The sequence below is a fragment of the Anabrus simplex genome, chromosome 1, assembly GCF_040414725.1.
Source record: "Anabrus simplex isolate iqAnaSimp1 chromosome 1, ASM4041472v1, whole genome shotgun sequence".
NCBI classification, from domain to species: domain Eukaryota; kingdom Metazoa; phylum Arthropoda; class Insecta; order Orthoptera; family Tettigoniidae; genus Anabrus; species Anabrus simplex.
The window spans coordinates 15,240,258-15,384,436 of NC_090265.1; the positions used below are offsets into that span (position 1 = coordinate 15,240,258).

General features: G+C 41.9%; 1 protein-coding gene, 1 long non-coding RNA gene and 1 other non-coding gene across 3 annotated transcripts; all 3 read right to left on the minus strand.

The window, feature by feature from the left end:
- Positions 1 to 81,458: 81,458 nt before the first annotated feature.
- Positions 81,459 to 117,835, minus strand: LOC136857385 (uncharacterized). The gene is made up of 3 exons (XM_067136432.2): positions 117,513 to 117,835; positions 100,394 to 100,669; positions 81,459 to 81,542 (listed from the first exon to the last, which is right to left on the minus strand). The coding sequence occupies exons 1-3, from the start codon at positions 117,573 to 117,575 to the stop codon at positions 81,495 to 81,497; spliced, it is 387 nt and encodes a 128-aa protein (XP_066992533.2). The 5' UTR covers positions 117,576 to 117,835; the 3' UTR covers positions 81,459 to 81,494.
- LOC136859497 (uncharacterized) lies at positions 83,681 to 85,112 on the minus strand. Its single transcript, XR_010859039.2, has 2 exons — positions 85,033 to 85,112; positions 83,681 to 84,932 (listed from the first exon to the last, which is right to left on the minus strand). It is a non-coding gene; the product is annotated as an uncharacterized lncRNA (long non-coding RNA).
- Positions 93,703 to 93,894, minus strand: LOC136859217 (U2 spliceosomal RNA). Its single transcript, XR_010858929.2, has one exon. It is a non-coding gene; the product is annotated as a U2 spliceosomal RNA (small nuclear RNA).
- Positions 117,836 to 144,179: the final 26,344 nt, after the last annotated feature.

Genomic DNA, 144,179 nt, shown 5'->3' on the forward strand with positions numbered 1-144,179 from the left:
TTTTTCCAAGGCACAGATAAAGAGGAGAGGGGACAGACCATCTCCCTCCCAACAGAATTATTATTATTAGGCCCGTCCCACAGGTGGGGCAGTTACCCTAAGCACCGCGCTCAAGCGGCCCTGCGCTATATGAGGAAACAGCTACACTAGCAAAAGTAAGAAACTATTTCTAATTCATTCTTGGGATTCAAAATATTTAGACACGATGAAACAAAATTTCTGTAAGATAAATATAAAGCTAAGAGCGACAGTGGACATACTTCAATCAATTTCTTAGAAATCCTTTACAGAATTAATAATTTTATTGTTTTAATGTCCCAGAATAATGCCAGAATATTGTCATGCAGGAGTTCTTTAACATGCCGGTAAATCTATCGACACAAGGCCAATATATTTGAGCACCTTCAAATACCACCGGAGCCAGGATCGAAACTGCCAACTTGGGCTCAAAAAGCGAGCGCTCTACCATCCAAGCTACTCAGCTCTGTCTTTAAAGGAATACTTTCTAGGACTATCAAAACTAGGGATTGTCAACGATCAGGTAAGCAGCGCGTAGAATTAGCACTTTCAATCTTCTGAATGATTAGAAGCAGAATGTTATTCATTTGTCAACTTATATTGGTACCACTGTTCGCACAGTCAATAAGCCGATCGCCAATTCACTTGTAGGCAATTGGAAATGCTACTAGATGTATTTATTAGTGTATACAGAATAAGTAGAGGTGCAAAAATGTGTTCTTGTACAATTACCTGACAGATAAAACATTGAACAGTAACCTATACATGACTAGGAAAGAATACGATGAACACGTTTACTGGGTGAGGGGCGATGACATATCTGATGTCTAAGTGTTGAGAATGGGAAAGAATACCCAAAAACTGAATTTTTGCTACTGCACATGTGACTTCCACATTTTGCTGTGGACAAGAAAAGTGTTTGTGATGTCATAAGTATGAAGTCACACCACCCCTTTTCCATCTATAGACAGCACAATGTACACCTGTGAGAATGTGACGTAAGCCAGAGCAGCTAGCCCTTCCTCACACAAGGAAGATTAACACATGTGGTCCTAACATGGTTGGGTTCGTCATAATATGCATATATTCGCAGCACATGTATATCATGATGTATGAAAGTAGTAAAATTTTATGTAAAATTATACAGAAAAAATAATCCATTTCTTATGCCACTGAAAACGTAAGTATGTGGGTAGGAGTTTGAAGGATTGGGCGGCAGTCACCTGATTTCTGTCAAATGCACCACAATTATGATAGACCTAAATGGAAATCAACAAATGGAGGACATAGCTGAGTGGTACCTCAACAAGGCGAGTAAGCTGGTATTACATTGAATAATGATGTTGGATTCTCATTCCATGCTATTAAAACAAGCTGCTATTTCACAATCCACGACTTCTATCCCCGTGTGGTAACATATTTTAAGATGATGCTTCTAATGAAAGGTCTTGTGGGCATGTGTGGGTCAAAGAAGGGCTAGTTATCAGCAGCAGTTTGACAGGTCGCCACCACCACCACATGCTCATGATCATGACACCATTACTGCTGATTCAAGAATTATATTTAATGGCTCGTGTATATACATTGTGTGGTATTGTGTAGATAACTAATTAAAGAATGATTCGTACATATTACAAATAAATTTATGTGCACTGTTTTAAGTGTTGTTTAATGCTGCATCAAGGTACAATCAAAGAAACCTTGCAGGTGATTTGAAATTTGGTTATTTGAAATTCAAGTATGCTGGCTTCGTAGAAGACTTTGGAAGTACGAGCAATGGGTATCAAAATAACCTTGAATAGTAATCTGCAAGTTCTGTTTGAACACACTACTACCTACTCTTGCTACTGTGTGAACTTCCAATATAATGCAGTCTGTTTTAATTTTTCTGTGTAAGTAATAAAATTTCTTGGGGAGGGTCGGTGGGTCCCAGGCCTATCTAACCTGGGGCCTTACAGTCCACCCCCCGAGAGACACTTGGCTTGCCCGCAGCCAGATATAACGAATACAGACCAATGGCTTTGTCACTATCCAGCATATGAAATAAGTCATGTTTTAGACACTACTAAACATAAATTTGAAGCAGGGAATGCCCGAGGCCTGGCCTGACCTGGGCCCCTTCTGCTTGCCCCACAAACCAATGGTTGTCACGGAACCAGACCTAACCAATTCAGGACAATGGCTGTCACTATCTAGCATACCGGTACTCAGATAGTTCAGCCTTAGGGAATGCTAGGACTACTGTCTGCTTTGCAGCCCTATCCAGGAGGATTTTATATATACATATGTACAAGCTGTAGTAGGTACCCATCGCGGACAATCATCTATATATATAAAGCAAGATGTCCTGACTGATTGATAATCAACGCATAGCAAAACCTACTGGAGATAATTGCATGAAAATTTGAGGACATGTTCCTACAGTAGCTTAGATGCGCACTAAGAAAGGATTCCTAAAAATTCGTATTTTAAAGGAGTGAAATGTGATTTAATTTTTTGCTGAATTTCTCAGTTTCTGTGAAAAATATTGTACTTATATTCATTCAGATATTTATTTTCATATATCATAAATACTATTTTAAAAGACATTTTAAAAATTCCGATTTTAAAGGGGTGAAAAGGGGTAATACGTGGTTTTACATTTATGTTCAATATCTCCGTTTTTTGAACAATATTGTACATATATATTTATTCAGTCTACCAAATCATCTCAATAGTACAGCAAAAATCTTGCATTTCTTGAAAAGTCAACAGGAATACATATATATTTTCAAGATTTTCTAGATGAAATACTTCCCTTGCGCACATGAATCCTTGGCTTTTGCCAATTAAAAATGGCAGCGGCACTTTCCAACATGTAAGTGTACGCGCCAATTCACTCTGCTACCGTGTATTTTAAGACGGTAATAAACCAAATCCTTAAAGAAAAGAAAATACAATTAACAGTATACAGGCTTACATATATAAATGTTTGTGAGTGAATTCATGAGAAGTTGTATGTTGAATTGATAGCGCAACGGTTAAGTCAACGGACTACAGACTGCAAGAATGCAGGTTCGAATCTGCCTGTTAGCGGCGTTTTTTAACTCGGGAATATTGTTTTATCAAGATTTATTACAGTTTTATATTTTGTTAGTAAGTTATGTAGCCGCTTACAGTTTAAATGAATTGTTTCATCCGTACAACTGGTAGAACACGCCAGGCGAAAGCAGTACCAGTTCGGCGCGCGCATGCGTCATTAGCAAAGCTGTCTATGGTTAGAAGATATGTCACTCATATTGACGAAGGAGAGCGCAGGCAACTTGCATAATATTGTCGACCAGTAATTAAGTGAGTGTGATAGAACTCTTGAGCAGTAAGGGTTTGAACCTTGGCAATCCTTGCTAATAACTATTCCTCCTCAGAAGATTACTAACATTTCATATCAGAAGATTCAACATACTGGTGTGTGATATTTCAAGGAGACAGCTAAATAACCGACTGCAGCGCGATAACGTCTTTTTCACGCACACAGCATAATGACAGTAACTTATCTAAACATTAATGGTGAAGTGTTGCCACATAACATTGTTTCTATTGTAAGTGACGGTGCGTGTCTATTTAGATCTTTCTTACATTTTATATTCTACTCAATTACGGCATAAAGAATTTTGTGAATATATTTCTTCTGAAGTTGTCTCCATTTTGTCCGAAAATCATCTTGGTAATAACTATTCCTCCTCAGAAGAGTGCCGACTTTTCGTGTCAGAAGATTCAACTTATGGTGGAATGTGCGAGTTGACAGCAGCAGGCAAAATATTTCCATTCCGCTTTGAAGTTTATCGTGATCAAAAGTCATAATGGACATTTAATGAATAAGCTACTACCGTAACAAGATTGCGATTCACTGGCACTCTATAACGGACATTTTGAAGTACTATACATGAATGTCTGTGCGAAGAAACAAGTGCTTCATTCGTTGTTACAAAGTTTCTGAAAAACGTCGTACTCGATACTCAAATGCTACGAGAAAAATACAATTTAAAAAAGCAGCAGCCACATTTTTACAGAATAATCCTTCTGCACGTACCATTGCTGCAAGTAAATACCAAAAGAAAAATCTCTCTAAGTCCATAGAGCAGCAGCGGACACATACCAGAAGAATAATCTCAAGGTTCATACAGCAGCGGCAGTCACGTACCAGAAAAATAACCCCAAGGTTCATAGAGCAGCGCCACCGACATACCAGAAAAATAATCCCGAGGTTCATAGAGAAGCGGCAGCTACACACTAGCAAAATAATCGCGAATATCACAGGACAATTCAAACGCGATATGAGCAACATCACCCTGGGGTCCGAAAAGAAAGACGATTGCGTCCATGTAAAATTAAGTTTCGTTCTGGGATGTCTTACAATCCTGAAATTAATTAGGAAGATAACAGCATGATAACCACTCAAATGACATCTTTTGGTGCTAAGAAAGTCATCCAACCCAGCTTTATGCCAACTTTCAAAGTACAAGGTAAAATTTAGCATTCCATAGACAGTCTATTGCCAAATGCTCATCAATATACTGGATTTTTGCAGATTTACTTTAATGAGACTAATTAAATAAATGAAGCATTGTTTACATACTTTGATGCAGAAGAAATAGAGTATAAATCGGTCGACACGGTATTACAAACGGACGAAGCTGTCAATTATCCAGTAGAATTCCTGAATATTCTTAATCCTCCAGGATTCTCATCACACAAACTTCGTTTGAAAGTAGGAGCACCTGTAATGTTCTTACGTAACCTAAAGCCACCTAAGCTGTGCAATGGCACTAGATTGTGTGTGATGGGGTTTTAAAAAATTAATAGAAGCTATTGTTATTACAGGGTGTTCTCCAGGAGAATTTCATTTAACAGCAAACTCGGAATACACATGAAACGTTTCAATTCCGGCCGAAGCAGGACGGAAAAACACATCATTTACATTCATGTCTTACATTTCTTATGAAAGTCGATGAACGCATAAGGGTGGTTCGGTGGACTTAAAAAAAGGGAAATAAAACAATATAATGGGACATAACTCAACTATGACGCGAACGAAGCCGCGGGCAAAGCGCTAGTATAGCATATGCACAGTAATGTAAATCCCCAGCTACTTTCCACCAATATTCAGGCAGGCTGTTTTACACAGGATGCAGCAGTAATCCCATCAACTGAAGATGAGTGGCAGCAGAAGAGAGAAATCACATCACTACAACAGTCAATATGTTATTGTTGGATCAGTTTTATGCACTTTCGATATTATAGGCCTTCATACTTAGTTTTCTTTTAGTTCAGTGTATAACCTATATATATACAACTCTTAAATCTTTACCTGTCAAGTAACATGTTAGCCAAGTGATACATATACGAGATTACGGCTTTGAACATAAAAGTCTGAATCAACAACAGAAGAGTGGACATTTTTACTACATTGTTTTTACTACATCGTTTTCTATCACATTCAGACTTTTATGTTCAAAGCATCAGACCAATTTTATGCACAATACTCACCCATCAAACTACTACGCTTTTGTGTGTCACATCACATCATATTTTACTCATTTTCTTCTAGCTTTTAAGGAGAAAAGCAGTCCTCCATTTGTATTCTGCCATGCAAGAGTCATTTATGCAATTTTTATGATATGTACTTATGCCCATTTGCGATTTTTGTAGCTGTTGTTGATGCAATAAGCGTCGAAACCGGTTCTAATAATATAATAAATAATATGTTGTGAACATCTTATACAACACGTTTTGTACTGAAAAGGTTGAACCTTCCTAAATTCTAATTGTGAGCACTAATTTTAGTTTCTCCCCCCAGCCAAAACACCCTACTACCCACGCAGGTCCCGCAAGTATGACGTCATAGATGTGCCGTCACGTTCTAGCATAATGTACAGACTACTAGCAAGGTTAGTGCCTGGCGTTTGACACATCCATGTTTAAGGATGTAAAGATGTGCTCAGAGACCGAAGCTCGTAGACAATGAATAACAATCGGTCTATTTCTTTGCAAGAATTAAATGCTTTTGTTGCCATAGATCATATGAGGTCATCTTTATAGGTCCCCCTACTTTCACCAACATTAAGAGGCCCATAGACATGCAATATTATTGTGAAATATCGGGGTTTGTGCAATAAAATTGATAGATTGTATTTAATATTGAAGAGTTGTGCAATATATTGTACGAAATCAAGAAAGTTTGAAATATATTGCGCAAATCGTAAAATACTGTGCTGTGTGTTGGCAATATTGTGCAATATCCCGTCCTCCCGGCAGTTGGTATCAACAAGCGTTGGAGAAGGTATCGTGATGGCAGGCAAAAAAGGAGGAGAAAAAGTTTATTTTGGAGTTTATCGAAGTGTACCATGGCCTTCCGGCTCTGTGGGACGTTAAGAACAAAGCGAGGAGTTCCTCATACAATTCACCATTCATGCGCAGAAAATTTCGAAAATCATTTAGTTCCCATCTTCTCAGTTCAGTGAGTAAATTTTCATGAGTGTACTTTTCTCTGTCTAGAAACCACTGTTTGGCCCTTGTGCTTCTTTTCCGTTTCTGCTTCTTTTTGGCACTTACGCCCACGGCGAGCAAAACGCAGCAAAGATCAGTGTCACTCAATATAATCACCAAATAAAATACTGGCATGGACTGACTATATATTGCAACGCATATTGTACGTCTATGACCGCTTTGCACAATATATTGCACAACTATCAATATTATCTCCACACGATTCTATTTATTGCACAAACTCGATTTTTGTGCAATAATATTGTACGTCTATAGGCAGCTAACGATATATTGTACAATCCATTTTGCGCAATAATATTGCACGTCTATGGGCCCCTTTATGGTAAGAAACAGGTTAAAAAAATACTTACAAGGGGATTCCCTACTCGTCACCACTGATTGCGCTCAAATTTATAGAACATGCAGGGCTTGGCTAGAAATGAAAGTGCCCGAAGTGAACTCCAGATGGCGAAGCGTATAGAAAATAAAAATGTTGATGCGGCTCTCGCACCGTATAAGCCGCTTACGTTTGTGCACTCGCCCAGCAGTAGTTGGCGCAGCGGTAAGAGCTCGGATTAGTCATTCAATGGTCGTGGGTTCGACTCCCCGTGTGTAGACTGTTTTCTTTTCCTCTCAACTTTTATATTATTCATTTTCCAATTAAGCAAAGAGGCAAATAATTCATTTTATTTATTTATACGCAAGAGGCATAGAAACGGCAAAGAAATGCGTCGTCCCGGACGGTAAGGGACACCTTTTTTCTACCTGCACCAAGAACCTATTGTTCGTGTACAGCCACCAGGAGCAACCGAAAGCGAATCTTACAGTGAAACGACTATTCACGTTTATGCCACAGTCTCTAAGGAGGGGAGATAGCCAATAAAGGAGAAGAAAGAATATCTGTTTGAACATGTCAGGAAAGTTCGCAACTCCACATTTTCTACAATTATGCGCTCATTACAAAATGACGTATATGCCTTTTGCATGTACATAAAAAATAAATAAAATAAATTAAAATAAGGGAATAATATAAAAATTGAGAAAACACAAAGTAGAACGCACGAGAATCGAATTACTAGTCCGAGCTCGTACCGCTACGCCAACTACTGCCCGGCGTGCGCACTAACATAGGTGGCTTATACAGGTGCGAGAGTCACGTCAACATTTTTATTTTCTATACGCTTGGCCATCTGGAGTTCCCACTTCGGGTACTTCCATTTCTAGCCGAGCCCTGCATGTTCTATAAATCTGAGCGAAATCTGTGGTGACTAGTAGGGGATGCCCCCTTGTAAGGTATTTGCTGTAAAACTAGATCCACTCATTTGCACAGATAAATTTATTTAAGCATCTGCTTTCTGGAACAGATTTATTGAGAATTGTTTTGAGTGCTATAAACCTGGAGCATATGTCACTGTTGATGAACACCACTTCCTCAGCAAAGCTAGGTGCTAGTTCACACAGTACTTGGTCAACAAGCCAGACAAATTTGAAAAAAAATTCTGGCTACTGGTAGAATTTGATTCTAAGTATGTGTGTAATGGGTTTCCTACCTTCGGAAAGAAAGAAATGCAACCTGATAATGAGTCACTGCCTGAAAATAGCCACGGAACTTATGGCCCGTACCTCATGAAAGGACGAAACGTGATCACTGATAACTTTATATCGGCCAAGTTGGCCAAGAGACTGAAAGAGAAGAAAACTAGTATTATTGTAACAATACATCAAGTGAGGAAGGAAATCCCAGAGTCAATAGAAGCATTACGCATCATTCTGTACGAGACTGTCATACTTCAGAACAAAGATCACACTGCTCTCACAGTATATCAAGGAAAAGTGAACACAAATATGCTTTTAATAAGCATTCCATTGAAGAAAATGAGAAGCTCCTTAGTACTACTGAATTTTATAAGGGAACTAAGTATGGTGTGGATGTAGTTGATCAAATGGCGCGTAAATACACCACAATATGAAGATAAAGTTGGAATTCAAGAGGACAAATTGGGGCAAATATTCGTTTACAGGAAGGGGAGTTAGGAATTTGAATAACTTACCAAGGGAGATGTTCAATAAATATCCAATTTCTTTGCAATCGTTTAAGAAAAGGCTAGGAAAACAACAGTAGGGAATCTGCCACCTGGGCGACTGCCCTAAATGCAGATCAGTAGTGAATGTGTGTGTGTGTGACACTAGGATTGGATTTCGAACGTGGCCTGTACATGCATTTTACAATCATGGATAGTCTTCAAGGCAGGACAGACAACCTCCCAACATGATTATATTCATGTAATACAAGAATTAAGATCCGATTTTGTGAAGACAAAAGCCTGGTTGACTAAACTCCCTACACTCCAAAGCCTCAGGTCCGATGTATGTCGTCAGCAACAATAATGTTAAGTGAACTCCAATAGTTAAAAGAACAAAGCCCATGACATGTTCTTCGTGTAGCCTACTAACCAAGTAGTCTGCAAAAAACCTTCGTGTAAGGTAATCACTTGCATAAATTGCTTGTCAAGTGCTTGAATAGGTCTGTAAACAAATACTTATTTTCATCAAGTATTCACGAAAGGCATTCAATAGCAAGTCCACCAAAATAATTATTTCACAATGGATTGATCTGTATACAATACATTCCAAGGGTTAAAGAATGTTGTAAAACAACTTATTGAACATTCATGGTTCCCCGACCACGTTAGACGTACGCGCCAACGGTCAAAATGACCGCCTGAGGCCTTTATAGGATGAGGATAGATCAGCCGTTCTAGTGAATTATGAATTATACCCACTGGCACTTCATTCTGAGCACCAGATTTTAACTCTAACCACCAACGTCCGATTGATCAAACGTTCCGGAAAAAATACTTTCCAAGTTTTAATAATGTATAATACATGGTTAGGACTAATGTGGATTAAATAAGACTATATACAACAAGTTTAGTTGAGGAACTTGCTGCCGAGTGGCTTGGTGGCCAAGCAGCAATTCAGCTCCTGTGGGTGGGTAACGAACCCCTTACTATTTTACCGAAAAAAGAAAGGAATGCAACTGTTCCATATTCAGAATGATTAGTACTAGTCAAGGTGGTAAAGAGAAAAGAGACCAGATACATTTGTAAACAGTGTAAGAAGGGTGTACACCCTTTGTGCCTCCCTAAGCACATTTTCTAGAACATGTCATAAATATGTGTGAATATTAGTAAATAGATTCTTGTATCATATTTTTAAGGCAAAAAGCGAATTTTTGAGCATTAAGAGTGTGTGAAATAGACATTAATCATTTTTTACTTAAAACGAACTAGGAACTGCAGCATTTGATGTAATGTACGATTAGAAACTTTCACGTTAATGTAAAAATAATCTTTTTTCTTAACGTTTTTTGATAATGAAATACTTTTTTCAAAGAAAGGAAATATTTATTTGAATTATCACTTCATAAAATAAAAAATTAATTAAATGTGCATTAATTTACATCAATAAAATGCCCAAAGCATTACCTTCAAAACAAAACAATGCCCATCCAATTTACATAAATTGAACAGAAGTTATTGCGAATAATATACTGCAAGGAAAAAAGTGCTCATTAGGTCTTGGCGGTATAGGACATGGACACCGCGTATGAGGCTGGCGGTCAAAGGGTTAAAAAAAACTGCAGTAACCTAACGTCCACTTCGAAACGGACACTTTTCACTTGGGTTTCCTGCTCCTAAATCTATCGAAACCCTCTTTAGTAACGAAAGTCCAACAAAAAAAAGTATATTATAATTGTTGAACATGCAGGGAAAATCTTATTTTACTTTTGCTTATCAAAAACGTGCATTGTGGTTGTTATATTCACTTTAGTCTACAACTAAAACTGTCCTCACACGTTGGAATATCTGCAGCATGTTGCGGAGCTTGAATAAATATAAAATTATTAGAACATATGCACTTAGAATACCAACTTTTTCTAGACAGATACATTCTAAGACGATTAGAGATATCGCGAATAATATTACAATATTCATAGTTACAGGCCTACAACACAAATGAGACGCTTTAACACGTGGACCAGCCTTCGACTTCAGACAATAGTACCCAAAATTTACCACATTAAACTCCAGTACTAAAAGAAACTTACCTTTTTTGCTTCTAAGATCTGAATATCGGATCGGATTAGATTCACTTTCAATACTAATAGCATCGCGAGTACAAAAGAGATTGTACGTTACGATGCTAACTCCACGCGCTCACCACAGTAGAATGGCCGACTTGATGCGCCGTTGTATTCTCATGACTCCTTCATCAAAGGTTGCCAACGACGTAAATGCAAAAACAGTCGAAACGACCGTAAAAAATTCCACCAAAACCCACAGAAAAGGACAAGTTACCTTTAAAACAACACATTGAAATTCTTCTTACAGTGACTCTGCCCTTTACGATAAATACTATTTGAAGAAATAATATTACTATGTACACGTAGAGTACGTAAAGCTTTGTCTGATCCTGTAATAGTTGAGAGGGGAGTTCCTAAAGGCAGTGTTATCGGACCTTTATGCTTTCTTATATATATAAATGATATGAGAAAAGGAGTGGAATCGGAGGTAAGGCTTTTAGCGGATGATGTTATTCTCTATAGAGTGATAAATAAATTACAAGATTGTGAGCAACTGCAACGTGACCTCGAAAATTTTGTGAGATGGACAGCAGGCAATGGTATGTTGATAAACGGGGTTAAAAGTCAGGTTGTGAGTTTCACAAATAGGAAAAGTCCTCTCAGTTTTAATTACTGCGTTGATGGGGTGAAAGTTCCTTTTGGGGATCATTGTAAGTATCTAGGTGTTAATATAAGGAAAGATATTCACTGGGGTAATCACATAAATGGGATTGTAAATAAAGGGTACCGATCTCTACACATGGTTATGAGGGTGTTTAGGGGTTGTAGTAAGGATGTAAAGGAGAGTGCATATAAGTCTCTGGTAAGACCCCAACTAGAGTATGGTTCCTGTGTGTGGGACCCTCACCAGGATTACCTGATTCAAGAACTGGAAAAAATCCAAAGAAAAGCAGCTCGATTTGTTCTGGGTGATTTCCGACAAAAGAGTAGCGTTACAAAAATGTTGCAATGTTTGGGTTGGGTAGAATTGAGAGAAAGAAGAAGAGCTGCTCGATTAAGTGGTATGTTCCGAGCTGTCAGCGGAGAGATGGCGTGGAATGACATTAGTAGACGAATAGGTTTGAATGGCGTTTATAAAAGTAGGAAAGATCACGATATGAAGATAAAGTTGGAATTCAAGAGGACAAACTGGGGCAAATATTCATTTATAGGAAGGGGAGTTAGGGATTGGAATAACTTACCAAGGGAGATGTTCAATAAATTTCCAATTTCTTTGAAATCATTTCGGAAAAGGCTAGGAAAGCAACAGATAGGGAATCTGCCACCTGGGCGACTGCCCTAAATGCAGATCAGTATTGATTGTATGATTGATTGATTGATTGATTGATTGATTGATTGATACACGTAACTCAGTTGTCATATATTTAAAGTTAACCTCATCCTGCGTCCGTATTGAACTGAGAATAACAAAAAGCAATATAAATTGCAAAAGGTCCACCTTTTCAATACAAAATAATTATGTTGTTCAGTTTGAATTACATTTTAATTCGGTTAGTCGGTACCGGTTTCGACGTTGTTAGACACCATCAACCGATCTTACAATAGGGCAAATATACAAAAAACATTCAAAATATAAAATACAACATATACCGGTAACCCATTACACATAAAAAAATCACAAATTAGATACAGTACAAGAAATGATTGTGCTCGAAGAGGGCCTTAGCTTTCAAGCATAATTATTTCTTGTATTTTATCTATTTAGTGATTTTTTAAGTGTAAAGAGTTATGTACTGCATTTTTTATTTTGTATTGTGAATATTTTCTTTGTATATTTGCCCTGTTCTAAGATCAGCTGATGATGTCTAACACCGTCGAAACCGGTACCGAGAAACCGAATGAAAATGTTGTAATTCAAACTGGACAACACAATTGTCATATGACATGGTACAGGCTGGGCCAGAATTCACGATCGAAATGTTCAATGTTATTGTATTGAAACAAGAAGAAACATGAATGCCAAACACATGTTAGTGCTGAACTGTACAAGTATATAAAATAAAGGTATAGAATTAAGTAATTTAATAGATATATGAATCTTGCCTGAGAAACGATATAATAGATTCAGAAATATTCTCAAGGAACTGGAGCGTGTCTCGTAGAAATAGGATAGCAATGGAAGGGGGGGGGGAAATGTTCCATTCAAACCAGAAAACCCACCTGGCAGATTGGTTTGTCAAAAATGCAGGCACTTCTTATTTTCGGAAACAGTAACAACAAATTACTTTATTCAAGGTAAGACTGTATTTCCGACACATCTATATACACAACATAACCATAACTCTAAGACTGTAACAAGTGACTGTCTCGTGTCCGTGAACCAAAGCCCGTCAAACGTAAAGTTATTTCACTCGGCTAGATCTCTACAAAAGGACAGAACGTGACATACCTCCCACCTCGATTTTCTGTTATACAATAAAATCAGATCGATCACCCTAAAAAATTATCGTCATTAGATTACTCCCTAAACCGAACTGGTACATTCACTGAACGCCCACACCTAGTCTTCAACACTGAAGGCTCCAAAGCTGGAGTGTCAGTTCTCAGGTTGAAATCACTATCTCTTTCCAGATGTGGTACATCCTCTGGTGAAGACACCTCCGAGGGAAAAATTCGCTGAACAGGTCTTATGATATCTCTTCTTGCAACTCTAACATTCACTACTCTCACGTGACCATCTTGTCCTGGGATTACCTCTACCACTCTAGCAACAAGCCATTCCAGTCTTCTTTTATCATTAGAACCAACCAGAACAATATCACCGACCTTCAAAGGTTCCTTGTGTACCTTCCCTGTCTGCTGCTGCACCAGAACACTCGGATACTCCTCCCGAAACCTTCTCCTCAGCTGCTCCCGCAGATGTTGGACGTACTTTGCTCTCTTCCTGATATCTATAGCATCCAGGTGGTCAAGGTCTGCCATCCCAATTGAAAGATTATCCTGCAGGAACATTGCAGGGGTCAATGGTGCCAAGTCATCTGGGTCTTCGGACGAGTAGGTCAGGGGTCTGGCGTTATCCACACTCTCCATGTCGCACAAGACTGTAGACATCTCTTCGTAGTTCAAAGAAGCCCTTCCAAGTGTCCTCCTTAATAGTTTCTTTATCATCTGCACCACCCTTTCCACCATCCACCCCACCATGCCGCAGTGGACGAGATGAATTTCCACTGGATTCTCTGAATGGTTGCAACCTCCTTTAGCTTGCTCCAGTCTAGTGATGCCATCAAGCTATTTGCTCCAGTGAAATTTGTGCCATTATCGCTATAAATTACACGAGGCCTTCCTCTTCTTGCGATAAACCTCCTCAAACCCTGGAGGAATGCATCTGTCGAGAGACTCAGAACCAACTCCAAATGTACAGCACGATAGACAGCGCAGGTGAACAGCACGATCCATGCCTTCTCACCACTCTTCAGGTAAAGCGGACCGGCGAGGTCCACTCCAATTACTTCAAAAACCAAAGCATCATTTACCCTGTCCTTTGGCAGTGGTGCAGGCTCAGCCATTGTCTTGTTTGACTCAAATCTTCTGCAGGTAACACATTTGGATATTGCTCCACGAACTGTCTTCCTGCCTCTCAAAATCCAATATTTTTCTCTTAGCCCTCCCAACGACATCTGAACTCCAACGTGTGAATGTTTCACATGGTACTCTTCTATCAGAAGTTGTGTAATTCTGTGTTTGGAAGGTAATATAATAGGGTATCTGAAGTTTTCATCGTCTTCCCTTCGAGTAATTTTTGTTTCCAGCCTTAGAAGGCCATCCCGATCAATGAAGGTGCAAAGTGATTTCATACTGTCACTTTCTCCCTTTCTTAGTGCTTCTGTCTGGACGAGCTTCAGAAGCCTTCTTTCAACCTCTTCTATTTCCTCAACTGTGAGGTCATCGCTTTCACATCTTATCTGCCTCAGCGTTCTGGCAACGAAACGTAGTATCCAAGCTACAAGTCTGACGATCTGAGTAAATTTGGAAAACCGTCGTAGATACCATGCTGCGTGTTGGTGCGAAGTAGTAACCAATCATGGAGACGACTTTTTCTTCTCTGGTCGAATTTCGTCTTCGTCTGCATTAATAGATGATAGGGGCCAGTCCTTTTCTTCCAGCTTTAACCAACTTGGCCCCTCCCACCATCGGGAGTCAATCAGAGATCGTGCACAAGATCCTCGGGATGGAAAATCGGCAAGATTCAGGTCACCGGCTATTTGTCTCTAGTCTTGTTGTCTCGTCAGTGTTCTAATCACTTTCACACGGTTACTGACAAATGGACCCCACGAATCATTTGTCCTGATCCAGTGCAATGCTGTAGAAGAGTCAGTCCAGAAATACTCTGGGATGTTTTTTACAAGAGTCTCCCTCACACTGGCTGCCAGACGGCTCCCTATACAACAAGACAGAAGCTCCAACCTGGGCATTGATAAAGTCTTCAGAGGCGTAAATCTCGACTTCGCCATGACAAGTTGCACCAGAACAGATCCTTCCAGTCCACTTCTCAGGAAAATAACTGTGGCATAGGCACTTTTGCTGGCATCACAGAAGGTGTGGAGGCTCCAAGTATCTTCAGTTTCACAAGCACTTATGCGTCTTGGTACCCTCAACTCAGAAAGCTGCGGAATTTCTTGCTCCCACCTTCTGAATTTCTTTTGCATCTCTTCAGGCAATGGATCATCCCATCCCATCTTGAGGTTCCAACTATTCTGTATAAGAAGTTTCGGGATCAAAGTAAACGGACATGAAAATCCAACAGGACCAAAAATCCTTTGGGCCATAGACAGGATCTTTCTTCTGGTGATGGTCCCGGTTTCAGTCATCATTCGAACGTCACAGAACAGTTCATCATTCTCTTTATCCCATAGCAGGCCAAGAACGGGATTAACACTTTGCAGTCCTATAGTCCTTTCCAAGCAGTTACTTTCCCAGCCTCGAAGTTCGAACTTTGCTTCTGCAAGAAGTCGTGTGGATTCATCAATGAACTGGATCAATTCTTGTTCAGTGTCAACGGACGGAACACAATTGTCAACATAGAAAGACCTTTTTAGCATTTCAGATGTATTCCTTAATTCGGGTGGACTCTTCTCCAGAAGAAGGTTAAGTACAGCAGTCAACAGAAAAGGGCTACAGTTGAGTCCAAACACTACTCTTCTATGCCTAAAAACCTTGAATTTCCCTTGGGAAAAATCCTCCCACCACAGAAACCTGAGAAAGTCTCTATCAGGTTGAGCAACAGAAATTTGAAGAAAGGCCATCCTGCTGTCAGAAACTACACCTATTCTCCCACGGCGAAGTCTTGTCAGAATCGGTGGAATTTGCTCCAGTAAATTGGGACCCTTTTCTAGGGACTCATTCAAAGATGGAGGTCCCTTACCCTTGCTGGAGGCACCGAATACCAGCCTAACAGATGTAGTGGAGTTGTCTTTGTAAACTCCCCGGTGTGGTAAGTAGTGGCATTTCTTATTCATTTCTTCGAGTATTACTTCTTCTTGTTACCATTCTTTAAGTACCTCATCATAGTCGCCATACTTTCCTTCACAGATCAGTTTCACTGAAGTAGACCTGCACCTCTTCTCAGCAATTTCCAGGTTTTATTGCAGATCCTCGAACCTCTCATTCCAAGGTAAGCTGACCTCATAGCGTTCCTCACTATTAATAGAAACGGTACTCTTAAAACAGTCAAGTGTGGCAATTTCCATTTCTTCTCGGGACTTCTTTTCCACAGGATCTTTGATTCCAAGAGTGTCTAATTTCCACAGATCAGTCACACTAGAATTCAATGTAAGCAAGGATGTTACAAACATGTTAGCGCTGCAGGAGGAATGACGACCAGCCAAACTTCCCTTAACAAACCCATCCCAGCCACTGGCCCACAGTTCAAAGTTTTAATTCTCCCGGTCAGCTCCCAGAAGCAGTTCAATTTCAGGTCTATTGGGACCACAATCAGAAATAAAAATGTTGTTTTGTTTCAGTTCCTTCATTAAGGGACCCCTCTGAAGCCTAGGAATTTCACCACAAATCACAGGCTAACTGAGCACAGGAATCTCACAACAATATTTTCCATCTATACTGCAGATCTTCAACTGGTAGGTCGAATGCAACTGCCTGTCCGTTTCGGCATCTCCAAACAAAGCATGAGTTAAGGTCTCTGTACCTGTCTTCCGGATAGGATCTTCACCATTAGAGTTTGAAGAAGAACCTCTTGACCATAGCTTTGACTGCTCAAAGTAGCACTGTGTCTTTCCATACTTCGCTCCTCCTTCTTCTGCTCTTCATTCGACTCCTTCTATGGCAAGTTTGGACACATAAGAACACGGTGTCTTTTCCCACATACCTGACACCGCACAGTCGCTTTACAAGCCTTAGCCGCATGACCTTGTTTCAGACACTGGTAGCAGCACCCCGTTTTCATCAATATACTTTTCTTCTCAGACAAAGTCATATTCTGTGACTTGAAACAAACGTTCGTATCATGGTTTCTCTTACAGAAGACACAATTGCTTCCATTTGATGAACTTCTTGCTTCTCCAGAAAACAGATTACTAGCAGTAGGTATAGAATCAGGTTGAGGTTACTTGCTCTTCTGCTTTCCCGGTTTCTGTGAGGATATGTGGAATCCCCCTTGCGCTAGATAAATTCTCTGTTTTCCCTCCACTTCATTCTTCAGTAAAAGTGATAACTGTGACAATTTCTCACAATAAAGATTCTCTGCTGTTTCACTGACAGGCAAAGAAATGGCAGTTCTTAACCACACTCTTAGCAGATCTTCTGGGAGTGATGATTCAACTAGGGGGAATAAATAGGCTACATATTTATCACTGGTCATTCCCAACGATTCCAGCGACCTAAGATGCGACTCTAATCGATCATGGAGTTGCAAGGGAGTGAGTTTCTGAGTCGCTGTGAAAAGCTGAATAATTAATCCTAACAGTTCGCGAACATAAAACTCCACCAATAATTCTTCTCTTCCGAACCTACTCTGTAAATACTGAATTGCTTTCTCATAGTTATCAGCTGTAGGCGGAAAGCTATTTACGACGTCTCTCGCCCGTCTGCCCTCTGTAGTCGCTTGAATTAGGTACTGGAATACATCTTCCCTTTCTATGTCCGGATCATCGTGTATCCTACGGAACTGGCTCCAGAAACCTAACCTGTCTTTAACTTCACCACTGAATTTCCTCAGTTCGATCTTAGGCAACTTAAGTTTTATCTTACCGGAACTGGAATTGTCATTCAACACATCGAAACCTTCACTTGAGACTGTTGCTATATTCACTGCATACGAGTTCTCGACTTTCTGACGTGCTTCGTCTAATTTATCGCGGTATTCTTGCACTTCATTGTATTCACTTTCATAATCTGCGTCATCGCTACTGTTGAGAAGCACGTCTATAACTTTATCATCAGCTTCTTTCAGTTCAACAGCCAGTCTTTCTAACTTAGTTAAATTTATCGCGGTATTCTTGCACTTCATTGTATTCACTTTCATAATCTGCGTCATCGCTACTGTTGAGAAGCACGTCTATAACTTTATCATCAGCTTCTTTCAGTTCAACAGCCAGTCTTTCTAACTTAGTTAAATATAATCTTACCTTGTCGAGTTGTGTTTCCGTCATCAATGAGTCAAAAGTCTTTTTAAATGCTGCACGTATGGGTTTTCTCGACTTTACAAGTCTCTCCATCTTGACTTGCTTATAGCTTCTTCACGTCGAATCGAATCCGTCCTGTCGAGGTCGCCACTAATGTTCCATTCAAAACCAGAAAACATACCTGGCAGACTGGTTTGTCAAAAATGCAGGCACTTCTTATTTTCGGAAACAGTAACAACAAATTACTTTATTCAAGGTAAGACTGTATTTCCGACACATCTATATACATAACATAACCATAACTCTAAGACTGTAACAAGTGACTGTCTCGTGTCCGCGAACCAAAGCCCGTCAAACGTAAAGTTATTTCACTCGGCTAGATCTCTACAAAAGGACAGAACGTGACAGGGTATATTCATTCTAGTGAAAGAAAAATTTGTAAGCTACGAAAAAGTTAAAGATGACAAATACGCAATTCCAGGTGTAAGCGTCATTTCTAAAGATAATAGGCAACTTGATGCCTTTGGAGTGTACAGACCGGGAAAGGGTAGCGCTGACGCTGATTCATCATTATTTGATAAGGTAATCAGCTATGTGGGAAACGATATGGAAAGGAACGTGGTGGTAGTGCGTGATCTCAATTTACTAAATGTCAATTGGGAACGTAATGGGCAGTAAGCATGACTAACAAATGGCAAGTAAGTTAATATGGGAAGGGCAGCTGATTCAGAAAGTGATGGAACCTACTTGAGGGAAGAATATACTGGATGTGGTGCTGGTAAAACTAGATGGGCTCAATAGAGAAACCGAAGTAATAGATTGCATTAGTGATCACGAAGCTGTTTCTGTGGTAGTTAAAAATAAATGGGATAGAAAGAAAGGTATTAAAATTAGGACTATTAAGCAGTACCATATGGCTGATAAAACAGCAATTGTTGAGGAATGTGAAAACAGATTTGTACCTTTAAAAGTAGTAAGGGTTGGAAAAGATCCACTGTATTATAACAGAGAAATATATTCAGGGAAACGGGGTGGCCTCAGGAGCGGTGTTAAGGGAACAGGGAACTGGGAAATCAAGTAGGGATGACATAAAAATGTTAGTGCTCTACTGTAGAAGTATTGTAAACAAAGGAATCGAATTAAGTAATGTAATAGATATATACTTACCATGTATTGTAATACAAGCTGAATCATGGCTGAGAAATGATATAATGGATGCAGAAATTTTCTCACGGAACCGGAGGGTGTATCGTAGAGATAGAGTAGGAATGGTAGGAGGGGGAGTATTCATTCTGCTGAAAGAAGAACTTGTAAGCTACGAAAAAGTTAAAGATGACAAACACGAAATTCTAGGGGTAAGGCTCATCTCTAAAGATAATAGGCAACTTGATGTCCTTGGAGTATACAGACCAGGAAAGGGTAGCGCTGACGCTGATTCAGAATTATTTGATAAGATAATCAGCTATGTTGGAAATTATATGGAAAGGATGTGATTGTAGCGGGTGATCTCAATTTACAAAATGTCAATTGGGACGGTAATGCGAATGACAGGAAGCATGACCAACAAATGGGAAATAAGTTAATATGGGAAGGGCATCTGATTCAGAAAGTGATGGAACGAACTAGAGGGGAAAATATTCTGGTTTGTGGTGCTGGTGAAACCAGATGAGCTCCATAGGGAAACCGAAGTAATAGATGGTATTAGTGATCACGAAGCTGTTTTTGTGGTACGGTAGTTAAAAATAAATGTGAAAGAAAGGAAGATATTAAAATCAGGAGTATTAGTCAGTACCATATGGCTATCAATCAATCAATCAATCAATCAATCAATCAATCAATCAATCAATCAATCAATCAATCAATCAATCAATCAATCAATCAATCAATCAATCAATCAATCAATCAATCAATCAATCAATCAATCAATCAATCAATCAATCAATCAATCAATTCTGATCTGCATTTAGGGCAGTCGCCCAAGTGGCAGATTCCCTATCTGATGTTTTCCTAGCCGTTTCTTAAATGATCGCAAAGAAATTGGAAAATTATTCAACATCTCCCTTGGTAAGTTATTCCAATCCCTAACTCCTCTTCCTATAAACGAATATATGCACCAACTTGTCCTCTCGAATTCCAACTTTATCTTCATAATGTGATCTTTCCTTCTTTCAAAGACACCATCCAAACTTGTTCGTCTACTGATGTCCTCTCACACCATCTCTCCACTACAGCTCGGAACATACCACTTAATCGAGCAGCTCGTCTCCTTTCTCCCAAGTCTTCCCAGCCGAAACTTTGCAACATTTCTGTAACGCTACTCTTTTGTCGGAAATCACATAGAACAATCGAGCTGCTTTTCTTTCAATTTTTTCCAGTTCTTGAATTAAGTAATGCTGGTGACGGTCCCATACATTGGAATCATACTCTAGTTGGGGTTTACCAAAAACTTGTATGCCCTCTCCTTTACATCCTTACTATAACCCCTAAATACCCCCATAACCATGTGCAGAGATCTGTACCCTTTATTTACAATCATATTTGTGTGATTACCCCAATGAAGGTTTCTTCTTATACTAACACCTAGGTACTTGCAATGATCCCAAAGAGGAACTTTCATCCCATCAACGCAGTAATTAAAACTGAGAGGATTCTTCGTATTTGTGAAAATCACAACCTGAATTTTACCCCGTTTATCATCATGCCATTGCCCACCGTCCATCTCACAACACTATCGAGGTCACCCTGCAGCCGCTCACAAACTTGTAACTTATTTGCTACTCTGTACAGAATAACTTCATCTGCAAACAGCCTTATCTCTGATTCCACTTCTTTACACATATCATTGATATATACATAAAAGAAAATATGAGGGTCCAATAATACTGCCTTGAGGAATTCCCATCTTAATTATTACAGGGTCAGATAAAGCTTCGCCTATTCTAATTCTCTGCATTCTATTTTCTAGAAATATAGCCACCCAACCAGTCACTCTTTTGTCTAGTCCAATTGCACTCATTTTTTGCCAGTAGTCCCTCATGATCTACCCTATCAAATGCCTTAGACAGGTCAATCGCAATAGTAGTCCATTTGGCCTCCTGAATCCAGGCTATCTGCTATACCTTGCTGAAATCCTATAAGTGGGGCTTCAGTGGAATAACTTTTTCTAAACCCAAACTGCCTTCTATCAAACCAGTTATTAGTTTTGCAAACATGTCTAATATAATCAGAAAGAATACTTTCGCAAAGCGTACATACAATGCATGTCAAACTGACTGGCCTGTAATTTTCAGCTTTAAGTCTATCACCCTTTCTTTTATATACAGGGGCTACTATAGCAACTCTCCATTCATTACGTAAAGTTCCTTCATGCAGACAATATTCAAACAAGTACTTCAGATATGGTACTATATTCCAACCCCTGTTCTTTACATACTGCTGACTGAATACTTCGGCCTTCTGAAGATCCACAAATACTGTACCGTTTCATTGCCTGATTACGTCAAAACGACATGTTACAACACCAACATTTGCCATGCATCGCGATAATATGACAAAGAGTACGTAGTAGAAGAATGTAGTAAATAAAATACAGACATGCGGAACCAAATTAGCCGTGAATATGTTGAGAGAAAGTCAGACATAACGATTCAATTAAGCCACGATTTGGAAACAAGACGATCAGACATATGGGATCAACGCGGCCGTGACTAAGAAAAAGTAGATTTTTTTGTTTGTAAGTTGTTAGACCAGCAAGGGAATAATCGCTAAGAAAAGGATACGACGAGCATCCGAACGAAGTTACACGAAAGGATTAAGACAAGAAGAAGAGAAAGATTGTTTTCGAGGAAATATTTGATGATTATTTGTATGAAGAATTAAGAATGTCAAGATATTACGCCTAGTCTCGAATAAACAGCAAGATTCACAAGCGTAAAATAAACTAAGAAGAAGGGAAGAGGTAATGTTGACTGAAACCTTGGATCGAATCGGTAGTTATCATGCTGTTGTGTGAGATCAGTTAGTGTAACCTCTTTGATTCTTGTTACTCCTGTGATTTGTTTTCGAGAGCTTTGAAATAAGCAAAGAAACGCACTTCAAGTCAGTAGATGAGGATCTTTTGCTGTTTTACAAAGATGAACTACGAATCGTTGTACAATGGCAAATCAAAATGTTGTTATTGTAAGCATTAAAGAGTGTTTAGTAGCGAGAATAAAAGTAGGTTTTTCCCACATTTGGCGACCGTGACAGGACATGGCTTAAAATTGCAATGGATAAGGTAACGAAAGTTCGTGCGATTCATCTACGTGCATATACGCGGATTTACAATAAGATCGTCAACAACTTAGAGAGTGAAGAAACAGATCCTGTTATCATTGAAGCGGACTTTAATTTACTGCAGGAGAAACATCAAGAACTACGGACACTGGACCAGCAGATATTCGATTTTATGTTGGAGCAAGATATATATGGGGATCTTTTGTTGTTTTACAAAGATGAACTACGAATCGTTGTACATTGCTAAATCAAAATGTTGTTATTGTAAGCATTGAAGAGTGTTTAGTAGCGAGAATAATAGTAGTTTTTTCCCACACATGCACTACTTAGAAAGAAATGAGAATTCACCAATTCAAATCAGATCTACGTCAAACTAGAAATCATCTAAAGCATTGCATATACATTATAATTCAAAATAATATCGTTTTCCTGAAGAACAAATTGCTAGAAAGTAGTTACAAGCTAAGTCATTATACAACTAGACTGTGGAACTAATATTATACTCCAATATGTTCTTTTCATCGCATGTATACTACGACATTAACATGAGCTACTAAGCCGAGAGAATTGGATTGTCAACTGGCGGGTAGCATCCAGCTGATCCTACACGGCCGAGCCTGATAGCCATTGCCCAGTGATGACGCAGCCATGAACGAGAGCTCGTAAACCAAGAAAGATCCAGATGGAAGCCAACCCAGTCCAGTGACGAGGGCAGACATAAGATAAGTTCTGTGCAGTTTATCCATTTAAATTACCCATATTTCGATTAAAATATAGTATATTGATATCTTGAAATGTGATTATAATAAGGTTAACGTTTAAATCTTCGAGATCTAAGTTCATTGTGCAGTGTCTTCGCAAAAGAATTCATATAATTGTCTTAAAGGCAAGGATTTAGGTAGTTATCGGTTACTATGTAGGGATGTTTATTTTCATTTATGGAGAGCTTTGCAAAGAGACTTCGACTTACTAAGGAAGGAATGTGTTTCTCATAATGTGATACAATCCAACTATTATGCGAAATGAAAAAGAATCATTCTCTAGGACAGTATAACGTGTTTCAACCTCGAAACGTCACCAAATGGGAGTAAATATGAGCCTGATGCATTAATATACGTTTTCTTTCACAGGTGTAGAGTAATTGCTTGTGTTAATTGATAATTAAACCCATAAAGCATCATTATAAAATGATAGTGGAATTTGTTGTTATTACGCTACTTGTTTAGGAATGATTGATGTTCTTATATGAATGTGGGAATATATATACGACGAAATAATGAGATTAAGATCGTGAATGTTATGTTGAATATGTTTAATGATGAATTAGGCGTGGAGTCATGTTATTTATGATGTAAATACGATGGAATATTTATATATATATATATATATATATATATATATATATGGGAATGATTGATCGTATTTACGCGACAATATGCTAATGATAGGTTACAGTCGTGGTAATTGCAACATAAATTAAATAGTAGCGTTTGATGTTGGGTTAAATATGTTGTACATAAGGTGACATATAGTTACTTGATTTGCAGGTTATTATTGGTGTACGGTCATCCAGAGATTATTCATTAATAGTGATATTAAAGTTTAAACTGAGTATTTCCTATGAGAATTTCGCAAATTATGTATAGTCCAAGCTGATTTATATCGAAGTCATAATTTATTGGAAGGAGCATCTTCCTAATTTGAATTAATACCAGTATCGGGTAAATAATTATCATCGACGATATTCCTTGAAAATTTCGCGATTAGGTAACTATATTTGAAAGAGAATATGACACTGATAGAGGTTAGACCTGCTTATGGATATAATTATGTTATGTTAGCCAACTCACATATATTTTTCCAAAATATCTCATGGATGTATTTTGTCAAATGACAGGAAGAACTGATCAATTATTTTTATTTTTGTTTATACGTTGTAGAATAGCCATTGAAAGCTATAATGAGAGGAACTTACTTATCCTGCACTCGTTACAAATAATAATCTGAGAAAATAAGACGAGATTAATAACTCGAGAAGGTTGAGAATATGCATTGTAGATATTAACATTATTGATATTATTATTATTACTGATATTGTCATTGAGAGTGAAATTGACATTGATTTTCATAATGAATACTCAAGATATTCGACATCACTACTATTTAATACGATAGATGAGAATGTTCAATGATTCTTCCTTACACTAATATTTTTATCATTACAACATTTTCTTTTCTGGAGGCAAAGACTTGATTTCAATCATGGATAATATTGTTTACGTTATGTTAATTAGTTTTTAATGAGAATGCGACGTATGTAAATGGGTATGTTACCAGTTTTATAATTCATTCCAAAGATTACCGTAATTATGAATAAACTAGAAGTTAAGAATTTAAATTAATTCAGTTGCTATTTCATTTCATTATCATAGGAGATTGTTTTAATTAGAGTTACTGCAAGATGATGAATCGATGAACTTAAGTATTGAGTTATTAATATTCCTAATTACATTTAAGCGGAAATGAATAGACTGACGAAGTAGAGAGGAGGATATATAGTAGCTCAGTTGATCCCACATAAAAAAGTATTTTACATAATACTATCCCCTGAGAGGTATCGTGCAGCGGATTAGAAACTTATTTGACTTCGACAACGAAATGTGAGATGGAGCAAATCGTCATAATCAAAAGATATGCCGACAAAAGAACATTTATTTCATATTTACGGTTATAGAAGGTAGATCAAGCTGCAGATTTATATTAAAATGTAATGTGTGGTTGCAAATTTGTAAACGCCCATTTGTTCTACTTCAATATGAGAAGCAACCGGTGCATTTAATTGATCGTACAACGTCACGCGTTAAATATCGGCAAATTCAATTAAATGCGCGGCGCAATACACACTCCCCTTGTTCATTAATGATTCCTGGGATGTCCTTCTTTGAACCTGTTTCTGCCTTAAAGTACCTATACATACTCTTCCATTTTTCACTAAAATTTGCATGACCACCAATCATGCTTGCCATCATGTTATCCTTAGCTGACTTCTTTGCTTGATTCAATTTCTATTTTGACATTGCTCAACAATTGCTTTAAACCCATCCCAGAGACTGTTTACATTTTTATTTACCATTTTCCAGCGATCATAGTTACTTTTAAAAAGTCCCGCCTGTTGTATCAGCCATATGGTACTGCATAATAGTCCTAATTCTAATACCTTCCTTTCTTTCACATTCATTTTTAACGATCACAAAAACAGCTTCGTGATCACTAATACCGTCTCTCTATAGAGCTCATCTGGTTTTACCGGCACCACATCCAAAATAATTTCCCTCTAGTTGGTTCCATCACTTTTTGAATCAGCTGCCCTTACCCATATTAACTTATTTGACATTTGTTATTCATGCTTCCTGTCGTTCGCATTAACTTCCCAATTGACATTTGGTATATTGAGATCACCTGCTACTATCACATTCCTTTCCGTATCATTTCCAACATATCTGATTATCTTATCAAATAATTCTGAATCAGCTTCAGCGCTACCTTTTCCCGGTCTGTACAGTCCAAAGACATCAAGTTGCATATTATATTTAGAGATGAGCCTTACACCTACAATTTCATGTCTTTCATCCTTACCTTTTTCGTACTTTACTTCTTTCACTAGATTGAATATTGCCCCTCCTACCATTCCTATCCTATCTCTACGATACACACTCCAGTTCCGTGAGTATGTTTCTGCATCCATTATATCATTTCTCAGCCATGATTGAACTCCCATTACAATATCTGGTAAGTGTATATCTATTAAATTACTTAATTCGATTCCTTTGTTTACAATACTTCTACAGTTGAGCACTAACATTTCTATATCATCCCTACTTGATTTTCAGTTCCCTGTTCCCTATTACACAGCTCCCTTGCCACCCCGTTTCCCTGAATATACCTGCCTATAACACTTCTAATCAAATTTCCTAACTTATATGCACCACTGCGGTTTAATTGAAGGCCATCTGAGCGCAGATTCCTGTCTCCTACGCCCCAATTAGGATCTAGAAATCTCACTCCCAGTTTCCCACATACGCACTCCATATTCTCATTTAAATCCCCAATCACCTTCCAGTCAGTATCCCTCCTATACGGTATTCCACTGATAACATTCTTCGCTTCCTTAAACTTCATCCGTGGTGCGTTTACCAGATCCCACACATCCACAACTATGTTGGTACTTATACCTGCTTGTCTTACGTTGTTAGTACCAACGTGAAACATTACCACCACATTTCCCTCTTCCTTCTTGTCTTCTTTCCTCAAAATCTGCCTAAACCTAATTCCTGATAACACTCTACCCTGGTTCCCTTTCCTCCACACACTTTCCCCACACATCTAACGATGGAATCCCCCATGACCAGTGCCTCAACCTTACCCACCTCATATGATCTCCTCCCCTCCTGGTCAGCCCTATCTTCACTCACTGCTGCAGAAGGTACTTCCTCCTCCCTTTTCTTCCTCCCATGACCTTGTTATACCTGTCTTTTCCTTTCCACTACACTACATTTCCCTTTCCTACCTTTTCCCTTCCTCCTACTTCCACATATCAGCAACAGTTCCCTGTTCCTCATCTTCCCTCGGTTGTTCTACCTGCAGTGACTCGTACCGATTTCTTACAGACTCATGTTCTGAATTCTGATCCCGAACAGTGCCCTTAGCCTGCAATCTCCTTCCCCTTAAAATATTAGACCACCTGTCTTCTAAAATTCCTCCATTTCCTTCCCATCCCTCCTTTACACCTACTGTATCCTGTATATTATTTGAGTGAGGCCTACTTACCTTCCTGTCCTCTGAGAGAATCCTAATTATCTCCCTCAAACTCTCCAACTCCTCCCTCATACTTTTTAACGCCTGGCCACACCCACAGTTCCTACACTTGCACGCCTTATCCATTATTTATGGAATAATGGCAATAAAAGGAAAAATAAAATAACTTATCCTGTGCAAAATAAAAATGAAAGGAAAGAAATATTGCCTGTAGAAAACGAAAGGAAAGAAATTTTGTCTAGGATAGTTCACAACAACAACAACAACAACAAGGTAATTAATATAAGCTACTACTACACTACAATACTACTTAGTTTTACGATTTTTTTCTACAACACCCTATCAGAATGACAATTACTCTTAATTACTGAAAACCGAAGGTAATACACAAGAATTAGGCCTACACATATCTTAACTGCAGTTAAGTCTACCCTAATTACTGCAACAGAATTCTAGTAAGACAGTTAATACAGACACCACAGACACTATAGATACTTCAGATACTATACTACACAAATATTTCACAGTAATAGAGTAAACACACTAATTTATAGTAAGATACCTACTATAATATACTACAATGATTTTAAACAACGTTCAGACGTAACCTAATTATAATACTACAGGTTATTACTAAACACAAACTGAAATGGAAATACAATTAAAGTTTCAAATTCGCAAGACTACTCAAAGTAATAGAATAAGCTCTCTAATTTCTAATAAATCACTTAAGTACACTACGACAGTTTTTAAATTACGTTCAGACGTATCACTTAATATGAGAAGGGCATCTGATTCAGAAAGTGATGGGATAAAACAGGCGTGAAAAAGTTTTTAATAAGTAACTACGATCTGTGGAAAGTGGTAAATAAAAATGTAAACAGACTCTGGGATGAGTTTAAAGCAATTCGTGAGGAATGTGAAAATAGGTTTGTACTTTTAAATATGGTAAGGAATATTAAAGATCCACTATATAACAGAGAAGAAAAGAGACTAAGAAGGAGGTGCAGGTTGGAAAGAAATAGAGTTAGAAATGGCTGTGGAATTAAGGAGAAATTGAATCTAGTCAAGAAGTCAGCTAAGGATAACATGATGGCAAGCATAATTGGCGTCCGTACAAATTTTAGTGAAAAATGGAAAAGTATGTATAGGTACATTAAGGCAGAAACAGGTTCCAAGAAGGATATACTAGGAATCATTAATGAACAAGTGGAGTGTGTATGCGAGGATCTTCAAAAGTCAGAAGTATTCAGTCAGCAGTAGGTATGTAAAGATTATTGGTTACAAGGATAATGTCCAGATAGAGGAGGTGACTAATTCTAAAGAAGTATTAAAATTTATCTATGACAGCAATGACATTTACAGTAAGATACAAAAGTTGAAAACTAGAAAAGCAGCTGGAATTGATAAGGTTTCGGGGGATATACTAAAGATAATGGGTTGGGATATAGTACCATATCTGAAGTACTTGTTTGATTATTGTTTGCATGAAGGAACTTTACCAAATAAATGGAGAGTTGCTATAGTAGGCCCTGTATATGAGTGATAGACATAAAGCTGGAAATTACAGGCCAGTCAGTTTGACATGCATTGCATATAAGCTTTGGGAAGGCGTTCTTTCTGATTATATTAGACATGTTTGTGAAATGAATAACTGGTTCGATAGTATTTTTTTGCTAGGGGATTTACGTCGCACCGACACAGATAGGTCTTATGGCGACGATGAGATAGGAAAGGCCTAGGATTTGAAAGGAATCGGCCGTGGCCTTAATTAAGGTACCGCCCCAGCATTTGCCTAGTGTGAAAATGGGAAACCACGGAAAAACATCTTCAGGGCTGCCGATAGTGGGATTCGAACCTACTATCTCCCGGATGCAAGCTCACAGCCGCACGCCTCTACGCGCACGGCCAACTCGCCCAGTCTGGTTCGATAGAAGGCAGTTTGGATTTAAAGAGACATTCCAACAACACTGGTAATAATCAAGCTGTTAACTTGGCAAAAACGTACTGCATATCGAAATTGTATCAATGCAGTCAATTGTCCTTCCATTCACTGCTTACATCATGTTAATTAAACCTACTATCAAACATGAATGGAAACACAAACAAAGTATTCCGAAGATATGGTATGTATTATCATCATCATATTAAGATTTAATCACGCTCTTAGCTCGACTTATATATTCAAATTTAAACTGACGTGCTCACCTATGTATTCATACACTGACTGACAGAGCAAATGCAACACCAAGAAGGAGTGGTTCGAAAGGGATGAAAGTTGGGGAAAACACAGAGACGGCACGGACGAATAATTGATGTTTATTTCAAACCGATATGCAGGTTACACAATGCGCACGGCATCGACTCATTAGGATGTAGGACCACCGCGAGCGGCGATGCACGCAGAAACACGTCGAGGTACAGAGTCAATAAGAGTGCGGATGGTGTCCTGAGGGATGGTTCTCCATTCTCTGTCAACCATTTGCCACAGTTGGTCGTCCGTACGAGGCTGGGACAGAGTTTGCAAACGGCGTCCAATGAGATCCCACACGTGTTCGATTGGTGAGAGATCCGGAGAGTACGCTGGCCACGGAAGCATCTGTACACCTCGTAGAGCCTGTTGGGAGATGCGAGCAGTGTGTGGGCGGGCATTATCCTGCTGAAACAGAGCATTGGGCAGCCCCTGAAGGTACGGGAGTGCCACCGGCCGCAGCACATGCTGCACGTAGCGGTGGGCATTTATCGTGCCTTGAATACGCACTAGAGGTGACGTGGAATCATACGCAATAGCGCCCCAAACCATGATGCCGCGTTGTCTAGCGGTAGGGCGCTCCACAGTTACTGCCGGATTTGACCTTTCACCACACCGACGCCACACTCGTCTGCGGTGACTATCACTGACAGAACAGAAGCGGGACTCATCGGAGAACACGACGTTCCGCCATTCCCTCATCCAAGTCGCTCTAGCCCGGCACCATGCCAGGCGTGCACGTCTATGCTGTGGAGTCAATGGTAGTCTTCTGAGCGGACGCCGGGAGTGCAGGCCTCCTTCAACCAATCGACGGGAAATTGTTCTGTTCGATATTGGAACAGCCAGGGTGTCTTGCACATGCTGAAGAATGGCGGTTGACGCGGCGTGCGGGGCTGCCACCGCTTGGCGGCGGATGCGCCGATCCTCGCGTGCTGACGTCACTCGGGCTGCGCCTGGACCCCTCGCACGTGCCACATGTCCCTGCGCCAACCATCTTTGCCACAGGCGCTGCACCGTGGACACATCCCTATGGGTATCGACTGCGATTTGACGAAGCGACCAACCTGCCCTTCTCAGCCCGATCACCATACCCCCCGTAAAGTCGTCTGTCTGCTGGAAATGCCTCCGTTGACGGCGGCCTGGCATTCTTAGCTATACACGTGTCCTGTGGCACACGACAACACGTTCTACAATGACTGTCGGCTGAGAAATCACGGTACGAAGTGGGCCATTCGCCAACGCCGTGTCCCATTTATCGTTCGCTACGTGCGCAGCACAGCGGCTCATTTCACATCATGAGCATACCTCAGTGACGTCAGTCTACCCTGTAATTGGCATAAAGTTCTGGCCACTCCTTCTTGGTGTTCCATTTGCTCTGTCAGTCAGTGTACAATAGTAGTAATAATACTGTAGGATAAATTTATAGTACGACTAGTACGACTAAGTAGTATTGTAGTGTAGTAGTGTATTCATTACCTTAATGTCGCGTGTGATTTCTGTGTACTATCCTAGACAATATTTCTTTCCGTTTATTTCCTTTTGCACAGTATAAGTTATTTTATTTCTCCTTTCTTTTTCATTATTCTGTAAAGAATGGCTAAGGAGTGCAAGTGTAGAAACTTTGGGTGTGGCCTGGCATTAAGGAGTGTGAGAAAGGAGTTAGGAGAGTGTGTGGGAGATAATTAGGATTCTCTCAGGAGACAGGAAGGAAGGTAGGCAACCCTTATACAATGTACAGGATTCTGTAGTTGTAAAAGGGGGATGGGAAGGATAGAGGGAATTATAGAAGACAGATGGTCTAATGATTTAAGGGAAAGGAGATTACAGGCTACGATCTCAATTCAGGATCAGACTTAAGGTCAGCTGCCTGTGACAAATCGGTACGAGTCACTGCAGGTAGAACAACAGAGAGATGATGAGGAACAGGGAATTGTTGCTGAGAAGTGCGGAAGTAGGAGGAAAGGAAAAGGTAGGGAGGGGAAATGTAGAGTAGAGGATAGGAAAATACATACGGAACAGGGTAATGGAGGGAGGAAAAGGAAGTAGCTTCTGGAGCCGTCAGGTAAGATAGGACTGAACAGGAGGGGAGGGGAACAAAAGAGGTGGGTGATGTTGAGGCTTTGCTCATGGAGAATTCCATTGCTAGACATACGGGGAAAGTGTGTGTACAGGAAAGGGAATCAGGGTAGAGTGTTATCTAGGATAGGTTAAGGCAGAGTATAAGGAAAGTAGAAGAGAAGTAGGAGGGAAAGGAGAAGGTGGTAGTGTTTCACGTTGGTACCAACAACGTAAGGCAAGTAGCTGTAAGTACCAACATAATTGAGGATGTGTGGGATCTGGTAAATGCCGCACGGGTGATGTTTAAGGAAACGGAGATTGTATCAGCGGTATACTGTGTGGGAGGGATACTGACTGGAAGGTGATTGCGGATTAGAATGAGACTATGGAGTGGGTATGTGGGAAATTGGGAGCGAGATTTGTTGATCATAACGGGCGGGGACGAGATAGCGATCTGCACTCAGATGGCCTTCACTTAAATCGCAGTGGTACGTATAAGTTAGGAAATGTTTTAGAAGGGTGATTAGGGGTTTACATTCAGGGAAACGGTGTGGTGTAGGGAGCGGTGATAAGGGAACAAGAGTTTGGAAGTCAAGTAGTGGTGACATAAGAATGTTAGTGTTGAATTGTATAAGTATTGTAAAGAAAGAAATAGAATTATGTCATTTAATATAGTTTGTTTCTTGTCTCCCCCAATCAGTCACTACTGATCCGCATTTAGGGCAGTCGCCCAGGTGGCAGAATCCCTACCTGTTGTTTTCCTAGCCTCTTCTTAAATGATTGCAAAGAAATTGGAAATGTAATGAACATCTCCCTTGGTAAGTTATTACAATCCCTAACTCCCCTTCCTATAAACGAATATTTGCCCCAATTTGTCCCCTTGAATTCCAACTTTATCTTCATATTGTGATCTTTCCTACTTTTAAAGACATCATCTAATCTTATTCGTCAACTGATGTCCTCCCACGCCATCTCTCCACTAACAGCTCGGAACATACCACTTAGTCGAGCAGCTCGTCTCCTTTCTCCCAAGTGTTCCCAGCCCAAACTTTGCAACATTTTTCTAACGCTACTCTTTTGTCGGAAATCGACCAGAACAAAACGAGCTGCTTTTCTTTGGATTTTTTCCAGTTCCTGAATAAAGTAATCCTGGTAAGGGTCCCATACACTGGAACCATACTCTAGTTGGGGTCACACCAGAGACAAGTATGCTCACTCCTTTACATCCTTACTAAAACCCCTAAATACTCTCATAACATGTGCAGAGGCCTGTACCTTTATTAACAATCATATTTAGGTGTTTAACCAAATGAAGATCTTTTCTTATATCAATACCTAGGTACTTACAATGATCCCTGTACCGGGCGGTACACCTCCACGCCGCTTATTTAAAATTTGCGCCAATTGAAACTCCTCTGCTGGAGGAAGTCTGAACTTTATCTACGGTATTAATTTTCAAGTTTCTCAGAAGATGTCACTACTTGGAAATTTTGGAGTTTTTGAACTGGGTCATTTTTGATGTATTTTTGTTTTACCTGTAGTAAGAAGTGTGAACTTTCTCTTCTAGAGGACACTACTGAAAAACTACAATGGTGCACCCTAGTGCGAAGTGAAAGAACTGTTTTTTGGAGGAATTTTTATTTCAAAAGTTTGTTTCTTGTTAAATTTCTTTCTGTTATTGTTTAAGTTGGCTGTATACCCCTTTCTTTCCCCTTGTTTTGAATTTAGCCAATCCTGAATTTCTCGAATTAATGTTCCACCAATAATATGTTTCTTCTTGGTATTGTGTAGGGGGTTTCTTGGTGAACCAATAAAATCCTTGTGGGAGGGTGTTCTCATTCCAAAAACGCCTCGAACTTTCCGCGAGAGTATATAAACTGCTGATTTTCGGGTCTCGGTGCCACTTCAGTACCATCTTTCAGTGTGTAAAGTACATAGTAGGGGGCGGGAAGCGCCTCTTTCTTCGGGCAGCAGTTCAACAACCAGGTAATGGCCATTTAATAACTTCTTTTCTTGCTAGCACAGCTGTTTAACTCTCGGGGCGGGTCCGAAGCGTTTCCACCATGTAACTTTCCCTAAAATGTAAAGACACTTTGTATTTATTCTATCTTTTAAGCTACATATTGGGATAGAGAGTGCTTAACCCTCTCGAGCTCCCACTCATATTGTTTTGAGGTGAACTTATTTCTCACAACCGATTCTTCCTTAATGTAATGTAAATTGTTCTTTTCTAAAGTCACCTCTGTAGTATGGGATTAGCCCTTGCATTAGTGGCCTAGAGCCAGATTAGGTTTTAAAACAAAATGTATTAGGAGTGCAGATCGCCTCCTCTCAAATTGTTATTTTAGAGGTCATGTAATTAACCTTTTTCTCACTTAATAGGCCTCAGTAGGTTGGGTATTTTACCCCTGTGTCTATGTCCTTAGAGGACAACTTGAAGGTAGAGTTTGGTGTGGCCTTTTGATAGGCTTAAAATTTTGAGAGCGGATCGCTCTTCTGGAATTTGTTTCTGCGTGCCTCTAGGAGGTCTTACTGTGTAATTTGGAGCAAGTGCTCCTGGGCGTGATTCGGGTTTTCTGCCCCTTTGTTAAACCTTATGTACATGTAAGCTTGGGCTAACTGCTCAAGAATTGTGAGTCCGGGGCTCGAAGCCCAAAGCCTGTAAATACTGTTGTTGCTCTTTTGTTGCCTTGCTACTCTGTACCTTCCATGCTTGTTATTTCTTGATTTTGAAAAGAGAATATAACCTTGTTAAATTTTACATTAACTTTAATTTCGTAGGTTGAGACCCGTTCACCCCCGCACCTTCTTTCACCTCTACCTACCACAAAAATACGGTAACAACAACAATAATAATAATAATAATAATAATAATAATAATAATAATAATAATAATAATAATAATAATAATAAAGTTACAAGATTGTGAGCAACTGCAGCGTGACCTCGAAAATGTTGTGAGATGGACAGCAGGCAATGGTATGATGATAAACGGGGTTAAAAGTCAGGTTGTGAGTTTCATAAATAGGAAAAGTCCTCTCAGTTTTAATTACTGCGTTGATGGGGTGAAAGTTCCTTTTGGGGATCATTGTAAGTATCTAGGTGTTAATATAAGGAAAGATCTTCATTGGGGTAATCACATAAATGGGATTGTAAATAAAGGGTACAGATCTCTGCACATGGTTATGAGGGTGTTTAGGGGTTATAGTAAGGATGTAAAGGAGAGGTCATATAAGTCTCTGGTAAGACCCCAACTAGAGTATGGTTCCAGTGTACGGGACCCTCACCAGGATTACCTGATTCAAGAACTGGAAAAAATCCAAAGAAAAGCAGCTCGATTTGTTCTGGGTGATTTCCGACAAAAGAGTAGCGTTATAAAAATGTTGCAATGTTTGGGTTGGAAGAATAGAGTGAAAGAAGAAGAGCTGCTAGACAAAGCGGTATGTTCCGAGCTGTCAGTGGAGAGTTGCCGTGGAATGACATTAGTAGACGAATAAGTTTGAATGGCGTTTATAAAAGTAGGAAAGATCACGATATGAAGATAAAGTTGGAATTCAAGAGGACAAACTGGGGCAAATATTCATTTATAGGAAGGGGAGTTAGGGATTGGAATAACTTACCAAGGGAGACGTTCAATAAATTTCCAATTTCTTTGAAATCATTTAGGAAAAGGCTAGGAAAGCAAAAGATAGGGAATCTGCCACCTGGGCGACTGCCCTAAATGCAGATCAGTATTGATTGATTGATTGACATCGGATCTTTAGGCCCCAAAATATGTTTTGGTGGCTATGTAGGAGGGATAAATGTATAAAATAGGCGCAATTCAATACATCTGAAGGAATACTTTACATGTAGAAATGATACAGTGAGTTTACATCATATCTTGCTTTACATCACAAGCCTCTGTGGCTCAGGCGATAGCGCGCCGGCCTCTCACCGCTGGGTTCCGTAGTTCAAATTCCGGTCACTCCATGTGAGGTTTGTGCTGGACAAAGCGGAGGCGGATAGGTTTTTTCTCCTGGTACTCCGGTTTTCCCTGGCAGATATCATTCCAGCAACACTCTCAGTATCATTTCATTTCATCTGTCATTCATTAATTATTGACCCAGAGGAGTGCGACAGGTTTCGACAGCTGGCACAATTCGTATCCTCGCTGCTAGATGGGGTCTTCACTCATTCCATTCCTGACTTGGTCGAATGACTGAAAACAGGCTGTGGATTTTCTTTCTTCTAACTTGCTTTGCATCACACCGACACAGATAGGCTTTATGGCGACGATGTGATAGGAAAGGGCTAGGAGTGGGAAGGAAGTGCTGTGGCCGTAATTAAGGTACAGGCCTACTTAAAATCCATTATGTGAGACATTATGATGTAGCATCAGTGTACAGTAGGTTAAAACTTGTTGAGATGCAACAAGAAATTCATGCATGCATTGCTGCCATAACTTTGTGTTAGCATTGTGGTTTAAGTTTATGTCTGGACAAGATTAGTTTGAATGTGGAGAATTATCATTCATCATCTGCTGAAGTGACCGGAACGTACTTGAGCAATGAAACCCTAACAGGATTAAATCCTCCTAGTAGGTCTGTGTTGTGTATGATGTTATTCTGTATACAGTAATAAATAAGTTACAAGATTGTGAGCAACTGCAAAATGACTTCTATAATGTTGTGAGAAGGAAAGCAGGCAATGGTATTATGATAAATGAGGTTAAAAGTCAGGTTATGCGCTTTACAAATAGGAAAAATCCTCTCAGTTTTAATTACTGCCTTCATGGAGTGAAAGTTCAATGAATCACTACTGATCTGCACTTAGGGTAGTCTCCCAGGTGGCAGATTTCCTATCTGTTAGTTTCCTAGCCTTTTCTTAAATGATTTCAAAGGAATCGGAAATGTATTGAATATCTCCCTTGGTAAGTTATTCCAGTCTCTAACTCCCCTTCCTACAAACGAATATTGGCCCCAAATTGTCCTCTTTAATTTCAACTTCTTTATGGGGATCATTCTAAGTACCTAGGTGTTAATATAAGGAAAGGTCTTCATTGGGGTAATCACATAAATGGGATTGTAAATAAAGGGTACAGATCTCTGCAGATGATTATGAAGGTATTTAGGGTTTGTAGTAAGGATGTAAAGGAGAGGGCGGTTAGCGTCGTGCAGCTATGAGGTTGATCCGGGAGATAGTGGATTCGAGCCCCAATGTCGAGAGCCCTCAAGATGGTTTTCTGAGGTTTCCCATTTTCACACCAGGGAAATGCTTGGGCTGTTCCTTAATTAAGGCCACGGCCACTTCCTTCCCACTCCTAGCCCTTTCCTATTCCATCATTGTCATAAGACCTATCTGGGCCAGTGCAATGTAAAGCCAATTGTAGTGTTACAAAAATGTTGCAGAGTTTGGGCTGGGAAGACGTTGGAGAAAGGAGAAGAGCTGCTCGACTAAGTGGTATGTAAAGAATAATACAAATATTTATTTGTTTTCCACTTATTCAATACATACAAGGTTTTTTAATTGTTAGGATATTATCCTTGACATAATACTACCATTGAGATACGTTTCGCTCGTCTACCAGCCATTACAGTGTCTCAAGGTTAAGTTGTAATCTTGATATACTTAAAATTAATCGTACTTAATTATAGTCTTAACACTATAAAAACATTTTGCTCAAATGCAGTTAAGATATACAATGTACAAATTGACAGTTTAATTGTGATTAAAATAACAGTGCCGAAGTTAGAGTAAAAGACTTGATTCATTACACTGATGTCTAAAACTCAATAGTAACATGACACAATGAGACTCTGGCTAAAAAGTTTCACGCATTTCATCTTTCATTCTAATGGTGAGTAACAACTGTGTGTACTGTAACAAATTAGTCTATAGTCTTTGTTACGGAGTTTTCCGTGGTAGTTAGAGGTGAAAGAAGGTGCGGGGGGTGAACAGGTCTCAGGCTACGGAATTAAAGTGAATTTAAAATTTAACAAGGTTATATTTTCTTAGCAAAAAACAAGAAATAACAATGATGGCAGGTACAGAGTAGCAAAACCACTAATCGAGAATGTACAATTACAGGGTTTGGGCTCCGAGAGCCCGACACACAATTCTTGAGCAATTAGCCCAACTTTACGATATACAGAATTCAACAAAGGGGCAGAAGACCCCAATCAAGCCCAGGAGCACTTGCTCCCAATTACATCATAAAGCCTCCTCGAGGCGCGCAGAAACAAATTTCAAAAGAGCGATCTGCTCTCAAAGATTAAGCCTATCAAAGGCCACACCAAACTCCACCTTCAAGTTGTCCTCTAAGGACATAAACACAGGGGTAAAGATACCCAACCTACTGAGGCCTATTAAGTGAGAAAAGTTAATTACATGGCCTCTAAAATACCAATTTGAGAGGAGGCGAACTTGCGCTCCTAATACACTTTGTTTAAAACCTACTTGGCACTAGGCCGTTAATGCAAGGGCTAATCCCATACTAAAGAGGTGACTTTTAGAAGGAAACAATTTACATTACGTTAAGGAAGAAACGGTTGTGAAAATAAGTTCACCTCAATGCAATATGAGAGGGAGCTCGAGAGGGATAAGCACTCTCTATCCCAATATGAAGCTTGAAAGAGAATAGATACAAAGATTCTTTACATTTTAGGGAAAGTTACATGGTGGAAAAGCTTCGGACCCGCCCCGAGAGTTAAACTGCTGTGCTAGCAAGAAAAGAAGTTATTAATCGGCCATTACCTTGTTGTTGAACTGCTGCCCGAAGGAAGAGGCGCTTCCCGCCCCCTGCTATGTACTTTACACACTGAAAGATGTTACTGAAGTGGCGCAGAGACCCTAAAATCAGCAGTTTATATACTCTCGCAGAAAGTTCGAGGTGTTTCAGGAAGGAAAACACCCGCCCACAATCATTTTATTGGTGGATAAAGAAAACCCCTACACAAGATGAAGAAGAAACACATTATTGGTGGAAAAGTAATTAAAGAAATTCGGGATTGGCTAAATTCAAAACAAGGGGAAAGAAAGGGTTAATATTGCCAACTTAAACAATGACTGAAAGAAATTTAGCAAAGAACAAACTTTTGAAATTAAATTTTCTCCAAAAAAAAACAGTTCTTTCACTTCGCACTAGGGTGCATCGTTGTAGTTCTTCAGTAGTGTCCTCTAGAAGAGAATGTTCGCACTTCTTACTACAAGCAAAACAAAAATACGTCGAAAACAACACAGTTCAGAAACTTCAAAATTTCCAAGTAGTGACATCTTCAGGGTAACTTGAAAATTAACACATAAGACAAAGTTCAGACTTCTTCCAGTAGGGGAGTTTCAACTGGCGCAAGGTTTGAATTAGCGGCGTGGAGGTGTACCGCCCGGTACAGACTTGATTAAAATTACAGTATCATGTCAAACTTAAAACTTCTGAAGTTTTTGTTCTTTATAAACGCGTTGATTTAATTGGCATTATATGTTAATCCTTATGTGGTTCTAAAACGTTCATCATCATCTTCAATGTCCCACTCCAGTTGCCCGGGTGTGGTTAACAAGCCTCCTCCACTCCTTTCTGTACTTCCACTTTTCCCGCTCCATTACTTCCGCCACATCCAATCCAGCTTCTCTAATGTCCTTTCAAATCTTGTCCATCCACCTTCTTCTCGGTCTTTCAACTGGTCTTTTTCCTTCAACTTCTCTTTCCAATTCCCTTCTTCCTACCCATTCCTTTCCCATTCTTTTTACATATCTGAACCATCTCAGTCTTGCGTTCTGTACCTTCTGTACTAACGGTTCTATATTTAGCTCTTCTCTTATTTTAATATTTGCAGGGTGAGTTAGCCGTGCGGTTAGGTCGTGCAACTGTGAGCTTGCATCCGGGAGATAGTGGGTTCAAACCTCACTGTCGGCAGCCCTGCAGATGGTTTTCCGTGGTTTCCCATTTTCACACCAGGAAAATGCTGGGGATGTACCTTAATTAAGGCCACGGCCGCCTCCTTCCCACTCCTAGGCCTTTCCTATCCCATTGTTCCCACAAGACCTGCCTGTGTCGGTGCGACATAAAGCAAAATATCAACAATTATTTTAATATTTTGAATTATCTCTTTTCTTGTCTTTTTAACTGATGTTACTAAAAATTTCATTTCTACTTCTTGGATCTTACTATCTTGTCTCTTATTAGTTACCAGAGTTTCCAGTCTGTATGTTACAATTGGTATGAAATACTGTTTATATTATGTTAATTTCATTCTCTCGGGTACTTTGTCATCCCATAAAAGCTCTCTGACTTGATGACAAAATGTTGTACATTTTATTTAGTCTGTTATTAATTCAGGGTTGATTTCATTACTTCCATTAATAATGCTACCCAGATATGTAAACTGTTCTACATTCTCTAACCGTTCTCCGTCTATGTTCACTTGGTTTCTCTTTTTCCCTTTTCCACAGTGCATGACTACAGTTTTCTTTTCATTAATTATCATTCCAAACTCCTTCTGATTTTCATTCGAAATGTCCAGTTTCCTTTGTACTTCCTTTTCTCCCTTTCCCCAAATCACATCATCTGTAAATACCAAAACATTCACTTCATCACTACTGATACTCTGTTTTACATGTTTTATGATTTCATTCATAATGGTGACAGTGACAGTGCACTTCCTTTCTTGAGCAAACTTTATTTGTATAAAATGTTTCGGAGTCACGACTCCCCACTTGTACACTGCTTTTACTCTCATGATACAACAATTTTATCTTGTTAATTAATGTCTTTGGTACATTCCTTTTCAGTATGCATTCCCGTACATGTTTTCTCTTAACTGTATCATAAGCTTTTTCCAAATCCAAAAATACGATTATGATTTCCTTGTTCCTTTCCAGATGTTTTTCCATTATCGTTCGGACTGTAAATATCAAGTCTATTGTTGACCTATTCGGTCTAAAGCTATGTTGTTCTTTCTCTAACTGTTTTCCTATTATATCCCTCAGTCTTATGTCTATGACTTTCTCCATTATTTTTAGCCCATGTAATGATAGGGTTACACCTCTATAATTTTCACATTTCTTCCTATTTCCTTTCTGGACAGTGGTACATGGCTTCCTTGTTGCCAATCTTATCCTTTCATCTTTCCATATGGCACTGAGGGCTCGGTATAGCCACTGTAGTCCACTGCTTCCTGCTGCCTTAATCATATCAGCATTGAATTCGTCTTTCCGACCTGATTTGGCTCTGGTCATTGCTTTCACTGCCCTTTCAAGTTCCAACCATGTTATCGGGTTCTCTTCTTTTTCTCCGTTTATTATTTCCATTTTCTTATCTTCTTTTTCCTCCGAGCAGTCATCCTCATTATAAAGTTTTTCAAAATACTTTGCCTTCATCATCTGAAGACCCTTTTCGTCATGTAATATGGATCCATCTTTTCTCTCTAATGCCTTGATATTTTCTTGATTTATTCTTTTCAGTTTTATTACTCCGTATAATAGTTCCTGATTTCGTCGACTATCTTGCTCAATTTTGTTGGTAAACTCTCCCCAACATTTCTCCTGTTCTTCCTTGATATTCCTCTTTACTTGTAGTTTCAATCTTTTGTGTTCCACATGTAACTTTTCTATCTTATTCTTATCCCTCTGAAATGTTTTTCCTTTCCTTACCCATTTCTATCTTCACCTTGTTTCTTTGTTTTACTTTGGCTGTCCACCACCGTATCTCCTTTCCCTTAACTTTTGCTTTTGTTTTCCTGCATACCTCAGTTGCTGCTTCCACAAATGTCTGTCTTGAATTGTCGCACTCTTCTTCTCCACTTCGTATTTCCGTATTAGGCAACTTCCTTTTTATACACTCTTGGAATGCCATTCTTTTATCCTCGTCCTCCAATTCCCAAATCCTGAACTTTGGTTTCTTCTTCAATACAATTTTAGGGAATTTTACTTGTTTTAATTCCACAATTAAAAATCTATGACCACCCTCCGTACTTTCACTGGGGATTATGTTCGTATTGATGACATATCTTCCCCATTCTCGGTCTGTTATTATAAAATTTATGAGTGTTCCATACTGTCCATCCCAACTATATCGGCTGATCTTAAGGCTTTTCCTCTTCATAAACCATGTGTTCTTTATTTTCAGGTTATACAGTCATTATTTAATATTAAGTTATAAGTCCATAAAGATTATAACTTAACCTTGAGACATTTTACTGGCTGACGATGCTCGGTAGACGAGCGAAATATGTCCCAACGGTAGTATTATGTCAAGCACTGGCGTAGCCAGGGGGGGGGGGCAGGGGGGCCGGGCCCCCCCAAAATATTTCCTGAAACTAGAGCGAGGATTAGCCGTTGTTTTACGTACGGTACGAAAAATTTTAAAACGTACGCCGAAATGTAAAATTAACGTAGCGACAAGAATCTATTAGTAGGGCTCAATAGGGACATAAGTTACATAATTCTCCATATTTGTACTGCTTGAATGAAAGGAAGACACTTAGGATTGTGATGCGCGAGGATATTTTCCTGTAGAGGCCTCAGTATTGGGAATGAAACCGTGTATTGACACATGTCAAGAAGACATGAAGAAAGGGCCAATTAGCAAGGGATTACTCAGTAGGGGGCCGGAACGTGACCACCGAGATAACGGGGGCCACGTCCAGAAACAGCTGCAAGCTTACAACATCGTGTCAGCTTTTGCAGATCGGTTCCAGGAAACAACAATATCCTAGGGATCCTCGGGTTGCACCGTGGTTGAGAGATGTGCTGTGTTTGAGTTGCAGCGTTGGGAAGACTGTGACAGGATTGTGATCTGCACGTTAGTTCCTCATTTTGTGCCATATAAGTAACATTTTTTGAAGAGGGACCGTTTTGTCACTGAAAAGCCAACACTATGTGCATCCTCGGTAAGTTATGAAAAAGTTTTTTTTTTTTTTTAATTCTTACAGTGCCAAGACAATCGCGGATGCGTGCCTAAGTTCGATAGGTAGGCCTATATATTTTGTCAAATGCCCGAGGACTGATTGGAACCTCAAATGGCACCATCAAAAGTGCGGATAAATACTTTATAATTGGCGGGCATGATAACTCCGTTCCAATGCTTCTATCTTCTCATCAGAACGGCCCAGGCTTGAATCGCAGTCGATACATGAAACATTTTTAAAATGGGTGGTCACGTTCTGATACGGATTCTACTTAAAACGCTAGATCCCGTCCCTTACCTTTCTTTATACTTTTGAGTCAGAACCGCATCATTTATGGTGGTGTATTTTGAGTATCCAACCATTCTTCGGACTTACCTTGTACCTTAAATGGTGAGTGGATGCAGTGGCGTACCCACAAAATAATTTCACCCGTAAGTCCAGGCCAGTAGTGTGGATACAACTTTCCCTTGAAAGGGGTTGTGAAAAGATTTTTAAATTTTTTATTTAGAATTCGCTTTACGTCGCACCGTAGGTCTTCAATGGCGACGATGGGAAAGGAAAGGGCTGAGAGTGGGAAGAAGCGGCCGTGGTGTGAAAATTGGAAACCACAGAAAACCATATTTAGGGCTGCCGACAGAGGTGTTTGAACCCACTATCTCCCGGATGCAAGCACACAGCTGTGCGCCCCTAACTGCACGGCCAACTCGCCCGGTGAATATGAAAAGAAAGCCGATCCTACCGAGTGCGGGGATGGATCTTCAGTAGATATTGTTGGTTTTGATTGTTACCATGTACAATCATAGCTTTTGTACTTTTAACATAAGCCGGCTTCATTATTGAAACTGTTCGTAAAATCGAAAATATCGTTCTTCGTTTGTGAGGAAGTACAATCTTAATTTAATTTGTCTTCTTAAAAAAAAGGAACCACTTTGGTACTACACCCCGTGAAGGTGACTACCTTCCAGGCCGTATATATTTCGATTACGAGAGACTCAAGGAAAACTCTACTGCACCCAAACACAAGGCTGTATCCTCCCCATCCCATGCCTTTCTTAACTCTGCCAGTGCCGGGAATCGAATGCAGGATGTCTTAAGTCAAATTCGAAAATAAGGAGACCTAAAAGTACCAGCCGGCCCCACAGTGTACGGGTAGCGTGCCTGCCTCTTACCGGAGGCCCCGGGTTCTATTCCCAGCCAGGTCAGGGACTTTTACCTGGATCTGAGGGCTGGTTCGAGGTCCACTCAGCCCACGTGTTTATAATTGAGGAGCTATCTGATGGTGAGATGGCGGCCCCGGTCTAGAAAGCCAGAAATAACAGCGGAGAGGATTCGTCGTGCTGAGCACACAACACCTCGTAATCTGCAGGCCTCCGGGCTGAACAGCCGTCGCTTGGTAGGCGATGGCGCTTCGGGGCTGTTACGTCATGGAGTTTAATTTGGAAAAGTGAACAGAGAAGGAAGCGACACCCCTGCAAGGTTCCTTAGCTTCCAGCTAGTTCTTCTGTCCGGCCTCGTGCGTTTAGGACAGTAAGAAAACGTCCGCCTTAATAAATGCTCCTCATAAAACCTTTGTAAAAATACTTGCTGCATCTATTTATAACAATAATCACAAACGCCTCCTTTTCATGTGGCTCAGTTGGTTGAGTCGCTGTCCTTCTGAGTCTGAGTTCGCAGGTTCAAATCCCGGATTGGATCGGTAACCCTTAAAACGGTGTTGAAATGGCAACAGCTCAGTGTCGTTGATTTCTGGCACGTTAATAAAAATTATAGATACGAATATTAGCGTCACGAAACTCTAACTTTATACTACTATATTCTGTATCTCAGACTTGCGTGGAAAAGTAATTAACAATTTACTTTACGTCACACCGACACAGATAGGTCTTATGGCGACGTCGGGATAGGAAATGCCTGGGAGTGGGAAGGAAGCGGCCGTGGCCTTAATTAAGGTACGGCCCCAGCATTAGCTTAGTGTGAAAATGGGAAACCACGGGAAAACATTTCCAGGGCTGCCGACAGTGGGGTTCGAATCCACTATCTCCCGGATGCAAGCTCACAGCTGCGTGGCCCTAACTGCGTTGGAAACTAACAGGGCAAGGTAAACCCTACATAGCATTGGTTGTAACGTGTATTTTTCTTTACCAACTAACAAAATATCTATACCCATACGCTTTATATTGTTTATTTATTTATTTATTTATTTATTTATTTATTTATTTATTTATTTATTTACTTATTTATTAGTGCCTTCAGTACAGTGGCGAAGTTAGGGCTCCAGGCCCTCTTGTACACTTAACCACATACTAATCAAAATCTTAAATAAAATACTGGGATTCTGAAAATAGTTAAAACTACATAAATTAATAGAATTTAAAATAAATTTAAATAAATTACTTACTAAATATTCGGTGGTGGGGTCATGTGAGCCTAATGGAGGAGGATAGGTTACCTAGGAGAATAATGGACTCTGCTATGGAGGGTAAACGAAGTAGAGGTAGACCAAGATGACGATGGTTAGACTCGGTTTCTAACGATTTAAAGATAAGAGGTATAGAACTAAATGAGGCCACAACACTAGTTGTAAATCGAGGATTGTGGCGACGTTTAGTAAATTCACAGAGGCTTGCAGACTGAACGCTGAAAGGCATAAGAGTCTATAATGATTATATATGTATGTAAGTTAATATTAGAACTAATTAATATTAAAAACTCTTAAACATGGCTATCCCTCAGGAACGCACACATTCATATTTCAACCATTCAGTCAGCTGTCCTCAGCAGGTAGTCTCGGCAGGTGACCTTAAATCGTGATTTAAAAAAGCTAGTTTCTCTGACCTGAACTGGCAGGGAATTCCATAATCTGGCGACAGTCACCACAAATGATTTAATAATTTTATTTGTGCGGTGCAGTGGAATAGAAAGAATGGATCTAGAACGTGTATTAATGTTGTGAAATGATGATAAAAAGACGAATTTAGAAGAAATATACATTGGCTGACTTTCAGCTACCACTCTGATCACCATCGTTAAAGTGTGCAGCTGCCGACGATTATCAGACATCAGCCATGAGACAGCCTGATAGTATGGGGTGATATGAAAATCGTACGGTACTCGATATTGTAAATCGCAGGCAGGAATTCAGTGCTCGTTGAAGTTTAAGTGTTTCTTCTCTCGTCATGTCAACTAAAACAACCTCACAATAATCAAGAATAGGGAGAATGAGTGTCTGTATTAGTTTGGCCTGTAGCTCAAATGGAAATACATTCCTCTGTCGTTTAAGAGGGTGAAGTACTCCAAAAATCTTTTTACGTATTTCTTTCGTTTGATCAGACCAATCAACTGTTACATTCATCATTACGCCGGGATTTTTAACCGTTTTACTGTAGGGAATAATGTTAGCATTCAGTAGGATAGGCGGGATTGCGACATTGTTTGAGAAGCTCAGTAATTTTCGCGATCCAATTATAATTGTCTGAGTTTTTTTGCAGTTTAGTATAAGAGAGTTTCGTTGTACATATACACTGAGTCGTCGGAGGTTCCTGTTAATATCTTGTCTTGCAGTGTCGATATAGCCTATTTAAAGATTGTCAGCACAGAGGTCATGTGTGTTATTTCCTGTCACAGATGGTATGTCATTGATATAAATACAGAAACTTAGGGGCCGTGGAATACTGCCCTGTGGGGCAACACTAAGTTTCATTTTCCATTTAGAGGCCTTGTCGTTTACTGTTACACGCTGTTGACGGTTAGGCCTACTCATAATGTTATGTATAAAAGTAATAGGAATGCCATATACACCTGTAGGCTTTGATTTTATCGAGAACAAAGCCTTTTAACCTGATTTTCTGTGACACTGTGAAATGTGAATGGCAGATTGACTGGAGGGGAGGGCGGTGAGTCGGTGCAGTTAATTTGGGTATGTTGAATATTTATTCTACTAAAGTAATCGTTCAGTTCGTCAAGTGGAATGTCAGGAGTTGTCTGTCTCTGTTGATGTTTTCCTATTCCCAGAGCTCTAAGTTGGTCCCATGCGCGATTACAATTTAAGTTGTTAGCTGAAATCCGAAAATATATGCATTTTTTAAATTTCTGATTAACTGCTTTGTGCGATTTCTTAAGATGCGGTTAGATTCGAAGTCTGTGTCATCTAGGGTTTGTTTATAATGTCGAAATAACGAGTCACGGTGGGCCATCATTCTCTTGCCTTCATCATCTAGCCATGGACAAGAAGGACGAGAAACCCGCATTCGACGCGCGCGCAAGCGCGCGCGTGTGTGTATCTTTGCCGCATTATTTGTATAAAATGTCACTTCTTTATTGCTTATCACATGACCATTATTATTATTATAACATTACCGTATTTGTTCTAAACCAGAATATTGCATCCTTACCCAAAGTGTTTATTCTTGCATTCATTTCACTTCTACGGGGAATATATGAAATGCTGCAGTTATGTTGGAATGGGAGTAACAGAGGTAGCCGAGGGACCGGGGCTTGTCGTCCAAGGAGTCCAGACACCCCAGGAGTTTTAACGAAAGTTCTTTTATTGAGCATTTTATATACAATGTGCATTAATATTAGCTTCCGGAGTCCGACTCATTGGCTGAATGATCAGTGTTGAGGCCTTCGGTTCAGACGGTTCCGGGTTCGATTCCGGGCTGGGTCGGGGATTTTAATCGCGTCTGAATAATTCTTCTGGCTTGGGACTGGGTGTTTGTCCCAACATATTCATATTCAGACAACATACTACATTACCGACCACCAAATAAACACACAACACTGACCACATCCCTCTATATAGGGTTGGCGTCGGGAAGGACATCCGGCCGTAAAACAGGGCCAAATCTACATGTGCTCCACATTTCGCACCCGCGACCCCACAGATGTGGGAAAAGTGGGGAAGAAGAAGAAGGAAATGACTATTAGCTTCCGGAATCCGCACGAATCCACCACTCTTACTTGGATCCAAGGACACTCATTTCCTTTTTCGGTATTCTACACCACCTAAACTATGGAAGTTTGGACACCTATCAAAATAAAATTCTGGATGAATGGGCCCCCCCCCCAAACTGAAATCCTGGCTACGCTACTGATGTCAAGGATAAAATCCTAACAATAAAATCATTTTTGTATCGAGTAGGTGGAAAACAAATAAATATTTGTATTATTTTATAACGAATTTCAATACGGGCCTAAGTATGAGAGTTTTTATTGTAAGTGGTATGTGCCGCGCTGTCAGGGGAGAGATGGCAGGGAATGTCATTTGTAGCCGAATAAGTTTGAGTGGTGTCTTTAAAAGTAGGAAAGATCACAATATGAAGATAAAGTTGGAATTCAAGAAGAGAAATTGGGCCCCTAGGCTGGAATAACTTACCAAGGGAGATGTTCAATAAAAGTCCAATTTCTTTGAAATCATTGAAGAAAAGGCTAGAAAAAATCAGATACGGAATCTGCCAACTGGGTGACTCTCGTAAATGCAGATCAGTAGTGATTGATTGATTGATGGATTGATCGATTGACTGATTGATTGATTGATTGATTGATTGATTGATTACAGCCATTCCAGTTATCTGACACACCTTTTAATACTATATACGCCAGGTTTCTCTCGAGCACCATTTGCATCTTCTTAAAAAAATTCTGCGAAGTTGCCTGTAGGTCTGCTTTTGTTAACACGGACGTTGATTCAGTGAGACTGAATGTTGACGACTTAATAATGTTTTATAGTGTTTGCTAAGAATGTGAAATTAGTACAAACATATGCTAGATCATCCTTTGGTGTCTTCTCTCTTAACTAATTCAAGTCACAATAAATGGCCAAATTGTTTGCCCGCCAGTAGTTTGAGCATACTTGTCACACAAAAACATGCATAAAATACTAACTAATGAAGGTAATTCACTCAAATTCATGCCATTGAAAGTTACGACTTAACCATACTTCATTTTTTGAATGTCTGCTGGCTGTGGTACAAATGTTTCATTGGAAATAATTTCAAGAAGCGTCGATCTGTGCACTCTAAAACATAGCAAATTCGCATGGTAGGTGGACTCTAAATTTTTGGTATTCCTGAAAAACCACTGTATCCACAAAATGGATATATATCAGGATTATTGTTTTTATTCTTCAATTGTTAATCATTAAGGTTCTTTTGTGTCGCCCGCTGCACTTGATTGGAAGGACAACCGGGTGCATCACTTTCACTCTCACTTTCTTCAGTGACCTGCGCACTTGAGTGACGTTTACTGTCGCTATCACTGGCCTTGCACTCAAATTCATTTTCCTAAATGTCATTATTGTCAAAATCACTATCTAAAATTCTGTCTACAAGTGCTTTCACACTTTTGTCATTACCGCCACGCCGCTTCTACTGCAAAATGAATAATGATGTTCAACAATCACAGTGTCGCAGTACATGCCTCTAGTTCCTTACGGCGTCTATTGTGAAAACTTATATTGCAAAGGGAATCTAATCTTCTTCCACCACTTTTCCCACATATGTGGGGTCACGGGTGAGAACTGTTGCACACGTGGATTTGGCCCTGTTTTACGGCTGAATGCCCTTTCCGATGCAACCCTATATCGAGGGATGTAATTACTCTTGCATGTTTCTGTAGTGGTTGGTAGTGTAGGGTGTTGTATGAATATGAAGAAACAAACACAAACAACCAGTCCCTGGGCCCGAAGAATTAATCAGACAGGATTAAAGTCCCCGACCTGGCCGGGAATCGATCCTGGGGCCCCCTGAACCGAAGGCTTCAACACTGACCATTCAGCCAATGAGTCGGACTGCAAAGTGTATCTAATATCCACTGCTGTTTGTAGAAAGTGAAACACCAAGATCGAGAGCTGTGATCACAATGGAATTTATTCCACATATTAGGGTCATGACAAGACACAAATGATTACAATTACAGGACTGTACATGCACGGTGACCGTGGAAATTCAGTACTGCGTAGCGCCACCACGCGCTGCTATCAGAGCCGCTGGACGTCGTGGTATGGAATCAAAGAGCTCCTGAATATGCTGCTGGGGAATACTCTGCCACGCGGTTTGTAGGCGCGTCCATACATCATCAACAGTGGCTGCAGGAGGCCCTGAACGAACAAGGTGCCGACCGACCAAATCTCAGACATGTTCAATGGGTAACATATCCGGCGAACGGGCAGGCCATGGAAGCAATGGTATCCGTCGTGCTTAGAAGAAGGCTAGCACATTCCTCGCCACATGCGGCCGGGCATTGTCCTGCTGGAATATGGCGTCTGGAAAGGCCTGCAGTAGGGGCAGTGTCTCGGGCTCTAAAACCTCCCTGATATAGCGGTAGCTGTCCAGATAACCCTCAAGACGTAGGAGGCGAGGTCGCCTGTCATAGGTAATTGCGCCCCAAACAATCGCACTTGGCGTTTGTCCGCTATGCCCTCAACAATACAGTCTGCCCGATGGCGTTAACCACGGTGGCGTATAACGCATATGCGGCCATCACTGTAGGACAAGTTGAAGCGGGACTCATCCGAAAACACTACATTTTGCCACTCAGCACGCCAGTCTGCGGCGTTGGTGGTTGCTGGTCAATGCAAGCCGGCGCAATGGCATGCGTGCCACAGGTCCGGCCCTCAGAAGACGGCGTCGAACCGTCGATGCAGACATCCTCACACCCGTTGCAGTACACCAACGTCGAGTCAACGCCGTGGACGAATCTGTTCTGTCCGTTACGGCTTAGCGGACAAGATAGCGGTCATCTCGCGCTGTCGTCACATTGTGTCGTCCAGTACCCTGTCGGCGTTGTGTACGGCCCTCTTCTCTCCACTGGTTTCAAATACGCCTCACTGTTGAAGCAGCGTACCCTGTACGAGCCGCAATGTCACGGAACGACAGACCCATCTGCCGGAGCCATATTATTCTGCCCCGTTCGAACGCACTCACACGCTGATATTCCCTCCTGTGATATCGGCGAGGTATAGTGGCACTTAGGTACACGTTTCCACTTCGTATGACGGCTCCGCACTGACTGAGCGTTGCGTAACACTGCCCTGGCTGGTCACACACAGAAGGGCACTACTGGGCCTACGTGCAGGCCATCTCTCTGCAATTTAAAATACTGATTATGGTTCCACTGTTCTACGCGTCCTCTGATTTTCGCGTGTTTCAGACCATTGCTTCTTAGTGTTTCACTTTCTCTAAAGAGCAGTGTATGAAGATAAAAGAGACTCTGAGTCATTGAGAACTGAGCTCGACATTTGATTCATACTAAACACAGCTCATCAAATGGTTCTTCCACTGAGAGTCATCTTCCAAGAAACTGTTGATGTTTTCTATACACTGGATATTCTCATTATAATGTTGAACTGTCTGCACCCAGGGTGGGCCATCTATAGGGTTTTGCCCACTCTCTGGCCAATAAATTCATTTTAATAGAACTTTGGAAGTAAAGTAATTGATTTTTGTAAATGAGTAATTTAAATTCAAGGCAATTTTGTAACAGCAAGAGACATTGTCCATGTGACCCCAAACTTATTCACTAAAACAGAGCTTTTATTTTCTGAGCAATGTTATGAGCTAATGTGATTTTCTTTTATTAACCATTCCTTAATCCACGTTGGTTGATGACTATTTCTTTCCTCAAGCTCTGATTGTTAATAAAGTTATATTTATTTTTAAATCTTGTTGATTATATTGATTTTCACCTTATTTTTCTACCCAAATGAAGTCCATTATACATAAGTTGTTATGTCCACCTTCTCAATATTATCTCCTTGTAACTGTATGCCTTTTTGCCTTCAATGTGTCATTCTCTCTAGACCTTCCTGAAACCATACTTTCGGAGTGCTGCGTTCCCATGCCTTGACAATTGTATCCAGTTCTACAAAATCCGCAAAACGGTGACCACATAGAGTTTTCTTCATGTTCCCGAACAGGTGATAATCACTTGGTGCCAGGTCTGGAGTGTATGGTGGGTATGGCAGCACAATGAATCCCATTTGATCAATGGCAGTGGTGGTCTCTCGGCTAGTGTAGGGCCGGGCATTGTCATTTTGCAGAAGCACATATTTAGCCCGTTTTCCTGGCAGCTTAGTTTGAATGGCACGATGTAAGCGATTAAGGTTTGCCACATATGCTGCACTGTTATTGTGGCCACAAATTCTAGCCAGTCAATGAGGATGATGCCCTTTGTGTCCCAGAACACTTTCGCCATTGGCTTGCCAACTGATGGCACTGTTCGACATTTCTTTGGCAGTGGACTGCCCCTATGCTTCCATTGAATCCATTGTTGTTTCATTTGTGACTCATGCTAATGGAGTCATGTCTCATCACCAGTCACAATCCTGGCAATGAATTCGGCTGGATCGTGATCATGGCATTACAAAAGTTCTCCGCACACGTCCACACGCCTCTGCTTTTCGTCTGCAGACAAGCATCTAGGCACCCACGAGGATGACACCTTCCCCAACTGTAAGTGGCCGTGCACGATCTACTGCAGGATGTTTCGGCAAATTCCCGTGCCTGCCTCCATTTCCGTAAATGTGATGCATTCTTTTCGTTTGATGGCCTGTTCGACCTGGGCAATGTTGGCTGGTGTTGACACATCCAAAACTGGTTCCCTTGTCCACTGATGTGTGCCCTGCTTTCCAAACTTACACCCAGTTATAAACTGTTTTCCATGACGGTGCATGCTCTCCACAGACTGCCATCAAGCGTGGATGAATTTCTGCAGTGGTCACGCCTTCTTTCCATAGAACCAAGTCGTATGGCGCTGTCCCTGACGGTTGCTATCCATGTTGTTATGAAATTGCTATGACGAGTGCATTCGTTGGCCTCTGTGCGTGTGCTGCTACCAAACGGTGGGACAAGGCATTAGTTACGCGTCGCCACCTTCAAAAGTGCAATGTGAACCATACCCGGCCGTACAAAAAATAAAGTGTAAAATAATACATACATAAACTAACTCATATTCTTTGGATATTAGGTAGATACGAGGGCTGGAAAAGAGCATGAAGTCATTTATTGTACAACCACCGTACCAGTACAGGCCCTCAGTTTGCTTTGCCATGCAGGACAACGGATAGATGTATTTGGAAATGAGGTCATTCTTTTCAAAATGCAGGACGAATATGTTACAGAAACCATCCACGCACAACCTGTTACAATATGATGATTCACTACCAGATGTGTGGAAGGTGCAGGGTATCTGCAGCAGTGTCATCTTTATTAATGGCACTTGAAGTATGGTATTCCGTGGAGTTGTTCCTGTAGCTTGACGAACAGACTGAAGTCACAAGGACTCATGTCAAGTTAATAGGGAGGATGTTCCAGGATCTTCACCATGCCAACAGTTCCCTCACATGAGCAGTATTGTGACAGTGGGCATTGCCATGAAGGACAACGGGTGGATGCATTTCAAAATGAGGTCATTTTTTGCAAAATGCAGGACGAATATGTTACAGAAACCATCCACACACAACCTTGCTCGTTGCTCCAACTTCGAAAACATCCCTTCAGGGAAGTCTGGTTTGACTTCACAGATTCACGGCTACACACTCGTTTGTCTGCAGGACCTGCATTAGAACAATTCAGTACATTCTCAAATTTGTGGCAACAGTGCAGCCACTCTATTCCTTCCTGCCCTCGTACAACCTAGTAGTTCTGGGGTGTAGTCTTTGAGAATAAAGGTATATGTGACAAACATGTATTACTCACAAAAGAAACATTGCGAAGCATGTCTTTCTTTACTGGGCGGGTGCAAAATTCGCTACCATGGGTCTCCATTCCTAACTCCTCGTAACACTGCTGTGGATCCATGACAACCATCGTGAACTTCATCATGCCATCTGCTGGTGTATTGCTTAACTAGAAGGAAGAATAATTAATTTAACACCCAAAATATTGCACTAGGAGGCATTGGAGTAACACTATGAAACTAGGACATACAACTCATAATTCCTCACTATGTTAATATCTTCTCCCTTAGACTTCCTCTAGATCTACAAAACATAAACTTAACTGTCTATTACTCTCATGATATTTTGAAATGATTTTGTGCTTACTGAAAATCTGGTTCTGACAGCCCCTATGTGGTCTGGTTTACATCCAACTTGATCTCAACCATACATTACACCCTTCTTTCCCAAATTCCAATAAACACGTTGCCTGGTATACTGATCAATGAAATATCTCAGTAGTTGTTGCAATCCCTTCTATTCCCTTGCTTATAAATGGGTGTGATTACTGCTTTCATCCAATCAGATGGTACCTTACTAATATTCTAAGCTAATCCTATTACTCTAGGTACCAATTTCATTTCTCCCTCGCTGCCGGGCTGAGTGGCTCAGACGGCTAAGGCGCTGGCCTTCTAACCCCAACTTGGCAGGTTCTATCCTGGCTCAGTCCGGTGGTATTTGAAGGTGCTCAAATACGACAGCCCCGTGTCGGTAGATTTACTGGCACGTAAAAGAACTCCTGCGGGACTAAATTCCGGCACCTCGGCGTCTCCGAAGACCTTGAAAAGTAGTTAGTGGGACGTAAAGCAAATAACATTATAATTACATTTCTCCCTGCCCACTATATTTCACCATTTCAGGTCTAATTTCATCCATTGCTGCTACTTTATGACAATGTAGTTTCTACCTATTCGAGCATAGATTCGCTGCCTTCGTTTTTCTCCTCCCCATGAACTTCATTGTTCGGGACTTCACCAGAGAGATTTCCTTTTAAGTTGAAAAGAATTTCAAAACATTCCTTCCACGTGGCCTGTGTTTCCCAGGGATCTGTAATGAATTCACCGAATTCACCCAAAACACTATTTATTTTATTATTAATCAATCACTACTGATCTGCATTTATGGGAAGTCACCCAGGTGTCAGATTCCATACCTGCTGTTTTCTTAACCTTTTCTGAAAAGATTGCCAAGAAATTGGAAATTTATTGAACATCTCCTTTGGTAAGTTATTCCAATCCCTAACTCCCCTTCCTATAAATGAATATTTGCCCCAATGTGTCCTCTTGAATTCCAACTTTATCTTCATATTGTGATCTTTCCTACTTTTGAAGAGACCACTCAAAATTACTCGTCTACCAACGTCATTCCACATCAATTCTCTGCTGACAGCTCGGAACATATCACTTAATATTTATTCACAACAATTTTTAAAGATGCCCACCTTTTCAATACAATAAATTTTTACAAGTAGAATCTTCATATTAGCATTGATTCAGTTGTTGGGACATGTTTTGCCCTCATTTAGGGCATCATCAGTCAGTTCCTTGATGCAAAACCTTCAATTACAACCAGAATTCTGATTATAATATTTTTAAAACTTTTAAACCGCAAGGTACTCCCGCGCCGTTCATTCAAATGAAGTGACTTGAAGAATGTCATCTTCAATATAAACTTGCAACAACTTGTGCAAGAAGTTTGGACTATTCTTCATAGATGTTTCTACTAAAACGTATGCTATGCCCTCTAGTGTGAAGAGGAAGTATTAATATCCTAAAGTAATTTTTTATTTTGAGGTTTACTACACTGAGTTGATTTTTCTTTATTTTTTGGTATGTTAAAGTTGTTAACACTTCGAACTCTTTCTGCCAACTTCAAAACTGATCAGTAGGCAATTGTTTAGGTGTTTTTTCCACCAATAATTTTCATCTTCTACCTATTTGATTATCCAATAAAAATTGGCGGTGTGTCAGGCCTTAGCCCAGAGCTCTTTAGAACCTTCCTCTTGGGTATAAAAGCTGGTACCTTTTCGAGCCACCTTGTCCAGTTTACTGAGTGTGTGCTAATAGACGAGGCGGAGGCGTCTAGCCATTCAACGAGCTTTACTGCAGATTAAGGTAATGGCAGCTATTTAATAACTATGTGATAGCCTTTGAAGGCTAGATTGAGGGGAAGGTTTCCTATCTTTAATAATGTAACCTTAAATTTCCAATCTTCTAAAATGTAAGTGTCTACTGTAAATTTCAAACAGGCCGAAAAGCACTTAGCTTAAATTCGGGAATAGAGAGTGTGACACCCTCTCGAGTTCCCTATCAACTTGACTTCGTCGTGACTATGATTTTGTAACCGTTTTCTGTTTGTAACTTAAATGTTCTCCATCTAGTCACCTCAGTAGTAAAGGATTAGCCTCTGTAACGTCAGGCAATGAGCCCAACTAGAGTTTTAAGCTTCTAAGTGTAAGTTTCAAGGACTGCAAGTGTCCGCCTCTGCATCATTTTGATTGTTGGGCCAGTAAATTTAGCCTATGTTATTTCTTTCCAAAAGGTCCAGTAGAATGGGTATTCGATACTCTTGTAAAATTCAGTGGTTAGACTGTTGAGTGTTTAAGACAGTGGATCCAAGACACCTTCCACCATTCTTTATAACTAATGCAGTGTTTGAACCTTCTCAACCTCCAATGCCCTCACCTATTATGTCACCTGGCTTCAGCAGCTTGCACTAACCCTTAGCCATGTTGCTTAAAGGTAAATCCAAATCCAAATCCAACTAATGAAGTCATTTCGTTTTTAAGATCTTTAGTTGAATTTCAAGACCATGCTTTAGCGTTGGCTCTTCCTCACTCCCAAATACTTCAAATAATTTATCCCTATTCTGTAAGTGTCCTCTCAGACAAAATTGTAAAAGCAATAGCTTATAGATCTTCAATAGGATACTTCCATACCCATCTTCCGGCTAATTTCATTCCGGCTAGAGCTATGTCATCTTTAATGCAGAAGTACTATTTTAGAGTACAGAGATAGGACGAGAACCTTGCCGACTTTATTCAAGATATAAAGTTTTATATGAAGGTATTTGCCCTTCAATTTCCAGAAGACCAAATTGTGCAGAGGATTGTAGAATGAATCTCTCCGCCCTATAGGTTATATCTATGTTTTGGATCTTGGCCTGAAACTTTCTCGGAACTTGAGGCAATGACAGTGTCAGCCGAAGGCGTGAGGTATGCTGACACCTTACGAGTCGACAGGGAGCCCCCTCCATCATCTAACATTTCTCGGTCACCACCTTGACAAATCTTTCCCACATTCAAGTGTTATGCATTTGGATCAAGTGAATACCTTAGGAATAAGTGTCCCTTGGTCAAATCGAGCGGAACTAGGAACGGAGCCGATCCGTCCCAAGGTTGTCTCAATTGTGGGTTATTTTCCCATCTTGCGAAGAATTGCACTTCAAGTAACAGCACATCATCATGTTCAACTTCTGGTGCTGCCTTCACGAATACAAGTGATTGAAAGTGACTAATGTCACCGGCTGAGTCACAATAATGTTCACCTTCCAGAGTCTCAGTCCCTGTTAGATTAGGCAACGAATATTTCAAGGATAAAACTTCATCTAATTTATCATTTGGAGGCCCTAGGGAATGCCTTAAATTGCTTCTGAGAGTCCCAGGATTAGTACCATAGCTAAAAATTAAAGTAAATAACGAACCCGTAACGGCTATATTAGATTCAGGAAGCGTGAGTTCCATTATTTTTAAAGAGTGGTATTCTAAATTAAAAGCTTGTTGTAAATTTCCAGACTATTGTTTCTCTTCTATTCAATGTGTTTTAACGGCCGTAGCCGTGTTGAAACACCGGATCCCGTGAGATCTCCGAAGTTAAGCAACATTAAGCGTGGTCAGGAGTTGGATGGGTTGCCACGCGCTGTTGGTGGGGCTAAGGGAAAGGAGGAGCGGAAAGGAACTGGCCACCCTACCGCACGTAAACTCCGGCTCAGGAACACCTCTGCGGAGGTTCGGACCTGCCTTCGGGAAGAATAACCCGTACCTACCTAAATGTGTTTTGGCAAACTCGTCACCATTGGAAGTTTTTGGCTTCCTTTTTGATAAAGTTCGCATTTCAAAATTTTCCTGGAAAGTTATTTGTAGTTAAACAATTGTCTTGCCCGCTAATATTGGGGGCCAGTTTTATGACTCATACAGGTCTTTTGCTCGACATTCAGAGCAAGTCGTGCACCTTCAAGTTTGCTAGTAACATTAATATTCCTTTGTTGAAATGTAATTCTGTGTTATTTGCATTTATTTTTCCCACCCAGGAGAGATGTCGTTAGATCTTAGGCATCTATCTGAGGATCAGGCTGAAAGTATTAGAAGGTTGTGTCAGTCTTTCCCTGATGTATTTTCAGATACCCTTGGCGTAACTGACCTTATTGAGTAAAAGATTGAACTAACATTTTGTATTCCCGTTAGATTTCCTCCTTATAGAATATCCCTACATAAAATGAAGGCTCTTAAGGAAATAATTGAGCAAATGTTAAGGGATGGTATCATTCGACCTTCCAAGTCGGCGTATTCATCGCCAAATTTTCTTGTACCGAAACCTTAAGGGCGTTTCAGGCCTGTGATTGATTACAGGGCTTCGAACCGTAAGGTTGTGTTACAATCTGTGTCCCTTTCGGATTTTCATTCTTGTTTTTCATGGTTTCGCAAGGCTAAGTTCTTTACCATTCTTGACCTCAACCAGGCATATAATTAAATTCCTCTATTAGAAGAATCCAAGCATATAACGGCTTTTGCCACTGATCGGTATCTGTATGAATACAACCGCATGCCTTTCGACCTCCCCACGGGCGCGGCTATCCTTGCTAGACTGCTGGATAAGGTCTTCTCTGATATCAAAGTTGAATATCTGTATCATTACCTCGATGATGTCCTCGTGTTTTAAGAAACCTTCGAAGAGCACTTAGATCATCTGAAGGAAGTCCTCAGTCACCTTCCGAAGGCTGGGTTAACTGTTGAATTATCTAACGTAGCTTTTGCTAAACCTTCTATGTCGTTCTTAGGGCATATTGTGTCGCCCTATGGTGTTTCTATTGACCATTTCAGACTTCAAGCCTCCTAAGGACATCAAGGGAATTGCTAGATTCATAGGCATGGTGAATTTCTTCAGGAAATATATTCCTAATAACAGGGCGGTGCCCCTGTACTTCCTGCGTAAGAAAGGCGTCAAATTCAAATGGGGGCCGTCGTAGCAAGCAGCTTTTAAAGACCTTAAATTAGCTCTTTGTAACGCCCGTGTATTAGCTATGCTAGATTTCTCCAAGAAATTCATTGTCCAAGCTGATGCCTCTTCATCTGCTGTAGCTGCTGTCCTTTAGGAAACGGACCTCGGAAGCCGGCCCATCGCCTATGCGTCTAGGACTTTATCAGCTCAAGAAGCCAAGTATTCTATCTATGAATCAGAGGGTTTGGCAGTCTTATTTGCCATGGAGAAGTTCCGCTTTTATCTGGAATATGTCAAATTTGAATCAGAGGCAGACAACCAGGCGTTAAGTTGGGTTTTAGCTAGGCCTTGTCGTACTGGACGTATCGCCCGTCGGGCTATCAGGATCTCAGTATTCCAATTTGATGTACGACACATTAGGGGATCATAAAATGTAGTTGCTGCTGGACTAAGCCGTATGTTTTCTAGTGATGTTGACACCAATGTACAGGAAGATAGTTCTTCTCTTCCCGTGCCCATGCCTTCTAGTATTAATACTGTTTTATGGATGCCCCTATGCTATTCTGTGACATTGAGAAATATCAACGAGAAGATTCAGTACTGGCTCCGATAATGGAAACCCTTTCTTCTGGGAAACATGTTGTCCCTTATGTGTTGAGGAACGGGGTTATGTGTTGCCCTTCGAGGCATGATCAGAAGATGAAAGTTGTGGTTCCAAACGTTCTGGTGCCAATGATCTTCAAATACTGTCATGAGACCCCATTAGGGGGGCATTTAGGCATCTTCAAAACAAGGGAAAAAATCGGAGAGATGTTTATTTGGAAGAGTGTGGACGGTGAAATCAGAGAAATGGTTAAGGCTTGTAAAGCTTGCTTGCTTAGTAAGCCCATCTTGTCAACTAAGCTGGGGTTATTGTCATCGCACCAGGCATCTCGCCCCATGGAGCGGTTATACATAGATTACGTTGGACCCTTCCCCCAATCAAAGGAGAACGGGAATAAATTCATTCTTGTATGTGTAGACGGCTTCACTAGATTTTCATGGTTGTTTCCGACTAAGCTGGCTACCGCGCAGTCTACCATTTCTTGTCTTAATACTATCCTTGCTTCTTTTGGTCCCAGTCAATATATAGTTTCTGATAATGCAAAGGCTTCCACATCTAACTTATTCTGAAGATTCTGTTTCGACCTGTCCTCATCCCATGTAACCATCTTCGGCTGAGTGGATCAATCGTAATCTGCGTTGATCGCTTTTCACCATGAAGATCATTCCAGGTGGGGATACTTCTCTGCATTGGTTACCTTTTGCTTTACATTCGGCTGTTCATGAGTCCCACTGGTTTACCCCTGCTTCACTCCTGTTCAAATTTGTTTCCAACATGCCGCTGTCTAATCTTTGGTCACTCAATGACATATTACCTGAGACCATAGATCCTGATAATATCAGAGACCTATGGAAGAAGGCTAGAAGTACTCTTAAGGCTTCTCATGAAAAGGTTAGAGATATGATCGTGGACGGAGGCCCACCAATTTAAAGGTTGGATATCAAGTTATGGTTAAGAATTTCGTTTCTGCAGGCAAGCTTGCCCCCAGATGTATTATTTTGGACTTCTTAACTCCTGCCACTCTTCTGGTCAGCAACCCAGCCACTGAGAGGATATTCAGCATCCACGTTTTGCAGATCATACTGATATAATCTTTTGTTTTTCATATAGGCCACTAAGTCATGGCAGTAAGAAAAGGTAATATTTCTTTTTTAAACAGTCTTGAATCGAAAAGTTAATTAGGAAAATTATAATTTGAAATATGGAGGCCTTCTCTCCCACTGATAGATCAAGTGTTTCACCTCTTATTGTTTTATCTATGTACAAACCTCCCCTCTAATAAGGCTTATGTTCCATTACGCTGCTATTACATTAACCCCTGCCTCCAAAACCTAGCCTGCAAATCACACACTCATCCTCAATGCAGCCAGCCTCATCTGAACCCGCAGCTTAAAGAAATACATAACTCTCACTCTCCACAAAAATAATTTCTGTCGACAAGTAAATTACTGTTTCAGTGCTCTCTCTGTGATCTGCTGCCATATCTCAACATCTCGCAAGGGATGCCGGTATTGGGTAAGGGCCCACTCTGCTCTGGCCCAATCTCCTCATAACGGGGTACTGGAATACAATCCTATCCGGCGAGGGCTGTGGTGCGGTAACTCAACCGCCTACACATCTTGGAGCGGTATCTCTATATCTGGCCTGTGGCGACCATCACCATGGCTACCCCTCTCAATGTAGCAGGAGAGATTATCTGAGGGTACTTGGGGGCTCCGGGCGGCGCCACCAGTGAATTGGCTGCTGCGGCTACTATTGCCATCAAAACCTGAACTGTATATCCTGTACTCGGACGGCTGCATGAAGACTTCAAGACCTCTTTTCGACGTAATTTCTTAAAAATGAACCTTTCAAGAAAATTTCTGTCTGTACAACTTAAATTTTTCTTCTAACAAGCAATTTTCAAACTGTAACTGTGAAGAGTGACTTTAAGGGGGGGGGAGGTCTGCACTGCGAGGTACACCCGACCCCTTCATTCAAACGAAGTGCCTTGAAGAATGCTATCTTAAATTTATTTAATCTTCAATATAAACTTGCAACAACTTGTGCAAGAAGTTTGGACTTTTCTTCACAGATATCTCTACCAGAAAAAACGTATGTTATGCCCTCTGATGTGAAGAGGAACTAATACAATCCTAAAGTAATTTTTTATTTTGAGGTTTACTACACTGAGTTGATTGTTCTTTGTTTTTTGGGATGTTAAATTTGTCAGCACTTCGATCTGTAAAAGTTAAAGTTTGCCTTGAGAAGGCAGTAAGTCATAAGGTTCGGTGCGCAGTCTCGTAGATAAATTCGTAGAGCATAGATGTTCTTTCTGTTCTTGTAGTGGTGTTAGTTGTGATAGTACAAATATCACAGCCTCGCACTATATGTAGAAGTGAGAGATATTATTCTCAGTATTCGATTTATTATTATATTTATTATTATTATCGCCAGTATTTCAGTTGTATATTTCGTCATTAACATTTGTAAGCTGGAAGGTATCCATATGCAGTGTGAGTAATTTGTTTCATACAGCTGGGAAAACATTGCTATATTGGACTCTGGTAATTTGTATGACTCATGTGGACATCCCAGTGTTTGATGAGATGTACTTGTTGTTGTGGTCGTCGGAAAGGTCTATGAGTCATGTATATATCCCAGTCTGATGAGATGAGCTTGTTGTTGTACTAGGAAAGTTCTATGACTCATGTAAATCACCCCAGCGTTTGTTTATGTCTTGGGACCAAGAAGAAGTTCAGAGCATGGTCTTGAAATAGGATCTACCATGATTGGCTGGCGAGGATCAATCCAGACGTATCATGTGAGAGGAAGGGGAATGCTGATATCTATAAAGGTTGATCAGACGGCGGGAACCACACACACTGTAGAGGAATGAAGTGGTGCAAACACACTGTACGGGGATGAAACTGGATATACGGTACGGAAGTGACACTGCTGCACTATACTGGACTGGACTTCAAACGTTTGGGGAACGTAGTCTTGTTTGTGGAACGTAGTATTTGTTATGTTCGTGGAAAGTGGCTGATCGACAAATTGTGGAATGCTTACGCATTAAGTATTGTAGCACTTGTGGCGGTCTGGCATTATATGTTGGGGAAAGCTATCTCAGACGTTCCATAATTAATGTTCAGGATCGATAAGCGTGTGTTGCTCAAATGTATATATCTTTACAACAAGTGTTAAAATCAGTGAACACAGTATTACGAGGTACAGTATCTGTGTGATATTATAAGTGCTGATTATGAGAATCGACAAGTCGTGTTGATACAGAGACAGTGAAGGGTTCTTATCTACATATATTTACATTGTTCAGTGGACTAGCTACAAATGGTGGCTTAGTTCTCGCTTTCTTTTTCCCACTGTTTTCTGTGTTGTTGTTGTTGTTGTAAATATGGATTCTTCCAGCAATCTTTCGTTTGTGTATTATAAGTGTATTTTGGTGTGTTGGTGAGGTGCTCATGCACGGATTTTATTGAGAATATAGTTAGATATTTTAGAATCAGTGGAGTTATTGATGAACCCAGGTGCAGTTCCTACCTATTTAGTCGTTTTCAGAAGGTTAGGCAAGGCCTGAAGGAGATGTACTAGTACGCAGCATTATATACACGCCCAGGGAGATAAAGAATTATCATGCTCTATCTAAATTCGAGGGATCCATTCTCGTGAACTCTGGCGCCCATACTATGGACATTTCTGCTGATTATTTTCATTAATTTAAAATATTATTGCAAGTGTTTTATGAAGTAATTTAATGTATTTGTAAATTTAATTTATATATATATTTGTTATTCATTCTGATATTTATTAGTATTCACAATATGTTACCTAGTATACTCTGTAAATGAAATTGGAATTTCTGTCTCCTTGACTATTGGATGGATGGAGCCATAGTGCTCAAGTAACGTTTGTAAGATTGGGAGCGTTTTGTTGATGTTTTTCATTTCTCCCACCTTGTATCTAAGCTAACGAACTAGTTTTGTACCTGAAATCTTGTTCCGTCGCAAGGCGACTTGTTTTTCCCGCACCTTCTTTCACCTCTGTGATTCAAAAAAACCACGGTAACAGTTATTTCAAAATTTCTTGTTTAACTATACATAAGAGTACAGATTTGACCAGAATAACCATTTGTGTGAAGTAGAATGCATTGGGACAATGTTAATCCTTAAATAAAAGTTCTGGGATACATAAGCTAGCTATGAATTTATCAATGTTGAATCACTTTAGCTAGTTATAGACAATAAGACTAATTTTAAGTAACTAGCTAAAGTGATTCAACAGTGATAAATTCATCGTTAGCTTATGTTGCCAGAGCTTTTCTTTAAGGATCAACATTGTCTCAATGAATTCTACTTCACACAAGTAGTTATTCTAGTCAAATGGGTACTTTTATATACAGTTAAACAAGAAATTTTAAATAACATAAACTAAATAGTTTAAATTTTAAAACCATAATACTGAAAATTCTGGTTGCAATTTAAGGTTTTGAGTCGAGAAACCGGCTGATGATGCCCTAAATGAGGGCGAAACATGTCCCATCAACTGAATCAATGTTAATATAAAGATACTGCTTATACATACATACATACATACATACATACATACATACATTATCATTATAGACTGTTATGCCTTTCAGCGTTCAGTCTGCAAGCCTCTGTGAATTTAGTAAACGTCGCCACAATTTTCGATTTGTAACTATTGTCGCGGCCACCAAATTAGGCGGGTGAGGAAAACTGCGCTGTCGTCAGATACAGGAACGGCAAAGCGACAGATGGTCGAGAGTCGCTTACCCCCGGGCACGTATTGGCAACGCTGATCGTGCAGTGCTGTCAAACTGAAGCCCATCCGCTCCAGGCCACCTTACCCGAGTCATTCCCTGTCAAGCAGCTGTTGAGCTCGCATCGTACGTGCATTTAAAGATGGATGGTGAATGTGAATTGATTAGGGCTCAAGTCAAGAGAGAAGTGGCAGAGAGGAACAAGACATTCAAAATAAAAGTCGTAGAAAAACTCACGTCAGAAGCCATCGACCGTGTGACTGCTGCAGATTGGGAAAAGTGCTTCAATCGCGCGGAAGATGTTCAAACAGACGATTGGGCCAAGGAAATAGTAAGGGACGAAAGAAAGGGGCCATTCATCATCACTGTAAAAGACGGCTCGACAGTTAGTGAGATGAGTGATGACAGTGACTAAGATTGCCTTGAAGCCAGAAACGATTCTTCCTTCATTGTAAATTAATGTAACTCTATTCTTTAAAGTAGTTCTTTTCCTATATTACTCGGTACAATATACAGTATTCAAATATTTATAATGTAATAAAACTGGTACGGATTAATATGTAATCCGAAAGTATTTACGGGGTCCTGCAGCCTGTGCTGGTGCGCGCGTCCCGAACTGCCTCAGCTAGCGACATTTACATGATTGCTTTCCGGGCCGTTTTCCAGGAAAATTACAAGACTCACGGAAATATGTTTCAGATAAAAAATATAAGTCAGGCGATGTTTTAGATTTTCCCCGCAGACAATATTTTATTGGCTGAAGAAATTAAAAACTTGGCCGCTTACTGAAATTTTCAATACATGTTTCTACGGATTTAAACTTACTAGTTCAAGATTTTATTTTTCATAATTATTTAAAGTGGTTTATATGGAAAATAGTTATGCCACTGGGATCAGCAGTCTTTTCTGAAGCTTGTAGTATAATTTGTCTCGAAACATTGTATGAAGTAACAGCAGGAGCTTGAGAGAGAACAACTTGCCTCGCGCTCCGAAATGATGTGTTTAGTTAGACATTTCTTCGCCAGTTGCTACATAACCTTGGCAACAGCGTAATTTCTCTGACCCGCCTAATTTCGTGGCCGCGACAATAGTGCTGTGGCCTCTTTTAGTTCTATACCTCTTATCTTTAAATCGTTAGAAACCGAGTCTAACCATCGTCGTCTTGTTCTACCTCTACTTCTCTTACCCTCCATAGCAGAGTCCATTATTCTCCTAGGAAACCTATCCTCCTCCATTCGCCTCACATGACCCCACCACCGAAGCCGGTTTATGCGTACAGCTTCATCCATCGAGTTCATTCCTAAATTATCTTTTATCTCCTCATTCCGAGTACCATCCTGCCATTGTTCCCACCTGTTTGTACCAGCAATCATTCTTGCTACTTTCATGTCTGTTACTTCTAACTTATGAATAAGATATCCTGAGTCCACCCAGCTTTCGCTACCGTAAAGCAAATTTGGTCTGGAAACAGACCGATGTGAAGATAGTTTCGTCTGGGAGCTGACTTCCTTCTTACAGAATACCGTTGATCGTAGCTGCGAGCTCACTCCATTAGCTTTACAACAAGTTGATTCAATCTCACTTACTATATTTCCATCCTGGGAGAACACACAATCTAAATACTTGAAATTATAGACCTGTTCTAGCTTTGTATCACCAATCTGACATTCAATTTTGTTGAATTTCTTACCTACTGACATCAATTTAGTCTTCGAGAGGCTAATTTTCATACCATACTCATTGCACCTATTTTCAAGTTCCAAGATATTACACTGCAGGCTTTCTTCACAATCTGCCAATAGGACCAAGTCGTCAGCATAGGCCAGACTGCTTATTACATTTCCACCTAAGTGAATCCCTCCCTGCCATTTTATACCTTTCAGCAGATGATCCATGTAAGCTACGAACAGCAAAGGTGAAAGATTACAGCCTTGTCTAACCCCTGTAAGTACCCTGAACCAAGAACTCATTCTACCATCAATTCTCATTGAAGCCTAATTGTCAACATAAATACCTTTCATTGATTTTAATTATCTTCCTTTAATTCCATAGTCCCCCAGTACGGCGAACATCTTTTCCTTCGGTACCCTGTCATATGCTTTCTCTAGATCTACGAAACATAAACACAACTGCCTATTCCTCTCGTAGCATTTCTCAATTACCTGGCGCATACTAAAAATCTGATCCTGACGGCCTCTCTGTGGTCTGAAACCACACTGGGTTTCATCCAACTTCCTCTCAACGACTGATTGCACCCTCCCTTCCAAGATGCCAGTAAATATTTTGTCTGGTACTCTAATCAATGGGATACCTCGATAGTTGTTGCAATCCTTCCTGTTCCCTTGCTTATAGATAGGTGCAATTACTGCTTTGGTCCCATCTGAAGGTACCTTACCAACACTCCATGCTAATTTTACTACTCTATGAAGCCATTTCATCCCTGCCTTCCCACTACACTTCACGATTTCAGGTCTAATTTCATCTATTCCGGCTGCTTTATGACAATGGAGTTTATTTACCATCCTTTCCACTTCCTCAAGCATAATTTCACCAACATTTCCCTCCTCCCCATGAGCTTGGCTGTTCGCAACACCACCAGGATGATTTCCTTTTACATTAAGAAGATGTTCAAAACATTCCCCTATAAAAATAAATTGTATTGAAAACGTGGACACCTTTAAAAATTGTTGTGAATAAATATTATATGGCAGCTCAATACCGACTAAGAAAATCTATATAGCCTATTACAGATATCTGTTAACTACATCGAGGAATGCAGACAGAGTATTTTTTCAGACCTTGTCCGGGTTAGCACGATTTTTTCATCATCCCCTAAAAGGGCCGCTGCTCTTGACAAAGTAATACAGAGGCGATTACCAACAGTAGTGCCTACCTGATGGATATATGATGATAGGCTCGTTGAAGTTGTGTCCTCACTCTACACATATCTCCTTGAATTCTTCAGAGAAATGAAAGATAACGCAGCCGAATGGGACGGTGGAATGAGAATTCAAGCTAAGGTTTACTATGTTACCTTGCAAGTCCTTTATTTCTATTTCCTGTTAAATTTACTTACTGAAGCGCTTCCTCAATCTGATGTTCTGTATCATATCCTTTGGGCACAGGGGTCCAGGGTTCGATTCCCGGCAGGGTCAGTAATTTTAACCTTAATTGGTTAAATTCTCTGGCACGGGGCTGGGTGTATGTGTCGTCTTCATCATCATTTCAACCTCATCACGACGCGCAGGTCGCCTACAGGAGTCAGATTAAAAGACCTCTATCTGGCGAGCCGAACTTGTCTTCGGACACTCCCGGCACTAAAAGTCATACGCCATTTCCGTTTTTTCTGATATTAACAAGCTGGAGCTTGTCCAGTTTAACAATTTTGTGAAGGAATTCCCCGAAAAGTGCTTATCAGTCGTTAGAGAAACCCATGGCCGAAATTTTGACTGTATGACACTTAACAGTGAACTTCTGTCCTTTACATACCTTGTGAAAAATAATGCATATTACCTCTACCAATATTTTCAACCCAGTGGTCTTAAGAAAGCATATCCAGGAGCAACGAAATTGATTGACCTCATTCTGACCATCCCGGCAACTAGCGCTTCCACTGAAAGAAGTTTCTAGGTCTTAAAAAGGATACACACCTTCCAAAGAAATTCACAAGTAGAGGACAGGCTCTCTGCACTTCCTCTGATTGCGATTGAGAAGAAATTTCTGAGTGACTTAATGAAGATCCCTAATTTCTATGAAGCTGTGATAGATATTTTTGATGCCACAACATGCTGTCATATTGACATGAAGTACAAATAGGAAATACTGAGGTAAACCTTGCAGCTCCGTTAGAAAGTAATTTTAAACTTTATGTTTATGAGTGTATGAGTAGCCTGCTTCTATGATGTTGATGCTCACGAGTGTTCAATATATTATGTGCCATTTCATCATTTTCAAATGATGTTACCTTATGCAAAAGTAATATAGGTTACAAGTCTTTCACTTTTATGAAATGGCATCTGTACTGCTCATAAAAATGCTGCAGTGCGAGCGACAATGTACTCTCAGAAGGAGTGTGGTAACACTTTTCAAAACGTCACGTGTCGCCACTTGGTTGGACCAAGGTATACCATACAAATCCTATAGGACAACTTGCCACTTTTAATATCACGTACCGGTACGGCTTTTTCTAATAGTTTTGTTTCGTAATTACACCTTGAAGTACCACCTTTCTGCCTTTGATAATTTCTAGGCATTGTCTTAAATCACCCAGACTGCTTTCAATCTCTATATATATAATGTAAAATAAGAGTTTTATCTGTACATTGCTCAGAATTTAAAAAGGATGGCATATCTGTATTGGTTGTGTCCATAGTAACAAGGTAATGCACTTTTTAATTTTCCGTAATTTCTGTCTGTCTGTCTGTCTGTCTGTCTGTCTGTCTGTCTGTACGTACGTACACGTATCACGAGAAAATGGCTAAAGAGAATTTAATGAAAATCAGTATATAAAGTCCAGGAATAAGTCACTACAATCTAGGCTATAAATAATCTTATTAACACTGAGAGAAATGGTAGTTTAGGGGAAGGACTAAGATTTAATTCTCAAATATTTATATTATTAGTGATCGTATCTTAAGGAAAATTGGTATGTAAAGTCCGGGAGTAAGTTGCTACAATCTAGGCCATAAATAATCTTTTTCACGCTGAGAGAAATGGTAGTTTAGGGGAAGGCCTAAAATTTTCTCAAGTATTTGTTATTATTGGTCCTATCTTAATGAAAATCGATATGCAAAGTTGGGGGGGTACTGGTAAGTCGCTACAACCTACGCCATAACTAATTTCATTCACGCTGAGTGAAATGGTAGTTTAGGGGAAGGCCTAAAATTTAATTCTCAAATATTTGTGATATTAGTGGTACTATCGACAAATATTGCATATTTAAAGTTATATAGTATTACATTTCCAATCATTTATATCTTACACATTTTTACCATACCGGCTATTATAACAGAGATATTCATGAATTTGGATTGTTGTTGCTAAGTCCATATCAGCGCCGAGTCACGAGAAAAAGGGTAAACAGAATTTAATAAAAATCGGAATGTGAAGTCGGGGAATAAGGAACTACAGTCTATGCCATAATTAATTTTGAAAGATGCCCTAATATTGCAGAGTTGAAAGAAAACTAAATGCGAAGGCCCACTATACAGAAACCTCATGACATTGATCAACAATTACATTACATTGACCATTGTTTGTTGTGATGTGCTTTGTGTTTCTGTTACCACTCATCTCCGATAGATGGGATTACTGCTGTATACCGAGTATTTTTTAAAATTTGCTTTACGTCGTACCGACACAGATAGGACTCATGGCGACAATGGGATAGGCAAGGGCTAGGAGTGGGAAAGAAGCGACCATGGCCTTAATTACAGTACAGCCCCAGTATTTGCCTAGTGTGAAAATGGGAGACCACGGAAAACCATCTTCAGGGCTGTCGACAGTGGGGTTCGAACCCACTACCTCCCGGATGCAAGCTTACAGATCCGTGCCCCTAACCGCACGGCCAACTTGTCCGGTCGTACCGAGTGTAATAGCCTGCCTGAATATTGTTGGGAAGTAGCTGGGGAGTTAGATAACTTTCTTCCTTAGCATACCATTCCTCTGGTTAGTAAATTTTCTGATACTACTGGTACATAACAAACTGGTTCATCTTTGCATTCGAGCTATTCAATCCCTGCTCTGAAGCCCTGATTGGAATGACCAGTGTGCATATTTAATGGAATAATTGCAGAGGAGTGTTCACGGCTGTCTGCGGCCTGGTCATTCCAGCTCTGGAACTTTGGACTGTTAGATCGGCATCGTAGTACTGTTCGTTAAAAGTGAGAAAATTTGTTGTTTTTCATTTGATCGAGTATTTTATATGAAAACATTGCTTTCAATCGCTATATTCCTACTGATGTTTTTGTAATGGCCTGTGTTGACTTCAATTAGGAAAACCACAAAGACAGTCTTTCTGAGAATCCCGTAGCGAAGCATGGGTACATCAGCTAGTTTTCAATAAAATTATCATAAAGCACTACTTTTCACTAAATCACACCAAAATTCCACAGCAATTGTTTACAAACACTTTGGTCAGTTGATCTCACTAACAAGGAAATATCGGCAATGGGTAAATCGCCGATCGCGATGAAACTTGGAAAACACATTGAGGTACACGTAAAAATTATGTCGGCATCAATTTTGGGTGCCAACGTTCATTAGGGCGTTAACTATGGGGCCTAAAAGTTGCGACATTTCAAATTCCACGCGATCAGCGGTGAATACCTGCCGGCCAATGCTAAGCTGGCACACTGCTTATCTGGAGACACGCCTCTGCAGCTCCTCCCCTTCTTCCCGCGCTTGCCGGCCGCTTAGCTGTCGAAGAGAACCGGTGCTACACTTTGCGTACTCAATCAGACTACCTCATATCTCTCCTTTGTAATTTGCACGTTGTATTGGTCAGTTTAAGTTTTCTGAAATGTTTGTGATAACGTTTGCACTGGGCGAGTTGGTCTTGCGGTTAGAGGCGCACGGCTGTGAGCTTACATCCGGGGGATAGTGGGTTCGAATCCCACTGTCCGCAACCCTGAAGATGGTTTTCCGTGGTTTCCCATTTTCACACCAGGTAAATGCTTCGGTTGTACCTTAATTAAGGCCACGACCGCTTCCTTCCAACTCCTAGGCCTTTCTTATCCCATCGTCGCCATAAGACCTATTTGTGTCCTTGCGACGTAAAGCAATTAGCAAAAAAAAAGTACGGTGCCTGTTGTTAATTGTGATTTGTTTCGGTTTTCTTTTCACTATTTTTTAATGTTTCGAATAGACCAAAGATTGTTTTTGTTTACTATCAGTTATTGTCGGGGAGTTTGCCCGATATAATTGTTACGGAGTCATTTACTGTGTTGCCTTGTAATTGTTTTTTGTTTTACCAGTTCGTACAATACCCATTTAACTTTTTGCGTATGTAACTGCCATTATACCCAGAAGACTGTAGTGTGATACTTTAATATCGGTACTTGTTGAATACATAGACCTTCTTCAGCTATAACGGAAAAGTACCGGTACAGTAAGACTACAGGTCTGCCTGTGATTATTGTATATATTTTGCATGTATAAATGCACATCTCTTTTATATTTCAAGGCTTTTCTTATTACGTCAAACTTTACTACATTCCATGTCATACTCATGTCGAAGTTGCCTATGCATTACATTAATTTATATTCGACAACCATTGCTGCAATTGAAATGTGTTGTGCCTGTCACTGCAAAACATAAATAAATCGTTCAGTACAAGCACAAATAAAAACATTCTACCTATAGGCCCATTCATTATACCAGAGTACGCAATACGGAAAATACCAGTAGTTTCAAACTCGGAGTTTAGAATTGTTGTTGTTGTCGTCCGCGATGTCGTTTCATTATGACACAACTGGTAGCGTACACAAAATGGGTGGGGTGGGGGGAAGGGATCATAAAAAGAAGAGCTGGACCTATAACCAGGTTTTGATATCCCGAGGTACCGAATCGCATTACATTCATTGAGATCCTCTACCCGGGCACGTAATTTCTTTATATAAAAAGGCATTTAACGTTGTTTGAAGGTGGGAGATTTATTTAGTGGTGGGTGATTTAATTTAATTAATTCCATATGTATGTCCACTCTAAAGGACACTATCGACAGCTTTAAGGCGTTTTAGAAGTAAATAATAATTTAAGCGTAGGTAGGACGTGGTACCCCATCCCACGTTTCCGTGGTACTTAACTCAGAGTTGTACCCACGAATGTGACAACTCACCGGAATGAGCAGAAATGAAAATATAACATTTGAATAAAATATGGGTATATTAATGTAGGTTATTTATTATCATTATGTGTGAAACGGAACGTAATTTAAAGGATTCCAATAATTACAGTACGAAAAGAAACAGTCTCTCCCTCTGAACAGCTAAGCAGCCGGCAAGCGCGGGAAGAAGGGGAACGTGCGGTGGCGAACCAATTAGAGCGGGAGGGGAGGAGGTGCAGAGGCGTGTCTCCAGATACGCAGTGTGCCAGCTTAGCATTGCCCAGCAGGTATTCATCGCTGATCGCGCGGAATTTGAAAATTCGCAAATTTTAGCCCCCGTAGTTAACGCCCTAATGAACGTTGGCACCCAAAATTGATGCCGACATAATTTTTACGTGTACGTCAATGTGTTTTCCAAGTTTCATCGCGATCGGCGACTTACCCATTGCCGATGTTCCCTTGTAAGAACCATAGTTATAATTCATTCCTTCCGGTCGCGACAATTGAATGTATACTCTCGATGATAATGCATGAACTTTCAACAATACACACTGGACATTTTTCAAAGTATTAAGTCTACTCGTAATTAAAAAATGCAGAATGAGGGAAACATAACCTCAAGGTCAAACTAAAACGCACGTTGAAGTACAGAGCAGCGGTGACTCGTTGCTATGCTACAATGGAAGGAAAATCTACTATACTCTCCAAAACCACCTCTGTGTCCAATGGTGCCGATTTTCATTAAATTCTCTTCAGCTATTTTCTCTTGATGCCCGTACATACATACAGAGAGAGATGACAGAAAATTAAAAAGTGCTTTTCCTTGTTACTGTGGACACGGCCGGTACAGAAATACCATTCTTTTTAAATTCTAAGCAATGCACAGACAAAATATATAAAATATATGCCTCCCATATTTGCTCGTCATTTACCCATCACCTTATCACATCCTTCAGTTCTGTTTCCAGTTTTTGCATTGAAGTCACCCTTGCTGTTGACTCTGACAATGATGTCACCTAGTGCTTCACAAAACTTGCCCAACTTCATTCTCATCTGTTATTCTTACACCTAATTCCTCCAACTGCTAAAGCTACAAACATCGTTACCCCATTTACATGCCTAACATGTGTGCTAGGGTGCTCTTGATGCACAGTCCTAGCCCACACTCTGCTCTTTTCCTTTTAACACCTGTAAAGAACAGCTGATAATCTCCCATCTCTTGCTTGGTATCTCTCCTTACCTAAACATTATTGACTCCTAATATGTCCATTTCAGTCCTCTTTGCTGACTCAGGCAGTTCTTTTGTCGTTCGTCTGTCAGCTGAATTCCAGAAATTCAATTTAAACGTTTCTGCCACAAGAAACAAATTTCATAATTAATGCGTATTGTCAGCCTCAACAAGATAGAAGGTCTTAATAATTGAGTAACTCGACATTTAGAGTACAGTACAATGTTATTCCTTCCTATTTTAAAAAGGGGTGTGTTTTGTCTCTTCCTTGTGAAACATCTTCAGCCTAAAATATTATAATAATAAACACATGATATTCTTAATAACACTAAAAAACAATGACCTGTTCTTAAAATGTTTAAAGGTGCGTCCACACCAAGATATTTTCGTTAACTTTGTTAATAAACATTGTTAATGAACAATGTTCATTAACATTTCTGTCTCTTAATAAACAAAATAACGTGTTCATTAACTTTTCGAACATGTTGATAAACAAAATTTCTTTAACTTTTGTGAATGAAACTTTTCATTAACATTTCGTGTTTTCGTTAACATTTTCGTTCGAACATGCGCAAAGACGCAATTAGAACACGCAATTCGTAGCGCGGAATACAATACCTTTTTTATTTCTTCGAAATCGACTGTCGAATCACAAGCAATTCGTATAAACCATACAAATACATAAGTGAAGTGTAGGAGTTATTTCTCTTACATGATCCTTGGTAGGAGTCACCAGTCGCTAGGAATCTTTTATACTTAGCGTAACATTAATGGAGATAACATTCCGATAATTTGTATCATTTCTTGAAATTTCAGGCCTAATTACTGTCAACAAGAATTGAAAGTCTTGTAGGGACATTCTCAGAAAGGTTTGAAAGCCTGCTGCATCATGAGTTAAAAGTTCTGACATAGGCCTAAGTGTCCTCTCCAAACTTAATTCTAAACGCTCTTCCAATATTTTTCTTTGTCAAAATTTGCGTCTGCGCTTTTCTCTAATTGCACTCATTAAAATAATGAAAGCTGCAGCAGTAAGTATTTTTTTCTTCCTGGCCCTATCCATTGTAACCTCACAAACAGATATTTTGGTGTGGACACAATGTTAAAGAATTTTGTTAACAAAAGTTTATTTGGTGTAGACACAATGTTAAAGAGGTTTGTTAACAAAAGTTTATTAACATCTTGAAAAATATTTTCGTTAACATTGTTTATTAACTTTTTTCGTTAACATTGTTTATTAACTTTGGTGTGGACTAACCATAAGAGTCAAGATGACTTAATCTGTCATATGTAAGCAGAGTTACAAAACAGTTCATGCTGTTAAAAATTGGCATAAGACCAATTACTAAATGACGAAAGTTCCATTGAGTTTGGTACTCAAAATAAAAATTAATGTGATGATCACAATGTTCTAAAATCGGAAATAAACCTTGAATTAGGCTGATGTAATCTCATGTTGGAAGCTTGAGTACGTATGTGTGTGGTTAAACAGGGCTTGTTTTTCTAGATGGAATTACTCAAAATGCTGGTTATGTAGGTCGACAAATCGTGCGATCCATATACACTGACTGACAGAGCAAATGCAACACCAAGAAGGAGTGGTCAGAACTTTATGCCAATTGCAGGGTAGACTGACGTCACTGAGGTATGCTCATGATGTGAAATGCGTCGCTGTGCTGCGCACGTAGCGAACGATAAATGGGACACGGCGTTGGCGAATGGCCCACTTCGTACCGTGATTTCTCAGCCGACAGTCATTGTAGAACGTGTTGTCGTGTGCCACAGGACACGTGTATAGCTAAGAATGCCAAGCCGCCGTCAACGGAGGCATTTCCAGCAGACAGACGACTTTACGAGGGGTATGGTGATCGGGCTGAGAAGGGCAGGTTGGTCGCTTCGTCAAATCGCAGCCGATACCCATAGGGATGTGTCCACGGTGCAGCGCCTGTGGCGAAGATGGTTGGCGCAGGGACATGTGGCACGTGCGAGGGGTCCAGGCGCAGCCCGAGTGACGTCAGCACGCAAGAATCGGCGCATCCGCCGCCAAGCGGTGGCAGCCCCGCACGCCACGTCAACCGCCATTCTTCAGCATGTGCAAGACACCCTGGCTGTTCCAATATCGACCAGAACAATTTCTCGTCGATTGGTTGAAGGAGGCGTGCACTCCCGGCGTCCGCTCAGAAGACTACCATTGACTCCACAGCATAGACGTGCACGCCTGGCATGGTGCCGGGCTAGAGCGACTTGGATGAGGGAATGGCGGAACGTCGTGTTCTCCGATGAGTCACGCTTCTGTTCTGTCAGTGATAGTCACCGCAGATGAGTGTGGCGTCGGCGTGGAGAAAGGTCAAATCCGGCAGTAACTGTGGAGCGCCCTACCGCTAGACAACGCGGCATCATGGTTTGGGGCGCTATTGCGTATGATTCCACGTCACCTCTAGTGCGTATTCAAGGCACGTTAAATGCCCACCGCTACGTGCAGCATGTGCTGCGGCCGGTGGCACTCCCGTACCTTCAGGGGCTGCCCAATGCTCTGTTTCAGCAGGATAATGCCCGCCCACACACTGCTCGCATCTCCCAACAGGCTCTACGAGGTGTACAGATGCTTCCGTGGCCAGCGTACTCTCCGGATCTCTCACCAATCGAACACGTGTGGGATCTCATTGGATGCCGTTTGTAAACTCTGCCCCAGCCTCGTACGGACGACCAACTGTGGCAAATGGTTGCCAGAGAATGGAGAACCAACCCTCAGGACACCATCCGCACTCTTATTGACTCTGTACCTCGACGCGTTTCTGCGTGCATCGCCGCTCGCGGTGGTCCTACATCCTACTGAGTCGATGCTGTGCGCATTGTGTAACCTGCATATCGGTTTGAAATAAACATCAATTATTCGTCCGTGCCGTCTCTGTTTTTTCCCCAACTTTCATCCCTTTCGAACCACTCCTTCTTGGTGTTGCATTTGCTCTGTCAGTCAGTGTATTATAGGTATGTGAAAAGTTTTCTCTACTCTGTTTATTTCTCTATCTTGTCCGGTTGGCTTGTGTGCGGTCCTGTGTGTCCCACATTTTACAGCATTCTGAAGGTGGATTCACTCAATTATTAAGGCCTTCTATCTTGTTAATATTTCTGTAGTACTAAGACAGAACACTCTATGTCAAAAAATCCAGTTTTCAGTTTTAATGCGAACATGGTAGATTTGGAGATGAGTACAATGGCAAAGCCTGGTGTGATTCTGGTGCCCGTAGAATACATTGATTTTATTATTATATTTAATCATTATACAGTCATATCAGCACACTACATTTTTATTCCAAAACTGGTCTTCGGACTCTAAGGTCCGTCATCAGTGTTGAAATTAAAAACATTTGATTTTACACGAGTGTGTTGTCACATTGAGTTTTAAACAGTTAAAATGGAACCCTGTTGAGATCAACTGTAAAATACGAAAAGGAAAAAACAGATATAGAATTATGCACACAATACATATAAAACTAAATAATGGTGCTGTAAATTTTTTATATGATATACCATAGGAAGGGCTGGATTATCCTCGTGCTCAGGCTGTTGATTTAGTATTACACAAACAAGTACGAACCACGCTGGAAGCACATGATAATACTGTAACTGGGATGCCCGTACTTTAAGTGCAGTGGAGAGAATGGGTTGATGCCAGGGCATGTACGGTACATGCTAGGAACTACATAGAGAAGAATAAGTTCTTTTAAAATTAAACTTCTGGTTTATTCAAGTTAGACAAAGTAAGACGTGTAGTATTTTAGACAGTGGTTCAAGATACGTTGTCCCTCGATGTCGGCGTCGGCGATGTCCCGCGCCGTCGGACTTCTTCCTCCTCACCATGGATCTCCTCTCAGCACAATGACACCACGTTATCCCACGGTGGTTGACGGATCCTGAAGTGCCATTGAGGATCGGGATCCAACCTGGGAGTCTTGATGCCTGGTGATTGAGCGCAGCGTGGAATAATTAAATTAGAATTTATTTCCACTGAGATCCCATGAAGGAAGTAGAGAAGTGTATAGGCATCGCACAGAATGTCAGTGAGATCTGATACGACACTAGTCTACTGCACTGGACTGAATATTATTTCATGACACAGTTCGTAGAATTGACAAGCACCATTTACCATGAAAGAAACAAATTAAAAAAAGTTCAACGTAAATAATATAATAGTCGTTCGATGCACTTGACGACTTAATTCAGTTTAGTAGAGTATCACAGTTTGTAATGGAAAAGAAGATTAAAACAGTTCAAAAAATGAAATAATGGTCGTTCGGTATACTTGATAACTCAAATTAATGAAGTATCACAGTTCACAAAATCTCGAACATTTTCTGACACTAAGGCACTAAGGCACGTCACTATCAAAATCACTTTCCGATTCTAATTCATCCGCTATTATATCATTTTCCTCTAAATATGCCATTAGCTTATCGTCATCCACGCCGGCAACAAAACTATCTCTACTAGAGCTCGCCATGTTGTCAACAACTCAGAGCTTGTCAACATCACAGATTATTAACTCCCTCCATTCGTGTCAAAGATCTCAAAGGCCAAAACTATGCCACTCTCGTGAAAGCTTGAAACCTTAGCTTTCTAACGAAACGATACACCCGGAGACATCTTTTAGCAGAAGCCGCTAAACACTACGAAATCATCGCGCCGATTCAGTCGGCTCTGGCACTTTTCGCGCGAGGAGCGAAAGCCGATCTGATCGGCGCGTGGCACTCAGGTGGTTAATGCACTAGGAGTCATTGAACGTTTGATATTAATCCACGACTTGATCAAGCTATGTATATTGTAATTAGTAGGGCTCAGATGTTTAAGATCTAAAAATAGCCCAAATAAGCAAGCAAATATGATTTCAAAAGTGACTAAATATGACGTAAAAATTACAAAATATGACCTGAAAATGATTATTCTAAATATGGCCATTTTAAAATAAATTATAAATCAAAACGGCAATTCCCTTGATATATATTAAATTCTTTTTTCTTACTTTCATATTCATTTTCTGAATACATGTTTAGCAGTTATTCAAAGTCTATTGTCCTTGATTCACTTATCAAACATTTGTGAATTACCTATAAAGTACCAAGTTCGCTAAGATTGTCAGATCACACAACATTTTAAGTTAAAACGTGTTTTCATCCCACATTGGTGGTTTGAAATATGAGAATACTAGAAATCACTCTTATTTTTTAAAAAATATTTTATTCTCAAGTTTAAATTGAGCACTACAAAACAAATTAAGTAGATGTCTTTCAATACATTATAGTAGAGCGGCAGGGCCTTAAGTGCAAACTCTTGTACCTTTCTTATTCTCCTCCGTGGGTGGAATTGAAATGTATGACAAGATTCATCTTCAAAGCATCAGGTGTGAAAGACCTCCAGTTATCACTTAACCATAGGTGCTAACTTTCCTGATTTAGGCGGTAGACTCCCGATTACAAGTAATGAAAATCATTTTTTCCGTATTGAAAGAATTTTAATAATAAATGTAAGAAATTTATTTTAACTTCAACCTATTCAATACAGTGCAAGATGTTAATGTGTTGGTTAAACATCATTAAAATTTTAAGTGGATGTCTTTCAGTAGTTTAATGATGTTTAACATGTTAACATATTGTACTGTATTGAATAGGTCGAAGTTAAAATAAATTTCTTATATTTATGATTAAGACTCCGGATTTTCGACGTGTTTTCCCACCTCCCGATTATTTTATTATTTCTCCTGATTTTAGGTTATTTTTTGGTGAATTTCAAGCATTTGTTTTCAAATCCCGCCATTTCAGCTTTGTACGCCAGTGGCCAAAAGTCCTGCGCTCACTGATCGGCTTCAAATGAAATACTGACATTTGTTAATACGAGAAATGCGCGCGAATGTGTTATGTTTATTGAAACCTGTATATCTTGACACGTATTTATATGATAATAGATGTTGATTCCCATAGGGAACATAAAACATTTGTCCTGAATGAGTAAATTTATAATACCAATATATTGGTCCATTATTGGACATTATAAATTTTCCAGCTAACTCACTCTTGGCTGCCTGCTTTTCGCCCTCGTGTGCTGAGTTGGGCCCATCAGTTGGTACTTAGCACACCTACCAAGACGCAAGGATAGTGCATACCGTGGAGGCCATTGCTTAAGCTACTTGAAGCCACCAGCAGTGCCAATGCACTATGGGAGACTATGTCTCACTTCCAAAAATTGATGCCTGCCTGACCATCATACAGTGGGTAATTTCTAGCATCCAACTGGCCAAAAATAATATTTTCAACCCTTGTCTTTGGTGAGAATTTTCTGTGAGTCGTGTTTATATAAGACTCTTGGATACAGTAATTAAGTATTGAAAAGTCACGCTGTCTGATTATCTAATCTCATCGAAGGCCTAATGTGGCTCTCCTCCGTCAGGGCATAATATTCTGGCGAGGCGAGCGCACAGTTATTATTATGTGAGGGCTCAGTAAAGACGTCAGAACTAAATATTTCTTTAGCTTGCAATGTGATTATATGAGACAAAGGTACTGTATGTATTTTTATACAGTATGTAGCATTTTCAGAAAATTACTATACTGTTCGGAATATGCACTTAAAATTCAGGTACACAGTGTCCAAGCGCTATCTAATTATACAAATTTGAGCTGACTTTCAAAGTGGATTGCCTTTGATTTCCGCAATGAAAGTCTTTTGGATGAGTTATCTATACTTTAATGAATGGAAAACTGTGACTTTCTGCTGAGACCAGGTGCGACCATGAGAGTAATTAATTTTTTTCAGAAGCCATGTACTCTGTAACCCGGAGGTCGGTTTTTGAGCTGTTGAGGAACAGCAGGGAATATAGGCGGAACGATGATATTGCTAATGTTGTAATTGAACATTTAAGCTTTGAGAATTGTTCCGAGGATATATCCAAGTCAATAAGGAAATCTGTTTGTATTTTGTGTGCTAAAATTCGATCACGTTGGACGAAATATAGTAGCAAAAGGGACAAATTGCTCAAGTACAATAAAAGATGGTTCGAGCAGAGAATGAGCCTTGCAGAAGGACGTGCATCACAACGTCAGAATGAGCCTGCCAGTACTATAGCTCATTCCATGTTAAGAAAACAGTATTGCTCTTATGACAACAGGGTTGCCATATCGTACGGCTCCGCTCAATGCCATCACGGGAAAATGGCGGCACACAAATTTGTGAAATTCAGTATGTAAGTTCAAGACAATAGGCTGAAGAACTAAGCTATAGATTACTTTTATAAAGTAAAGGGGCGTGGAGTTTACAGGGGCCACTTTTGGTTTGTACAGAATCAGAGGTAAACTACGGCGCATAAGAAACCTCAGCACTGAAATGTAAGGCAAATTGCGAGAAAAAATATATGTATATGTGTATTTAATTGCATTTAATAAATTTATCCAGACAATTCTATTCCTGGCGTAGTCATTTGTACTTGATTGACCACACGCTTAATTATCTTCAATAATAGCAGTTACATACTAAGTTTTATGTAAACCGGTCCAGGAACTACCGGTGCGGGCACAGCAGAATCGTCAACCCGTACAGCAACCACCGATGCGGGCACAGCAGGATCGTCAACCCGTACAGCAACCACCAGTGCGGGCACAGCAGGATCGTCAACCCGTACAGCAACCACCAGTGCGAGCACAGCAGGATCGTCAACCCGTACAGCAACCACCAGTGCGGGCACAGCAGGATCATCAACCCGTACAGCAACCACCGATGCGGGCACAGCAGGATCGTCATCCCGTACAGCAACCACCAGTGCGGGCACAGCAGGATCGTCAACCCGTACAGCAACCACCGATGCGGGCACAGCAGGATCGTCAACCCGTACAGCAACCACCGATGCGGGCACAGCAGGATCGTCAACCCGTACAGCAACCACCAGTGCGGGCACAGCAGGATCGTCAACCCGTACAGCAACCACCGATGCGGGCACAGCAGGATCGTCAACCCGTACAGCAACCACCGATGCGGGCACAGCTGGATCATCAACCCGTACAGCAACCACCAGTGCGGGCACAGCAGGATCGTCAACCCGTACAGCAACCACCGATGCGGGCACAGCAGGATCGTCAACCCGTACAGCAACCACCAGTGCGGGCACAGCAGGATCGTCAACCCGTACAGCAACCACCGATGCGGGCACAGCAGGATCGTCAACCCGTACAGCAACCACCGATGCGGGCACAGCAGGATCGTCAACCCGTACAGCAACCACCAGTGCGGGCACAGCAGGATCGTCAACCCGTACAGCAACCACCGATGCGGGCACAGCAGGATCGTCAACCCGTACAGCAACCACCAGTGCTGGCACAGCAGGATCGTCAACCCGTACAGCAACCACCGATGCGGGCACAGCTGGATCATCGACCCAATCCGGTACCTGAACACCACCGCCCCTCGTTCTGCGTGACTACCTCGTAGCCGGTTTTGGTAAGGCTACCTCGTTCTGGCTGCGATCTCCTGATCGCGGTGCCACTGAAGATGGTTCCTAAGTCCCCCGGTGGTCGGGAACGTCTCCTCGCATTGGGTTCAGGCATATGCAAAGATGGTAGCACTCTCATGAGCACGCCGTACTGCCTGTGGAGTAGAAGACCTACAAAAGTGGTTGGTTGGACGAAGGCCTAATTCACATCTACATCTTTTGTTCTTGCGTGCTATGCTCCTTTTCGTTCACATCATTCTATTCGATTCCAGAGACTAGTTGCTAGATTTGGAGTCTTTTTTTAGTAATTTAGTGACAGAATGTCAAAGATAGCGGCTAGTGACTTCTAGAGATTTTAGAAGCCATTTGGAGGCAATTCTGGGAACATTTTAATTTACTACTTGCATTGCGTTTAGCATAATCGCATGTGTGCATGCTGAAATATAATAATGTATGCATTGGTAAGTAATGGCATCCAAATGCATGACTGATTAACTCGTGTTGAGCATGAGTTTATACTATTTTCAGAAGGCTTATCAGAGACCAATCATCTGGCTCTCTTACTTCCTGTAAGGGAATATGTGATTTTTAGCCTTGTAGCCTCGTGTAGCAGCAGTCGGGTTTTGAGACAATAAGTGTTATATACCATAGTACTCTTGTATTGTGCACAAGACATGCAGAATAAGCAGTTTTGACCAATTGTATCTCCTGATTTTCTGTTTTGTAAAGTTGGTAGGTATCCTTAACACATTCTTGTAAGAAGAGAAGCTCTTTTCTAAGTCACAAGATGTTATTGGTGCATATTTAAATATTGGTAAATCACTGCTGCGAGTATGCCCTCGCCTTGAAGTGTACTGGTTACCTTCTGTAAGAACATTTGTCATGTGCTCATGGCGAAAACCGTAGTTTCAATTAAGCACAATTTGAAGTTTGTTTTACACTGTTGCCAACTATTTCATATGATTATTGTACTGAAAATTTGACACTTCTCACAATTTCAATACTTGCATGAATTTCAAAGCTTCCAGCATCTAAACAACTAATTGCACTCGATATAATTCCAAAGTTCTACTTAATATATCGCAGACTTTCTGACAAACAATTCCTGCGCAATCTTAATAGAAGAGGCATCATCTTTGTTGAAGCCATTAATGGTTTTGACAGTGTAGTAGTTTTCGCAGCATCGAGGTACGTCCCTAGGGAATTCGATCCCGGCCCTTATTTCTGATTTCCGGATTACACTTGGTCAGTCCCGGGATTGAAGGTTACAAATAAAAAATAAGAAAATCTTACAGAAATCAGCTATTTAATCAGCAAATCGAAATTCAGAAAAAATAAACATATTTTACAGTATACATCTAGCTAATCTCTCTCTAACTAATCAGACTTTGAGTCAGACCAACCAGATTTAAAATCACTGTCTCTATGTTAGAAATATTCTTTTCCAAGAATCAGTGAGATCTCTTTAAACTTACATAAAGACTAAATAGACGGCTTTCATGTAACAACGTAATAAGTGGGTAGAAAGTTTCTTAGCAAAAAACTATTTAGAAATAACATTAATCAGTCACAGTTCACATTTCTTGTAAATATAAAGAAAACTAATTTAATAGGAACTTTCTAATTTGAATTGCGAAAATATGATCTGTGAAATAACTTGTCCAGTGTCTCATCACCAAGCCTGCTTCTCAGTTTCTTGCACATGTATGCAGCTGCTGAGAAAGCGCGTTCAGGTTCGATGGAAATTGGAGAATTCGTTAGTAAATACTTATAAGCCTGCTATAGGTTATAGCTCCGAGTAGAATTTGAAGACTTGTATAGGTTCATTTCCTTCTTAAAAATTCTGGACAATTGATTTTCATTTGATGCTTCAGGAGACCTAATTTTCATGCTGTTTTCTGTTTCCAGCTGAAGCTTTTCTTTCAGCGTCAAATCACTTTTTTTTCTGTATTTGTAGGTCCGACTTGCATATTTTGCTCTTCCTCTGTCATTTTTTACCATTTAATCTCTCAAAGAAACAATCTGTTCTTTTATCAGGACTTTGCTCGGACTTCAAATTTTACGCTTTATTTCATCATCGAACGCCAACACCACGTTTGTCACTATGAGGATTTTGTAGGCAGCATAATATGCTACTAAAGTCATTTCTTCGGCGATCTTCCATGCGCTTTTGTAAATGTATCTTGAATTTAGAAGCCAACTCGGAGCTATTGTCATTTAACTGCTTAAAAAGAAAGTTAAGGACAGCATCAGCTGTGCATAAATTTGCATCAGTGCGACAGAGCTTCTACAGTTAATGGACTGGAGCCGAGACTTTAATGATTTCATTGTTGAGCTCGAAATCGGAGTCTTCCAACTGGACTGGATAATTCAAATCTATAAGCGGCTTTGTGACGCTAAATTTCAAGAAAGCACAACGCTCTAGCATTGTTTAGAGGCTGTTTCATCTGGTTTTGCAGTCAAGCAGAAAACTGACCTTGCCATGCTCTATCTTCAAGGACGCTCTTCTGAAAATAAGAATCACTCTGCGAACTTTTTTTTTTACATCCTTGATGTTCTAGTCATTCGTCAAATCCGGGCACTTTTCTCTTTCTTCAAGGTCTAATCCTGATTCAAGATCTTTGTCATCATCATCATCATCATCTGAGTCTGCATAATGGAGCTCAGTGGACTCATTTTCTGAAGCTGGTATACAGGGTATACTTTCTTTATAAAGTAAATCGTAATCGGCTTAAATGAATGCCATTAGCAAAACAAACTTGGTGCTCTGCATTGACAACTTATCCGACTTTGAGCATGACATTTGGACCGTCTGTTACGATTGCAATGACTTCGCTGTCCAGTGAAATGTCGAATTGAGAAAAGCGCTCTTTTAAAAGACCAACACATGTTTCTGCCCTCAAAGATGCATCAATACGAATAAGGCCTAAACTCCAAAACTTTTTCTCGGAATGAATATTTACGTTCATGTACCTTTTGTTAGAAGTCTATGTCCATTCATCAAAGCTCAAATTGAAGCGCTAGCCTTCAGTTTTTAGAATAGCTAATTCAGCATTTATATGCTTTTTAATTCTTTAGCTGTAATTGACAACACGGACTGTTGAAGGAGCTTTCGGTAAATCTAAATATCCTTTTGATAATAATTCCGCTCTCAAATCCTTTGAGGTTAAAAGGACACAAGAAGGAAAGCCATCTAAGGCAGTCATTCGCACTAAAACGTCATCTAATTTAACAGTTTTAACAAAAGTCCTGAACTGAACTATGATTTCTCTCCAATGCCAGTGGTTCTTCGCCACTTTGGCTAGTTGATGAGGACGGCCTTCTAGTAATAACTTTTTGCCATGTTTGGTTGAAAGAAGGGTGCGTAGTCCTTTGGTAGACCTCCTAAGGTTTTTAGTATAGTCGGGCAGTATCTTACTCTGGGCTGTTTTGCTATCTTTAGCGACCAAAAAATGGCTCCACACAGACGTTGCATCTCGGTCTTTTTTATGTTTGATGTAAAAACCTTCTCTAGGGACATAATCACTATAGTCGGTTATAAATACCTTTAAAGAGAAAAGGACTACATTAGTGCCATATAGATATAATTTCTCAGAACTGCAAGTATTAAATTCTTTTGTTATTAATATCCTTAAATTCAAGTACCTACTAATTACAAGTTAACTAAACAACAAACAACTCAGGTAATAAGAAGTGCAGGTTTTCACAAACAACCTCTCAATCTGTTGGCGCAAACACTACTAAAATCAGCTGGCAAAACAAACCACAGTAACGTACGTAGCAGGCTAGTTACATGTCGGTCTGTTGAACAGTGAAGCAAATTTACTGTAGCTCTACTCTCGCATCCAGCAGGAAGTACCACTCACGGGAGAAATCTTTGCCTTATGAATCAAGTGTGGTAAGGCATTCACTCATCTCACTCACACGGGAAGGGAATTGTACTAATGCACGCATTGTGGTCAGACTTTCACGCACGTAGGGGATGAACAATACAGTCATGCGCTGAACGAGAACAGGCATTTACACACGGAAAAGGCGCATAAATAACTCGCTGAGAGTTCGCTTCACGCAGTCTGTTTTACAAATTTTTTAAAATGATGATAATCCCAAAGATCGCGGGATCCGGAAAACTTAGTCCCGAAAACTAGGGGATTGAAAAGTGGTCGGATCCTGGGATTGAATCCCCTGTCCCTCACCTAGTTAGAACTGGCTGTGGAGGGAGTGGTGTCAAAGGAGCTATTTCCTTGAATGTCTCAACTTGAGGTGGTGCTTTCAAAAAATTATTTTGACATTGGATATTAATTTATCGACTTCAGGTAAATTTCCACTAATTTCTAATGCCACCCTATGCAGAGCATGTGCAAGGCATATGAGGCTAGTCATTCTGCGATATGACATCATGAGGCCTTCAGCGGCTTTCACCGCGTTCGGAGCAGCATCAGTAACAAAGAGAATATTTTTTCAGTTTCATTTCATTCTTCCACGAATTTTTTAGTGCATTATCAACAAAGATTCTCAATCTGAATGATTTGCCCTCAGACTTCTGAAGTTAGTAGAAAAATATCTCCCGGGCTTTCAGCTCGGAGTGTTCCAATAATTACATTCCCTATATATCTACCTGCAGTGTCTATCTCATCGGTAGATATCAAAATCTTATTGTCTGCTACACTGTCATATTCAATTTCGAGCATCTTTGTAGCAATGTCAAAATCTTATTGTCTGCTACACTGTCATATTCAATTTCGAGCATCTTTGTAGCAATGTGATTAAGTTTTTTCACCATGTTTATTCTGTAGGAACAGATTTTTGTGTATTTTTCCAGGAAATTCTTGAACTGGTGATTGTTCCCCTTGTTTAGAGAAATGTTGGAGACTCCATCTCACAAAGTTCCTTTGCAAAATCCAAACATCTATCCATCGCTCAAGATGCAACAGCCTTATCGAATATCAATTGCTGTCTTTTCTTATCGACGTGTTGTTTGATATTGCTGCTGTGTTTTGTCATGTTGGTGTTGTTGGCCATTAAAAGTTTTTCAGTCTTGACTTTAACGCACACAACTTGCAAAATGGAACTAAACCGTCTGTACAGAAATGTCCTTCTCCAAATTCTTTAACAAAGCTTCGTAACTTAACGCTAGTAGAACACTTTTCCTTAGGCATACTGAAATGTGTGCTGGGATACGATTCAGTGTAAACTGACGCTTCTGCAAGTGAAACAAGGTTGAGGTTCTAATATCTGAACAAAGACAAGTGAGCGATTGCCAGAAGTAATTAGTTCATTGCCGGGATGGGTTTTTCAGGATTATTTGTGTCTATCTGGGAGACCAGTTGCCGTGTACAGTGGGTGGGGTTAAAGGTGCGGTGAGGTCTATGACCTTAATTCTATACAAAGGCTATTCCACTTCTAATAACTGCAGATGTGATACAGAGAAGCAGTTTTGTGAACACTAAATCACATTCGGTAAGTTGAAGATAATTTTGCACACCTACAGCTATCGTCAAATTGCCAAAATATGTTTCTGTGAAAATAGCTCAAAATATGATGATGTGATGATGATGCTTGTTGTTTAAAGGGGCCTAACATCGAAGGTCATCGGCCCCCCCAGCTCAAAATATGACCTTATGAAAAAAACTACAATATGCATTTATATGACAAAAATCACTTAATTTGTTATGGTATATATATATATCTCGCACCTTCGCATTGTAGTCGGAAGTGGATATTATTGTTATTATTTCATTCGTGTACTTATTCTTAATATTTTAAGCTGGAAGGTTTTCATATGTGATATCAGTAATTTGTTTTGTTCAAGTGGATGGAAGAACTATTTTCAACTCTGAAAATTTCTGCGAATTGTGCGGACAGCCCAGATTTCGAAGATGCGGCCTGGTTGTCATTAATTTGGGCCTGGGAAGAAGTTCGGGACATATTCTTGGTATGGCGAGAGGATCTTCCACTCATGATTGGATGGCCAGGATCAATCTAAATGTACCATGTAAGAGTAGGGGAAGGCGAGGTCTGTTTAGACATGTGAGAAAAGAGCGGAAGTCTTGACTTAAAACAGTGGAAGAGAGATGATGTAACTTTTGTGGAGTGTAGTTGACTGAAGACCGGTAGGAACAGGAGATATAACATTTTAAGGAGGGGAGGTTGAGTTGAAACTTTGGAGTGTGCTTGACTTGAAACTTTTGTTGAATATGAGATGACATGTAACTTTCGTGCAACATGGTTGACTTAAAACTTTGGTGAGAGTGAACTTGCCTTAAAACGTTTGTGGAACGTGGTTGATTGAAATGTTTTTGGAATGTGATGTGTGGTACTGATCTACAAATGTAGTGTGCTTAGGCACTTTGTGTCATCACTTGTGGCGGCTTGGTGTTTTATATGTTAGTGAAAACTATGGGGTACTCATCTCAAACTTTCCATAATTTACGTTCTGGAACAAGCGTGGGTTGGTCAAGTGACAGTATTTTTAAACCAAGTGTTAGAATTAGTAAACACAGAGTTATAAAGGTACATTAATTGTGTTATATAACAAGTGCCAATTTGAGAATATGCAAGATGTGTTGGTGTTCAGAGACAGTAAATGCTATTGGAGTAATTGGCAGGTCTATTGAAGAGTTCTTTCTGGCGAAACTGTAAACTGTTTCCAACTATTATAAAACATAAGGATAAACATGGAAAAAAATGCCGAACTTACGAATTATGTCGTGTAGCCTACACAGCTTTGTCAACTGATTAAAGGTATGGGTTTTAGGTTTTAAAAAATAAAACAAAAAGCCTGTTCTTATGGAACTAGTGTCTTGCTGCTTCAGGCATGCATTTTTAAGAAAATTACGATGACTCGGAGAAAGTGGGTATGAAGTGTATTACATTGATGAGACTCGGTGTGATCAAAATCACGTGGTTAAATATGCCTGACAAGAAAAAGTAATAGAAGCGTTGAATCGTAATTCCTGAAACTGCGACTACTATCGCGGTCATATGCAGGAGATTTTCGGATGGAGAGGGGGCTTTAGAACACCATCTCGGAAGACGTGTAATTATACTACGTATAGGTAGTGAAAATGGCTATTTGGAAGGGGTGGACCTCTGCTTTGTAGGAAGGAAAGGCACTGGAAACAATCACAAGGAGATGAATTCTCGGTATTTTGAAGAATGGTTTCCAAGATTTTAATGAAACTCCCACCGAAGTCGGTTATTGTGATACGATGCTTGACCAGGAAACAAAAAACCCAACGATGGCTTGGCTAAAGACTAATATTATTTCCTGGATAGAGAAAATAAACATATATCTGTCTCCTGATGCCTCTGGGACTTCAGTATATCAACAAAAGCTGCCCTGACTGATCACGCTAAGGCCCGGTTGTATAAAACATTTGATCTGAGTCAAGTTGAACTTCGATTTTCCGTTGTATAAACGCTAACCTAAGATCATCTTGTCTTGATCCAAGTTCAGATTTGACTGCCGAATAATCGTCGGTTAATCTCCTTGAACCTAGATCATTATCATTCATATTAAACACTGAACTAGACCTGAAGCCTTGAGAAGTGTTTCCTTATGTCGTATCTGCGTAAGAATACCGCACCTTAATAATACCGAGGCGAATTATAAATATGTTGAATGCTAGTAGTTAAATAATATTGCTAAAGATCGCTCGATTTTTCAGAAGTTAGGTTATGTGGTTGCTAAATACCATAGAACTCATTTGAGCTTACATGAGAAATAAAATAAAATAGCAATTGCACAAGAAATATGGAACCGTTAAAATGTGATCAGATGTGTGTGCGGAAACTTTACATTCCGTGACACCTAAACTTTGGTAAAGGTGTGTAATACATGCACAGAAAATTGGAGAATTATTATTGGGAGAAAGGTCATCTCTCTGAAAACATACGTCAATGGCCCAGCCTCTTATTATTGATATTGAGAACTCTGATTCTGAAAGTGACGATAATTTCCACATCAGTGATGATATATCAGATGTAGATGAATAAATGACTTACGCAAACAGTTACATTACATTGTAAATAGTAACCATTATACAGTATATGATATTCTAAATCTACAAAAAACAATCTATTAACCCAATGAGCAGTACTGCCGTCTATTTACGTTCTCAAAGTTTGCGCCTGAACAGTTTCGTGTTGAATGTTTGAAATTGTTCCGTTACATCGTACTGGCGGGTTTTTAAAACAAGGTTGGGGTATGTTTGACATGTTCAGTGAACATTATTCCGTGTTTTATCACATCTCATATGTTCTGTGATGAAGTTCTCTCGAGCATCCGCAGTTACGTAACCTAAATTCTTACATGATTGTGCGAAAAATTACCACGCTCGGGAACTCTTTTCTATTGTTTCCATTGAGTGCATTTCACGACTATTCCTTGACAACACACATTAGTTTTCTTTTTTACCACCTCTGGTTTTCGTAGAAACAACCACTCTGGTAGTAAACAAATACACGTTGTAATGGCGGGATAGAATCGAGGATGCGAGCTTGTTCTGCAAGATATGTGATATTTTGACTAACAAGGAGTGTGACGAAATTGATATTTATGATGGTGTTGGATTGTGTCCGGTGAGAGTGAAATTGGTTATTCCCCGGAAGACGTCACAAAAATTGAGGACGAAGTGCAGCGCTCCACTGTCGCTAAGAAGGCTAAGCCGTTAGCTGTTCAAACCGACGGAAGAAAGTGGAGTTCTGTAGGCAGGTTTCTTTCTACGCTTTCTGCTCATTTTGAACCCACAAATTCAGGGGTTAATGATAATCTTCATTTGAATGAGAATGACATTAATTCCAAACTTGAAGTGTCGATTTTCAAAGAAATTGTTGATTGTAGTATTATGAACTTCATAGTGTCAGAAATGAACAAGTACAGCTTATTCGTTTCGGAAAATATAGGCGTAAAGGAAAACTCGAAATTGCATAAGTGGCAAGGCATAACCTAGAGACTCTTTGGTTTCCTGAAAACTGTTTTATTTTGTTTATTATTTGTACTGGAAAAGATATGGAGATTGAGCACGATGAAAAACTCGACTGCACCATACCCTGAATATATTTTGATAGGTGAAACTGCTGTAAAATAATGTCATTGTGTTGTAAATGGTACCAACTTCATCACATATAGAGAAAAATTATATTTTTGTCAATCTTACTATTTCTTTCATTTTTTTGGAAAATATTTTTTATGCCACTGATTTCAATAAAATAGAATGTATAAGTTATGCACCGTAAGTGTAAATTATACAAATGTATTAATAGATAAAAGTTAGAATTAAAATTACTTTAATATTAAGAATTCAAAATTTTCAAGGAAAAACCCACTTCTGGTGGGAAATGTAAAAACTGTAAATATGCGACAAAACAGTTCGAAATTTTTTCTAATGTAGCATGTGAGCACAAAAATATAATTGAACACATTCAGACTTGTGCTAACTGCCCTTACCTGTTGTACTACCCCTTCCTAGAGCAAGCTGATTTCACGCCAGAGCGCCTATCGCTCGCTTTCAAATAAAAATAGGTACAAAATACATAAACCATTGTACGTTTTCGGTCAACGATTTGAAACAAAATACTACAGACCTTTCTCGAACTCAATCTCGGAAGACCACCCAGTATGAAACTAACAGCCTTTTTCAAAAGCAATAACTCTTTCTTTCAAAGCGTGTAAAGTAATAAAATTTAAGAAATATATTTACAATACTGGCAGTGCATTCCACAATCCACCTAAATTTCATGAAAATCTGAGAGTGCGTTTTCATGTAATGCTACTTCAAAGTTGTTTGAAAAAACAGGCATTGCTTTTGTATTCCACCTAATATAAACTTCACCAGAATTATAATAAAGATATGCAAAAAAGGCAGGATAAAACAAGCCTTACGATAGTGTGACTATATTTGAGATTGGAGGACTGGTTCAGACGAATGCAGTAATCTGCTGGTGAGATCAACTCTCCATGCACTATTTCATGGCGATACAGTTCGTGTTTAGTACCGTCTTCTCAGACTCCTGCCTTATATCACAATATCAGTGAATATTTACAACAGTGGAAACCATTACGATATTGCTGTTATGCATGGCATGCAGTCGCTGAGATTGTATGTCAAAATGATGCACCACTCTGACCCGCAGTTTCTATGCGTCCGATGCGGTCGAAAATTCAATAAAAAGGTGTTGCTCAAGCAACACATTCAGCAAGTACATAACAACCCTGGGTATAAATATAAGAAAAGAACCTTCGCCTGCAGTACCTACTGGGTGGACTGAGTAGCTCAGTAGTTGCTGTTGCCAGTCCCAAGCCCGGAGAAAGGAGGAGGGTTGGCTCAATGCTGTACAATGATAGCCAGAGAACTTCTTGAGGCAACCTCTATGGTTGCGAAGGAGCAGACAGCCTAGTGTTGTTATTGTAAATAATGAAACTCTAGATATTTGTTAGGAATGCATATACGCGTGTAAATCAAAATGTTATAAATAACAGGTGCCCGACTATCCTTTATTGTAGTGATCAGAACAGTCAGCAGTTAAACATCCTAACTCTTTCTGTTCTTATCAGCTTAAATTTTTGTGGAAACTTCAGCCAGCTGGTAAGTTCAATGCTCGCTAGGTGACCAATAGAAAGCGATCTTGTGGCTCACCAGCCACGTCTCAAGACGTTGATGCCCGCGCTTATCAAGGCCTGGTGGGAGGGCCAAAGCCCTTGCTGGTACAGGGTCTCACCCCTGACGGGTCACGGGTCTCAGAGGTGGGATTGTGAGTGTGGGGAAGTCAGTGGGATAGGGTAGGCGAAGTGCTAGACTGTGTAGGTTAGCGGGAAGGACTGTGCGAGTGCAAGGGAGTACCGGAGAGCTAGTGGGAGTGTGGGATTGAATGGGATAAACGTGTGCATATAATGAAACGTGAAATTCTCTCCCTCTTCCTTAACTTTCGCTATTTTGAATTTTATGAATTATGGCAGATCGATCTGTATTTATTCGTGTGCATGACCCTCCCTGTCTTGTAATAAATTATATTTAGCCCTTTCCCCCTTACGGCCCCAGGAAAAAAGGAAAGGTTCCCTCCACCCTGGTGTACTTCCCTCTATATAGGTTGGCGGGCCTGCTTCTTCCCTTCACGCCTGTAACATACCTCGTAGCTAGCGGCCAACAAATGCCATTCGCGCACCAAGCAGTGAAAGTGAAAGATGTATACCGCCTGACCCATCAAGAAGTGTATATATTAGAGATTCAGTGTAGGTGAGTAGCCCACAGTGTACAAACCAGTAGCTCGGTGGCGGGATCGGTCACAGGTAATGAATGCCAGAGACAATATTAGTCAACAATATCTCCTATTATTCTTATTAATACCATCATCAATATTATTACTATCTGTTTCTAAACTCCACCAGCCCCATGTAATTCAAGTGTTCACTCCCCTCATTTAATTCTATCGCAACTACGTACTATTAATATTATTATAGCTGTAATAAGCCATTTAACTAATTATTATTATCGCTACACCCCACCCACATTTAATATGATTGTTTTGTCAGCCCCGCATATGCATAGTGCGTAGTAGTAGTACAGGTAAGGGTAGAATGGCGTCCGAGACTTGCGTGAGGAGCCATCTGCTGAGAATAAGAAAGGAGCCTGCCCCATTTCACTTTCCCTTGTTTTGCTGAAGCTTCCGAACAATGTCCTTGAGCTGTACGGTGCATGAGGGTATACTCCTGTTGCTAAGTTACGGAAAGGTCCTTTCTCATAACGTAGCAGAGCGGAGGTTACCCTTAAAAAAAAAAAAAAAAAAAAAAACAGGGAAATAAATCCTTCCTACCCCTTTACTATTCCGATTGGGACAAGTGTTTTGACTATTTTGTCTTCCCCTGCAAGGTAAACGTCTCTCTCTCTCTCTCTCTCACACACACGCACACACACACACACACACACAGAGACAGACACAAATAAGTATGAACCTATGTCCAGGACCATTACAAGATAATCTTCTACTTTCTTCTTTTTATTATTATTATAATTTGGTAACTTACCCACAAGAGCTTGAGGGCAGGAGTAGTGACAATGAAAAACAACCACAAACATACATAACATAATAATTAGGGTACACAGGAGTTGACAGAAAAAGTGTTTAACATTACAGTAGTGAGAAAGAAGTCAGACCAACAAACATACAAGGAAATAAACAAAGACATAGGCTACAGTACAAATCTTACATCGATCCATATTATTATTATTATTATTATTATAATGCAACATTTTTATAAACAAGTAATAAAATGAACAAGTACCAGAATATTGAACTTATTTTTGCTTTTTTGTTTTAGGGTGGGCCGATCCCGACTGTACTGCAATGCCAGGCCAACCCGTGACAGAGGTGGAGCAAGCCCCTAGCACTCCGTTGATTTCCAAAAATAAGTTTAATATCCTGGTCATGCGATGCATGATGTAGCAGATATTAAGCTGATAAGAACAGATTGTATTCATCTCTTGTTAGCTTATCAGCATAATGGGTCTGAAGCCAGCTCGCCATTTATTGGTTCCTTACATTAATACAAAGTTGTTATACCCTTACATTGATAATGCCCTTTACAATATTTACAATATGTTCAATACAATATATAAAGAAGCCCATCGCGAGCGGCACCATCAGGGTTCAGTTCTGATCCGCCCTAGGGGCGGAGTTCAGGTGGGTCTTATAAATGTCCCTACTGTATCTGATGTTGTCGCTCACGATGAACTTTTTCATCAGTTTGACATAGGAGCGGCTGCTAATGCGACTGATGAATTTGTCGTTGCCTGTGTCCCAGGAGCCTAGGGCTCCGACAACGACAGCCTCGATATTCACTTCCCTATACCGGTCGAGTAATGCTCGTCGTAGGGGTTCGTACTTCGTCTTCTTGGCCTCGAAGGCGCGTCGGCGGTTGTCGAATGCGACCGTGGCGTCTATGATGGTGCAGACACCACTGCGGACTATTACCAGGTCTGGTCGCAGGTCAATGTTCGGGACGGGGGGGCTGGTTCTTGTATGGCACGGAGTGTCCGTAGGCGGCTGCACGGGACATTCTCTCCACTATGGCGTTGTCTCGCTGCTGCATGGTGGCTGAGTGCACCATGCAGTAACACAAGACGTGGGGGAGAGATTCTACCCACTGGCCGGGCAGTTTTGCTCCCGCTGAGGGGCGTTGGCTCTCCAGGGCTTGGCACCGTTCAAAAGGTGGAGGTTGAGCCGGGCCTTGTGCACGAAACGCCAGTCAACGAAGCGGGTAAATTCTCTGGTGGTGATGAAGTGGGAGCTCACTCTACCCGCTAATGCGACACATTCCATGACTTTGCCCTGGTTCAGCTTCCGTTGTAGTTCTGTTGCCGTCAGCGCGTCGAGCTTTCTTTAGGGTCTTCAGCAGGGTCAGTTGTTTGGTGGAGGCGACTGACTTCTCTCCCAAAGTCACCACAGGGCATTCGTTGTCAAACTGCCATGTTACGGCCATTCTGCTGGAGGAGAGCCTGGCTACGGTCCAAGGGTTGCAGTAGTGGTTGGTGCAGCGCGGGTACTCGTCCTCGTTTCCAGATAGATAGCCACCTCGATCTTAATCGGTGATATCCCTATGCAGCCGCTTAGTAATGGTGTCTGTCAGTTCTTGTTTGGCCATCCTCTTGACAACCCGATCCTTTGTCGTCAGCAGTTTGAACGCGTTATCAATGAGGACCAGGTCATGCTCATCGGCAAGGTTGGGAAACCCACAAGCGCCGGCATCACGGCTGCCGTAGATATAGTCGTTTGTGGCATTCACTGGGAGCGATAACGTCTTCTTTAATGTGGGTAAGAGATGTTTATCTACCCGCTCCCATTGCGTTTTGGTGAGTTGCCTGGTCCTCATCAGGAACTGCAGCGATGGGTAGAAAAAGGACCGGAGGGCGTCCAGGCGTTGCCACGGCGCTAGCTTGGCGGAAAGGATTTTCCCGCCACGGTCGCAGATGTCATCAATGGTAGCTTCGTCCGGGAGGATGTTCCACCCAACCGGACGTCCAAGGAAGGTGACGTCCTCTTCATCCTCCAGGGCACGGGTTGGACCAGAAGATAGATGGAACTGGGTGTTGTGTGTTCCAACTGGTCTGGCCCCGGAGAGGTGCATTGAGCGGCATTTTGTTCCGTTGAGTTGTATGTTCAATTTTGCCGCTTCCACCTCTGTGACGTTGATCCGTTCCTGAAGGTCGATTGGAGACGTCGCGATGATGGTGATGTCATCTGCATAGGCCAGCGCTCGTGGTTCGTCTGCGTCTTGTTGGATGAGGTGCACGATGGGGTCAATGGCGAGGTTAAAAAGCAGGCCGCTGATTGGACAGCCCTGCTTTATGCCAGCCCCTATGGGGACGGAGTTGGTGGCTCCCCCTGCTGTAAGTACCACACTGGTGTTGCGGTGGTACATGTCCCTGACCAGGTTGACGAGTGCTGCGCCTGCGGCTTCCAGTGCCCTGATGATGGCTGAATGGGGCACGATATCGAAGGCATTGGCGAAGTCTAGCCAGGCGACGCAGAGGTTACCTCCGTTCTTCCTCGTCTGGGCCATGAGCACTTCTAGGACATAGTTGTGCTCATAGACCCCCCTCGTGCGGCATGAACCCCTTCGGGGCCGGAGACAGTATTTCGTTTTCCAGTATTCACGTGGCGAGCTGCTTAGTGAGACACCCTGTATATAGCTTATACAGAGTGTCCGAGAGCGTTATGGGCCGCCAGTTGGTGATGTCAGCCTTCTCACCTCCTTTGTGGATCAGGACAGTCTTCGTCTATCTCCAGACATCGGGGATCCTCCCATGGCGAAGACAAACATTGAGGATGGCAGTGATGAGGATGGCCTCGGGGTCCAGGATCTTCCAGTGGTCGTAGGTTAATCGATCTGGGCCGGGGGCCGTGCTCTCGGAACGGTTGAGTTTTGTTGCCACCTCCAGGTGGGTGAGGGGGGTGGTGGGGACTGGTCTGCGGTCGGCGACGTCCTCATAGATTGCAGTGTCGCATGGGGAGGCGGTCCATAGTGCCCTAAAATGCTCCTCCACTTCGGCGGGTGGGACGGCGCAGCGCTAACCTTGGCCGTCCAAGATGGTACGGACGGCCTGCCGTCTATTGCGCCGGTAGAGGAGCTGGACATCCCTCGCGTCACTGGGGTCCACGGGGTTTCGTCGCCCGTTGCCTTCTGCAGCAAGTTTGTCTTCTTTAAGGCCCACCAGGCGTCGTCCGTCGCTGCAGATTTGGGACAGTACGGTTTCGAACCTGTCCCATGTGGCCGGATTGACCTCGGCAGCGAGAAGCTCTTGGATGGCCGGTAGGTGTTTGTGTAATTCACCTTGGCCATTCGGCTGTAGATAGCCTGGCGGGTTGACCAGCGCCTCTTCTTCCTCGTTGGGGGGGCTACCAGGGACGTCTTCTTCTCCTTCTTCCGAGTTGGGGGGTGTGACGTCGTTGGCGGCGTCTTCTGTGAGGGTGGATGGGGTGATATCCAGGTCATGGTGCCAGGACGGGGTATCGGGAGATGGTGGTGGGGTTATTGGGTTTGTAGCGGGTGTTGTTGGAGTGTAGGGAAGAGAGGAGACTGTAATCAAAGATGTGGTGTTGGATGAGGTTGAGCTGTTGGAGGGGGATGAGTTTGGGCTGCTGGTGGTAGCAGGTGTAAGTGGGGAGGAGTGAGGTGGGGACCCGCTGTTGGTAGTTGCGGGCGAATCATTGAAGTTTAGGTTTACCCCTCCTCGCTCGTTCCCAGGTGGATGGTGACGTCTCAGCTGTATGGCAGTGTTGTGGCGGCCCCCCTGGGCTGCTTTGCGGCACTGTAACTCGTTGGCGGTCACATGATTTATTAGACCTCTCCTTGTCGTGAAACGTTTGCCAAACTCGTCACAGCGGTCGCAGTAGGCTGGTGAGGGGTCCGGGGAATGTCCACTTTGGACCGGACATTTGTGGGTAGTAGGGTGCTGCTGAAGGTCTTCTTCACACTTGCTGCAGAAGTACCGCGAGTACTTCACTCGTATGCCATGTTTCATCTCCAGGTGCCGAACAATTGACCTCCTGGCACAAGTCCATTCGACCGCTGTGTATACCGCCCCGCACTCGACTTCTGGGCATTCCAAAAAGTTCGGTATAGGGAAGTACACGATTAGGGTGTCCTCGTCGCGTCTTGTTTGTTGCTACATATTTTGGCTGGGGTTTGCGATGATACAAGGAATGGTTGTGAGGCGAGTGAATTATTATGTTATGTGCATGGGCTGGCCCAGAAAAGGTACTGGAGCGCAGTCTTATTTATATAATATCAACATGCACATAACGTGAAATGGATGATAGTGAGGAGGAATAAAAAAAGTTATTGATAATAATAATAATAAATTTTTCTGATACTGAAAGAAAAGTTAAGTATAAAAAATAAAATAAAAAGGGCCTGTGCTGTGTGGCTAGATTGATTCCTAGTATTACAGGAAAATAGCCTCCTACTTCAAGAGCCCCCCGTCCACTAGTGTTGAACTTACTGGCTTACCCAAAGATGGAATGGGGAGTGGAGATATTTTGGTAGGTTGGGGTTTAGGGGGCTATTTTCCCCACGCTGTATATGGGCGTGGTAGCTGACCTAAGCTCTCCACATCACAGGTAAACAATAGACGATTTTAAGAATTTTAGGTGTTACTAATACTGATACTAATATTAATAGTAATAATAATAATGGAGCCTAGGTGATGATGTGAGGTGGTGCGAAGATGGGCCTGTGCTGTGTGGCGGTTTGACCCTATTTGATTCAGAGAGTAGCTACTATCTTAGGTTCCCCCCGCCCCTAATCTGGACGACTTATAGGCTTACCCAGAGTCGGAAGAAGGAGTGGAAGTTTTAGGTAGGTAGGTTGGTCGTAGGGGCTAATCTCTGCACGCTGTAAATGGGCGTGTTAACAAAGCTACGCTCTCCACATCACAGGTTTTGGCGAGTTGATGATGAGAGGGGGAGATTTTGTTGGGACACAGGCACGACAATTGAAAGTATTTACAGGGGTTATGTACAACACATATGATAGACACAGCAAACAACACCAATGAATATGTACAGTGAGTATAAAGTAAGTATGTACAGGACAGTTTAGTAGACCTTCACACATGAAGTAATTGTACACTGTGGGGACCACTGGCAGTTGTATAAGTAATATTAATATGAATGATAATAATAATTATAAGGATAATACAGATGTAGTGTTTGAAATTGCAGTGATAGTGATAGAGCAGTAAGATTAATAAGTCATATACACAGGGTGATATGTGATTAAGAACAGTCCTTCAATAGATAAAGATATTAATATGAATAGTCATAGAGATACGGCAATAGTGGTAGGGATAGTGCCAGTGGTCACTTATCTGCTACTGGCATGGACCAGACTAGATAATTAACAATAAGAATATGTAAATATCACCAGCTGCGATTGTGAGAATGGGGGGAAAATGAACACTTAGTTTGCAAGGGGCTGATATTATTATTATTATTATTATTATTATTATACACACTACATACTAATAATAATAATGATAGCACTGAAAATATGTTACTTTTACAGTCACTGTACAAACAAAGTCACTCCGGCGATTCGGATCTGGCTATTCGCCGCACTTATTTGATTTTAGCACTTGATTTTTCCACTGATCTCACTTATTTCACTTATACAGGCCAGATCCTAGTGTCACTCTCACTTTGCCGGAGTGATCTTTCTAAACCTATATTTACAAGTTGACTAGATAATAATAATAATAATAAATAATAATAATAATAATAGAACTGGTAATAGCGATAGTAATAATATTAATAATATTAATATAGGTACTGATGAATATATAATTAATAATATATGTGTATATATATATATATATATATTGTGAATATAATCTGAATATAACAATATCATATAGTGGAATTTGATATAGCATAATAAATTATTTACAATAAATAGCCTACTTCATACACTATATACAATCGCAGCCGGTCTCTGAGCATGCGCGGACCACCACCTACGCAGGCGCGGGTTAAGTGCTTTCTCTCACACCCACACATACACTGCAGCCCGCCAAGGCAGCACTGAAAAATCGATACTTTGCTCTGGCGGGGCAACACACACAACGGACACACACACACACACACACACACACACACACAAGGGGCAAGTGCTCGCACTCTCTCACACGCAGCCGTTCTCCCTCCGACCCAGAGAAGCCGAGTCGCGGTTCGACCTCCGGACTCACTCACACACACACAAACACGGCTGTTTTCACCCCAACTCAGCAAAGCCGAGTCGCGGTTCGAACCCCGCACACACACACACACACACACACCCCAACCACGGGATTCACACACACATTCACGGCATGCGGCTGCTCTCCACGGTGCGGCTAAGCTGGTACCAGGTTCGCAGCCCACTCACGCTGCCCTCGCCGACAACTCAGCTAAGCCGAGCCGCAGTTCGATCCCCGCTCATGCTGCCTTCGCCAACCACTCAGCTATGCCGAGTAGCGGTTCCAGCCCCGCTCACACTGCTTTCACCGACCACTCAGCTACGCCGAGCAGCGGTTCGAGCCCCGCTCACACTGCTTTCACCGACCACTCAGCTACGCCGAGCAGCGGTTTGAGCCCCGCACACACTGCCTTCACCGACCACCCGGCTAAGCTGAGCAGCGGTTCGTGCCCCGCTCACAGCCTTCACCGACCACCCAGCTAAGCCGAGCAGCGGATCGAGCCCCGCTCACACTGCCTTCACCGACCACTCAGCTACGCCGAGCAGCGGTTCGAGCCCGCACACACGCAGACTACCCACCAGTCCGGCTAGTCCGAGCGGGTGAGCCTACACTCACACCTGCTGGCCTCGCGTGGCTGCCGTTAAAGCACTGTAGGGGACCGTCAGAGGTCGAACCCCAGGATGAAACCCGTTTGCGGCTCCACTCAGTCCAGCTAGGCAGACCGTAGGTGCAAGGCCAGCACCTTAACTAACTTACAAACTATCACTTACCCCTGCCTGCTGCCGGCTGGTCCTCGGAGTTGGCCCCTCCGGAGTCGTGGGCTGCTCCAGCAGCCTCCGCCTCGCCTTGGCTGCCCCTGCAGCCGCCGCTCCGCCTTGGCCGCCTCTGCAGCCGCTGCCCCTCCTAGGGCTCGGTGTGGACCCCGCTGCTGGGTCCCTCGATGGCTGCTCCTGCTGCCACGGCTGGAACTGGAGCGCTCCTCGCTGGTCGCACCAGGACTCGAACTCAGGACTCAAGACTCGAGGTCTGCTCACCAGCTTCAGCTCCTGAAAAAGAGAGGAACCATTAAGCTGATAAGAACAGATTAAACTTTTTTATTTAAATATTACATATTTACATTTCACACATGTTTATACAAAGTATATGGGACGAGCCTGCTGATATGTACATTGCCAATGTAGTCCAGTCTTCTAGTGGGTCGTTTGCACAGAAATATATACAATATTCAGAGTTAATATTAGAGCAGGGTAATATATTGAGAACTAGGCACGCCAACGCTTCCAGCTTCAATCATGCATCCTTTCACTCTGGGCAGTGCAGTGTCGTGACAAGTCTTCGTAATTTGGTGGATGTATAAGGCGTCTGGAAGCGATCCAGTGTTCTCCCACCCAGTCTCCCGTGACCCCCTTAAAGGCCTAAGTGGGATAGGGCATAGGTGGAGGACCCGCCCACTGTGTTTCCTATTGATGCATTATTAGCTGGACCCTTCCAGAGCACTAGGCGCGTGGCCTTAACAACCTAACTGGAGTTCACGACACTGCCACCGACCTACATTCGCTCGTTCATTCATGCATATAAACCACAATAAAATAATAAGCTTGTACAAAGAAAATATCTCGATTGGACACTTGCTGTGTTGCAATAAATAAGGGTTTCCTCACTGTGGCAGGCGCTCAGACATTTGCACTTCAGTCATTCAGCATGCATTCTATCAGGCATTCGCACATGCACACCCTATAATAGTTACATTGATACACTGATGCATGTAATAAGAATATATAGGGGGGCATTACAGGCATAACACAATCACTCACAGTTGCGCGCTGGCGCTCATGTACGTTTGTATTCTCACGACACTATGACACTCGCACACGACACAAAAGCAACACTCGCGGCACAACTGTCTGCTTCCGCACTATGCCGCCCGCCTCGGTGTATTGGCGGTGTCTGGAGGTGTGTTCCACGTAGAGGTCACATGACCATCTAATGGTGTCCGAGACACAGAGGTTTGCCATGATTTTGGCGTAGCTCTTGGCGATGCCCAGACAGTGTGTGGACTTGGAGTTGTTCGAGTCCCAGGTGCCGAGCGAGCCCTCCACGAAGGCGTCAAGGGTCACCTTGTAACCAGCGTTGCGTAGAATGGCAGCAGTTGGCTCATATTTAGTTATCTTGTCTTCACGAGACCTCTGCAATGAGTGGTAGCCATCTTCAAACGGTATGGCGACGTCAACGATGGTGATGTTTTTGCTGGCCTCGTTGACGACCACCAGGTCTGGTCTAAGCGTCCTGATTCCCTCGCTGATGTTGCTGGCAGTGTTGGCCCCAAGTAGTTGGTCGAAGGGGACTTGTAGGTTTTTCCTGACGGACCCTGATCTGGCAGGAACTGCTTTGGCTAGTCGGTCAAGGACCGCATCGTGGCGCCTCTGAATGGTGGCCATGTGGGGCCGGCAATGATTTAGGACATGCGCCGTCGTTTCGTCGTGTTTGCCGCACTTGCGACAGCGACGGTCGTTGTTTCCCTTGTCGAATCGCCGGCAGCCATTTAGCGGGAGCACTCCAAGGCGGGCACGGTGCACAAACCTCCAGTCTGCAAACCTAGTGTACCTCCCGGATTGCAGAAAGTGATTAGACGCTGTATTCCGGGAGGAGGCCTCGAAGACTTTGCCCTGATCAGGTTTCCGGATTAATTTGGCCCTGTAGTGCTCCGTTAGGCCGTTTCTCAGAAGCTTCCCCATGTCTCGGCGCGATCCTTCGTCGACTATAGATGTATTAGCGGTGGGGTGGGGAAGATGGAGTTCCCCCCTCTGCAGGGTTTCAGCCCATCCCCATCGTAAACCTGGTATACGTGCTTGAAGACGACGTGTGGCCGATCTCACGTAGGACCACAAGGTGCCCACGTCCCCGGAGACACGGTTGAAAGGCTCGACCATTGAGCCGGAGAGGTAGGTGGCGATGTCATCTCTCGTGCGGTCCCTTGACGTCTTCTTCTTGACAGCGGTCCCGAGTCCTTCAAGCGCCAGTGACCTAATACACTCGTCTGACGATGTCAGCAGCCTGAATCCGTGGTTTTCTGCTGCTAGGTCGGACACGTCGGCGAGTGGCGGCAGTCCAGCTCCACCTTGGCGCATGGGCATGAATACAATCTCTGCACTGGCACGCTGCGGGAGGTTCAGGGCGTTCTTGGCGCCTGCCTTGATCTTCGTGTCAAGCTCGGCGAACAGGGTCTTCTTTACCCTCGCAGACCGAAGCGTGTGCTCGAGCTGTGGGATGGTGAAAATCCGAACAGCATCGAGCTTCTGCCACGGAGCTAGGAGGCTATTGAAGATGGCGTCGACCTCCAGCCCAATCCGTCGAATGGCATCGTTGGGCGACTGATCAATTCTCAATCCAGTGGTGACCCCTAGGTGTTGGTAGGGGTCATCGTCGCCGAGGCTCCTCATGACTCCCCCGGAGATGGTGAAATCCGTTCTGAGGGCGCTCTTCTTCTTGACGTGCAGCGATGCACATTTCTCAGGCTTGAACTGCAGGCCCAGCCAAGACGCCGTAGTGCCCATCTTCTCCAGCATGCCCCCTCATTTCCGCTTCTGACTTTGCCACAAGGGCAATATCATCTGCGAAGGCCAGGACAGAGATGATTTGGCCTCTAATACGGTATCCCTCGGTGGAAGATGGTGTACGCAGGAGGTACTCCATGACCAGGTTGAACAATATGGGCGAGAGTGGGCATCCTTGCCGCACTCCTGCGTTAAAGGGGATGGGCTGAGTCTCTCCCGTTGTGGATCGGATCCTGGTGGTGCTGTTACAGTACAGGTCCTTGATTTCGATGAAGTGGGGGCCGGCGTTGACGTCGTTCAGTGCCCTGATGATAGTGGAATGTGGCACTGAACCGAAGGCGTTAGCTAGGTCAAGCCAAGCTATTACCGCCTCTCTCCCCGATCTTCTTGCGTCCACCAGGATCTCTTGGAGGACAAAGTTGTGCTCGAGGCACCCCTCCGAAGGCATAAACCCCTTCTGGGCTTTAGAGATGATGTTATTCTCTGCAGCGAGTCTCCCAAGTCGTGCTGCTAGGATGGCGCAGTAGAGTTTACCGATTGTATTTGAGAGGGCAATTGGTCTCCAGTTCGTTAGGTCATCCCGGTCGCCCTTCTTGAAGATGAGCACCGTCCTACTCTCCTTCCAGGATGACGGAACCTTCGAGAATTTAAGGCAGAAGTTGAAGATGTAGGCCAGAAGAACTCCATTCCTGTCCAACTGATGCCAGTCGGAGTATGAGATGGCGTCCGGTCCTGGTGAGGTGTTAGGTGCCTTCGATAGTTTGGCAGCAACTTCTTCTGGCAGAATGTCTGCGATGGTCTCAGACTCTTCAATTCTCGGTAATTTGGGTGTCCCCTCAGGTACGTCGGTGTCACTGCAGCCATCCCTGGCCCGGTGGATTCCCACGAAGTGCGTCTCCAGCTCTTCTGTGGGGGCCGTGCAACTGGGAGACTCTTCCTTGAGGACCTGCCTCATTGCCTTCCTCCGATCCACGCGGTAGAGTTGCTGGATTCTGGCGGCCTCTTTCGGATCGAACTGTGGCGTCCCTCGGCGTCTGCATCGGGGTGGTTCACTCTGCGGCCTGGCTGTGCCCTCGGCACTCTTCCGCGCGTCCACAGCAGATTGGCGTTCAGATTTTTTGCTGCGAACGGCTTAGACGAGCTCCGCACAAGTTTGTTCAAAGGTTTTCGACTCCGTCACGCTCTTGAATTTTTCCAGCCATTCATTCTCTAATTCGGTGATTTTTTGGGTGCCAGCTGAGGTGGTGGTATTGCTGGCCTGGCTGGGGGTGTTCTCTGCAGTGTTGGTGTCCAAGCTCTCCAGGAAGGGTGGATTGGGGCCGCCAGATTCAGTCTTGTTGCCCGTAGGGCCCGTCAGGATCGTCGTCGCAGTGGTCGTAGTCGTAGTGTGAGTTTGGTGGGGCTCGCTCGATGGTGAGTCACGTGGTACAGGTGCACTGCCTGGGCCGGCGGTAAGCTGCGTTGACGTGGCCTGGGGTTCCAGGAATTCATCTTCACCGGTGGAGAGGTCTTCGGTGCATGCCGGCGCGGGCTGCGTTTCTGAGGAGCCGTCTGTGCCCCGGACATGGGCCTCGATGGAGCCTGCAGATGATTCAACGGGCGGCTGGTCATCTTCGGCGTGGTGCTCGGGGGGTTTCGATGACTCCGATGTGATTGGCGAGGTGTTGCCTGGGGGTGATGGTAAAGAACTGGTTGGGAGTGACAGGCCAGGATTAGTGGTACGGAGGATGTTGTGAGTATCACCAGAAAGGATTCGTCTGCGGGGAGGGGTACCAGGCGTGGCAGATTCGGTAGAGTTGCCGCCGTGGATGGTGAGACCTACCTTGGTGGTAGGTCTGCCTCCAGGGGTTCGCCCTGATGTTTCTGCCCCCAAGGCTTTCCGGCCAGCTTCTTGGCGTAGCGGTTCCTGCTGGTCTCGAACCACTGGCTGCAGCACACGAACTCCACGTCAAGTTCACTGCCCTTCTCCACGTGGAACTTTCGGATGTGTTTAAACAGGTCCTAGTAGCGTTTGAAGGACCGCTCCGGCGCAGAGCAGACCTGGCACGGCCACTTCACGGCGGTGAACGGAAGCTCGACGATGAGTGTGGTACCTGTTTGCTGCCCCCTTCTACCTGAAACAGGTGAGAAGACAGCAGCATTTATGTCAAGGGAGCTCGAGTGCGGCGACCTGGGGGGGTATTGAGGCTTAGCCTGTCTGCGGGGCTAGGGGGAACCCTAGCTCCTGCCCCCTCATGACTGCAGCCACTCGAGTAGTTGACAGAGCTCATCGTTCACACACACTGTGGCAACCAGTTAAGCAGTTCTCGCAGGCACACGCTAATAACACTTTCTTCAGACACTTAGGAGTACTCACAGGCACTCACTGACTCACCCAAGCTCAATCCCACACGATCCCACTTGTCACGCACACTCAGCAAACACTAGCAGACACTCGCCAAGCCGATTGAGCTCAATCCCACTCAGGACAGTTTCCCCACACTAATCCCACACTCTCAGAAACGCACGCAGGTATCCTCAGGCACTCACTGACTCATTTGTGCTTGTTCCCATCAACCGCGCTCTTCCCCACACTATCCCACACGCTCAACAATCACTGGCAGGCACTCACACACACTTCCTGAGACGATTGGGCTCAATCCCACACACTTAGAAAACACACTTATGCACTCCCAGGCACTCAATCCCACACACTCAATATTCGCTGGCAGGCACTCACACACGCTCCCTAAGCTAATTATGTTAAGTCACACACAATTTCACCAATCCCACACGCTCAACAGTCTCTCGCAAGCGCTCGCTGAGCCGATCAGCTCCATCCCACTTATCCCACACTTGCGCAAACAGGCACTCGGATACGCTCCTCCTGTCACTCCAATGTCGCACTTGCTCTCCTGGGCCAAGCGGGCCGCACGCACACTTGACCACTAAGCTATGAGGGCCGCTTGGACCCTCCATGCAGCCTCAACGCACGCTCCCACCTCCGTATGCGCAATCTCGCGTTCGATCCACTGAGCTACCCGGGCCGGTTTGCCACTCAGCTACCCGGGCCGCCTAGGACTCTCCCACTCTCGCTCCCGTTCCGATTCACTCCCCTCACGCTCAGTCACTCGTACCCGCACGCTCCCCTAAACTACCCGGGCCGGTGCACCGCCTAGGAGCCGCACTCGCACTCACTCCCCCACCCACTACCGCACTCACACACACTCACTCGCACACTCCCCTAAGCCACGTGGGCGGCCTAGGGTGAAACCCTGTGCCACCGGGAGCTTTGGCCGTCTCACTGGACCGTGATAAGCGCAGACCTAGTCGTCACTAGGCCTGCAGTGGCCAGATCATTGACACGCTCCCGATGGTAGGCGAGCCACACGTTGATCGCTGTCCGAACTTTTAGCGACCAAAGAGAGCGCTGATCTTACCAGCTTTTAATCTTGCACAAAAGGCAGAACTAGCTTTACTAACTTGCCAGTGCACAAAATTAAGCTAATAAGAACAGATTAATGTTTTTTTTATTAAATATTTTCAAAAATACAATGTAAGTTCACAAAATAGTTATATACAAAGTTGCAAGCTGGTATGTTACATTAAGTGTTTGAGTTTAAGTACAGTATAGTACAAACAGTACAATGCTGGTGTCCATTCATAGTGTTCAATTTGAATGTCCGTAGTTTGCTGGTGTTTTTACATAAGATAATTTTCTTACTCTTACTGAGTGGTTCGCTAGTTATAAGATAGTATATACAATATTGGATAGTTGGGGTTACCCCGGAACTAGGCGCTCGTCACTTACACTCGTGGTCATTCACACTATCATTCATTCTGGAGTGGCATCAGTGCCTTAAGGAGCACATGTACGGTGGTGGGAACTAGTTAGGAGGCTTCTGGAAGTAGTCCAACGTTCTCCCCCCCTGCATACCCCGTGATCCCCTTACAGGCCTAGTGGGAGAAGGTTAGGAGGAGGGTCCCGCCCACAAGTTACCTAACATCGGGTTAGTTGGACACTTCCAGAGCACCGGCAGTTGGCCTGAACTGTTGGGACATGGTCGCGACACTGATACCATCCCTCACTCATTATCCCACACATACCTAAAATGCACAATAAAAAATAGTAGTGCTACATATTAAATTGTCGCTGGTGAACATGGCAAAATTAGCGAACTTGCACGCATTCATTCATTCAATTCATGCAGCCAGGTCTGACACTCTCTCATTCGTTCTAAGATTCTCTCACTGATACGCACCACACTTATCCTCAATCACTCTCACATGCACGCACCTACAATATTTACATTTATACAAACCTACAATAAATAGAATTATGAAAATATACACAAGCACATTCACTGATCACTGTACACTGTCAATAGTCACCCAGGCACTCACTATCACTCATAGTTCACTAACACTTAACACTCGCACTTGGGTACCTGCACTACACCTCAGTCGCCTAGATGTACTGGCGATGACCTGTGATGTGTTCAATGTAGAGGTCTCTCGACCACCTGATGGCGTCCGAGGTACACAGGTTGGCCATGATCTTACCGTAGTTTTTAGCAATGCCCAAGCGGCGGAGGACGTTGACGTTGGCATTGTCCCAAGTCCCGAGTGAGCCCACCACGAATGCATCCATGTTAACACTGTAGCCAGCGCCTCGGACAATGTTTGCAGTTGGCTCGTATTTGGATATCTTGGCATTACGAGCCTTCTGCAGAGATTCGTAACCAACCTCGAAGGGGATGGTGGCGTCGATGATCGTGATTGCCTTGTTGCTGCTGTTAATGACGACGAGATCTGGCCGCAGGGATTTCATCTCCTCACTGATGGTTTGTGCTTCCGTAGCCCCTATAAGTTGTTCGAAGGGGACCCGTTGGTTTTTCCTGAGCGCCCCTGATCTACTCGGTACTGCGTTGGCTAGGCGGTCTAGGATCGCATCGTGCCGCCTCTGGATGGTGACGAGGTGTGGGTGACAATGGTTGAGAACGTGGGCCGTCGTCCCTTCAGGATTGCCATACTTGCGGCAACGACGGTCGTTGTTCCCAGTTTTCCATCTTCTGCAACCGTTGAGAGGGAGCACTCCCAGTCATGCTCAGTGTATGAACTGTCAGTCGGCAAACCTGGTGTACCTCCCGGACTGGAGAAAGTGGTTTGATGGTACATTCCGGGAGGAAGCGAGGAAGACCTTGCCTTGGTCAGGTTTGTTGAGGAGCCGGTGCTTGTAGTGCTCCGTCAAGCAGTTGCGCAGCAGTTTCGCCATGTCACGGCGCGATCCCAGATCAGCAGTGCTTTCATTAAGCTCTGGGTGGGGTAGGTGGAGTTCCCACCTCCGTAGTGTCTCAGCCCATCCCCATCTGATGCCCGGTGTCCTAGCTTGGAGTCTTCTTGTCGCCGATCTGACGTGAGACCACAGTGTCCCCACATCTCCCGAGTCCCTGCCAAATGGTTGTTCCGTGGACCCGGAGAGATATGTGGCCATGTCCCACGGTGTCAGATCCAGAAGGATCCTCTTCTTCACGGCGACTCGTAGTCCCTCCTGCACCAGTGATGCTATGCTGGCATTTGGTGAAGTCAGCAGTCTGAAGCCGTGGTTGATGACTGCAAGATCCGAGATGTCAGCCAGCGGAGGAAGACCTGCGCCCCCTTGGCGCATCGGGAGATAGACCACTTCCGCGCTAGCACGTTGTGGGAGGTTCAAGGCAGCTTCGGCGCCGGACTTGATTTTCTGGTCCAGTCTCTTGAACGTAGTCTTCTTCACCCTCGAAGTCCACAGGATAAACTCTAGCTGTGGGACAGAGAACGTCCGCACAGCGTCCAGCTTCTGCCACGGAGCTAGGAGGCTGTCGAAGATAGCGTCGACCTCCCGTTCAATTCGCTCAATGGCGTCGTTAGGCGTCTGATCTACTCTCATTCCCGTGGGCACCCCAAGGTGTTGATAGGGCTCACCATCACGGAGAATCTTCATCGGTCCCCCAGAGATACAGTACTCAGTGTTGAGAGTAGTCTTCTTCCTGATGTGTAGACACACGCATTTTTGCGGTTTGAACCGCAGGCCCAGCCAGTTTGCCGTGCTGCCCATCTTCTCAAGTAGCCTCTTCATGCTAGCTTCTGACTTTGCCACTAGGGCAATGTCTTCTGCAAATGCTAGGATGGAGGTAGCGTGGCCCATGACACTACAGCCGTCGGTGTCCCAGGTCGCCGTAGCCGTCTGCAGGAGGTACTCCATGACTAGGTTGAATAGCAGTGGAGAAAGTGGGCAACCCTGCCGCACTCCCGCGTTGAAGGGGATTGGCTTTGTGTCTCCCGCGGTGGATCGGATTCTGGTGGAGCTGTCCGTGTAAAGGTCCTTTATGATGTCGTAGTAGTGAGGACCTGCCTGAATGTCCTGTAGAGCCCACAGGATGGTAGAGTGGGGTACAGAACCAAAAGCGTTGGCCAGATCTAGCCAGACGATCACCACCTCCCTTCCGGAGCGTCTGGCGTCCACCAGGATCTCTTGAAGGATAAAGTTATGTTCCAGGCAGCCCTCCGTAGGCATGAACCCCTTCTGTTGCGGGGAGATGATGTCATTCCCCGCCGCGAGTTTTCCCAGCCTGGCAGCAAGAATGGCGCAGTAGACTTTCCCGATGGTATTGGACAGAGCTATCGGTCGCCAGTTGGAGAGATCGTCCTGATTATCCTTCTTGAAGATGAGTACAGTTCGGCTCTCCTTCCAGGATGATGGTACCCGAGAAAACCAAAGGCAGACGCTGAATACTGCGGCGAGGAGGACTCCGTTCTTATCGACCTGCCTCCAGTTGTTGTATGAGAGGGAGTCAGGTCCCGGCGCGGTGTTCGGAGCCTTCATGAGTCGAGCAGCGACTTCCTCTGGGGTGATTTCGTCGATGCTAACGGAGTCCTCAATTGTCGGTAGTCTCGGGATCTCTATTGCTGGGTCGGTCGTACATCCATCCCTGGCCCGGTGGACTCTCTCGAAGTGCATTTCGAGCTCTTCTTTGGGGGCCAAACAGAAGGGGGATTCTTGCTGGAGGATCTGCTTCATTGCCTTCCTCCGATCTACGCGGTACAGTTTCTGAATTCTAGCGGCCTCCTCGGCGTCGTACTGAGGGGTCCCTGGACGTCGGCGCTGGGGTGGTCGGTTTCGAGGTCGCCTGTTTGGGTCCTCGACCCTCTCCTGCGCGTTCGTTGATCATCTACCATTCTACGAACGGCTTCAGTGAGTTCGACGCAGGTCTGCTCAAAAACCTCCCACTCAGCTATGGATTTTATTCTTTCCAGCCATTCAGTCTGGAACTGGCTGAGTTCGTGTTTGCCGGCTGCTGGTAGGGCTGCCGTCTTCGGAATCCAGAGCGTGTTGGGGCTCAATTACTTCTCCTTGGGGGCCTCTAGAATTTACGTCTTTCAGGGGCGCTCTGGTCGTCGTCATCGTCGTCCTCGTGGTCGTCGAGGGTACAGTTCGGTGGGGCTCACTCGGTGGTGTTGGAGTGTAGTTCATGGCGTCGCCGGTGTTGGTTCTGGGTTGGCCAGTGGTGTTCCGCGGCTCGTCCTGGATTGGGTCTTCCGTACCTTGGGCACTTCCTCCGGCAGGATCATACGGTGTTCTATTGATGTGCCGATCCGTATGGATGTGGTGTTCGGGTAGGTCGTCCTGTTCTTCTTCTGCTAGTGCAGAGCCTGGGGGTGTTGGGGAGGCTGTGGTTGGGACTATCGGGGTTGAGGAGAGGTTCGGGGGGACTGTAGAGTGACTGTGGGGGAAGGATGCACTCGGGAGAGGGGATCCAGGCGTCACCGGCTGGTGTTCAATGCCGCTGCAGGTGGTAGGGCGGCCTACATCTCGGCGGCGGGTTGCGTCGCTGTTCGCCGTTGGCACCTCTCGCAGGTTGACACTGGCTGCTAGTTGCACTGGGAGGTTGACTGGATCTTCATTAGTCGCAGGTGAGCCTGGGGGTGGTGGACCAGTTGTGGTAAGGACTCGCTGCGAAGGACATGGGGATGTGAGGATCCTTCTCAGAGTAGACAGGAGGCTTCTGCGAGGAGGGGTACCAGGCGTCACTTGGTTCTCGTTGGTGTCGCCGTGGATGGTGAAGCGGCATCTCGTTGGAGCATCTGATGTAATGGGCTCCTCTGGGTGCTCCACCTCCCAGTGCTTACTCACCAGTTTCTTGGCGTACCTGTTCTCTGATGTTCTGAACGTCTGGTCGCAGCATTCAAATATCACATCTAAGGATCCTCCCGGCACCACATGAAATTACTTCACATGCTTCACCAGGTCCTCGTAGCGTTTGAAAGTCTTCTGCGGTACAGTGCAGGACGGGCATGACCATTTCCCCGAAGTATAGGGTAGCTGGATGTGCAGCTGGGTGCCGACGAATGACTCCGCGCCTTCAACAGGTAAGAATACAGTAGCGTCGGCATTCAGACCCAGGGGGGGGGAAACAGGGGTAGAAGCTCGGTGACTAAGCCTGCCAGACAGGCTGGGGGACTCCCCCGCACCGGCCACACCCGAGTCAGAAGCAGCACTCATCCTACCACCGTCCATACCGTCCGTTCGCTGAATAACACTCACCCGCACTGGCAACTCAGTCAACTCCCACTCTGCGTCGCTAGACCACACTCGCGCTCGACCACTGAACTACACGGGCCGCTTGTACCCGACACGCAAATACACAATCACACTCCCACGCACGCGTGTTCACACTCGACCACTAAGCCACCCGGGGTGGTACACCACTATACCACCCGGACCGCCTTGGGGTCCTCACACACACTCAGATGCACACCCGCTCCCACTTCTGCACACTCACTAGCACTCGATCCCCTAAGCCAGCCGGGCCGTCACACCACTGGACCACCGGGGCCGCCTACGCCACCCACTCACTCCCCTCACACTCCTACTCCCACACACAATCCCCTCACTGACACTCTGTCACCTAAACCACCCGGGCCGGCACACCACTGGACTACCCGGGCCGCCTAGGAGTCTCACTCACTCCCCTCACACTCCTACTCCCACTCACACACAATCCCTTCACTGGCGCTCTGTCCCCTAAACCACCTGGGCCGGCACACCACTGGACCACCCGGGCCGCCTAGGAGCCCTCCATCGCACTCACACTCGCTCCCCACCCACTCCCGCACTCACTCACACACACTCCACTAAGCTAAGTGGGCAGCCTAGAGTGAAACCCTATACCACCAGGAGCCTTGGCCGCCTCACTGGACCGTGATAAGCGCGGTAGCTAAACGTCTTTAGCCCCGCAGTGGCCAGATCGTTGGCACGCTCCTGGTGGCAGGCGAACCACACTTTTGATCACTAATCGTACTGCTTAGCGACCAAAGCGAGCACTGATCATACCAGCTTTTAATTTCGCACAAAAGGCAGAACTGGCTTTACTAACTTGCCAGTGCACAAAATTAAGCTGATAAGAACAGATTAAACTTTTTTAATTTAAATATTAAATATTTACATTTCATCACACATGTTTATACAAAGTATTTGGGACGAGTTTGCTGATATGTACATTGCCAATGTAGTCCAGTCTTCTAGTGGCTCGTTTCTACAGAAATATATACAAAATTCAGAGTTGATATTAGAGCAGGGTAATACATTGGGAACTAGGCACGCCAACGCTTCCAGCTTCAATCATGCATCCTTTTACTCTGGGCGGTTCAGTGTCGTGATAGGTCTTCGTAATTTGATGGATATATACGGCGTCTGGAAGCGATCCAGCTTTCTCCCACCCAGTCTCCCATGACCCCCTTAAAGGCCTAAGTGGGATAGGGGGTAGGTGGAGGACCCGCCCACTGTGTTTCCTATTGATACATTATTAGCTGGACCCTTCCAGAGCACTAGGCACGAGGCCTTAAGAACCAATGAAGACTTGGACTTATGTGTCTTAATTGAACAACAGAAGAGTGAACATTTTTACTACATTGTTTTTACCACATCGTTTTATTATCACATTCAGACTTATATGTTCAAAGCATCAGACCAATTTTATGCACAATACTCACCCATCAAACTACTACGCTTTTATGTCACATCACATTTTACTCATTTTCTTCTAGCTTTTAAGGAGAAAAGCAGTCCATCATTTGTATTCAGCCATGCAAGAGTCATTTATGCAATTTTTATGATATGTACTTTGCCCATTTGTGATTTTTGTAGCTGATAACGCAATAAGCATCGAAATTGGTTCTAATAATATAATAAATAATATGTTGGTGAACATCTTATACAACACGTTTTGTATTGAAAAGGTTGAACCTTCCTAAATTCTAATTGTGAGCACTAATTTTAGTTTCTCCCCCCGGCCAAAACCACCTACTACCCACGCAGGTCCCGCAAGTATGACGTCATAGATGTGCCGTCACGTTCCAGCATAACGTACAGACTACTAGCAAGGTTAGTGCCTGGCGTTTGACACATCCATGTTGAAGGATGTAAAGATGTGCTCAGAGACCGAAGCTCGTAGACAATGAATAACAATCGGTCTATTTCTTTGCAAGAATTAAATGCTTTTGTTGCCATAGATCATATGAGGTCATCTTTATAGGTCCCCCTACTTTCACCAACATTATGGTAAGAAACAGGTTAAAAAAATACTTACAAGGGGACATTCCCTACTCGTCACCACCGATTGCACTCAAATTTATAGAACATGCAGGGCTTGGCTAGAAATTAAAGTGCCCGAAGTGAGAACTCCAGATGACCAAGCGTACAGAAAATAAAAATGTTGATGCGGCTCTCACACCGTATAAGCCACTTACGTTTGTGCGCTCGCCCAGCAGTAGTTGGCACAGCGGTAAGAGCTCGGATTAGTAATTCAATGGTCGTGGGTTCGACTCCCCGTGTGGAGACACTTTGTTTTCTTTTCCTCTCAACTTTTATATTATTCATTTTCCAATTAAGCAAAGAGGCAAATAATTAATTTTATTTATTTATACGCAAGAGACATAGAAAAGGCAAAGAAATGCCTCCCGGACGGTAAGGGACACCTTTTTTCTACCTGCACCAAGAACCTATAGTTCGTGTACAGCCACCAGGAGCAACCTTCAGGTGAAAGCGAATCTTACAGTGAAACGACTATTCACGTTTATGGCACAGTCCCTAAGGAGGGGAGGGGAGATAGCCAATAAAGGAGAAGAAAGAATATCAGTTTGAACACGTCAGGAAAGTTCGCAACTCCACATTTTCTACAATTATGCGCTCATTACAAAATGACGTCGTACATGCCCTTTGCATGTACATTAAAAATAAATTAAATAAATTAAAATAAAAGAATAATATAAAAATTGAGAAAACACAAAGTTGAACGCACGACCATCGAATTACTAGTCCGAGCTCGTACCGCTACACCAACTACTGCCCGGCGTGCGCACTAACGTAAGTGGCTTATACGGTGCGAGAGCCACGTCAACATTTTTATTTTTATCTGCTTGGCCATCTGGAGTTCCCACTTCCGGTACTTCCATTTCTAGCCGAGCCTTGCATGTTCTATAAATCTGAGCAAAATCTGTGGTGACTAGTAGGGAATGCCCACTTGTAAGGTAGCCTATTTGCTGTAAAACTAGATCCACTCATTTGCACAGATAAATTTACTTAGGCATCTGCTTTTTGTAACAGATTTATTGAGAATTGTTTTGAGTGCTATAAACCTGGAGCATATGTCACTGCTGATGAACAACTCTTCCTCAGCAAAGCTAGGTGCTAGTTCGCACAGTACTTGGTCAACAAGCCAGACAAATTTGAAATAAAATTCTGGCTACTGGTAGAATTTGATTCTAAGTATGTGTGCAAAGGGTTTCCTATCTTCGGAAAGAAAAAAATGCAACCTGATAATGAGTCACTGCCTGAAAATAGCCACGGAACTTATGGCCCGTACCTCATGAAAGGACGAAACGTGACCACTGATAACTTTATATCGGTCAAGTTGGCCAAGGGACTGAAAGAGAAGAAAACTAGTGTTGTAACAAGCAATCAAGTGAGGAAGGAAATCCCAGAGTCAATAAAAGCATTACGCATCATTCTGTACGAGACTGTCATACTTCAGAACAAAGATCACACTGCTCTCACTGCTCTCACAGTATATCAAGGAAAAATGAACACAAATATGCTTTTGATAAGTATTCCATTGAAGAAAATAAGAAGCTCCTTAGTACTACTGAATTTTATAACAGAACTAAGTATGGTGTGGATGTAGTTGATCAAATGGCGCGTAAATAAACCACAATATGAAGATAAAGTTGGAATTCAAGAGGACAAATTGGGGCAAATATTCGTTTACAGGAAGGGGAGTTAGGGATTGGAATAACTTACCAAGGGAGATGTTCAATAAATTTCAAATTTCTTTGCAATCATTTAAGAAAAGGCTAGGAAAACAACAGTAGGGAATCTGCCACCTGGGCGACTGCCCTAAATGCAGATCAGTAGCGACTGTGTGTGTGTGACACTAGGATTGGATTTCGAAGGTATTTTACAATCATGGATAGTCTTCAAGGCAGGACAGAGAATCTCCCAACATGATTATATTCATGTAATACAAGAACTAAGATCCGATTTTGTGAAGACAAGAGCCTGGTTGACTAAACTCCCTACACTCCAAAGCCTCAGGTCCGATGTATGTCGTCAGCAACAATAATGTTAAGTGAACTCCAATAGTGAAAAGAACAACGCCCATGATATGTTCTTCGTGTAGCCTACTAACCAAGTAGTCTGCAAAAAGCGTTCGCATAAGGTAATCACTTGCATTGCTTGTCATGGGCTTGAATAGGTCTGTAAACAAATACTTATTTTCATCAAGTAAGTATTCACGAAAGGCATTCAATAGCAAGTCCACCAAAATAATTATTTCACAATGGATTGATCTGTATACAATACATTCCAAGGGTTAACTAATGTTGTAAAACAACTTATTGAACATTCACGTTTCCCCGACCATGTTAGACATACGCGCCAACGGTCAAAATGACCGCCCGAGGCCTTTATAGGATGAGGATAGATCAGCCGTTCTAGTGAATTACGAATTATACCTACCGGCACTTCACTCTGAGCACCAGATTTTAACTCTTTAACCGCCAACGTCCGATTGATCGGACGTTCCGGAAAAAATACTTTCCAAGTTATTTATTCGTTTTAATAATGTATAGGACTAATGTAGATTAAATAAGACTATATACAACAAGTTTAGTTGAGGAACTTGCTGCCGAGTGGCTTGGTGGCCAAGCGGCAATTCGGCTCCTGCGGGTGGGTAACGAACCCCTTACTATTTTACCGAAAAAAGAAAGGAACGCAACTGTTCCATATTCACCTAGTCAAGGTGGTAAATGGAAAAGAGACCAGATACATTTGTAAACAGTGTAAGAAGGGTGTACACCCTTTGTGCCTCCCTAAGCACATTTTCTAGAACGATATAAATATGTGTGAATATTAGTAAATAGATTCTTGTATCATATTTTTAAGGCAAAAAGTGAATTTTTGAGCATTAAGAGTGTGTGAAATAGACAATCATTTTTTACTTAAAACGAACTAGGAACTGCAGCATTTGCATGTACTGTAAGATTAGAAACTTTCACGTTATTGTAAAAATAATCTTTTTTCTTAACGTTTTTTGATAATGAAATACTTTTTTTTTTCAAAGAAAGGAAATATTTATTTGAATTATCACTTCATAAAATAAAAAATTATAAATTAAATGTGCATTAATTTACATCAATAAAATGCCCAAAGCATTACCTTCAAAACAAAACAATGCCCATCCAATTTACATAAATTGAACAGAAGTTATTGCGAATATACTGCAAGGAAAATAGTGCTCATTAGTTCCTGGCGGTATAGGACATGGACATCGCGTATGAGGCTGGCGGTCAAAGGGTTAAAAAAACTGCAGTAACCTAACGTCCACTTCGAAACGGACACTTTTCACTTGGGTTACCTGCTCCTAAATCTATCGAAACCCTCTTTAGTAACGAAAGTCCAACAAAAAAAAAAGTATATTATAATTGTTGAACATGCAGGGAAAATCTTATTTTACTTTTGCATATCGAAAACATGCATTGTGGTTGTTATATTCACTTTAGTCTACAACTAAAACTGTCCTCACACGTTGGAATATCGGCAGCATGTTGCGGAGCTTGAATAAATATAAAATTATTAGAACATATGCACTTTGAATACCAACTTTTTCCAGACAGATTAGAGATATCACGAATAATATTACAATATTCATAGTTACAGGCCTACAACACAAATGAGACGCTTTAACACGAGGACCAGCCTTCGACTTCAGACAATAGTACCCAAAATTTACCACATTAAACTCCAGTACTAAAAGAAACTTACCTTTTTTGCTTCTAAGATCTGAATATCGGATCGGATTAGATTCACTTTCAATACTAATAGCATCGCGAGTACAAAAGGGATTGTACGTTACGATGCTAACTCCACGCGCTCACCACAGTATCTTGTCTTGTCTTGTCTTGCGGATATTTATTTGGGATTAAAGACTATTTCCCAGTCACAAGATCATTAATATGTTACACTTATATCACAAAAACACACGTTTACAACACAAATGTCCGATTTTAGCGTGATCACACGAAGATAGATGCACTTAAGGAAGTAAGATTATATCGGGTATGAGGAAGGGTTATGGAGGTAGTACATTCGGGACTGAGCAAAGACACAAAGAACTTAGAAGTGACGCTGTACGAGATCAGAAAATAATAAGAACCTTGAAACAGTATCTACTCACCAGGGGCATTGAGAAGTGCCACCTCATAAACATGTCGGAACAAAACCAACTGCTAAACTAAATCGTGATTACAATTTTATACGAGTGTTATCAAGGTACTCATTTAAAATAGTAATGATCGTAGGCGAAGGTTGGTGCAACAAAACTGAAAGTCGTGTAGGGAAAGATATTGGAACTTTAAGTAATTTCTGCATCAAAATGGTCTGGTGATGTGCATATTGGGGGCAATGAAAGAACAGGTGGTCACTATCGCACTCAGATTCTCCACAGGAACAAGTTGGGTCGTTCGTAATGTGAAAGCGAGTTAAATATACTGGGGTTAAGGCATGATTAAATCGTAGTCGGATGATATTAGTAATGTGACGTCGTGTATACGTACCATTTGCAAACCACGGTAGTGTGGGAATACTCGGTTGAAGTTGGTAGTAATATTGTCCTTTTGTACGAGCAGATAATCGCCATTGTGTGCACCATGTGTGTTGAGCTGCAGCTTTGATATTTGGAAAGAAGTCGAGAATCGGAATTTTGATTTGTAATATATTCGCGGTATCTGCACTAGCATCTTTCGCTGCTATATCGGCCATGTCGTTGTCTACGTGTCGATTATGCCCTTTGATCCATATTAACGTTATAACAAAACCGGATGTTTCAAGTTGAAATAGAAGAGATTTGACTTCGTAGACATATGTATTTGTATGAGGGGCGAGTGAATGCAGAGCTTGTAAAACACTTTGGGAATCGCTGAATATATTTATTTTTTTGGATTGCAACCGTTGAGCATATACAAGGGCCTGATATATGGCATATAATTCTGCTGTAAAAATAGTTAAATTATTAGGTAACGGATATTTAAAGCTAATGAGTAGTTGAGGATCGTAAAATGCCGCTCCGACTCCAGTATTAGATTTTGACCCATCGGTAAATAGGTGGTAATCTGGTGTAGTTATGGAACTTTTAAATTTCTTATGAACATATAGTGTGGGATAAGGTGCAGCCATTGATTGGGTTGATGCATCAGAAGGGGCAATGATAACAGAAGGACGGAATGTTTGAATATCATAGTGGTATGAATACGTATTAATACGTGGTGTACGAAATATAGTTTCAGTAAGATGGTGGATTGCAGCATAAGCCATGTATATGGCGGGATACCGATGATTGGGAGGAGGACGCTGTTGATAATATTCATATAATAATTGTAATTTTGGGACAATAAGGGAGTTCGTTCTACTAATGTGTTTCAGTAGGAATTTTTTGGATAGTTTTATCCTGCGGATGTACAGTGGTTCTTCCGTCGTTTCTACTAATAAAGCGTTAGTAGGTGTTGTGCGGAGGGCACCCACGCTGATACGTAGTGCTGTAAATTGGAGACGATCCAACGCTAATAAACTATGTTTAGGGGTTAAGTCAATAATATGGGCGCTATAATCAAGTATGGACCGAATGGTTGCATGATATAGCTGCAGTGCTGACAAAGGGTCAGCACCCCATGCACGTTTCGTTACCGTTCGCAGAATGGTGATATAACGATCTGATTTCCTAATAAGGTGTCGTATATGAGCTTGCCATGTGAGTTTGTGATCGATATAAATTCCTAAATATAAGTGTTGTGAAACCAAGGGGATGCTATAGGTGTCAAAGTTAATAGGGCTTTTATCAAAGGTTCGTTTATGTGTAAAGATCATTGCTGCACATTTGGATATAGAAAGGGAAAGTCCATGAGCCGTTAGCCACTGAAAGACTAAACTTAGAACCTGAGATATTTTGTCTCTACAAAGGTCAATGTGGGAGTCAGCACAATAAATAACATAATCATCCGCGTAAGCTAGAATACGGGCGTGTGGTAGCACAAGAGATTCGAGCTCTTTCATGTAAAGGGCAAACAGAACTCCACTGAGGATCGATCCCTGTGGTAAACCTTGTGATGTGTAACGGCTATCAATTGTGTGTTGGGGAGATTTAATAGTTAACCGACGGTTAGTAAATAGTTGATTTAAAATAGAAATAAATTGAATGGGGAATCCAACACTAAATAATTTCTCCCAGAGGATATGCAATAATACAGCATCATAGGCACCTTTAATATCCAAAAAGACTGCTACGATAGATTGTTTCCGCCATTTTGCTAATAAGATGTCGAGTAAGAAAATTATGATAGGGTCTTGTGTACTGTTACCCCGTCGAAAGGCAAACTGATATTTGGGTAATAGCGAGTGATATTCCAATACCCACGCCATGCGTTTCATAAGTATTTTACAAAAAACTTTGCGTATACACGATCCCAGAACTATGCCTCGGAAATTGTCAGGTTCGGTAGGTCGTTTTGTTGGTTTCAGGATGGGTGTGATGAAAAACTCGTTCCATGATGCGGGTACATGTAATGTCTCGAAAATACTATTATAATATTTGAGTAGATAAATTTGGACATGGGGGGGTAAGGCCTTGAGCATTTGATAAGTAATTGCGTCAGGTCCTGGTGATGAGCTATTGACGGTACATAATACAGAGTGTAATTCATTATAGGTAATTGGATTCAAAAGGGAAATAAAAGGACAAGAATTATGCTGTGAGGTGGGTAGAAAGAATGGATTGGCGGTAACAGGGGCAAGGGTGTATAAAAAATCTTCTAGAACTTGTCGCGGATAAGCAGAAGAAGTTTGATATTGGAAAGTTCTCGTGATCATGCGGATCGCGTTCCAAAATTTCTTTGCTGGAAGTTGTGGAGTTAATTGAGAAATAAAAGATTGCCAAGCTTTTCGCTTTTTGGCATTAAAGACGAGTTTAGTTTTCGCGATATGGTTGCGCAATTGAAAATAATGCTGCGGCGTCATCGATTGTCGATATAGTTTGAATAATAGTTTGCGCTTATGAATAAGATCGTGACATTCTTTGTCCCACCATTTTAATTCGTATTGCTGTGGATGGGTCGTCACTTTTAATGGTCGGCACGGATGAAATATGTTTAAATATTGGGTTAAATAAGGGAGTAAAAGGGAAAAGGAAAGAGGTGACTTATGTTTCTGCTGCAAGATATAATTGAGGTATGATTGGTAATTAGAAACATTGAAGTTTTTATAAGATCGGACGTTACTTATACAGGAGGGTGCCTGAAACTGGGAATGTGGTGGGTGAATACCGTATGTGATGAGAATGGGGAAATGGTCACTAGTGTGCGTATCAGATAATGTATGCCAGGTGGTAACAGGGGCCATAGTGGTGCGGCAGAAAGTAAGGTCTACTGCGCTGGGTGGAGATCCAGGCGGAGTTAAACGGGTCGGGGAGCCGTCATTTAAAAGAAACAAATTCTGATGAGTTGAAATAGTAAGTAAGTTAGAACCTTTGATTGTATCGACCATGCATCCCCATTCAGTGTGGTGGCAATTAAAATCACCGAGAAGAAAAAGATGTGGAAATGTGTCAAATTGTTGGATAAAATGCATCCATTGGTTCTGAGTAATGTAAATGTGGGGAGGGCAATAAATGTTGATGAAACATGTGTTATGGTGTACTATTCCTACGGCATAGGTGTGCGGGATGATATGTTGTAAAGGGGAATGTGTAACTGATAAGGAAGTATGTACACATGTGGCAACTCCATCAAAGCCGTTACCATCATGTCGGAAAACTTGATAATCTCGTAATCGAAAAATGATATGAGGTTGAAACCACGTTTCTTGTAAACAGATAAAATGTGCTCGTGTTTCATTCAGCAAAATTTGTAACTCATGTCTTTTAGAGGTGGCACTTCGACAATTCCATTGAAGTAGAGTAATCATGCTAGTATGGTCATGATGGAATCTCGTAGCTTATATAGGACATGGTGAAGTTGAGGCTCGTGACCCATGCTTTGAATTAACATTACCAGCAATTGCTGGATTTCTTGTTGTAGGCGTTCCTTGGAAGGAGGATAATGTATATCTTGAGGGGTTGCAGAGGGTTGCTGCCTAGCAGATGTGGGTGCACTTGAGGGATATGTTATTGACAGAGGTTGTTGTATGGCACTCGTTGATGGAATCGAATGTACTGGAACTGACGGTTCGTTTCGTAGAATGGCCATGTATCCTTGACGGTCGAAACCGGGTTCGGGTGTAGGAGGGGGAGATTGCATAATTACTTGGGTGAACTTGCGCTTACGCGGATTGGGAGTTGAAGGGGATGGGGGATTTGACGATAGAGGAGGGAACTGGAGGTCTTGTTGCTCTGAATGATAAACGGGAAGGGCGATTCGGGCTTTGGCTTCAGGAAAGGATATGTGTTCAGTACTCATTAATTTTTTAATGGTGACCTGATATTTATGTTCTGGACAAATTGATGAACCTGTGACGTGATTTTTTTTACAGTACGCGCATTGCGTAAATTGTTCCGTACATGCCTGGGTTTCATGTTGTTGAGCACATTTCCCACAACGAGCATATTTCGCTTGACATTGTCGAAGGGTGTGGCCATATCGCTGGCATTTGCGGCAGCGAATGGGTGAAAATATGTATGGTTCAACTTCCATGTACACCTTATATAAGGCGACATGGGAGGGTAATGTTTGGGATCTAAAAACAATTTTTACTGAACCCGTAGGCAGGTATTGGGTTTCCCCATCTTGGACGACACGGCGATTAAGTCGTTGCACACTTTTCACTGGTGCCTCGGATTCCAGGTACTGTAATATGTCATCATTCGATAAACCCTTTTCGACTCCGCGAATAATGCCGACTCTTAACACTTGTGAAGATGGGATGAACGCTTTAATTTTGAGGGTTTCAAGCATAGGATTACTTAGAAATGCGTTTGCTTGAGAAGCCGTATGAAAGGTAACTTGCAGGCGATTACGGCCTTTACGTTGAATCGATTTGACATTGAGTTTGGTTTCATAAAAACGGCGACCAAGTGCCATAGGATGTAAATTGGCGATGTTTTGCTCGTTAATGGATTCAACAAAGACAAAGAAAGGTCCATGATGAAATCGATTATAATATTCCGGTGTAGGAGCCACTTGGGGCGTCTCGGATTGATTATTAGATTGTTCAGAATTAGAACGGTCTACCACTTCGGTATTACTTCCCTGTACATCAGACTCAGTGGACTGAGAATCTTGCTGTCGTGTCGTATTACTGGATGAATTGGTGATGGGTTCTTCTTCCATAGGTACTACGATTTCACGCTCCACTCGTAAGGAATTCCCGGTTACCGCCGACGTCCCTCCACTGTCGGTCTCCATTGCTCAGCACTCCCGCACCACACGCGAACGAAAGCACAAGTGGTTACCACTACCGCGCACCTCTAACTCGCACAAGTAGAGTAGTGTACCGTATCACTGTCACTGCGTGACTGAGATATAACTCATACATCAACCAAAGAGCCCGCTCACCACAGTAGAATGGCCGACTTGATGCGCCGTTGTGTTCTCTTGACTCCTTCAGCCAAGTTTGCCAACTTCTTCTTCTTCTTCTTCTTGGTTAGTTGTTGGACATCGTCGTAAGACGCTACGTCCAGTCACTGGTTTGCGGGTTAATTAATGTCGGGGAGAGGTGCCAACAGTAGAAAAAAGTAGTACACTACGAAAGAGGAGGGAGAGCTATGTAAAAAAGCGAATTGCAACGGTTAAGGATGAAACTTAGGAAAATACAAATGATATATAGGCTAAACGATCAGGGAAGAACACAAAAACACTGGGACACAGGGTTCTAATTCTTCACGTCTGTGTGGTCTGTCACGACGTCTTACTACAAACAAACAAAAACCGGACCACATATAAGGGTGAGGATGTGCAAGTCCGTACCCAGATGAAAGGAAAAGGTTACAAATGGATGTTACATACAACAACAACAACAAAAAAAAGTTGATGATTAAGTCCACAACGTGAAAAGTCGGTTAGGACACGAAACACGAAACGTTTAACGGCAGTTGCTAACCCGCAGGAAGAAGCTTAGCTATGGATTCGCGACATTGATGTGCAGTTGTCTGACGCTGAAAAAAAGAAGTGATGTACAGTACCTACTGCGCGACCGCATGGGCAGAAGTTACTTTCGAGAAGAAGCAGGCGATAGAGATGACCAGACGGACAGAAGAATCTCATCATGTAATGATTTTAACTTAGGCTTCCATGGGTCGTTCGGTCCCAGTTCTTCCAGTAAAGCTGCAAATTTTGTAAAGGCGTTTCGACAGTGTTCATTAGAAAAAACGTTTGATTTACAAGGTAAAGCCATGACAGAGGGTGATGCCGGTATTGGTGCGGGGGGATCCGTAGGTTGCCCTTGAGGACTTGACTTCCGTGATGTAGATGCAGTCTCGGTAGGAGTAGCAGGTATCAAACGCACCATTGGAGTGCCAGAATGTTCTGGAACCATTTTCGGATTACTTATCAAATTCAGATATGATGCCCTGTCATAACCTTGTGTGACAGGTGGGCGGGGAGGGTTCCGAACTACCATAGTAAATTTACGCTTTCGAGGGAGAGTTTCTTCCGATTGGGAAGATCGAGTGGGTAAAGGAGGGAAATGTTGTGGCATCGTAAGGGGGTTAGATATGGATGCTAATGGGGCAAAAGAGTTTTTCACTTCGAAATATGATTTGTTTTCAACACTCATAATGCGTTTAATTTCCTTCTGCTGTTTGTGGATTTCACAACATTCAGCCCCCGCAGGGTGATTTTCTGCACAATTAGCGCATTTAACTAGTAGATGAGTGCAATCTTCGGTAGAGTGATTTAGTGAACATTTTCCACATCGCGGCTCCCTGGAACGACAATTAGTGGCGGTGTGTCCATACCGCTGACATCGTTTGCATAATAAAGGAGAGAATATAAAGGCCTGAACCTCTAAAATGACTTTAAAAATGGACACACTTTTCGGAAGTTGTTGACTTTCGAATACAACCTTCACAGTACCTGTAGGGATATATTCAGTTTTTCCTTCTTTGGATGAACGTCTATTTAGACGTTGTACTTTCACTACAGGATATGGTGAGTCTAAATAGGTGAGAATGTCGGATTCGGAAATAGTAGTGTCTACTCCCCGTATTACCCCAACTCGCTGAATATTCGAGGACGGAATAAAAGCTGTCAATTTCCTTTCTGTAAGAATGGGAAGAGAAAGAAAGGCGTTTGCAGCCTTACTAGACATGAAAGTAACTTGAATTCTATTTCTTCCCTTCCTATGGATGGCCTTGACGTCACCAATTTGCTTCTCATAGAAAATCCGACCCAGAGTCATAGGGTGAATATGTCCTATTTTATTTTGAGATTCAGTCGATTCGACAAATACTATGTAAGGGCCAAGATGAGTGTTAGAATAGGTAGGTACAGGAACGTGCGGACGCTGATCTATGGCACGTATTGAATCTTGAGAACTATCTCGTTGGGTATCAGTATTACTAGCGTCCATGTGTAAGTCCTCACGCACGGCATCTTTACCAATATCAGGAGGTCGTCCTAAAGGGCCACCTCCACTATCTACAGACATAGTATTCCAAAAGGGGATTACACGATACTAGCACCGGAACAAACACAAAAGAAAATTTACTAGGATACAAACACAAACATAAAACACTCTACTTATCTACAGACGGGAAAAAGCCGCTAAACCAGTGACCAGAGCGAGACGTGCGCACTGCACAACGGAGACTCATCAACTGTGAAGGTTACCAACGACGTAATTCCAAAAACAGTCAAAATGACCGTAAAATTCCACCAAAACCCACAGAAAAGGACAAGTTACCTTTAAAACAACACATAGAAATTCTTTTTACAGTGACTCTGTCCTATACGATAAATACTATTTGAAGAAATAATATTACTATGTACACGTAACTCAGTTGTCATATATTTCAAGTTAACTTCATCCTGCGTCCGTATTGAACTGAGAATAACAAAAGCAATATCAATTGCAAAAGGTCCACCTTTTCATTACAAAATAATTATGTTGTTCAGTTTGAATTACATTTTAATTCGGTTAGTCGGTACCGGTTTCGACGTTGTTAGACACCATCATCAGCCGATCTCACAATAGGGCAAATATACAAAAAACATTCAAAATATAAAATACAATACATACCGGTAACCCTTTACACATAAAAAATCACAAATTGATTGTGCTCGAAGACGGCCTTAGCTTTCAAGCATAATAATTTCTTGTATTTTATCTATTTACTGATTTTTTAAGTGTAAAGAGTTATGTACTGCATTTGTATTGTGAACATTTTCTTTGTATATTTGCCCTATTCTAAGATCGGTTGATGATGTCTAACACCGTCGAAACCGGTACCGAGAAACCGAATTAAAATGTTGTAATTCAAACTGGACAACACAATTGTCATATGACATGGTAGAGGCTGGGCCAGAATTCACGATCAAAATGTTCAATGTTATTGTATTGAAACAAGAAGAAACATGAATGCCAAACACATGTTAGTGCTGAACTGTACAAGTATATAAAACAGGTATAGAATTAAGTAATTTAATAGATATATGAATCATGCCTGAGAAACGATATAATAGATTCAGAAATATTCTCAAGGAACTGGAGCGTGTCTCGTAGAAATAGGATAGCAATTGTAGGAGGGGGAATGTTCCATTCAAACCAGAAAACCCACCTGGCAGACTGGTTTGTCAAAAATGCAGGCACTTCTTATTTTCGGAAACAGTAACAACAAATTACTTTATTCAAGGTAAGACTGTATTTCCGACACATCTATATACACAACATAACCATAACTCTAAGACTGTAACAAGTGACTGTCTCGTGTCCGTGAACCAAAGCCCGTCAAACGTGAAGTTATTTCACTCGGCTAGATCTCTACAAAAGGACAGAACGTGACATACCTCCCACCTCGAGTTTTTGTTATACAATAAAATCAGAAGGATCACCCTAAAAAATTATCGTCATTAGATTACTCCGTAAACCGAACTGGTACATTCACTGAACGCCCACACCTAGTCTTCAACACTGAAGGCTCCACAGCTGGAGTGTCAATTCTCAGGTTGACATCACTATCTCTTTCCAGATGTGGTACATCCTCTGGTGAAGACACCTCCAAGGGAAAAATTCGCTGAACAGGTCTTATGATATCTCTTCCTGCAACTCTAACTTTCACTACTCTCACGTGACCATCTTGTCCTGGGATTACCTCTACCACTCTAGCAACAGGCCATTCCAGTCTTATTTTATCATTAGAACCAACCAGAACTATATCACCGACTTTCAAAGGTTCCTTGTGTACCTTCCCTGTCTGTTGCTGCACCAGAACACTCAGATACTCCTCCCGAAACCTTCTCCTCAGCTGCTCCCGCAGATGTTGGACGTACTTTGCTCTCTTCCTGATATCTATAGCATCCAGGTAGTCAAGGTATGCCATCCCAATTGAAAGATAGTCCTGCAGGAACATTGCAGGGGTCAGTGGTGCCAAGTCATCTGGGTCTTCGGACGGGTAGGTCAGGGGTCTGGCGTTATCCATACTCTCCACGTCGCACAAGACTGTAGACATCTCTTCGTAGTTCAAAGAAGCCCTTCCAAGTGTCCCCCTTAATAGTTTCATTATCATCTGCACCACCCTTTCCCACCATCCACCTCACCATGCTGCAGTGGACAAGTTGAATTTCCACTGGATTCTCTGAATGGTTGCAACCTCCTTTAGCTTGCTCCAGTCTAGTGATGCCATCAAGCTATTTGCTCCAGTGAAATTTGTGCCATTATCGCTATAAATTACACGAGGCCTTCCTCTTCTTGCGATAAACCTCCTCAAACCCTGGAGGAATGCATCTGTCGAGAGACTCAGAACCAACTCCAAATGTACAGCACGATAGACAGCGCAGGTGAACAGCACGATCCATGCCTTCTCACCACTCTTCAGGTAAAGCGGACCGGCGAGGTCCACTCCAATTACTTCAAAAACCAAAGCATCATTTACCCTGTCCTTTGGCAGTGGTGCAGGCTCAGCCATTGTCTTGTTTGACTCAAATCTTCTGCAGGTAACACATTTGGATATTGCTCCACGAACTGTCTTCCTGCCTCTCAAAATCCAATATTTTTCTCTTAGCCCTCCCAACGACATCTGAACTCCAGCGTGTGAATGTTTCACATGGTACTCTTCTATCAGAAGTTGTGTGATTCTGTGTTTGGAAGGTAATATAATAGGGTATCTGAAGTTTTCATCGTCTTCCCTTCGAGTAATTTTTGTTTCCAGCCTTAAAAGGCCATCCCGATCAATGAAGGTGCAAAGTGATTTCATACTGTCACTTTCTCCCTTTCCTAGTGCTTCTGCCTGGACGAGCTTCAGAAGCCTTCTTTCAGCCTCTTCTATTTCCTCAACTGTGAGGTCATCACTTTCACATCTTATCTGCCTCAGCGTTCTGGCAACGAAACGTAGTATCCAAGCTACAAGTCTGACGATCTGAGTAAATTTGGAAAACCGTCGTAGATACCATGCTGCGTCTTGGTGCGAAGTAGTAACCAAGCATGGAGACGACTTTTTCTTCTCTTGTCGAATTTCGTCTTCGTCTGCATTAATAGATGATAGGGGCCAGTCCTTTTCTTCCAGCTTTAACCAACTTGGCCCCTCCCACCATCGGGGGTCAATCAGAGATCGCGCACAACATCCTCGGGATGGAAAGTCGGCAGGATTCAGGTCATCGGCTATGTGTTTCTAGTCTTGTTGTCTCGTCAGTGTTCTAATCACTTTCACACGGTTACTGACAAATGGACCCCACGAATCATTTGTCCTGATCCAGTGCAATGCTGTAGAAGAGTCAGTCCAGAAATACTCTGAGATGTTTTTTACAAGAGTCTCCCTCACACTGGCTGCCAGACGGCTCCCTATACAACAAGACAGAAGCTCCAACCTGGGCATTGATAAAGTCTTCAGAGGCATAACTCTCGACTTCGCCACGACAAGTTGCACCAGGACAGATCCTTCCAGTCCACTTCTCAGGAAAATAACTGTGGCATAGGCACTTTTGCTGGCATCACAGAAGGTGCGGAGGCTCCAAGTATCATCAGTTTCACAAGCACTTATGCGTCTTGGTACCCTCAACTCAGAAAGCTGCGGAATTTCTTGCTCCCACCTTTTGAATTTCTTTTGCATCTCTTCAGGCAATGGATCATCCCATCCCATCTTGAGGTTCCAACTATTCTGTATAAGAAGTTTCGGGGTCAAAGTAAACGGACATGAAAATCCAACAGGGCCAAAAATCCTTTGGGCCATAGACAGGATCTTTCTTCTGGTGATGGTCCCGGTTTCAGTCATCATTCGAACGTCACAGAACAGTTCATCATTCTCTTTATCCCATAGCAGGCCAAGAACGGGATTAACACTTTGCAGTCCTATAGTCCTTTCCAAGCAGTTACTTTCCCAGCCTCGAAGTTCGAACTTTGCTTCTGCAAGAAGTCGTGTGGATTCATCAATGAACTGGATCAATTCTTCTTCAGTGTCAACGGACGCAACACAATTGTCAACATAGAAAGACCTTTTTAGCATTTCAGATGTATTCCTTAATTCGGGTGGACTCTTCTCCAGAAGAAGGTTAAGTACAGCAGTCAACAAAAAAGGGCTACAGTTGAGTCCAAACACTACTCTTCTATGCCTAAAAACCTTGAATTCCCCTTGGGAAAAATCCTCCCACCGCAGAAACCTGAGAAAGTCTCTATCAGGTTGAGCAACAGAAATTTGAAGAAAGGCCTTCCTGATGTCAGAAACTACACCTATTCTCCCACGGCGAAATCTTGTCAGAATCGGTGGAATTTGCTTCAGTAAATTGGGACCCTTTTCTAGGAACTCATTCCAAGATGGAGGTCCCTTACCCTTGCTAGAGGCATCGAATACCGGCCTGACAGATGTAGTGGAGTTGTCTTTGTAAACTCTCCGGTGTGTTAAGTGGTGGCATTTCTTATTCATTTCTTCGAGTGGTACTTCTTCTTGTTGCCATTCTTTAAGTACCTCATCATAGTCGCCATACTTTCCTTCACAGATCAGTTTCACTGAAGTAGACCTGCACCTCTTCTCAGCAGTTTCCAGGTTTTCTTGCAGATCCTCGAACCTCTCATTCCAAGGTAAGCTGACCTCATAGCGTTCCTCACTATTAATAGAAACGGTACTCTTAAAACAGTCAAGTGTGGCAATTTCCATTTCTTCTCGGGACTTCTTTTCCACAGGATCTTTGATTCCAAGAGTGTCTAATTTCCACAGTTCAGTCACACTAGAATTCAATGTAAGCAAGGATGTTACAAACATGTTAGCGCTGCAGGAGGAATGACGACCAGCCAAACTTCCCATAACAACCCATCCCAAACGGGTTTCTACAGCCACTGGCCCACAGTTCAAAGTTTTAATTCTCCCGGTCAGCTCCCAGAAGCAGTTCAATTTCAGGTCTATTGGGACCACAATCAGAAATAAAAATGTTGTTTTGTTTCAGTTCCTTCATTAAGGGACCCCTCTGAAGCCTAGGAATTTCACCACAAATCACAGGCTAACTGAGCACAGGAATCTCACAACAATATTTTCCATCCATACTGCAGATCTTCAACTGGTAGTTCGAATGCAACTGCCTGTCCGTTTCGGCATCTCCAAACAAAGCATGAGTTAAGGTCTCTGTACCTGTCTTCCGGATAGGATCTTCACCATTAGAGTTTGAAGAAGAACATCTTGACCATAGCTTTGACTGCTCAAAGTAGCACTGTGTCTTTCCGTACTTCGCTCCTCCTTCTTCTGCTCTTCATTCGACTCCTTCGATGGCAAGTTTGGACACATAAGAACACGGTGTCTTTTCCCACATACCTGACACCGCACAGTCGCTTTACAAGCCTTAGCCGCATGACCTTGTTTCAGACACTCGTAGCAGCACCCCGTTTTCATCAATATACTTTTCTTCTCAGACAAAGTCATATTCTGTGACTTGAAACAAACGTTCGTATCACGGTTTCTCTTACAGAAGACACAATTGCTTCCATTTGATGAACTTCTTGCTTCTCCAGAAAACAGATTACTAGCAGTAGGTATAATCAGGTTGAGGTTACTTGCTCTTCTGCTTTCCCGGTTTCTGTGAGGATATGTGGAATCCCCCTTGCGCTAGATAAATTCTCTGTTTTCCCTCCACTTCATTCTTCAGTAAAAGTGATAACTGTGACAATTTCTCACAATAAAGATTCTCTGCTGTTTCACTGATAGGCAAAGAAATGGCAGTTCTTAACCACACTCTTAGCGGATCTTCTGGGAGTGATGATTCAACTAGGGGGAATAAAAAGGCTGCATATTTATCACTGGTCATTCCCAACGATTCCAGCGACCTAAGATGCGACTCTAATCGATCATGGAGTTGCAAGGGAGTGAGTTTCTGAGTCGCTGTGAAAATCTGAATAATTAATCCTAACAGTTCGCGAACATAAAACTCCACCAATAATTCTTCTCTTCCGAACCTACTCTGTAAATACTGAATTGCTTTCTCATAGTTATCAGCTGTAGGCGGAAAGCTATTTACGACGTCTCTCACCCTACTGCCCTCTGTAGTGGCTTGAATTAGGTACTGGAATTTATCTTCCCTTTCTATGTCCGGATCATCGTGTATCCTACGGAACTGGCTCCAGAAACCTAACCTGTCTTTAACTTCACCACTGAATTTCCTCAGTTCGATCTTAGGCAACTTAAGTTTTATCTTACCGGAACTGGAATTGTCACTCAACACATCGATTCTTCACTTGAGACTGTTGCTATATTCACTGCATACGAGTTCTCGACTTTCTGACGTGCTTCGTCTAATTTATCGCGGTATTCTTTCACTTCATTGTATTCACTTTCATAATCTGCGTCATCGCTACTGTTGAGAAGCACGTCTATAACTTTATCATCAGCTTCTTTCAGTTCAACAGCCAGTCTTTCTAACTTAGTTAAATATAATCTTACCTTGTCGAGTTGTGTTTCCGTCATCAATGAGTCAAAAGTCTTCTTAAATGCTGCACGTATGGGTTTTCTCGACTTTACAAGTCTCTCCATCTTGACTTGCTTATAGCTTCTTCACGTCGAATCGAATCCGTCCTGTCGAGGTCGCCACTAATGTTCCATTCAAAACCAGAAAACTTACCTGGCAGACTGGTTTGTCAAAAATGCAGGCACTTCTTATTTTCGGAAACAGTAACAACAAATTACTTTATTCAAGGTAAGACTGTATTTCCGACACATCTATATACATAACATAACCATAACTCTAAGACTGTAACAAGTGACTGGCTCGTGTCCGCGAACCAAAGCCCGTCAAACGTAAAGTTATTTCACTCGGCTAGATCTCTACAACAGGACAGAACGTGACAGGGAATATTCATTCTAGTGAAAGAACAATTTGTAAGCTACGAAAAAGTTAAAGATGACAAATATGCAATTCTAGGTGTAAGCCTCATTTTTAAAGATAATAGGCAACTTGATGCCTTTGGAGTGTACAGACCGGGAAAGGGTAGCGCTGACGCTGATTCAGCATTATTTGATAAGGTAATCAGCTATGTGGGAAAAGATATGGAAATTAACGTGGTGGTAGTGCGTGATCTCAATTTTGCTAAATGTCAATTGGGAACGTAATGGGCAGTAAGCATGACTAACAAATGGCAAGTAAGTTAATATGGGAAGGGCAGCTGATTCAGAAAGTGATGGAACCTACTTGAGGGAAGAATATACTGGATGTGGTGCTGGTAAAACTAGATGGGCTCAATAGAGAAACCGAAGTAATAGATTGCATTAGTGATCACGAAGCTGTTTCTGTGGTAGTTAAAAATAAATGGGATAGAAAGAAAGGTGTTAAAATTAGGACTGTTAGGCAGTACCATACGGCTGATAAAACAGGCATGACAGAGTTTCCAGAGAGTACTTATGATATGTGGAAAACGGTAAATAAAAATGTAAACAGACTCTGGGCTGGGTTTATAGCAATTGTTGAGGAATGTGAAAACAGATTTCTACCTTTAAAAGTAGTAAGCGTTGGAAAAGATCCACTGTATTATAACAGAGAAGTATATTCAGGGAAACGGGGTGGCCTAAGGAGCGGTGTTAAGGGAACAGGGAACTGGGAAATCAAGTAGGGATGACATAAAAATGTTAGTGCTCAACTGTAGAAGTATTGTAAACAAAGGAATCGAATTAAGTAATGTAATAGATATTCCTACCATGTATTGTAATACAAGTTGAATCATGGCTGAGAAATGATATAATGGATGCAGAAATTTTCTCACGGAACCGGAGGGTGTATCGTAGAGATAGAGTAGGAATGGTAGGAGGGGGAGTATTCATTCTGCTGAAAGAAGAACTTGTAAGCTACGAAAAAGTTAAAGATGACAAACACGAAATTCTAGGGGTAAGGCTCATCTCTAAAGATAATAGGCAACTTGATGTCCTTGGAGTGTACAGACCAGGAAAGGGTAGCGCTGACGCTGATTCAGAATTATTTGATAAGATAATCAGCTATGTTGGAAATTATATGGAAAGGATGTGATTGTAGCAGGGGATCTCAATTTACAAAATGTCAATTGGGACGGTAAAGCGAGTGACAGGAAGCATGACCAACAAATGGGAAATAAGTAAATATGGGAAGGGCATCTGATTCAGAAAGTGATGGAACGAACTAGAGGGAACAATATTCTGATTTGAGGTGCTGGTGAAACCAGATGAGCTCCATAGGGAAACCAAAGTAATAGATGGTATTCGTGATCACGAAGCTGTTTTTGTGGTATGGTAGTTAAAAATAAATGTGAAAGAAAGGAAGATATTAAAATAAGGAGTATTAGTCAGTACCATATGGCTATCAATCAATCAATCAATCAATCAATCAATCAATCAATCAATCAATCAATCAATCAATCAATCAATCAATCAATCAATCAATCAATCAATCAATCAATCAATCAATCAATCAATCAATCAATCAATCAATCAATCAATCAATCAATCAATCAATCAATCAATCAATCAATCAATCAATCAATCAATCAATCAATCAATCAATCAATCAATAAATCAATCAATCAATCAATCAATCAATCAATCAATCAATCAATCAATCAATCAATCAATCAATCAATCAATCAATCCATCAATCAATCAATCAATCAATCAATCAATCAATTCTGATCTGCATTTAGGGCAGTTGCCCAAGTGGCAGATTCCCTATCGGATGTTTTCCTAGCCGTTTCTTAAATGATCGCAAAGAAATTTTAAAGTTATTCAACATCTCCCTTGGTAAGTTATTCCAATCCCTAACTCCTCTTCCTATAAACGAATATATGCACCAATTTGTCCTCTCGAATTCCAACTTTATCTTCATAATGTGATCTTTCCTACTTTCAAAGACACCATCCAAATTTGTTCGTCTACTGATGTCCTCCCACACCATCTCTCCGCTACAGCTCGGAACATACCACTTAATGGAGCAGCTCGTCTCCTTTCTCCCAAGTCTTCCCAGCCGAAACTTTGCAACATTTCTGTAACGCTACTCTTTTGTCGGAAATCACATAGAACAATCGAACTGCTTTTCTTTCAATTTTTTCCAGTTCTTGAATTAAGTAATGCTGGTGACGGTCCCATACATTGGAATCATACTCTAGTTGGGGTCTTACCAGAAACTTGTATGCCCTCTCCTTTACATCCTTACTACAACCCCTAAATACTCTCATAACCATGTGCAGAGATCTGTACCCTTTATTTACAATCATATTTGTGTGATTACCCCAATGAAGGATTTTTCTTATATTAACACCTAGGTACTTACAATGATCCCAAAGAGGAACTTTCATCCCATCAACGCAGTAATTAAAACTGAGAGGATTCTTCGTATTTGTGAAAATCACAACCTGAATTTTACCCCGTTTATCATCATGCCATTGCCCAACGTCCATCTCACAACACTATCGAGGTCACCCTGCAGCCGCTCACAAACTTGTAACTTATTTGCTACTCTGTACAGAATAACTTCATCTGCAAACAGCCTTATCTCTGATTCCACTTCTTTACACATATCATTGATATATACATAAAAGAAAATATGAGGGTCCAATAATACTGCCTTGAGGAATTCCCATCTTAATTATTACAGGGTCAGATAAAGCTTCGCCTATTCTAATTCTCTGCATTCTATTTTCTAGAAATATAGCCACCCAACCAGTCACTCTTTTGTCTAGTCCAATTGCACTCATTTTTTGCCAGTAGTCCCTCATGATCTACCCTATCAAATGCCTTAGACAGGTCAATCGCAATAGTAGTCCATTTGGCCTCCTGAATCCAGGCTATCTGCTATACCTTGCTGAAATCCTACAAGTTGGGCTTCAGTGGAATAACTTTTCCTAAACCCAAACTGCCTTCTATCAAACCAGTTATTAGTTTTGCAAACATGTCTAATACACTGACTGACAGAGCAAATGCAACACCAAGAAGGAGTGGTCAGAACTTTATGCCAATTGCAGGGTAGACTGACGTCACTGAGGTATGCTCATGATGTGAAATGCGCCGCTGTGCTGCGCACGTAGCGAACGATAAATGGGACACGGCGTTGGCGAATGGCCCACTTCGTACCGTGATTTCTCAGCCGACAGTCAATGTAGAACGTGTTGTCGTGTGCCACAGGACACGTGTATAGCTAGGAATGCCAGGCCGCTGTCAACGGGGGCATTTCCATCAGACAGACGACTTTACGAGGGGTATGGTGATCGGGCTGAGAAGGGCAGGTTGGTCGCTTCGTCAAATCGCAGCCGATACCCATAGGGATGTGTCCACGGTGCAGCGCCTGTGGCGAAGATGGTTGGCGCAGGGACATGTGGCACGTGTGAGGGGTCCAGGCGCAGCCCGAGTGACGTCAGCACGCGAGGATCGGCGCATCCGCCGCCAAGCGGTGGCAGTCCCGCACGCCACGTCAACCGCCATTCTTCAGCATGTGCAAGACACCCTGGCTGTTCCAATATCGACCAGAACAATTTCTCGTCGATTGGTTGAAGGAGGCCTGCACTCCCGGCGTCCGCTCAGAAGACTACCATCGACTCCACAGCATAGACGTGCACGCCTGGCATGGTGCCGGGCTAGAGCGACTTGGATGAGGGAATGGCGGAACGTCGTGTTCTCCGATGAGTCACGCTTCTGTTCTGTCAGTGATAGTCACCGCAGACGAGTGTGGCGTCGGCGTGGAGAAAGGTCAAATCCGGCAGTAACTGTGGAGCGCCCTACCGCTAGCCAACGCGGCATCATGGTTTGGGGCGCTATTGCGTATGATTCCACGTCACCTCTAGTGCGTATTCAAGGCACGTTAAATGCCCACCGCTACGTGCAGCATTTGCTGCGGCCGGTGGCACTCCCGTACCTTCAGGGCTGCCCAATGCTCTGTTTCAGCAGGATAATGCCCGCCCACACACTGCTCGCATCTCCCAACAGGCTCTACGAGGTGTACAGATGCTTCCGTGGCCAGCGTACTCTCCGGATCTCTCACCAATCGAACACGTGTGGGATCTCATTGGACGCCGTTTGCAAACTCTGACCCAGCCTCGTACGGACGATCAACTGTGGCAAATGGTTGACAGAGAATGGAGAACCATCCCTCAGGACACCATCCGCACTCTTATTGACTCTGTACCTCGACGTGTTTCTGCGTGCATCGCCGCTCGCGGTGGTCCTACATCCTACTGAGTCGATGCCGTGCGCATTGTGTAACCTGCATATCCGTTTGAAATAAACATCAATTATTCGTCCGTGCCGTCTCTGTTTTTTCCCCAACTTTCATCCCTTTCGAACCACTCCTCCTTGGTGTTGCATTGTCACTGTCAGTCAGTGTATAATCAGAAAGAATGCTTTCGCAAAGCGAAAATACAATGCATGTCAAACTGACTGGCCTGTAATTTTCAGCTTTATGTCTGTCACCCTTTTTTTTAGATGCAGGGGCTACTATAGCAACTCTCCATTCATTACGTAAAGTCCCTTCATGCAGACAATATTCAAACAAGTACTTCAGATATGGTACTATATTCCAACCCCTGTTCTTTACATACTGCTGACTGAATACTTCGGCCTTCTGAAGATCCACAAATACTGTACCGTTTCATTGCCTGATTACGTCAAAAAGACATGTTACAACACCAACATTTGCCATGCATCGCGATAATATGACAAAGAGTACGTAGTAGAAGAATGTAGTAAAAAAATACAGACATGCGGAACCAAATAAGCCGTGAATATGTCGAGAGAAAGTCAGACATAACGATTCAATTAAGCCACGATTTGGAAACAAGACGATCAGACATATGGGATCAACGCGGCCGTGACTAAGAAAAAGTAGATTATTTTGTTTGTAAGTTGTTAGACCAGCAAGAGAACAATCGCTAAGAAAAGGATACGACGAGCAGCGGAACGAAGTTACACGAAAGGATCAAGACAAGAAGAAGAGAAAGATTGTTTTCGAGGGAATATTTGATGATTATTTGTATGAGGAATTAAGAATGTCAAGATATTACGCCTAGTCTCGAATAAACAACAAGATTCACAAGCGTAAAATAAACTAAGAAGAAGGGAAGAGATAATATTGACTGAAATCTTGGGTCGAATCGGTAGTTATCATGCTGTTGTGTGAGATCAGTTAGTGTAACCTCTTTGATTCTTGTTACTCCTGTGATTTGTTTTCGAGAGCTTTGAAATAAGCAACGAAACGCACTTCAAGTCAGTAGATGAGGATCTTTTGCTGTTTGACAAAGATGAACTACGAATCGTTGTACAATGCCAAATCAAAATGTTGTTATTGTAAGCATTAAAGAGTGTTTAGTAGCGAGAATAAAAGTAGGTTTTTCCCACATTTGGCGACCGTGACAGGACAAGGCTTAAAATTGCAATGGATAAGGTAACGAAAGTTCGTGCGATTCATCGACGTGCATATACGCGGATTTACAATAAGATCGTCAACAACTTAGAGAGTGAAGAAACAGATCCTGTTATCATTGAAGCGGACTTTAATTTACTGCAGGAGAAACATCAAGAACTACGGACACTGGACCAGCAGTTATTCGATTTTATGTTGGAGCAAGATATATATGGGGATCTTTTGTTGTTTTACAAAGATGAACTACGAATCGTTGTACAATGCTAAATCAAAATGTTGTTATTGTAAGCATTGAAGAGTGTTTAGTAGCGAGAATAAAAGTAGTTTTTTCCCACACATGCACTACTTAGAAAGAAATGAGAATTCACCAATTCAAATCAGATCTACGTCAAACTAGAAATCATCTAAAGCATTGCATATACATTATAATTCAAAATAATATCGTTTTTCTGAAGAACAAATTGCTAGATAGTAGAAAGTAGTTACAAGCTAAGTCATTATACAACTAGACTGTGGAACTAATATTATACTCCAATATGTTCTTTTCATCGCATGTATACTACGACATTAACATGAGCTACTAAGCCGAGAGAATTGGATTGTCAACTGGCGGGTACCATCCAGCTGATCCTACACGGCCGAGCCTGATAGCCATTGCCCAGTGATGACGCAGCCATGAACGAGAGCTCGTAAACCAAGAAAGATCCAGATGGAAGCCAACCCAGTCCAGTGGCGAGGGCAGACATAAGATAAGTTCTGTGCAGTTTATCCATTCAAATTACCCATATTTCGATTAAAATATAGTATATTGATATCTTGAAATGTGATTATAATAAGGTTAACGTTTAAATCTTCGAGATCTAAGTTCAATGTGCAGGGTCTTCGCAAAAGAATTCATATAATTGTCTTAAAGGCAAGGATTTAGGTAGTTATCGCTTACTATGTAGGAATGTTTATTTTCATTTATGGAGAGCTTTGCAAAGAGACTTCGACTTACTAAGGAAGGAATGTGTTTCTCATAATGTGATACAATCCAACTATTATGCGAAATGAAAAACAATCATTCTCTAGGACAGTATAACGTGTTTCAACCTCGAAACGTCACCAAGTGGGAGTAAATATGAGCCTGATGCATTAATATACGTTTTCTTTCACAGCTGTAGAGTAATTGCTTGTGTTAATTGATAATTAACCCCTCAGCGTCGCAGCCATTTAAAGAGCTTCCTACCCCGCGGCCGGATGAGATTTCAAGTACGCACGACGGAAATACATTGATTCACTTAAAGTGTTACTACAAGTATAATAGTAGCCCGATATTCACGAAATTTGGAATTCCTTATGACAGAACTAAGTACATGCAGATAATTACAGGGCCGATGACCTTCGATGTTAGGCCCCTTAAAACAACAAGCAACAAGCAAGCAGATAATTACATAATTGTTTCACATTTCTTTAGTAATTTAGTTCCGTGTTATAGTGTTCGAAGCACTCTTCGAGACAGAGACCCATGCCACTCTCCTGGCAGCAGTACACTGACGTCTTCTTTTCGTCATGTTTTGAACACACGATACAACGTCTCTGAGGTTTGGATTTCTCACTCTTTGGTGGTAATTTCCTGATAAAATGTCTTTCCTAAAACCTTGGAACTGTATTATCTGATGGGCGCCGGCCATGAATATTTCTTTCCCCGCTCGAGCTAGCGTATTTTATAAACAAACCTTTCACCAGCTGAACCCGATAAGGTAATTGCTCAATATTTATCTCTGTGACCTGTGTGCATATTATTAGAGAATTTAGGTATCATAATTCACTGCTGAAAACTTCCCTTTGACCTGTATTATTATCTATAATCTCCTACACGAAATTTCCAAGTACTGTTTCCTCCTTATCGTCACTGTCATGATTTACCACTGTCACATCATCTATTTCAATATCAGTGCTGCTCATACTGTCACTACTACTTCCGACTAAACTTTCATCTGAATTATACAATATTTCAAGCACGTTACTGTCATTCAAGCGACGGCTGAGCGCGGTGCGTGACATGAACTGATGAAGATGTAACGAGACCGAAAGCAGCAGGACGAAACTGAATGAGGGGAATAACATTTATGACGAAACAAATCAACTCGATACATATTTCCGATGAAAGGTTGAGACATCGTCTTTCAAGCGAGATATATACCATGAACAGCTGGTTCTCGTATCGTAAGACAGAAAGCAGCACTAACTCATGCCTACACAGAGCGCTCGTGGATAGTTACGAAAATATTACAAGCCGAGAAATAAAGACAATATAATAAATAAACCGCACTCTCAATGAACAAATAGAGCAAAGAATATCACGCGAAAAGACAAACTTATCAGATCACCATTTCTTTATTTTATCCTGTGGGAAAGAATGAAGCAAACAGACTTTTAAAAAAGCAAGAGATTAGTGCTCAGACTTATTTGACAAATAATTATCCTTGCAAAAACAACTACATTATAACGATTTTCAATTCTTATTTACAACACTGATAAACCTGAAAATGTCTTCTTGGAAGCAAAACAATTTGCATATCAATAACTCCAAAACTATTCGCGCTATAGCTGTAAATTTGAAACCATGTATGGGTCTATACCACGTATAGAGATCGGCGGCTACGGAAGAAAAGAGGGTCTATACCACGTATAGAGATCGGCGCTGAGGGGTTAAACCCGTAAAGCATCATTATAAAATGATAGTGGAATTTGTTGTTATTACGCTACTTGTTTAGGAATGATTGATGTTCTTATATGAATGTGGGAATATATATACGACGAAATAATGAGATTAAGATCGTGAATGTTATGTTGAATATGTTTAACGATGAATTAGGCGTGGAGTCATGTTATTTATGATGTAAATACGATGAAAAAAAAATATATATGGGAATGATTGATCGTATTTACGCGACAATATGCTAATGATAGGTTACAGTCGTGGTAATTGCGACATAAATTAAATAGTAGCGTTTGATGTTGGGTTAAATATGTTGTACATAAGGTGACATATGGTTACTTGATTTGCAGGTTATTATTGGTGTACGGTCATCCAGAGATTATTCATTAATAGTGATATTAAAGTTTAAACTGAGTATTTCCTACGAGAATTTCGCAAATTATGTATAGTCCAAGCTGATCTATATCGAAGTCATAATTTATTGGAAGGAGCATCTTCCTAATTTGAATTAATACCAGTATCGGGTAAATAATTATCATCGACGATATTCCTTGAAAATTTCGCGATTAGGTAACTATATTTGAAAGAGAATATGACACTGATAGAGGTTAGACCTGCTTATGGATATAATTATGTTATGTTAGCCAACTCACATATATTTTTCCAAAATATCTCATGGATGTATTTTGTCAAATGACAGGAAGAACTGATCAATTATTTTTATTTTTGTTTATACGTTGTAGAATAGCCATTGAAAGCTATAATGAGAGGAACTTACTTATCCTGCACTCGTTACAAATAATAATCTGAGAAAATAAGACGAGATTAATAACTCGAGAAGGTTGAGAATATGCATTGCAGATATTAATATTATTGATATTATTATTATTACTGATATTGTCATTGAGAGTGAAATTGACATTGATTTTCATAATGAATACTCAAGATATTCGACATCATTACTATTTAATACGATAGATGAGAATGTTCAATGATTCTTCCTTACACTAATATTTTTATCATTACAACATTTTCTTTTCTGGAGGCAAAGACTTGATTTTAATCATGGATAATATTGTTTACGTTATGTTAATTAGTTTTTAATGAGAATGCGACGTATGTAAATGGGTATGTTACCATTTTTATAATTCATTCCAAAGATTACCGTAATTATGAATAAACTAGAAGTTAAGAATTTAAATTAATTCAGTTGCTATTTCATTTCATTTTCATAGGAGATTATTTTAATTAGAGTTACTGCAAGATGATGAATCGATGAACTTAAGTATTGAGTTATTAATATTCCTAATTACATTTAAGCGGAAATGAATAGACTGACGAAGTAGAGAGGAGGATATATAGTAGCTCAGTTGATCCCACATAAAAAAGTATTTTACATAATACTATCCCCTGAGAGGTATCGTGCAGCGGATTAGAAACTTATTTGACTTCGACAACGAAATGTGAGATGGAGCATATCGTCATAATCAAAAGATATGCCGACAAAAGAACATTTATTTCATTTTTACGGGTATAGAAGATAGATCAAGCTGCAGATTTATATTCAAATATAATGCGTGGTTGCAAATTTGTAAACGCCCATTTGTTCTACTTCAATATGAGAAGCAACCGGTGCATTTAATTGATCGTACAACGTCACGCGTTAAATATCGGCAAATTCAATTAAATGCGCGGCGCAATACACACTCCCCTTGTTCATTAATGATTCCTGGGATGTCTTTCTTTGAACCTGTTTCTGCCTTAAAGTACCTATACATACTCTTCCATTTTTCACTAAAATTTGCATGACCACCAATCATGCTTGCCATCATGTTATCCTTACCTGACTTCTTTGCTAGATTCAATTTCTTGTAAGTTCCTTCAATTTCTCCTTACTTCCATAGCCATTTCTAACTCTATTTCTTTCCAACCTGCACCCCCTTCATAGCCTCTTTACTTCTCTGTTATAATATAGTGGATCTTTACCATTCCTTCCCACCTTTAAAGGTACAAACCTATTTTCACATTGCTCAACAATTGCTTTAAACCCATCCCAGAGTCTGTTTACATTTTTATTTACCATTTTCCAGCGATCATAGTTACTTTTAAAACGTCCCGCATGCCTGTTGTATCAGCCATATGGTACTGCATAATAGTCCTAATTCTAATACCTTCCTTTCTTTCACATTCATTTTTAACGATCACAAAAACAGCTTCGTGATCACTAATACCGTCTCTCTATAGAGCTCATCTGGTTTTACCGGCACCACATCCAAAATAATTTCCCTCTAGTTGGTTCAATCACTTTTTGAATCAGCTGCCCTTACCCATATTAACTTATTTGACATTTGTTGTTCATGCTTCCTGTCGTTCGCATTACCTTCCCAATTGACATTTGGTAAATTGAGATCACCTGATACTATCACATTCCTTTCCGTATCATTTCCAACATAGCTGATTATCTTATCAAATAATTCTGAATCAGCTTCAGCGCTACCCTTTCCCGGTCTATACAGTCCAAAGACATCAAGTTGCATATTATATTTAGAGATGAGCCTTACACCTACAATTTCATGTCTTTCATCCTTACCTTTTTCGTACTTTACAATTCTTCTTTCACTAGATTGAATATTGCCCCTCCTATCTCTACGATACACATTCCAGTTCCGTAAGTATGTTTCTGCATCCATTATATCATTTCTCAGCCATGATTGAACTCCCGTTACAATATCTGGTAAGTGTATATCTATTAAATTACTTAATTCGATTCCTTTGTTTACAATACTTCTACAGTTGAGCACTAACATTTCTATATCATCCCTACTTGATTTTCAGTTCCCTGTTCCCTATTACACAGCTCCCTTGGCCACCCCGTTTCCCTGAATATACCTGCCTATAACACTTCTAATCAAATTTCCTAACTTATATGCACCACTGCGGTTTAAGTGAAGGCCATCTGAGGGCAGATTCCTGTCTCCTACGCCCCAATTAGGATCTAGAAATCTCACTCCCAGTTTCCCACATACGCACTCCATATTCTCATTTAAATCCCCAATCACCTTCCAGTCAGTATCCCTCCTATACGGTATTCCACTGATAACAATCTTCGCTTCCTTAAACTTCATCCGTGGTGCGTTTACCAGATCCCACACATCCACAACTATGTTGGTACTTATACCTGCTTGTCTTACGTTGTTAGTACCAACGTGAAACACTACCACCACATTTCCCTCTTCCTTCTTTTCTTCTTTCCTCAAAATCTGCCTAAACCTAATTCCTGATAACACTCTACCCTGGTTCCCTTTCCTCCACACACTTTCCCCACACATCTAACGATGGAATCCCCCAGGACCAGTGCCTCAACCTTACCCACCTCATATGATCTCCTCCCCTCCTGGTCAGCCCTATCTTCACTCACTGCTGCAGAATGTACTTCCTCCTCCCTTTTCTCCCTCCCATGACCTTGTTATACCTGTCTTTTCCTTTCCACTACACTACATTTCCCTTTCCTACCTTTTCCTTTCCCCCTACTTCCACATATCAGCAACAGTTCCCTGTTCCTCATCTTCCCTCGGTTGTTCTACCTGCAGTGACTCGTACCGATTTCTTACAGACTCCTGTTCTGAATTCTGATCCCGAACAGTGCCCTTAGCCTGCAATCTCCTTCCCCTTAAAATATTAGACCACCTGTCTTCTAAAATTCCTCCATTTCCTTCCCATCCCTCCTTTACACCTACTGTATCC

What these genes read in the sequence shown, in the direction of transcription:
- LOC136857385 (XM_067136432.2), bottom strand. Translation starts at nt 117,575, where the DNA reads ATGCTATTAGTATTGAAAGTGAATCTAATCCGATCCGATATTCAGATC. An exon ending in AGATCTTAGAAGCAAAAAAG is followed by an intron (nt 100,670 to 117,512) that starts GTAAGTTTCTTT and finishes TCTCTTTTTCAG; the next exon opens with GAGCTGAAGCTGGTGAGCAG. An exon ending in CCAGCCGGCAGCAGGCAGGG is followed by an intron (nt 81,543 to 100,393) that starts GTAAGTGATAGT and finishes TCTACTCCACAG; the next exon opens with GCAGTACGGCGTGCTCATGA.